The 133,199-nt window shown below is 40.7% G+C and overlaps 2 protein-coding genes across 5 annotated transcripts; one reads left to right on the forward strand and one right to left on the reverse strand.

The window, feature by feature from the left end:
* Positions 1–1,077: 1,077 nt before the first annotated feature.
* Positions 1,078–52,315, forward strand: CDK17 (cyclin dependent kinase 17; the record flags this gene model as incomplete). Its single annotated transcript, XM_079549480.1, has 16 exons — positions 1,078–1,195; positions 14,097–14,261; positions 20,848–20,981; positions 36,409–36,534; positions 39,812–39,868; positions 41,718–41,832; positions 42,359–42,453; positions 44,193–44,255; positions 46,639–46,762; positions 48,066–48,186; positions 48,633–48,730; positions 49,031–49,136; positions 49,861–49,903; positions 51,140–51,230; positions 51,980–52,057; positions 52,278–52,315. 16 exons carry the CDS (start codon positions 1,078–1,080, stop codon positions 52,313–52,315), a joined length of 1,572 nt encoding a protein of 523 aa, XP_079405606.1.
* Positions 52,316–60,263: 7,948 nt separating this feature from the next.
* Positions 60,264–73,876, reverse strand: ELK3 (ETS transcription factor ELK3; the record flags this gene model as incomplete). Of its 4 annotated transcripts, XM_079549607.1 has the most annotated exons (5): positions 60,264–60,362; positions 62,518–62,640; positions 65,107–65,338; positions 65,558–65,901; positions 73,670–73,876. In XM_079549607.1, the coding sequence occupies 5 exons, from the start codon at positions 73,874–73,876 to the stop codon at positions 60,264–60,266; spliced, it is 1,005 nt and encodes a 334-aa protein (XP_079405733.1). The 4 variants fall into 4 exon arrangements, with proteins under 4 accessions (XP_079405733.1, XP_079405734.1, XP_079405731.1 ...); XM_079549608.1 differs by lacking the exon at positions 65,558–65,901 and having other exon boundaries at positions 65,107–65,445; XM_079549605.1 differs by having other exon boundaries at positions 65,107–65,901.
* Between the last annotated feature and the right edge of the window lie 59,323 nt (positions 73,877–133,199).

Consider the following 133,199-nt stretch of genomic DNA (forward strand, 5'->3'; position numbering starts at 1 on the left):
TCATATTCACAATTTGTTATTCAATGTAGATATTTAGAGTGCTGCTTTTCTTGTATTTCTCTATTTGGAGGTGGATATCGAGGAGAATCTGGTTTTCTATTTTTCTATGTGAATTACGGATTTAGGAGTGTGAAGAGGCTGATAGAAGCAGGACAAAATACATGAGCAGCTCAACAACCAAAGTACATTGTGCTTGTGTGTGTCTTGGAGGCTCTGAACAGATGAAGGAGCTGCTCAGAAGTAACATCTAGGGCGAGCCGTCCATATGGGGAAATGAAAGGCAGCAGTGTGCTAACTGCAGCACACCATGTGTTTGTCCTTACGTGACAAAGTTCACTTACCAGTTTAGACTTGTGGCGACCTGTTTATCTGCCTATTCTTTCGATATTATTGCTTCTTTGTTTGCTTACCCCTTCCCACAGAGAAAGCGCCTCCTGCTTTGTTCTCAGTTTATTCCTGTTGCCTGGTTGGAGAGAGGCATCCATTCGAGATGTTGTTATCAGGCCTTGGCTGTCAACTTGGGAATTTGGGAATTGTTTTTGTGTTTTAAGAGTCCTAATGTTGTCTTCCTCCTCATTTGGCGAAAAGGGCAAAATAGAGAGGTCAGTAGCCTGTCATCCTTAAACAAATGGGCTGAAAGGGATAGAAGGTTCCAACGTCACTGTCTCCTGCAGCTTTGGAGAGAGACTGCAGCAGGGGTGCAGTAAAGTAGGTAACAAGAATGTCATCAAGTTTTCAAATAACTGCTATTTTTATTATTGTAAAATTAAGTACTGTTTGAATCAACTGTTGTGGTTTTTCTTAAGCAGTGATTCTTACTTTCTCTAAAATAAATCAAAATAGCAGAAGTGTATGTCTCATTGCAAAACAATGTCTTGACATTCTTCTTCAGACCAGCGGAGAAACCTTGGTCTAAGGATGGTGAATGTTTTGTGGATAACTTGCATAGTGACTATAATTTCTGTGCTTCTTTCTTCATTTTGATGTAAGTTACTTTGTTTTCTGATTAAATAATTTTGTTCTTGCTTTTTAATCTTTCTTTTTAGGCTTCCTTAAGCCAGCCATAATATTGATAGAATGAAAAAGTTTAAGAGGAGACTTTCCTTAACCTTGCGTGGAAGTCAGACCATTGATGAGTCGCTGTCTGAGCTAGCAGAGCAAATGACAATTGAAGAAAACAGCAGCAAAGATAATGGTAAGCTTGTCTTTCACTGAAATGTAAGAGTTTTGATCAGATCTCACATGAGGGAGTGATGTTGAGTTTTATTAAAGGATTCATAGTTGCATGGACATCTTTGTCAAGCTGTTCTTCTAATTTACCTTACAGTTGACTAGTCTGGTTCTTGTAACAGGCTGATACCTTGTCACATACTGGTTTACTTTAATATCAAATTATTATACATATTTGTCAAGAATTACCTAAATTGCTTTTTTAATGTGTTGAGCAGCAAGGATTGTAGATGGTCTAACAGTAAACAAACCCATTATTGTATGAATTTAGTGGGTCTTGCAACAACCTCTTATTGCTACAAATTAAGTTTATTTCCCCAAATTCTGTATTCTGTAATATGTTGATAATAATTGCCTAGGTACTATAAATGTAACTGTTTACCTTATCATTGGTGATGTAGCACGGTAGTCTAACTATTACTCGGAATAAGTACTACTTTTCTGCAGTAGGAAGGCATTTAGAAGTATCAGAGATAACTAGCTTGTCTATGTATTCTTATGCAAGTCTTTGTCTGATCCCATAAGCATATTGGCTGCTGTGAAGTCTGCAGTAGTGATAGTACTGCTTCTGAACCCGCGTTGCAATAATAATGACTAGAGGAGATTTTATTTGCTTTGTTCTGTTTTCTTGGCTGTGGCATTGAAGTCACATTGCATTTTCTGTGCTGGTTAGTATTATTTATTGCTCTACTGACATCTAAGATTTTCTCAAGTATCAAGAGATCTGATTTATTTTTTTTCCCCTCACACCAGTAAATGATTCTTAATATTCCTGTTGAATATTCAGAATTGGCAGGAAGTTTGAACAGAAGTAGAGGCAGTGGAATTTGCCCTGGAGACTTGTAAGCTCCATCCAAGATCTGTTTCATACCAAGCTGAGTTTACCTTTGGCAAAACAAAACAATTCATATTTTTCATTTTTACACTTAATCCTTGGTTTATTCATTGCTGTTGTCTTCATCATAGGCCATGCCTGAGAGTTTTGGAAACTATGTCTGTTATAACTTTTTGTGTTTATTCAGCAGATGTACTCCAAAACTATAATTGTAGTTATTATTTTCTCACTAATGTGTATAAAACACTTTCTGAAACATTCTGAGTAGTTGTCCCTCATGGTTTCATTTGTATTAGCCTTTACTGAAGCATATTTTCTTCAGACCTGTATATACTTCTGATAGGTTGATTCCTTTGTGCAAGTAAATGTTAAGAAATATTACGTTCATGCTGGGAAACTGCATCGTCATCAGCGAGTGTACTGAACTGGGTTGCTGAAGTGATTCGCTTGAAAACTGGATCCAGAAAGTTTCATCTGTGTGACATTCTGGATGCTAGCTCAAGGGAGAGAAGACACAATATAGTTACTGCGTTATAGTAGTACGTAGTTATAGTAGAACATAGTTATAGTTCATGAAGGTGTGAGCTTATGCCATCCTAGACCATGTATTGGCAGTTTTTAATATTTGAGAATTATCTCAACCAGCAACTTAGATGTCTTCTGCATGTTTATCATCAAACCTTGACAAACTTAACTTGTCTGTAGGTATTTTAAATGTTTCTAATTGCAAATGAAGGACTTGGCTTTCAGCGCTCATTTTACTTTGCTTTCCACGTTATTTCATTGGTTCAAAGGAAGCATATATGCTAATGTTGTGTGGTACAATGCTTAGAACTGCAAGATGTTAATGCTATTGTAAAATTCCTTTGGATACATTTAAGTATTGTCGATCCTTTCCAAAGAGGAAGAATAGCAAATAAAATTGCACTGTTGCTATGTTATCTGTAACTCATAACTTTTAATCATTTTACAAAGTTACACCCCCATTTTCTTCTCTGACAGTTTTAGAGTGCTTATATTAGTATCAGTTCAAACTCTGAAATTGCAGAGATGAACAGGATACTATTTGGGGTATTTTTATTTTCCTTTGAAAACTAGAAAGTTGGAAAAATGTTTGCTGCACAATTTAGGAGATCTTGGTTTTCATGCAGATCATAGGAGTCAAGATTTGAACAAATGCTGTCATATATATGTGTGTATATATATATGATATATATACAAATATAATGGGAGAGATTTGCCTCAATCTCTTTATATATGTGTGTGTGTACATACATATATATGTAGTGTATGTGTGTTTATATATATATATATATATATATATATATATATACACACACATATATACACACTATATATATGTATATAGTGTAAAAAAGCCTGTACTGGTTGTAAATATCAAATTGAAACACAAGAGAATGTAGTGTCTTAAAGAACTGCTTATGAGTCGGTAGATACATTAAGATCATGAAAAGTGGATCTTTTGCTGTGGGAGTGCTGATCCCAGAAGATAGAAGAAGCCTTCTATGCCAGGTCAACTTTTTAAAAGAATAAACAGCTCTTTAACTCTATGTACAGAGAAACACAAATGTGGCTAGTTTGCAGGCTCTGGATTTCTTAATAGAACTTTAAAAGCTCTGTCTAGTAAATAAAAGGCAAAGCAATATTTTGAGCTACAGAGAATCAAAGTCAAGGATACAGCCAGTCTTCAGAAAGTTTTATGTGTCTCTTCAGCTATATTTCTTATGCCAAAAAGCAAGGTACTGCCCCAATACTGAAGGCTCTACAGAATTTTCTTCCACTGCTGGTGCGCGGTTTTTTGTTTTGTTTTGTGTTTTTTTTTTAGAATAACCTGTCTTGTCTCTTGTCATTCCCTTCTGATACCATACTCACTGGAACATGTATATTGTTGTACAAGCTAGCTTTTTTCCTTCCTGAAAAAATGTCTGGTTTACCGCACCTTGGGGGCTGCTGAGGCTACATCCGTAAAAATCCACTTAACTGCTGACCTACAATTCACACTCATCCATATGTTTTTTCATAATATTGTTCTATGAAATTTTTATTAGAAAGTTCCAGTTCAGCTTCTGAATGTAGATGACACGCATATCGTACCACGGACCTTTCACCATGGTCCCCTTTTGCAGTAGGCTGTCCTACTCAGCCCACCATCAAACCTGTCCTCTCCTAGAACAATTGCCTCTGATTCCAAATAGCTGCAGCACTCTGTAGACCTACCTTGTCATTAACTCCAGCTTCTGAGTGGGTTGTTTGAAGACTGGTTTAAAAGAACATTACTGCTATGCAGAACAAATCGTCCCATTTGTAGTTCACAAATGTAAAATTAGAAACGTAGCTTTTGATTTCTTTGCAATGCATTGATAGCACAGAGTCAGCTGACCTTTTGTATGCAGTTCCATTTCACACGCAGCCTCCTTCATCGTGTTATGTCAGTACAGTCTCAGCATGCAGCACTTACCCATCAGCAGCAGCAAAATGGGATTTGCACGGATCAATCCACATTGTTCAGTGCAATAGCAATGTCGTAGCACAGAGGTATTGCACTGAACATAGAATAATCAACAGTATTCTTTCTAGAACACCATCAAATTACTTTGTGACCAGAAATCTATATATGATTAAATCTGCCTTACAAATTACATTCATAATAATTGGCTTTTGGGTGAGAAAGCATCACATAATCAGATGCGTAAGCCGTAAAAGTAGATTGACCAATGAAATACCTAATATGAATCTGAAGCCTTACTGTGGGCTGAAACAGAATCTTTTTTTGTGGTCTCTAATGCTTCAACATATAAAACTAACTAGTTGGATTTGCTGTGTATTTTTTAATTCTGTCTTGATTCTAGCACAATAACAATTTGCTGCCTATTTCTTTTAATTCTAGGTTCATTAATATATATTTATTCAGATTAATATTAAAAATACTAAATGGTAATTTGTAGCACATAAGAACTAAATTTGCTTCTGAAATTTTTCCTTGCCAATGTCATACAAATGAAAATTGGCCAGAAGTAACATCCAAATCATGCATATTTAGAGCTCAATTAAGTGTAAAATTTATGCAAATGCTTTAAATACATATGAGTATGCTCTCCAATGAAAGTGAAAAATGGGGCTGTATTGTCTAAAATTATAAAATGCATTATTATAAGCTCTTAAGATTAATTATAAGATATATTCATAAATACATCCATAGCTCATGTTAATATGTAAGTAACAATTCAGTTGAAATGCCGCTATATAATGCCAACTTGTTCTTTATGTATATGTATACATACCTGCTAAAATAAAACAAAGGAGGTTCTGATATAATTGACTTCCTGAATATCATAGAGTAACATTTATCTCCATTTAATCTGCTTTAGCTCAGTGATATGATCATAGGATACAGTTTCACAAACACTTCCATAATTTTTTTGTAATTTTACAGGTGTGAGTAATAATGGAAGGATCAGCTACAGTAAAGTGCGTAAGTGTTTCTTAGGTTTAAGGCATTAATGACTAGTTTCTGCTCTGAGAAAAAGAATCAATGTTTGTAAAAACTGACACATTGCAGTACTGTTGTAGAGCACCCAAATCTTTACGTAGCTGTCATCATTTCATATCATCTTCAGTACAGCTGAGAAGTTCCCATCTGGTGTGTGTGATTCCTTGCATGTAAGGAAAACAGTGTATTGCAATGTATTTTCAAAACAGTTTGCTTGAGTTGAAAATATGAGCACAAAAATACTTCCCAGTAATAAATCAGTACATTTTTTTTTGTTCGTTTTGGAGGAAAGAATCAATATAAGCATCTCAAGTGGGGGAGGGGGGGAACACCAAAGTGATAGAGCTCATTCTAGAGCTACAGATTACTGCGAATAACTGGGAGTTGTCACGGCTAAATTCTGAACCACAAACTCTTCCTTACACTATTCTGACAGTGGTTTTATTTTATCTGTATCTACCCTTTTGTGCTGTTGCATACATCAGTTTTTGTTACTACTGATCAGTATGTTTTTCACATCTCACATATGCCACACAGCGTAGTGTTCTTTCCTCCCTTCTGTTTTCATCTGCTTCATCCCACAAAACCTGGAGGCTCAGTTCATACGTGGAAGTGCATATAAGTAGAAATCAGCAGGAACATTGAGTACCTGAAAGCATGCTTCAGAGACCTGTAGACTTGGGGGTTTTTGTCCACTCATCTCTTCCTTCACAACTGGAGAACAGGTTTGGCATAAGAATGTGGTGTGTGGATGCAGAAGTGGACTCTGTGTATATATGGCACATTTCTGCTAGCGTAGCCTCACTGATGAATATGTAGAAATTTCTCCTTAAATGGCATTCAGATGGATTTGTGGAGTATGGAAAAATGAAATGAATGTGTGGTGGTTGTTTTTTTCCTGAAAGTAGGACAAGTAGGCAACTAGATCCTCTCTTTCCTGATTTGTTTGGCAGTGTGGCCTCACAGGTATTTGTGTTGGGAGCTACAGGGAGGGTAGCTGTGTGTGGGGAGGCAAGAACGGAGGCAAGGGATGCTTTTATCTTGACTGAGTGCTGACATGTTGATTTAAATTGTACCTGAAACAGAGTGTGAGGGATTTCTTGTTATGTGATGCCTTCTGGAACTGTGTTTTAAAGGGAAGATTAGTGCTTGTGATAGGTCATGCACATATGGTAGGAAGGTGCAGTGCTACCATGCTTGTGTTCAAATTCTGGTAGCCACAAGTATTTTCTCGAGAAGTGTTTTTTAAACAAAAAGAAAGAAATCTGAAAAGGCAAATTTTCAGCTTTGATTATCTTTTCATTTTATTGTGATCTCCTTCATCTAGACTGAAGGCAAAAACTTATTGTACATAAATTCACCTTTTAAATACTTTTTCTTGTGTATTTTAGGTACATTATTTATGATCTTATTTTTGCCTTGTATCTTGTGCTCTGTTGTTTTTGTGGTTTAAAAAAGTCCATGGTAAAATTGACCATTTTCATGGCAAAATGTAAAAATAAAAGCAAACAGGATCCTTATGTGCCATTTTATTATTTATTAAGGTACTTTATCTTCATTTCCAGGAGAAACTCAAAGGCTAGCCTTCTGTCAGCATTAGAAAACATTTCAAAAGTTTTATATTTTTTTGCCACATATCTTCCAAGCGACGAAACTTGCTCTAAGCTTGACTTCTGTAATCAAATGGATTAACTTTGAGCAATGGGAGGAATCCTTGTAGAGTTATGCTTAGTTTGTGATGTTGTTATAGTCACATTTGAAGCTTTCGTTTTATTATTTAAAGAATAAATACGGTTTTGATTATTTTTGAGTGACTATTCTATTTTTAGAGCTCTCTAATGTTTTCCTAATTATCACATAACGGAGTCTGTAGAATCAGTCCCATAAAATAATGCGTAAGTTTACATGAGTTTTTACACTGCTCTACGAGAGTGCAGATAACAGGAAATGTACAGCTACTTCAAGTTATCTAAATACTTCTGTAACAGCCATCACCTGCAATCAGCTAATTTTACTAAGTGAGTCTGACAACCTTCCAGCAGTATAATTAAGTATTGAATCATACAGTGTACCAGCTCTACAATGTCAGAAATTCACGTGCTTACATTCCAGGCTTATTTTCTTCAGAAAAGCAGTTTATTCGTAATATTTCATATTGTGAGTCTTAAAAATAGGTCACTATTGCCAACAAATACATAAAAATTGTGTGGTCATTAATACAGAATACATTCAGATCAGTTAAATGAACATGTACTAGATAATGCTGAAATATAATTCAGGTATACAGCAGTAGCAGTTACGACTTTGAATTAGTTGGTAATATTTTTTAAAGGTTGTGGTAGATCAGGCTTCATGAAAGCAGAGCTGTCTAGAGATTGAAAATATCATTTCGCTTTTGTAGAGTTCTGATGCTTCTCTGCTCTTTATTAAAATGGGAAGGAAAAGAAAAAACCAACAAAGAAAAGAACCTAGAAATTTTCTGGGACAAGGGTAAGGTCAAGGTGGGTGGAAAAGAATGCGTATTGTCCTACAAAAACCAGTAGCTGATTCTCAGGGCGTTTAGTGAGCCCTTGCTGTAGTTGAGCCAATCCCGAGTCAGGCTCCACAGCTAAAAGTGACGAGTGAGGTTCTGCCTTCTCCCCTGTGTTAGCTAGCACTGTGATGGCCTAGTTCAGAAGCCTAAATCAAAGTTATTCTTCTGTTTGCCAGAGGAGGATCTAGGACAATCTTTTCGGTAGCATCAGTGAATTGTGTCATGCTCGCTGTCACATAAGTTTATCTTTACTTACAATACGGAGCACACCTGGGTTCATTCCTCAGTATAAACCAAATTCAGAGGTCAGAGGTCCTCGAGTCTGGGTTTCCAGCATCTAACTTATTTTTATTAGCAGAAACTCCAATTGTTTACTTTATTCGTATGTAATTAAAATATATGTTTATTCATTAGTATGTTTTTTATCTCCAGAATGGAGAGCAGTTACTGAATAATGCATTTTCCTGTAGACTAATTCAGCTCTATTGGTGATGCCTGATTTAATGAGAAGATGTCATCGTATATGACAGGTGATTTTGATTCTTTATTAAAGCTAGCTGAAGAAAATATTCCAAAACTTAGACAGCGGAATATGAAAGCCAGCCTGGTCTTTCAGTCACACAATAGAGATACTCATGGGACATGAAAAAAATAAAAAGAGACAGTTGAATATCTGCTATTAGATATTCATAAAATGTATTTTAAAATGCATTTACATTCCTAATGAAAACACTTTCCTTCTTTAATCCACGAACTGAGTGACATGTGACAGTGGCTGAGGTCTTGCACAGAAAAATGCCAAGCAATTTGCAGTCTCTCTGGAGCTCAGATTAAATAAATCCAGTTAAATAAATCCAGCACAGGAAAGAAAGAAGTGGTACAGCCCTTTGTTAAGACAGATGGATAACAAGAAGAAAAATTGAGGTTTTATTGAAAAAATACTGAATTTGAGAGTAATTTCAGGGCAGAATTTGTGGTTTCTTTAAATTACAGTTAAAGGAAAAAGATGAGACATCTTTATAGCCTCATAAAATAGTTGGTTTTAATTAATTCCTTGGATGGCGTTCTTGATTATATAGTCTATTGTTCTACTCTACACTGGCAATGCTCATCATTATGAGCATAAATTTATATTGCTTTGTAATTAAAAATTTTGAACAACTTGAGTTATTTTCTGTTCTCAGATGTTTGTTAGCACTTACGTAATTTCAAATGTAGCAAGACAGCAGTACCTTTCTGGGTACTGCATGTTCTTAAAATATATGCATGTGCTCTACAGCAAGTCAGCTGCGTGGTTTAGCAGCTCTCAAAACATCAGTAAGCCAGACTGCTGGTGTGTGGAAGAGTATTTACTTTTGATCGTGCTGTTGTAGTTGATTTGTGCTGTGCCAGTAGTAACAGAAGTTTGAGTGATAGGATGCAAGCAGTACGACAGAAATAATCCAAATTGCATAAAACTGCTCAGCGTAAACCAAACTTGAAAATCAAGTAGTACAATAATATATAGACATTGCGTTGCCCAATTTTTAACTGAGAGACTTTCTGAGATGAACACCTAACGCAATAGCATGCATATGGCTTTATAAAAAAATTGTGTGTGTATAAATACAAATATGCTATTACATATTTATATGTAGATATATGAATGCACATATTGTACATATATTTTATATATATGTTTTCCAAAAGCAGCTACACTCATGTTTCAAGAAGTATTATTGAGGATGATTCAGTTAACTTTGTTCTCATTTAAATAAAATGTTTGCATGATTAGTGTAATGTACAGGTAGTACATTTCTTAATGAAATGAAATTTATTAAGAAATTTAAGAGTTGAACTGAATTTTGTCATTGCTTCTTGAAAACTAGCTGAAACTGGAGTGATTTTGTGACCAGAATACGAAGAGAATATAGTACTTACTGAGAAAACATGATTCAAAAAGAACTACTTAGCTGTCTCTGTTTCAGCTTGCTTTTCACATTAGGAGGTTTATCAGTTTGGAATTAAAGTTTAGAGAGTCAAGTAAGGAAAGAGTGCTAGAGATGATTACTTGGGCCTATGCAGGAATGGCTGTGGCAGGAGGACAGCTGCACCCTCACAGCTGTACCCTTGCAGCAGAGGTCATGCTGTGTGAGGATGGACGGAGTTGTGGATTGCTGTCCTCTAGCCTCTGAAGGTGATGTTTGAGGAAGAGTTTGAGATTAAGCTTCCCGAACCAGGCGTGTTTCTGTGTGCTTAGTAATGTTGAGAAGGTCTCAGTCTCCCCTGGTGTCTTGTAAGCCTTGGTACTCGTCACATCCTGTGTGGTGAGGAGTTTCCAGAGACGTGTTGTGGTGAAGAACCACTTCCGTGTGTTTTACATCAGCTTTTGCAGAGGCCTGCTCTTGTGCTGGAGAAGGTGGGTACAGCTGATGAAGTTGCTTTCCGACGAGTCTGAAGGTTGTGCCACGTGTTCTCCAGTTGTCACTTTTTGAGGAGGAGGAGTCCTAGGCTGCACAAGCATTCACACAGCAACTGTTTTCCACCTTTGGTCATCCTTGTTGTTGTTCTGAGAGCCCTCTCTTTATAGTTTAAATTTATTTGAGAGCGTATGATACTCAGAGTGCAATAGATCCGCACATTTTCATGGCGATTTTTATTCTGTTTCTCTACTCCCTTATTATTTTGATTATTCAGAATATTAAACCGACAGTGCTGTGAAAATTTCTCCTACCAGAAATTCATGTCAGCTAAGCCTCTGGGGAGTTACTGAGTTACATTTATTGAGTACAGTGATGCTAACTTAAGGAATATGAGTTTTATATAGTGAAGCACTTTTTTAAAGACAAACCAAACCTATAACCACAGCGATAAAGTTATATGAGGCAGTTTATAAATGTGTGTAATAAAAGCATATAACTTTTACAGACAGTTTTGTCTCATCTAATTCAAAAAGAATCAGTTACACTAAATTCTCACCATAAAAGCTGCAGTGTTACCCTTGAAATGTAATGATTCAAAATATTAATAGCTGTACAAAAAATGAATTATCAGAGTAGGTGAAATTTAGTATTACCTTATGATCTTTGTGACTGTTGGAGAAAGCTAATACGTTTTTTGAAAGCACTTCCTTTAAGTGCTGGTATCTTAAAAATATGCAAAATTATAAGTAACAGTCTTGTAAATTAATTTCCAGCAAGACTTTGCTGATCATTTTCAGTATTTATTCCAGTTCTTACATGTTACTGTCAATTTTGTGTGGAGGAAGCAGCACACAGTGGTGAATTCACATGGACATTATTCTAGATTTGACATCATACCACAATGCAGATTACACTACATATGTTATCTGTAACAAAATACTTATCATACTGCAAATATTTGTTATACCTTTGTAAGAAGAAAACTCCATATGATCCTTCCTTTTTCCTAAATTAATGTTGTTGGGACTGTAAAAACAAACAAACAAACAAAAACTAACCAAAATCTTGTAATTAGGTACTATTAATGCTTTTTTTAGTCATGATAATACTAATAGTTCATTTCATTGTTTGAGGGTAGTTACATCTGGCCTACCACATGACTTAAATTAATTTTGCTAAATTTTATAGCGGGCTCCATGGTTTAGAACAGTACTACATTATTGCACAGAAAGATAATAGTTGTCTATGATGAGAAACGTTATTTCTGTATAATTTGCAGTTTGTTAGTTTTATCTTCAAGCAGAGTTTATCATCAAGCAGAGTTTTTATATGTTAGGATGCTAGCTTTGTTTTAAACTGGCAGATATACGCAAAGTTACCAGTGCCATGACAAAAGCACATTGTTGATATAAACATATCACGTTCATCACACTTTCATGCTTGTAATGAGCATAAAACTTAATCTCTACTTAACGTGTGGTGTATTTGTAAATTCTGACCTTTTTTGGAGCTCACTTGTGCTCCATGGTTCCTGCAGATTAATTTTAGTACAAGTAAACAAAACCGTAATATACAGTGGAGATTACTGACTCTGCACATACGTGAATGCAAATGTAGTCTGCATGCGTGGGTACACTGCAACGTGATTAATGATAGCAGAATCATCAGTGAATGCAAATGTAGTGATGCTGGTTGCGATTTGACAAGACTGAGATGATGCACTGTCTTGCTTGTACACATTTTTGCCTCCAGTCATGTAGCCGTGCCCCTTCCTTGTCACTCCTTCAGTACTTTCTGGGTCCTTCATGAGGTGCATCCTAGCGTCTTACCTTTCTCCATGTAATGAGAAACTCCATTGTTTTGATGCAAAGTTTACACTTCTGTGTGTAAGACGTGCTGAATGTCCTTTCAAATTTTCTGACTGAAGCCTTTATTTGTTTGGTTTCCTGCAGCAGCTGGGTTAAAGCTGTTTTTGTCTTAATGTATTATTCATGTTATATGCAAACATTTCTTGCATAATTTTTTCTCAAAGTCGCTGGCCTTTTTGTCTGTACTTTAGTCTCTTCCTTCAGACCAATCTTGGTAATTATCTGCAAGGTTTTTGTACATGTGTGGCAGTTGTGAGGGAGGGATGGAACTCCCTTCAAAGTCCCATTTTAATTGCTTAGGTTGTGAATTATTTGTTGTTGTGTTCCTTCCTCATTGAAATTCTGCTTGCTATAAAATTCTGTCTCCTAGCTATATGTTGCTTATTTTGGAAGGAAAAAGAAGGCCTGTGTGTACAGATATAAGTCACGCTGATAAAATAGCATCTCAGGTTGCTCCTTGTCACAGCAGTGGCCCCAGAAGCACCTGGGAGGCTCTGCACAGCAGCAGTCACCTGCAGTTGCTCTATGCAGGGTTGCTGGCTTTTCTGTTCTCCAGGTAACACCAAACCAGCTGTTTATGTAATGGTGGCAAGAATCAAATGGTAGAAAAATAAAATCGTTTGAATCTGAAGTGTCCTTTTGACACATTTAGTCTCAAATTCTTTGTTTTTGAGCATTTCCCTATGCTTGTAGGTAGCTTCCTTTCCCCTGTGCACTTTTTCTGTAGTGACAGTGTTAAGATCTTGTATGAGTGGCTTCATTTAGTGGCTGATGGGTCTGGTTTTGTGACCAGGCAATGTGAGTTGCTTTCTGTTCTGCTTCTTGCTGGAGTAGGAAAGCCTCCCTGTTTTTAGAGGAGACCTTTTCAGATCCTGAGCCATCCTTTGCATCCAGTTCACGTGTGCCATCAGGATACTGGGAGAACATGAACATTTGATTTGTGTGTGCATTTGTGTATCAGATTTTAAAAATTTCTCCTGTTACCTCTCTTCTAGAAAGTGTAATTATCAGTAATTATAATAAAAAGACATCTTACAATCCTGGTTTTGAGTCTGGGTGCAGTGGGCTGTTAAAGACATAATCCAAGAAAGCCAAAATAACTGTTTTAATACTTAAATGATGTCAGAATAACAAATAACCTTAATTATGGCATAACCCCCTGTGGTGTGTGTATGGACAGGTATTTTTCTTTCCAAGGACTTCCAGTAACAAAAAACCTCACTACGAGTGACTCTCAAGAGTATTGAGAGCGTGAGTATTTCTAAAGGCTTGCTGTTGAATTTGCTTATCACGAGAGTTGATCTAACAGCTGGTTTATTTAAATTGTGGTGAAGATGAGACATTGTGCAATCAAACAATTAATTCAGAAGAAAAAAAAAAAAAAAACAAATATTAAAGGCTACTTCCTGCTCTTATTTACATGTTCAGACTTTTATGTTCCGATTGTTTACTGATCCTGTATAGAATGACAGAATTTAATAGATGAAATTTGGGAAACATTTAATGCCATGTTTAGTATTAATCTGTTAATAGAGAAATGGCTGTAGTGTTGTGGTCTACTGTTAGTATGAACAACAGTCTTACCAGAATGATGATTTCCTGTCTAGTAACTGTTTTTTTTCTTTTTTTGTTTTTTTTTTCTGTTTTTCCTTCTGGCACGTTCCTGACACTCCTACTTGCTTGTGGGAATGAATGTTTTGATCCTTGTGAATTCTAGAGCCTATTGTGAAGAATGGCAGGCCTCCAACGTCTCACAGTATGCACTCATTTCTCCACCAATACACAGGATCTTTCAAGAAGCCCCCTTTACGAAGACCACATAGCGTCATAGGGGGCAGCCTCGGCTCTTTCATGGCAATGCCCAGAAATGGGAGCAGACTAGGTAATTTACTACATCGTTTGCTTACATTCTTTTTCTTTTTTTTTTTTTCCTGTGGAAAAATAATGTCTGTATTGATTCTTAGCAAGGGACACAGTTATTCTAATGCTTTAATAAATCTCAGGGAATGCTTTTTTTTTTTTTTTTCTGGGGTTGCTGGGAAAACTTAAGGTACTGAATATGCCAAAGAATTTTAGAAAGAGAGCAATTAAAAGAATCCATGAATTTTTGACAAGTTACAAAGTTACAAAAGCTGCAAAGTACTCTTAATACTTTACCAGGAAACTTGTGTCCAGCTCAGTTAAAAGCATTGGTGAGAACTATAACTGAATATATAAAAATGGAAGATAATCCCTGTATCTGGAATTGAAAAATGTGATGCATTACTTAGACCTTTCAATAATACAAGAAAAAAAATGTTTTTCAATGATAAAATAAGGCTAATCAACAATAACTGTCTTTTGTTGGTGTCTTGTGCTATATTTGTGGGGCAGATGAGTTACAAATATGTTTTGTTCTCTTTCAATTAGTCATATTGCTGCCTTCAGTCACCGTTAATGTTTTACCCTGCTTTTATGTTGTTTTAAATTCTGTGTAATTAATTGAATGAGAACAAGTCAGTTTAATTAGAATTTTATGAATTTGTTTCAAAGTGTGTGACACTTAAACTGATCATGTTCAAGATTAAGCTATATGAGTTTTCAAGATACTCATCAAACCACTTACATCTTACATCTCCCTTCCTTGTTATCACTCATGCAAATTTTGACTGCAGTATTAATTCCTGATTTCACTCAGCTACTTCATGGTACTTTTTCTCTTTTTCTTTTTTTTTTTTTTTTTCTTTCTTCTCCTGACATTTATGTAATAGGAAGACAAAGTTGTTGGGTTTGTTTGTTTGTTTGATTGATTTGTTTTGTTAAGCAAAGCGTCTGTGTGTAAAGATCTCTGATTAGGAGTATTTCGTCTTTTATGGGCGATTTGTTAAATCAGGTGTATGTGAAACGTGTACAGAAAGAGCAGCAGAGTATAGTTTTCTATTGTGTGTTGCCTTTAAATGATGCAGTAGCCTTTTTTAAGGTCAGATTTTTTGATAAGTTGTTCCTTGACAGATTTCCAGTATAAAATTCAACTTTGGGGGGGAAAAAAAAATCCTGAACATGTTGTGTTTTTTTAATGATCTTCCAGTTTTCTCAATTTTTCACACATAAAAAAAAATACACTAGTATGTGAGTAATACAAAGAATAGCATCTATTTTCTTCTTAAGGTGATCAAGTTTTGCATGTTTAATACTCACAATTTGTAGAAAATGTTGTAATGCCACATGTTAAATATCTACAGATTTCTGTAGAATTGTCATTTCATTGAAGGTGCACAGAATAGATTTAGTGAGTGTGCTACTTATTCATCACGTTTTCCCTCTTTCTCTCTAGAATGATTAGTCACTCAAAGCTTGATATTTCACTTATTTATCATCTCATTTAATGAAAATTTAACCTAACTCTTATTTAGTAGCGTTTTTCCGTTTGTGCAAGCAAAATTACTAATGTCCTCTCTGCTGCTTCTTTGCATCTTTTCTCCCTTTGTTCCTGGCATATGGGAATGGTTATTACTCAGCAGGATGCTGAAGTATTCTCTCTATTGGGATGAGATCAGAAACGAAATGGTCAAATATCCCATGCTACCTGAGGCTTTTATGTGCGTGTTTTTATTCCTTCTATTTTCTTTCATTTTTTTTCTATTCTGGTGTGGGAATTAGATTCTTGAAATAGCACAAAGTGGTAGTAGTAAAAGGATGAGTTGGTTAAAAAAAATAATCACAGAATAAAACTAGATCTGCCACAAGTACAGCTTCAAACAGCTTTTGCTTTTGCTTGTCATTTTGCCATCATTTTGCTTTTGAATGAGATTATCACTATGAGAATTCACTGAGAGACTTGGGGGGGATTTCTTGTTTGTTTTCTGAGCACTGAACATGCTGCGGAGTTCATTTTTTTTTACTGCGGAGTAACATTTTTTTAAGACCTTTGTACATGAAAATATTTTGGTTAATTTGAGGAATTGTGAAGACAGAATTGTGTCTTTGTTTAATGTTTTGCATTCAGTTATTTTTATGGTTTTTTCAATAGTAGAGATGACCCTCATGGCAAGCTGTGACTTATCAGTGCCACTGATGCAGGTCCAGATGAGTTTTTCTTACTTGCAAAAAACTCATAACTATAGAGCTCCTGCAGTCCTGCACCTCCAGAAATATTTAATTCGTGTAGACCCTTAAAGAGACAGAATTAATAAACAGTTTGCATACCTTGTTTGGCTTAATACAGGGCCAACTTCAGGTGTCCTTGATCCATATTTATATTACTGGGAATACTGAAGAGGTGCTTGGGATACCCAAAACCAATTCTGACCAGCATGGGCTTCAAGCTGGTCATCTTCAACAGGAGCAGCAACTCTCCCATGCTTTAGCCAGTTGTCACAGTACAGTAACGATGATCTGTTTCTTTGTCATAAATATCTGAATTGGAAGGAATTATGTTTTCATAGTGTTTTCATAGGTTGTTATTGTCAACAGCAGAAGTAATTTCTCAATATTGCCTTCCTCTCTTTGAATTACTAGGGAAATTAATAATAAAATTTAGCCATTTAAAAATTTAATTTTAAAAATTAGCAAAGTAGGCTTTAGAAAAGTGCATCTTGGAAGTGCACAAATTTTTTTAACAGTTATAAGATATAAAGATCGTGGAATCCGACTACAGACTAATTTGTGGATATTACTTTAGTTCACACAGACGAATTTTCATTTGCTGCACTAAAGGTTCCCCCACATGCAGTTTCTTTTGGTAACTTCAGTTCAACTGAAATGAGGATAGCTTTTTTTTTTTTTTTAAATATGCTTTCATGGTTTTCTTGTTATACTGTAGTGATCTACACCTTTTCATAGCACAGCCATGCTGGGTATTCACTTAGGTACGTAGAGTACACTAAAACATCTTTGTAGGAGAACAGCTGTGTTGTTAAATGATGGCAGTTGAATATATTATTAAACATTATTATTAAACATTATTAAAACCTCTGAAGACCACGCAAGTTGGTTTTGATGCAGATGAACTTGTCTTAGAAAAGCTTAGTGTAATTAAATAAGTATTTGCATGATTTTCAGCTTTGCTAATCAAATATTATCATCATGCACACCAGTATAAAAATATCAGAATGCTTCGTTCTGATTCTTATGCTATTGAAATATGAATGTAAAGTATATAAAATATACTAGTATAAAGAATATAAATATAAAAAAACATCCTTGAAGTATCCCTCTTTAGAATACAATTAAAACGTATGCAGACCTTTCTGAATAGGAGCAGTTGGATAGTCAGCATATCAGAAATTCAGTCACGTGTTTCATGATAGGATAGTTTCTGTAACATCAGTAAATAATCTGCTTAGAACATTTTGGTCCATCATGGGTATGTAGGTTCTCCAGACATACCAGAATTAGTCACGTCACAGTAATTTTGAACATGGATTGGTCATCATTACCTTATGTAAGTATGAAATGCTACATTTTAGGCTTAAATGAGACAGACTCACTTTGTCTTCTCATTACTGATTTGTAAAAAGCAGAGTCTTCTTGCATCTCTATTATCTGTCCCAAATGCATGGTTCTTTACTACGTGTTCTTGAAATGTTCCTTAGCTGTGTATTACTGCATTCTTTTTGGTAGGTATTCTTTTAAGTAGAAGTTTTATCTTTGTCAATTAGAGTACTCTTCATAATTGTGAATGTTGCTTTTTGAAGTGTAAAGTTTTTTGAAACAATTTCATAATACATTCTCTTTCGCAAGTGGAACGTTGTGTATTTTAAATGTATGACAGTATCAATCATATGATTACTTTCATGTAACAGGTTTAGTTTTTTTTCCTTTCTTTTTAATGATGTAATTGCTTCACAGCATGAAATTCAGTAGTTCTTTAGTTTCATGGAAGCTGTCCAAAGAACTGTCTCTTGTCTAGCATCTGTTGCTGTCCCCACAATGCAGAGCTCAGCGCTGCCCCTCCGCTCCCTGTGAGGAGCTGCGGCCGCCATGAGGCCTCCCCTCATGGGAGCAAACCAGGGGACCTCAGCCTCTCTTCAAGTCTCTTGCTTTCTGGGCCCTCCAACCATCTTTGTAATCCTCCTTTGAACACTTTCTGATAGTTCTATGTCCTCCTTGTATTGTGAGGCTGCTCTTCAGCTTCTCATTCTCCGGCTGTGCATCAGCGTTTCATCTCAGATGTAGTCTGGCACTTGCCGTTAAATGCCATTGGTGATTGCTTAGCCTTATCTCTTCTTAGGGGAGTCAGCAACTCCTCACAGTTTAGTATTGTCTGCCAACTTTCCTTTAACTAGAAGCCTTTGAGCATAGCTCATCAGCCAGTTGTTCACTCATTGCATTCTGGTTTTTTGCCTAGCTGTATGCTAGACATTGTGTGCAGAAGGATACCGTCAGAAACAGTAGCAAAGGCTTTGCTGAAATCCAAAAGATCTCATCAGCTTGGTCAAGTATGTTGGTCAGCCTGTCATAAAAGGAGATGAAGTTTACAAAGATTTGATAAGAAGGAGTAATGTTTTATCATTTTAGCCTAAGGTTAAAGTTGATATTTGGGAGTTAACTTCTAAATCTTTCCCTCATGTTCAAACTAACATGTCTCTAGAAGTACTGATGAACCTTTGGTTTGAAACCAAGCTGCAAGGAATGCAGTTTACTTTTTTTCTCTCTTGTTCAAATCTGAGCATGTCTTCCTGAGGAAATTCTGATACACTGTGGACTTTAATCAAAATCCAGTTTAGACCCACGCTACTGCTGAAAATTGTGCTTTGTATATGGGATTTGTACTTAATTTGTGTTTAATTACAATTCTTTAAGTTAAAATAAGTGGAAGTACCTTATGAGTAGAGTTGCTCTTTTTATATCCTTTATGCTTTCTGTAAAAAGAAATTCATAGTACTAAGAAAGAATTTAGTCCTTTGAAGTTTATGTGATCCTCCATGAGCTAAACAGGACAAATGTTTTAGAAGATGTGTTGATATCCAAACTTTTGCTTGAAGGGTTTTTTATTCTTGAAAAGCCAGTTTTCTTTCTTGTTGGTAGTGATAAAACATGCACTTTCTATCTCTCTCTCCCTCCCTCCCCCCTCTCTCTCTGTGTGCTGTGTGGTATTTGTTTGTTTTTGTTTTAATTGCTGTTGTTCTGAGCAAATGCTAAATATTTTGAGGTATATTGAACTTTGCGTGTTTGGTTTATGTAAGTTTTTTTTTTCAGGGTTGGGTTTGTTTGTCAGGTTCTCTTTTACACTGTCCAAGATAATGCCTAGTAATAGGAACAGAAGACGTCAGGGAATCACAGAATCATAGGGGTTGGAAGGGACCTCCAGAGATCATTGAGTCCAACCTCCCTGCCAAAGCAGGTTCCCTACACGAGGAAATTCATGTCTTTTGTCACCTCTTAGATATGTGTATGTATTTATTCTGCAACCTTGCCTGCAATAGGGAGTTGGAACTAGACGATCTGAGATCCCTTCCAACCCAAGGCTATGTAGCAATTTGGAGCTCAAATATTTTGGAGGTGAGAGTGGAACATTACCCAGAGTAACTTGCTTGTATGACCAATTTCACGCTGTGTGTATTTTTGCATGTCATTTGTCTCTTTATGCTATTAATGATGCCACTTCAGTTCTTCTCCTCATTTCTTACAGTAATAGTCTTTCAAAGTCTGGCAGATTCTGTGGCAGTAAAGAAAAGTGATGTGTTTGGTACATACATGACATGTGAACTGTTTTATGTGGATGAATCTACAGGATTATATTAAAAGTACTAATTACAGTTTTCATAACGATCCTACAACAGCATGTAACCCAACAGGACTATTACCTAATCTTCTCACATAAAAACATAAATTTCACTGAAAAGCTTCTGAATCTCAAGTCCTTTTCTGAATCTAGTTACACATTGCAGACCTTTGTTCAGGCAATCAGAATACATCTTATTCCTCCACATGAGTGTGTTTTCTACAGCTAGAGTTTCCACATTTGGCACTTCTGAAAATGATACCTATACTTTTCAGTTGTTTTGTGTGTTGATTTATTTAAAGTTTTCTATTTAAAGGCACTTGCCAGGCAAGTAGTCTGAAAATCTTAAGTATTTTCATATTTTATATATTTTCTAGTGAATCTCAGCTTCCTATTGCAAGCACAAGTTTTTCTAACCCAATAGTAGAGGGAAGAGATAATGAGGAAAGTCAGGAGCTGAAATCCGGATGGGAAGGTGGCTTGTAGGAATTAAAATAGGAATTTGACAGTCTTTTGTTTTGGAAAATTCTGTTCTGCTGAAAACTAAGAAAAGTAATGTTAAAATTTGTGTGTGAATTTTATGAAGTATTCCTTTTTCGTTTTGGGATCCCTGAGCCATGAAAAGTGCATTGAGACTATTATTACTGTGGTGAGCCTTTGGAATAAAAATTGCACAGTTGTTTTCTGCCTGCACAAGAGAGATCATTTAGTGGAAAACTGACTGACTGGTTTTTTGTTTGTTTGTTTTTTAACTATCTTTAAGACATTGTTCATGAAAATCTGAAAATGGGGTCAGATGGTGAAAGTGACCAAGCTTCTGGAACATCATCTGATGAAGTTCAGTCTCCCACGGGTGTTTGTCTCAGAAACCGAATACATAGACGAATCTCAATGGAGGTAATTTACTTTTCATATAAGGATTGTTTAAATTGACAAGAGAGAATGGAGTTGTTCTCGTTCTTTGTAACTGGTTGTCTTCTCAAACATCTTTAAACATTTTGACATACTTAGTGTGGAGAGAGTTAATATAATAGTGCTTAAATATCTGGCTCCATTTGTCACACAGAAATAAGACAATTGTCTTGCTTGCATTTTTATGAGCTGCTTATTTTGCAAGCTAAATATGTTTTGAAACTTGAATCCAGGTAGAATTTATTATGTGTAGTTTTTAGAATATCTGCACATTCTATACATTCATTAAGTATGTTGAAGGAGTGGTGTTCAGATATTTTTTTTCTTAAAACTGTTGTGTAACCTTTCTAAAACAAATCTTGCAGAAGCAGTGGTCCAGACTGCTTGAGCCTTTCTCTCTCTTCCTGTTTTTTAATGAACGGAACTTTACATGATGGTAAACAAAAGGAGGAAAAAGTACCTTACGAATAACTGTGCACATAATTTCCTTTATTTATGAGTCTCATTATGAACACTAGCCACCCTTGTGCTTGCTTTGTCATTTCCCTCGGCAAAGAAAAACAAAATGCTTCCCTGTTTCTCGAGTGTGTAAAAGTGATAATGGTCCCTTTGTTACAGAAGCATGCAAAATTTTGCAGTTTCTCCATAGCAGTTTGTATACCGATCTGAATAGTTTGTAAGATTTTAGATCTTCTTTCAAAGCATGATACGATGTACAGGACTAGGGAAGCAGATCTGTGTAACTTGCAGTAGGGAGAAAATGCCAAAAAATTTTGATTGGTGAGGCATTCTGCTATGCTTGGAATTCCAGGACTCCAAGCATGTAATGCTGGTCTGATTCCAAGAACTTACAAATTATTCGTATTAATTATTTATATCTTCTGCTTCTTTTTTTTTTTTTCTCTAGAAATTCCTGATTTTTTTTTTTATATTAATCTCAGGTTTAATCTAAATGCTGTTAAAGCTGCACCTTTTGCATGGGAGAACTAATTTAGGTATGTTGATCTATGCAGGAGGCTTTAAAAATATCTTTAAAGCTTGCATATCAGAATGTATTCTAGATAAACTCAAAACTGAAGAAATTTTCAGACAAGTTTATTTACTTTTTTTTGCTTAATATCTATTTCCTCTGCATTTCATCTGAAATACACATTTAGATCAGGAAAGAAATAAGAAAGTTAATGGCAGATCATGAAATTAATGAACTGAAATGGAAAGATGCTGAGACTTACGGAGAAAGAGCCGCCAAAGGGCTCTCATTTAAATTAGGATTAATGTATCTCTATAAGAAACTATAAAAGAACTCAGGCAAAGTCACAGAAATTTAGGAAATCCGTGTGTAATTTTTTCAAGAGATATCAAATAAAAGCAGCCTTTTAGTGGACTCCCAACATTGTGAAGAAGTTCTAATATTACGCTTCCAGTGGCTTTCAGAAGTTTTTATTTCAGTTTGGTTTATTCAATGCTGATATTGTTATTTTTCTCCACAGTCCAAGTGCTTGTTTGTAGTTCCTGAACATTATTTTTTTTCAGTTGATTCGCCCAGTCAATGAGAGCATTCAGTTTCTGGCAGCTATTCCTGTATGTTCTATGAGGATTTTAATGTTTCCCCCAAATTACTTCAGTGTTAATTTAGCAGCTTTTAAAATAAGGTTTCAAGATAATGAACTCACTTCTTCACTAAAATGCACATCTGAATTTTAGGAATGCTGTCACTGGTGGATATTTTTAGCTGACGTAAGTTCACACTTTTGAAGTGGTCTGTAGCATGGTAGGTGCAGTTTTAAACCTGTTTGTACATGCCACAGAAAAGGAGCTGTAACCATCTTTATATCCTTGATTAAAAAGCCTTTCTAATTGTAATCATTTCAGTGCAATTTATCTGGTTTCTTAAGCAAAAAAGCCTTAAGTGATTATATCGTCTGCCTGTCATTCCCTCATCCAGTTTTTCCCGTGGGCTTTTTTCAGTCAGTTTTGACGGATGAGAATCTCAGATGATAATTTTCTGCTCGTTTCTGAGGGAAAAAAAAGCCTTCTGAATTAGGATAGACTACTAATCTATGCACTCCTGGGAAAGATGCAGCCTCTTTTAAATACTGCAGAATCCACAGGTTTTTCCTGGCTTTGCTGCCCATCAAATAGCAACAATTGCTTCCTTGGTCTTCAAGGGAGCCAAATAATGGGTTTCCTTCTTAGTCCAAATATTGCCTGCCCTGCCTTGAGTGGTTTGCATCATGGAGCTGCCTGGTTCACTACTAGTAATGTCATTATATAAAGAAATGATCTTTGCTCAGAAGTAAGTGTCTGTTATGTCAATTTTGTTTTGTTAGTGTGTGGAAATCTGTCATTTTTAGAACACAATTAGGAAGCTTGAAGCTGTATTCCCTTTATATTCTGTGTATGTGTATACACAGATATACATACACACTATGCTGCACACACAAGTTAATTAGTGTGTGTGATAGTTATTTATTTGCTGTAGTCTGCTGAAGTCATTAATCATATATTAAATCCATTGCAAAATATATTTGAAATATACAGAGTTGGCTAAACTCAACAAACTAATATTCTTTATTTTTCTGTGTTAGAATGAATGTGCCTGTCTCAATATCATTATATCCTTGTGCTTATTTTGGCTAACATTTACTGTATTAGTAATATTTTTTAATATAATTTCTTCTATATCTTTGTTTCTACTGAATTGGCAGAAGTCCTGGGTTTTTTGTTTTTTGTTTTGTTTTTAAGGAAACTAATCAGGTAAAACTGAAACTCTGGAGAAAATCTTTTTTTATATTTAAGAACTTTATACAAGCAAGATTTAATGCACAACTTCCTTAAAATTCTGCAAATCAGTGGCCCATTAAAAATAATAATAAATGTTTGCTAAAAACATTCAGTAATTGGTGCTGATTACCAAGTCTGTGTCCTAGCGTTCTTGGGATGTTTTTTGCATGTCAGAATATACGTTTTGATCTTTAGTGTCCACCATGTTACTGTTTTCTCTGTAATTGTTAAATAATTCTGAGCCAGAGTAAAACCAAACCATTGCGGGATTCCCTTGTCAAGGGTATTTGGAAGAGAACATGCCAGAATCTCATTTTGTTGTCTAGATAAAAAGTATTTTGCAGGTAACCTATAAACTACTAGTGATCCATAGCGCAGTTGCTTCCCCCCTTTCAGTAATCATACTGACAGTAGTTGCAAACATATACTGTGTGGGGAATTTGACTTCCAACAGCAAGTGTTCATTGGAGGCCCTGTGCCCATGCATTGGATAGTGAATTCTTCGTTAAGTACAATACTGGGTAAAAAACAGGGAGATGCAGTCTATGCAAATTGAAACATCTGTTTTCCTTTCCCAGAAATCCAAAGTCTGTAAGCTGTCTTCCTATGTGAACTGGCAGAGGGCCATAACCCACTGTTCACCAGCCTGTTTCCCAGATACTTTATCCTGTGAAACAGTTCTTATCCATCTGACTGTCACATTAGTGGCAGGAGTTTGTTCCAGATCAGACTGCTCCTACCACGTTGCTGTAGGGTATAATTTTCCCCTGGGAGGATTAGCTGCAGATTTAATGCTTTTAACTCAGAAGATGAACAGAAAGGCCGTAAAGCAATCTTATAGTTATGTGTGAGTTATACTGATTACTTTCAGAAAAAAGAATGCACGTAGTTGAAAAATAAGGTTTTGGTGAGTCTACACTTTTACCAGGGTTATGACTGCTGCACAAGTCTTGACTGATACAGCTTGAATAACTGAGTTGGCTCCTGGTCCTGGTTAGGGAAATGCACCTGCCTTAGAGAGAAACCCACAAAATAAATTGACCTGTAAGCAGATGTAGTGCTACAGTTTTCTCTTTGTAGGCTTCAAGTTAGAACATGGTTCAGGGGTTCCCATTCCAATGTGTTGTAAATAGGGCACAATCAGCCTCCATTCATTTTAAATTCTTGAACAGTAGACTGGATGGCAGTACTGATTCGGGCTTTAAGTTAAAGGCAGTACAGTATTTTCTCCTGTCATTAGTTTTGGGAGCAGGAAAAAAAACTGCAGGAAGCATTGCAGAGCATGAGCATTCATCCCAGCTTCTCTTACTACTTGGCAGGGTGCTGTGGATCCCTGCAACAGTGCCTCTTGGGTAAGGCTTCAGTGAGCAAAGATTCTTCCCGCTTCTTGTTAGCTCTATAATCCTTTCTGCCTTATTTACTGGATTTTGTTTAATGTCCTTCTCTGTGCATTCTGAGATGATAGAGATCTCCTGCTCACCTCTTCCATGAGTCTATGTGATCACCTACCAGTACGTAGAGGAAAAAAATAACATGAAGCTGACTACCATCAAGATGTTTACTTCCTGTAACATGGGCACTGTATTATCTGTTCTCAGTTGCACTTGGAAACTGTCTGATGTTATGCATCATTACACAAGAAAATGTGCTGTTAAGTTTGTAGGCTCCTACTTTGAGGCTCACATAAAACTTGATTCATTGGAAATCCCGCTTCAAAAAATGCAAGTCCACATGCTAAATGACTTGCATGGCATTGATGGAAGTGATGGGGCTCCTTTTGATCTGTTTGATTGGCTGACTTTCATTTCTTCTCCTGTCAAAAACAGTCACTGCTACAAGAAAAATAATTTCAGCTGGGACTTCTGGAACTTTCCTTTTAATAGATTTTTCTAGGAATAGGGATTACTGTCGGGTAACAGCAGAAAATATCTTTTTGCCCTTCTGTTAGGAGTCTCTATAATCCCAGAAGTCCTGGCATTCCCCTTACAAATGCTGTTTCCTTAGAAAAGTTACTTCATTTTGCGATACCTGTTTTGTAAGGATGGAATATCTGCTTTTTTGCTTTTTCTCACCAATAACTTGGCTGACCTTTTAAGTTCCTTCCTTTCTGAGTTCTCTTTACAAGTAATTTGGTATCGTATTAGATGTATTTAGCCATCTACAAATCAGATCTCACTTGGATTATGGGTACACAGCAGATGAAAAGTTAGAATTTGGATGCAGCTTCCTACCCTGCACTCCAGCCTCACTGTTATGTCCAGGAAAGTCAAATGTTCAGTTCCTGATTTCAGTTTATTTTGAATAATTGAATTTCCTATGCGACTTTCCTCTGATAGTTGCTGCTTTATCTTGACACGAATGTTTGGTGATAGGGGTTAACAATAGAAAGTTACTCTGTTAGACTGCTCAGGTTAACATTAAATACATTACTGCTTTTGCTGTGATTTCCTTTGGTACACTGGTTCTTCTTTTGGTATTTCTTGAGACTCTTGCAATTTAGAAATGAGAGTTTTGCAGGAAGAGTTGCATTTGAAGGAAAAGATACTCTTACCTCTCAGAATTTTGACTTGTGCCATCAAGGCTCCAAGCTTGATTTTTATAGTGATCTGTTTCTCACTGTATTTTTTCCAGTTCCGTTTCCTTGCTTTGCAAGCCTCATCAGCTTATCTTTTTCTTTGGGGCGCTTTGTCCTACTGCTCTGTTAGAGAAATAGGTCAAAACATACAGAAAACTACTCTTAACAATCAAGAAGATTAAGGAGTAAAAGGAGCAGAGCTTGCTTTATTAGCATCTGTTACCTCCCAGCACCTACCACTGAGTCAAATAGCCACTAGACCCTAGGCATCAGCAGGGTTTATGTTAAGAGGCTGATGTGGTATCTTGTTAGGTGGTAAAGGCAGGCACACAAACTCCGAAGATTGGCTTTTTTATTGTTATTCTTTATTCTTCCCTATGCTCCAAATTCACTTTTTCATGAGTACTTTGAATTAGTGACAAAAACCTACAAGAGAGGAATTTTTGTGTATTTATACACTTGACTAAAATGAAGTAATATTTCGCATCTGTATTTTATTTATCTTCAGATTTTTTTATCACACTTATCTGTTTCATTTTCATTAGTTGTAAATGGAAGCTCCTGGAATGCACTTTCTGAATGCTGTATTAGTGCTAAGTAGTTTCAACCTTTCACCATAAACTGCTTCACTGACATCTGAGGTGTGAAATAAATCAGAAACTTCCTTGTGTTGTTTGTTTAAAGCCAATTTCTATTCATCTTATCAGTAGTCTGAAGTGTGCATCCATGGAATAAAGATTATTTTAAAAATTATTTTGGTGAGGAAACGGTTCAGAATGCATATCTTTGATTGTGTGGGAAAAAAAATCTGCTTTTTGATCTAGGTAGCTAATTCCATTATTTTAAAAACACTAAACACTACAAACATTACTTGTAAAATATGTATAAAATTTCACTGCACTGAAGGAAATAAAAGCAAAACTAGCTGCTAGCACTTCTGGTTTCTGGTCTTTGAAAATTCATTACATATTTTTATTTCAGTGGCTGTAGCTACTGTGGAGGTTGGTGATAACTTTCTTGAACTGGCAGTGAAGTCCTTGCTCTGTTGATTGATGAAAATAGATGTGCTGGGAAACTGTGACTCCCAGTCCCAAAATAGAGACTAATCTTTGCATTTTTAGTAATACTGATATTTTGTTGATTACAATTGTGTGTTCGTCTTTGCCTAGCAACCCACCATAAAAACTGATAAATTTTGTTACGCTGGGAGTGGAGGCAGGGACTAAGAAATGTCTGTGGTCATTGGTATTCTGAGTATGTAGCTGCATGTAGTCTTCCTGATGTGATGATATTCCTGAGGATGTTTTGAGTGCTTGATCTGAGGAAAATAAAGAAAAATCTTTGTTATTTAATTGGCTAATTAATTTCATTTTTTCCATCATTTCTGAATGCTTTCTTAGAATAATAGAATCCTTAAAGTTGGAAGAGATCTCTGAGGGCCATCTAGTCCAGCACCCCTGCAATCCACAGCTAGATCAGGTTGCCCAGGGCCTTATCCAGCCTCACCCTGGAAGTCTACCAGGGATGGGGCATCGACCACATAACTGGACAGCCTGTTCCAGTGCCTCACCACCCACACCATAAAAGATTTTTACCTTATATCTAAATCTACCCTCCCTTAGCGTGAACTATTTCCCTTGTTCTGTCTCCACAGATCCTGCTTAAGAGTCTGTCCCTTCTTTCCTGTAGCTCCCCGTTAGATACTGAAAGGCCACCACCAGGTCACCTCAGAGCTTTCTCTTCTCCAGGCTGAAGAACCCCAGCTCTCTCAGCCTGTCCTCGTAGGAGAGGTGTTCCGTTCCAGGCATAAATTAATTGTGCTGAATTTGAATTGTGTTGAATTTCAGTCAACTGGCTAAAAACTGCGTACATTTGTGGAATGAGAAATAGCAGTATTCCTTCATAAATGGATCTATCTATCTATCATTCTTTTTTTTTTTTTACTGATTCTAGCAGAAGAAAGGATACTTTGATGACCCTTTCCTTAAATTTAACAGCATAGAAATTGATCCCTTGCTTAATGTTTTTAGGGGAAAAATGTGTATCAATAATAGCATTCACGTGTAAAGGAGACACATAGTATTCAAGTGCAAAATGCTGCAGGAGACAGAAAAGGCACACTTTCTGCATTGCAGTGGAATCAGTTGCACTTGTTCATTGCTATGTAGTCCATGTTTTTGCACTGAGGATTTTTTGAGACTGAGAGTCAGATACTCATCCAGCTACTTGTACATTTTTGAGTGGTGCTTTAAAAAAAAAAAATTAAAATTTGTTAGAAGAATTTTTGCTCACAATGTGCTGTGGAAGTAGAACAGAAACAGTAGCCTGTTTCTGCATACTTCAGATAGTATAGACTAGTTAAATCTTTTGTCCTTATGTTTGCTGTCTCTATCAGCTCTGATAGATGGTGGTATATTAAGACAATTGTTTGTATTGTAGGCATATTTAGAAAGTTGCACTCTTAATTCTCTTAAGCACTAAAGATGTGCAAAGCCATCTTTTATGTGAGGTTACGAATAATTGGAAGAAGAAATCCTAGTAAGCTGTTCTTCAGCTCACAGTACATAATATTAAAACAATCATTTTAAAAAAAAAAAGGATAAGTAATTAGGATTTTATAAAGCTAGTAGGAAAACTCATGTCAGCTGTTAGAAGAGTGGCTCTGGTTATAGTAATTGAGTAATTATTTATGAAGTTGAGAAAATAGCATGCTGCATGAATGATGTCAGGTTTTTTGGTGGCTGTGTATGCTGGTGTATTGCTTCAGGACCTTGCCAGTCTCTTAAGTCTGCAGTGCTGTCACCAAATGAGAAAAATCTGTACAAATTTATTCTGTGATTAGAGGCTGTTTTTTTCCATTTGCTTTTGCCTCTAGCAGTCTTGTAGTATGTCATAATACAGTACAGGATAAAGTTGGCTTGAACTGTGCTGTCATTTGGAGAAAAAAAAAAAAAAAGCACTGAAATTTGATAAAGCAGCATTCAGGGGGGAAAAAAACCAAATGGTATTCAAAACTGAAGTGGTGTAGCATGTTTACATTCTCATAGGCATAAGCAAATGTGTTTCAACATGTTTGCTTTGCGTAACATGTAGTATATACCATGCCCATTTTTCGTTTAAAATCTGCAAGGAGAATGTACTGTAGAAGTACGTTTTTTCATAGTGAGCTTGAAGCTGAATTGTGTTGCATAGAGGATTATATGATGTAGCATTTTAGATTTCATTAAGCATTCCCTTGTAAAAATTAAAAAAAAAAAAAAAAAAAAAAAAAAGCATTGTAACTTATTAGTAAACATCTTGTGGTTGCAGCTGACACGTCTTGCTATTGCTTGCTAAAACCACTGAGGGGGCTAATTCAAACTGATGCTTACACAAGAGTAAATTGTACTTGTTTGATCTGTAATAGATTGTTTGGGATATCAGAGTGATGTCTGTAGACTCAGAAGATGAATTATATTTTTTCAGTGATGTTATTTAGAAAAATCAACTCCTGAAAGATAAGCTAAAATCTTAGGGAGAGTTGGCTGTTAGAATATAGTAATTGTGTTCTGGAAACGTAACTATCAAGAATGAGCTGAAGAACCAAACCGAGAAGGATTTTCATATAGTAGTGCAGCTTGGCAGTATTAGGCTACTCCGCTGACTAGCTATTCCTGACAGAGCTAACTTCCTTCTTGTCTTGGCTCCTAAACCTGAATCAGCAGGTAATGACTCATGTTGTTTGAAAGGAGTAGTAGTGTTCTGCCAGTTGAGTTGCTCAAACCACATTGCTGAGTCATTAGCTTTGAGCCTGTTCGCCAAGGAACGTGTGGCCACAGGCAGTGGAATATCAGTCCTGGAGATAGTTGGCTGTTAGATTGTCTAAATGAAGCATTCAAGAAATAACTGAGGATGATCAGACAACATATCATAGGTTTTGCTTCTGGCTTTTTTGACCTATTTCTTGATAATATAGGACTGCCTTTTTTTTTTCCCCCCCCCCACTTCCTTCTGCTTCACTAGCAGAAGGCCAAATCTCTTTTCTCTCACTGCTGTTTGTGAGTAGACTGTCAGCCTGAAGGAAACTGTCCAGAAGTTGAAAGATTGGCAGCGTTTGTAGTCTGATAAATTTGGGAAAGAATTCTTGTTGCTAGAAAGAAACAGTCTACAAATTGGCACAACCATGAATAGTAAAGGTCTCTGTTTTTCTGGTTTTCCAGCTAAGATACGCTACACTGCAGGGTAGTGAGAATTGAACTTACAAATACCTCAACATGTTCTTCCAACCTTCTGTTTGGATGGGTTTGATTGTTGGTATTCTATTTTGTGCTAAATTTTCACCTTTAATGTCTGAACGTGCTGTGTAAGTCATAAGACATAAATGCAGTACTAGCCAGACAGAAGAAAAGACTCCACACTGTGTAGCTCTTCTCAGAGCATTTGATGTATCTAGTGCTGGAAATAGTAAAGATAAGCACAATTTGGGGTGGTTTATCTCTGTAGACAACGCAGTAATACTAATGTCACAAGTGCTTATATGTTTATCTTCCATCACGCAGAGTGGAACAAATGTGTTTCACATTTCAGGCAAATTATGAAAGTAGTATGCCAGCAATAAAGCAAGACTGAGAAATAAGCATTGCACATGAAGATAGAAAATGTGTTTTTAAAATATAGAGGGAGAGGGAAATGCCATAGGCATTCTGGTTAACATAGCAAAGCAACTGATGCTTGAATGTGTTCTCCGGAATATATTCTGAAGATGGATCAAAAAATAGCTCACTAGTAGCATATAGTTTACTTTAGGCATTAGAACATTTAGCAGTTGTATTTTTACTGGGTTCTGATTTATACTGTTGCAAGTTGGCCTTAAAGATAACAATTTAAAAAAAAAATTAAACTAGAAAATATACAGATTGACAACAGCTTTTTCATAAATCAGGCATGCATACCGGTAAATGCTATCATTTTAGTTTTCTAGAAGATTATTTATTTTACCTGAAGCGCTTTGTTGTCTCTGAAAGCAAATGTTTTGCATTCTGGTAGTCCTTCAGTTGCTGGAGTTACAAAGGACTGCATGCAGATTCCCCTGCATAGCTGCAGAGGTACATAAATGTACATAAGATAGGGAGTCATTCCAGTTTCCTACCTTAAAAATGAAACAAATTTAAAATATTCTTAGCGGGATACCAGTATTAGAGTGCTAAACAGACAAGTTTAAAAGTCTGAAGTATCAAAAATTAATGTTGGGAAAATAATCCTGCAATTAATTTTATGCGCTTCCTTATTAATACTTTAAACAGCACTGTGACAGGATCTTGTAACAGCCTACATATTTAACAGCCTGCTGATAATTTTCATTCTAAAAGGGATTTTTGGTTATAGTCTTTGTGTTTTAGGGTTTTTTTTCCTCTTCTGAGAAATGTTAACATGTCATTAAGTTCAGTTGGCCACTGAAATTAGTCTGGACAAAGTCCTCTTTCTGAAAAGTGTCCTTTTTTATTGCTTCATGGAATTCCGCAGAAGTTTAAGAGAATTAGAAATTCTTAAAAATCACCATTTCCTACAGTTGCTCACATTCCACGGGTGCAGCCTGGCATCGTACCAAAGTGACAGCAAGCAGCCCAGCTGGAGAGGGCAGGTTTGGCTGCAGCTGAAGTAACAGTTAGGGCTGTTAATGGGCACGTCTGGGCACAGCTGCAGGAGTGGTACGAGGGAGTGAAGATGGCGACTGTGTCTAATGCACAGCCTGCACACACTGAGGCTCGAGCTTTGGCTGCCCTGTTTCGTACAGCCCCGTGAGAGGGGAACAGGCTGCCTTCCCTCAGTAGCACTCTCTGCCTGGTACATAATGCTGCCTTGTGGGTGTGCTGGGCCGGGATGAGCAGAGGCCGCTTCCATCACAGCAGCCCCTGTCTGTGGAGCTGCACAGTAGCTGTGCCACTGGCTGACGTGCAGGCAATAACCCGGGGGGTTTGGGGCAGGGGCTGAGCCCTGCTGGCACGATCTCAGGACTTTGTCAGTTCCCCACGCTGCCCCTTACATCAAAGCAGCACTGGGCAGGTGAGAGCTGGGATGAGGCATGGTGGGACAGCTGACTGTGGGGATTTTCTGTGCTGTTTACATTGTGCTCTCTGAAAAATAGTGGGGGAAAGAAGGAGGAAAGGGGATGTTTGTGGTCACGGTGTTTGTCTTTTGCTCTCCAGCAGCCACTGGGCAAGCTGAGGCCCAGCTTTCCAGGAAGTGGCTGGACATCTGCCTGCCAGTAGACAGCAGCAAATGAATTACTTCTTTCATTTTGTTTGTACGCACAGCTTTTGCTTCCCTTATTAAAGCAGTAGTCCTGTGATCCACAAGTCTGCTCACCTTCCTTCTGTTTTCTCTCCATCCTGCTGGTGTGGGTGGTGACTGTGTGGCTGACACACATCCTGCCAAGGGCAGTGGGCATGTCTGGCTGCTGGCAGACAGCAAGTTGCCTTCACATCACATTCCTGTCTGTGAGCTATAAAAGCTTGCACTTGACTGGTAGGGTTGTTCTTGGACTTCTTTTTATCATCTCTTAAGTGAGTTTTTTAGCTCTATTGAAATGATAAATTTCAGTTTTCAGCTTTGCTACTTAGCCAGTAGGAAACGTGCTCATTTGCACATCTGATGGATCCCACTTATGTTGCACTGCAGCATTTAATTATGATGGCTTTTTTTTTTCCCTAATGAGGTGATTGCTTCAATTATTACAAAAGCTGGGAAGGATTAAGGTGACACAGGCAGAAAAAATGCATTAATTCCTTTCAGCCATTTGGGTTTGCAATCTAAGTGACTTTCTTTAATTTTGTCTATATTAGGTAGTTAAGTAAAGGATAATTACATTGCTGAAAAGACTTTCTCTGTCGAACTATATATATGATCTTTCAAACATTGGTGCCATAAAAGGCTTCTGACTGTGGTAGGTAACGATTTTAATATAAGGTTTAAAAAAACGTTGTGGCTTAGTAGACGTTTCAACACAGCCAAATATGTGTATAACAAATAGAAGTAGAGTGCAGATTGTTAGAGGGAAAATAGCTGTGAAGTGCCTCCTGTAGTTTCCATGAAGTCATTGCGTTTCCATGTAGAAAAGAGACTTTCTTCAGCTCTACAAAGTTAAGGAGAACAGATAGGGTTGTTGGGGGTTTTTTTTGTGTATATATATGATATGCCAAAATGTTACGCCTCTAGCAAAAAATAGTAAGCTGAGGGGGGAAGAGAGTTTTAAAGCTATGTATCAGAAGCACTGAAATTATACTTAAAAACAGGTACCTTACTCTTGAAGAAATCTTCTCTCTGCTGTTTCCATAAGGTTTTGTTAATGTTTTTTAAAGAAGCTCACAAGGGGCTGTTGTGTGCCTAAAGTAGATCGTTGTTGATGAGGGGTTTTTTGGTAACTGGATCAAGTTTTGGCCTTTACGTCATTGAGTCCTTATATTCAAAACAGTATTTGTGTACGCACTGTGGAGCACAAAGCACAAGGTTGCAGCTTAAGGTCAGTTGAGAACTGAGGATGTCACATCTCTGGAGTAAGTCATGGGGAGTTTTGCAATTACTTATTGCAGTAGTGCCACTGCTGGAGCTTTACAAACAATGAAGGGAGAGTGCTCATGTGTAAGTGCTAGCTGCCATTATAATATTTTCTGGTACTTAAAATGTTGTCTCCAGTTTTTATAGTGGCTGAACTCCAAACTAACAAATTTGTAAGAGCTACAAAGAACCTTAGATTTGTTTCCTTTCCCTTTCTCTCCGTTTGGAAAATAAACGTGTTTATTGACAGCAGGCCTTGTGTACAGTATGGGCGTATTTTCAAGTTGTTGTCAGAGCTTAAAGATACCTTGGCTTTGTTCTTCCCACACACTGATCAACTTTGTATGCTTGGAAATGCTTCTTCAGGGCTGTGGATCTAGCTGTGAAACACCACTTCTGTTACCTCAAAGATGAGTGCTATGGGCGAAGATACAGACTGAGAGCTCTGGGTACAGTCAGTTTGGTATTCCATGAGGCATTTGAATTTTGTGGCCCATAATTTGAGTACTCCTACAAACAGATGCTATTAAAATTCTGATTATCAAATAAGCTCAACAAGAACAGTAATAAGAACACTGCAACAGATTGTTGTAGTGATAATAGCTAGGAGTAGGGAGAGCTATTTTGCTGTGGGGCATATAGGATAATGATGATATGTACTGTGTTCAGCAAGTTACATTAAAAACAACTCAGTGTTCTTTCCTTTTCTTGGCTTGGAATTTCTGTTTCAGTTTATGTGCCGCAGCAGCAGGAAAAAGAAAATTAGGACATTGTCCACAGTTTGATCTGGAATCATAAGAAGGTGGAGTAGAGGCTGATACTGGTCCTCTTCTTGGCATTCCTGTCTGTTCCAGCAGTTGCAAGGGTTCCCACTACAGTGAGATGATCCGGTTTTTTCCTTTGTGCTCACCTGTTTTGATGAGCTACCTGAATTTTCTGAGGAATACAATGAATATTAGGGTGAAATGCTTTTTTGTGAATTTAAATTTTTTTTTTTTTTAATAATCTGAAACCCTCTGAAATAGGGGAGTAGGGCAGTTCTCTCTTCAGATGACTCTAATTCTACTGAATTTGAGTTGCCTGTTACAAAAAAAATAGCAGAGCTATTCGAGAAGAAGGAAAGTTCCTTAGTGGAAAATACAGTTTTACTGAAGGATTACAGCTTGCTCTCATTATAATTAATTAGTTCCTCCACTATTCCCGAAACCACATAGGCACTTTTAACATTGCCAATGTTTTAACATTTTTGAAATGCCGAAGTTGAAAATTAGTAAAGAAACGGTACGCTGCCAGAAGTGAGGGATCTTTTTGTTTTCTTTTAATTGATCTTCAAAATGTTGGTCAAAGCTACCATTCTGTGAACAGTACTCCTTTTGTTTGAATACTGTGGTTCCAATTTGAAAATTTTGTACAGAGTATGAAATGCAGACACTGAATTTTCCAGTTTTGCAGAGAGGCTACTGTTGAGCAACAAAGCAGAAGCTAACAGAGACTTTGTGCTCCATGCTGAAGCAGGTATGAGGGCTGAGAAGAAAACAAGAGGGTCGAATGTCAGAAGTTAAACCTTTCTTGACAGCTCTCCAAAAATTTGTCTGTATGCAGTGGCTGTTGTGAAATAGCACATGTAGGTCAATTAATTTGGAAGTTGAAGGGGTTGTGAGTTAGCACTTCTGTCCTGCCTGAAATTCAGTTAAATGCAAAAATAAATTTATTCTTTAATATATTTTAAATTACATTTTTTACTCAGCTGTTGTTATAGGTACACATATAGATCATACATAGACGTGGATCACATACAGAGCCAACGCTGAAAGCTTAGCAAGTTGTCTACTCAGATCTCAAGACCTGAGAAGTCTGATGATCCACTTCTTTGGCAGCCTAAGCCAATTTAGCTGCTGGCTTCCTGGGATTGCCCTGCTGCCTCCTTTGCCCCGTGTTCAGGCTGTGAGCTTGTCTGACCTTACACTGAACCTTTTTTGAGCACAAAGTTGGCAGGAAGCTACGCACTTTGTGTGAGATAGTTTCTCAATGATTTAGCATGCTGAAATAGTTCAAAGCTGCTGCAAAGGCACGAGTAGAAACACATGGCCAAGGCCGAGGGGAACAGAACAGGCTTGTCACTGTCATTAGAATCTAGAAGTTTATAACCTTCAGTAATCAGAGAAAGTAATGTAGTTTGAATTGTGGCAGTATCTTGTTACTGTAATTGTAATATCAAAATAAATGTGTTAACTACTCTTTGAATTCTCATTTTCCAGCATTCCAGGTATTTATAAGTATTCTAATAAAGTCAACGGATGTGTCCACAATGCAGTTAATTACATTTTAGTATTTCATTCTTCTTGTTAAAATAAATTTGATTTTGTATTAAACAATTTGAAGTATTATTAGAAGAGAGTGTGGTTTTAAAAAACAATTTCATTTCGGTAACAGTAACGGGATAGTAATGATAACACCAACCAGCTTTAGGAAATCCTGAATTATATTTGACACTTCTCTTTTTAATGTTACTTACTGCAGGATTTGAACAAGCGTTTGTCCCTGCCTGCTGATATCAGGATACCCGATGGTTATCTTGAAAAGTTACAGATTAACAGCCCGCCGTTTGATCAGCCCATGAGCAGACGATCTCGTAGAGCATCTCTAGTAAGTGTAATGCATCTTCTTGACCTCCTGGGTCTTAAGATTCCATTTAATGCAGATGTCCCTGTACTGGAAATGTGGTTCAATTTCATTTGCACCTTGAGTTATATGTCCTGAAGGACAGAGGAGATTGGTGTGTACTGAGCACCTTTAAAATCCATTTAAACAACACGCTTTCCTTTCATTCTCTTCCCCTTCTCTTTTCTGCAGACTTTTCCCTGTCATTTCTTAGTGAGGGTCTTGAGCTGTTGAAATCTGTGGCTAAATTTTACTCCCATAGTACATCCTTGTACTGTTTTGAACAGTGATGATCATTTGATCCAAGAGCCTCTCTAATCTTAGGTCCACAGTGTGTGTCTTGTCAGAGTAGGAGGGCTCTAAAGTAGCATAATGTGAAGACAGCTATTCACTTTTCTTTCTGTATTTTTAAACAAATTTTCTTTCTCAAATTTGCTGTTGAAATGATTATATTTTTTGGGAAGCATATATGAATTCATAAGAATATTAATAAATTCATATTTACCTTTTCAGGTGTATCTTTTTATTGGGTTGTTTCAAATAATAAGTCTTTCTTTGTGAACAGCAGAAGGAGGATTCCTACATACTGATAAAAATACCAGAAATCCTGGTTAAGTGTTAAATATGCACGACTCTGAAATAGTCCAAAAACTAGCTTTTTCTTCTTTTTGCAAAGGGCATTAAATTTTAGCCATTATTTGATTATAATTGTTGTGGTAGACTAAATGTTATCATTTGGAAGAACATTATTAAAAGAAGGGCTGATTGGATCAAAGCACTGGAAGTAATAGTAATGTAGCAAGCTTAAAACTACTTACTTACTGATGTAGCATTGAAAAGGGGACTGTATTTTCCAGAATCTTCTCTTCTCAGATGGTACAGTATTAAAGACCTTTCAGTACAGTCCTTTTGGTGGTGGAATGTAATATTTGAAGGCTAGGGGAGTTCCCTGCGTATCTTATTTTTGTTGCTCTTTTAACATTGAGCAATTGGAGTCCCCTCCTCTTTCCATTCTAGAAGAATGAAAGAAAAACACTGCCCTCTAATGAATATGATGTGAGTATGGAATCAACTTCCTGTCACAAGGTTGTTTTGTTTTGAATTTTGAAAATGGTTTTCGGGGCTTGAAGGTCCAAGTTAAATGTGCCAGCAATGCTGGATTCTCTGCATTGTTATTTTGAAATAATGAGAGAACCTAGAATCATTATTCTGAGATTGTCACTGAAAGCTTGCTATCAAGTTAGTATTTACAATGTATAAATATAATTTACTGCTTTAAAATGTACTGCTCTCTTCAACGCTTAGTAGGTATCAAAATAGAAAAACAGTAAAAATTATTGAGAACTTGTTATGCTTTAAGTCGTTGGAAAAATGAGCTTTTATGGTAATTTTATTTTGTGTATACTGGTACAGTATTGCATTCACAGCAGTAAAGATGCTTCTCTTATGCACCAACCTCTTTAAATACGAGATCATAAATAGAATCTGTCAGTGTTTCTGGGTGGATCGAGATGAATAGATGATTTTTGCATGAGAATATTTTTTTTCCAGAAAAGATTCTAAGAAATTAGGCTTTTGAAGTTGCATTTCCAATTTTCTGGCAATAATAAGACTAATGGGTTCAAGGTCTCATTTATTTTCTCCTTTCAATTCAGAGTCCCATCTTTTAATTCAGATATACTTCACAGTATATCTGTAGGTCAAAATAGACTTCGGAAACATAATGTTTATCTTGCTAACATTATTCCTGCATTAAATGGTACATTTAGAATCTCACTGGAGTAGTAAGAATTGTCAGTAGCAACTTTGCTTGTATTTTGAGATAAACGGGCTTCACACCAAGCTTCTAAAGCTTCACAGCAAGCTTCTAAATAAGCTTGATGCTAAAACAGTTCAATCTTAACACTAATATAAGAAACCAGAATTACTCTTTGTACTTTCATGTTAACTAAATTAAACGTGCCCATTTGTTCTCTTAGATATGTCAAAAGCATTTGTAGACAAGGTCTTAAATTTACTTTGTGTTTTCGTGTGGTTTAAATGAACAGGGGTATTTGTGTTAGTACACTGTTGTGGTATGTTGCTGTCAAGTCTTAGTCCAGTCAACAGTATTTGTGTTGCACACAGTGATATAACATAGAATTGTAACATTCTTTGGATTTCAGGAGCAAATCAGCTTTCTCTGACCTGCGGATATAATTGCTGAAACCAGTCAGGGGTCAGAGTATCTTTCCTTAGAAAGAAATATTATGTGTGGAAGTGGAAGGAGGAAGTGATGCTAGAAAACTTGTTTTTTTGTGTGTTACAGTATGTTTGTTTGTCTGTAAGGCAAATCCTCATGAAACCAGTGAGCTTGGGATTTTGGCATGCTACAGGCTACACACGCTTTGTAAATCAGTTTAAAAGTGTCATGTTTTGTATCTGATTTCAACATTCTTATGCTGTAAGAGCAATATAAAAGTTTGGAGTGACTGAGAATGGTCTTAAACAGAAAGAACTTTAATAGATGACTATTAAATATGAGAGTAACAATAGGTTTAAATGGAAAAAAAATAATGATCTTTGAGGCTGTCTTCCAAAGGCATAGACAGATAAGCTGTCTTGACATGTGGCTATAGAGGTAAGTCATTGACCAAAAATAAAGAAGGTGAATAGATCCCATTAAAATACTTGAAATTATGAGTCATGAAATGTAAATTGTTGGAAAAAAAGCTGAAGTCCAAGGAGGGATGATGTTTAAGGATTTTACTGGTGGAGTGTTAGACTGAAAAGGCTTTGAGAGGTCAGAATGGAAGAGGAGACCAGCAGCAGAGATCTTCAGTGTGTTCCATGTATTTGAAGAGAGAAAATAAATAATGAAAATTAGTTTGAAAGAAGCAGCTGCACATGGATATACTAACCAAGAGAAAAGGTGGAATTGGGATGACTTCTGTGCCTTAAGTATAATAGGCTCATTAGTAATCAGATCAGAAGGGTGAGGACAATTTACAGGTAGGTAAACTGGGGGTAGTTTTTCCAGGATATGCAGTAGGCTGACTGACTGTCTGAATATTAGGCTTGGATACTGGGATGCTTTTGTATCATAATATGCTGAATCATTTTTAAAATAACTGGATTCCTTGAAGTTTGCTGTAGAACTGTCGGATATTTTTCTGAAAGAAAATTCAGTTCATTGATTAAGTTATGTAAATGACAGGTGGTTAAATGAATAAAGGTGTCAATTTTTATTTTTTTTTTCAATCTTCATTTATTTTCTTTGCAGTCAGAAATTGGATTTGGAAAAATGGAAACCTATATCAAGTTAGAAAAACTTGGAGAGGTATGTATAGATTTCTTTTGAAATGACTCCTTCTTTGCTTACATTTCATTATTGGGTAGCTGAGCACTTGCAGAGGGTACCCAGACATTGTGGAGTCCCCTTCTTCGGAGATCTCCAGAAACCCACTGGATGTGGGTCTGGATGTGGTCCTAAGCTGTCTCCTCTGGGTGTCTCTGCTTGGATTAAGGGGGTTGGACCAGATGACTTCCAGAGGTCCCATCCAGTCTCAGCCATTTTGTGATTCTGTGGTCTGATAGCAGTGATTTATGTGAAATTGATATAAATGTTAACTGAAATTCTCTATAACCTTGGAGATACCTGTTCAATTTCTCTTTGCAGTAAATCAAACATTTGACATTGCATACAAGCACCACTATCACAGAAATGTTCTGTGTATATATAATAATAAAAAAAGGAGGAAAAACATCACTGAGTTGGAAAAGGGCAAGATTTAAGTAATACTGAGTTTTATTTGCCTTTTGGGAGGGCAGTAATATGGCAGCTTAGCTCTACTCCAACCAGCCAGTGATTTTCAGAGAAAATATAGAATTCTGGAGGGACCAGTTTGAGAGTGACCAGTAGTATCAAAAAAGGATACAGATGGGACGCACAGAATGTTGCAGGAGTAACCATAGTGTGAATATTGCAGTTAGTCCTCCATTTGCAGCATTCTCATTCCCCATTTTTTCTCTAATACTTGTTAGGTGCCTCCCTAGGCATAATGCTGTCCAGCTTTGGAGAATTATTAATCTAGTAGCTATCAAGTCCTAATTGTGCATTTTATCCCACTCGTGTTACCAAGTGTAATGGAAAGTACAGGATGTATCTGTGGAAATGTAGGGCACTTTCCCTAACTTGTTTCTTCCTCTTGCAATTCATGATGTTAGTTATGCTTACTCACTGTTTTGTTGGAATTTCTTGTTGTGTTTGAGTCTTTTAGTGTCTGCAAAAACTGAAAAAGATGAACTTCATGATATTCACGTTCAGGATGTCAGCAAAAACAAAACTTTGACTTGTTCTCTTCCCAAAACATTCTCATGTAAAACACATAGCAAAGACAAAAAACGGTGACCAGAAGGAATTATGTTTTTCTAAAAATAGTGGTAGAATTTGTCAGCTGCCATTGGAAACTTCACTGAAGCACAGTATAGCCATACCTGAGATAGTTCTAATCATAGACTCATAGAATGGCTTGTGCTGGAAGAGATCGTAAACACCATCTAGTTCCAGCTCCTCTGGACAGTGTTGCCAACCAACTAAATCAGACACCAGAACAGGTTGCCTAGGGCCCCATTCAGTGTGGCCTTGGAACATCTCCAGGGATGGGGCATCCACAGCTTCTCTGTGCAACCTTTTCTCTGTTCCAGTGCCTCACAACCCTGTGACTAAGGAATTTCTTCCTTATTTCTCATCTCAAGCTACCACCTTTTAGTTTAAGGCCATTACTCCTTATGCTATCACTGTCAAACTGTGTAAAACATCAGTCTCCCTCCTGACTATAAACTCAGAGCTGCAGAATCATAATTCTGGCTGCTTAAGGTGATAAATCATAACAGCAGTGAACTTAATACAAGTTGATCAAACTTCTTTGATAGGTATATGGTGTACATCTATTTGTGTAATTTCAGAGTTAGTAAGCATGTGCATCCCTTGTTGTCTTCTGTGTGTTCAGATGTTTACAAAATATTTTTCTAGTTTAACCTCTATTAAAAAAAAAAAAAAAAGAAAGAAAGAAAAAAAAAAGGAAAAGCTAGTCTTAGGCCAAATGAAAGCTATTTCAAACTTAGATGGAAGTTTCTTTTCTTTTTGATCTTTCGATGAAGAAGCAACTTCTTTTTCCATTTTGTAGGGTACTTATGCAACAGTTTATAAGGGGAGAAGTAAATTGACAGAGAACCTGGTGGCTCTGAAAGAAATTCGCTTGGAACACGAAGAGGGAGCACCTTGTACAGCCATAAGAGAAGGTGATAACTTCCATTACTCTTTAGAATATCAGATACTTCCAGCTTTCTTTTTGACTTAAGCATTGTTAGGGCTTGGAAATATATCATCTATATGGGACATTAAAAAACTGATACTTGTTTTGATGAGGAAAATTTTAATCTTAGCCATGTTAAGAGTTAATGTTTCAAACAATATGGGAGATGTTTGTGTTTTCAAGCATAATATTATAAATGGATGAATTTATACTGAATTAGACTAATACTGTCATTTGCAGGGATTCTGAATACATTGTATGAAATGACTGCTTCTGCTCAAACAGTACTGTATAGGAAATAATTTTATTTTGTTTTTTACCTAGATGTGCCTGATATTTTGATTAAGTACATTTCCTTTACTTGGATTAACTTAATTCTATATAAATGTTATGGTCTCAAAAATAGCTTTTTAATTTTTTTTGAAAAATTAACTTACGTGTGAACTTACTAGAAATGCATTTACTGCATCTTTTGTATTAATCTGCTTTATATTTCAAATTCTTCTTTGCAGTGTCATTATTAAAAGACCTGAAGCATGCAAACATCGTTACATTACATGACATTGTTCACACAGACAAGTCTTTGACTCTTGTTTTCGAATATCTGGTAAGCTTTTAAAACAACTAGTGAGTTTTATATTCCATTTATTTCCTTAAAAATATTGAGCAACACAAACACAGAAAATTATTTTTTTTAATACTCTATTTTTATCCTGCATATAGACTTACTAGACTGAAAATTATACAGCTGTGTTCAGTTCTCAGAGCACTGTAAATTGGCAGATACTATTCTGATTCATACCAACTCATACCAAATTCAGTAACTATTAAAGGATAATTATGCTGTTATCTCACAGGGATTTTTTCACAACTTTTGCAAATGGTCTTAGTCTCTTAAGATAGATGATACTAAATTAGGTGGAGCTTTTGACACCCTTGAGGGTAAAGAGGCCATACAGAGAGATGTTGACAAATTAAAGTGTTGGACAATCACCAACTCATGAAGATTAACAAGAGCAAGTGCTGGATTCTGTACCTGGGATGGAACAACCCTGAATACATTTACAGGGTGAGGGATGAAAGGCTGGAGAGCAACCCTGCAGAAGGGGGTTATGTGGGCTGTGGTTGAACATGAAGGTTCAGCAGGGTGCCCTGGCAGCTGAAAGGGCCAACAGTATTCTGGGTGCACCAGGCACAGCACTGTCAGCCAGGCAGACCTCAAGTACTGGTGCAGGTTTGGGCACCACGCTTATAAGAAGGACATAAAGCTATCAGAGAGCCTCCAGAGGAGGTAAAAGGTGGTGAAAGGTCTAGAGGGCAGTGCAAATGGGGAGCAGGTTAGGTTCCTTGGTTTGTTGAGCCCAGAGAAGAGGAGCTGAGGGGAGGCCTTTATGGCAGCCTACAGCTCCTCACAAGGTGGGTGGAGGGGACAGCTCTGAGCTCTGCTTTCTAGTGACAGCAACAGGACCCAAGGAGACACCATGGAGCTGAGTCAGTGAGAGTAAGGCTGTATTTCAGGAAAAGGCTCTTCACCAGAGGATGATCAGACACTGGAGTAGGCTCCCCAGGGCAGTGATCGCAGCAGTGGTCACAGACCTGATGGAGTTCAGAGTGAGTTGTCCAAACACTTCTTGACATAGGGTTTGAATTTTGAGTGGTCCTGTGTGGATTCAGTGAACCTTTTGGGTCCCTTTCAAGTCAGGATATTCTGTTATTCTATAATTAGGAAAAAACCATACTTTGGAGTAAACAATTTCGCATTCCATCTTTCTGTAGCACTCTTCTAAAGCAAATATCCACAGTTACATCTCTCACTTCACAGTTTACTTTTCCATTGTATACTTTTTGCTTTCTCACTGAAAGTTTTAATCAGTTTTAATGATATTTTGATGTAACATTATATATATATGTAAGCATTGTAAGAGGATTGAAAAAAGCTTACTTCCAGTGTAAGTGGAGAATGTAGCAGTTTCACTTAAAAGAAAAAAAAAAACCACCAAAAAACGAATTGTGACACTCACTGGGTGGAAGGTAAAGAAATAACAACTAACATTGTGTAGGATAATGCAACTTGATGGAAAGCTTGGGTGGTTTTGCCCTCTGGAAAAGACAGTTTTCTCCATGTTCAGACTTCTGTGGTTTGGTTGTTGTTTTGTTTTTTTGTTTGGTTTGGGTTGTTTTTTTGTTCTGTTTTGTTCTTTGGTTTTTGGTTTTTGGTTTTTTTTTTTTACCAAATACTGAACTTCAAAAAATTCAAGTTTTCTGATGAATGATTTCTTGTAATAAAAAATAATGCTCACATTATGTTGTCCATAATTTTACTGAAAAGTAATGATCTTTTGACAGGACAAGGATCTGAAGCAGTACATGGATGACTGTGGTAATATCATGAGTATGCACAATGTAAAGGTGAGTATTCTAGTGAGCGTTCCAAGTTTCTCTGTTCTGACTGAAGAATTTTGGATAACTTAATAATCAGGAGATGTAAGATTTGAGATTTAGAGCTTTCAAAAAAAAAAAAAAAACCAAAAACCACCATTATTTTGACTATTGGACCTGACTCAACTACATTTAATCAAATGGAGTCTTTCTTTTTGCTTTTGATAACCTTTAAGTGCTTAAAGCAATAAAAAGAATTTATATAACTTTATATAGGATTTCATTCTCTCTGACATTACATATTTAAAACAAAAATTTTCTTAAAATTAATATATCTATAACTGTACTGACATCTTTCCATTATTGTGTACTCATTGAGGTAAGTCCTTATTTTGGTCCTCAAAGTCTGTGTACTCAGCAAGGAAAATGTGACCTCAGTCATGATTGTGGGTTTAGATTCCTTGTGTTACTGTCTGTAACACAAGAAAGATGCTTTAATTTGTATTTAGCAATAAATTCTCCTCTCCATTAGTAATAAAACAAATTATTTTATTTTAAGATTTAATTGACGGTCACTTTTAACTGTAGCTGTGGCTGGGTCCCATGACTCAGTTCCAAATCTGGCCTGGTGAGACTGACACAGTTTCAAATGTCTCTTCTAAAAGCAGTCTGTCATTTGGAAATCTAGGATATCTGTTTATGTTTTTTAATACTACAGCTTTATGAGCAAGATTCCAAAGAGAGGAAAATACTAACTTGAAATCAATTAAATTTCAGTGAAGGCTGGATTAACACAGTATTGACTTCCTGTCTTGCAACCTCTGCTGTACTGTACCTTCAAAGCAGCTTAATTAAGCTGTATGTAATTCATATAAGGGTTATTACTTGTATAATAAGCATACCTGAGAAAGTCTTTCATGCCTCTTGAGAAATATTGATTGTAATCTGTGAATCCTACTGAACAGAACCATGAGTTCACAGATGAGATGGGAAAGCTACTTTTATTCTTAGACAGCAGTACACAGCACAAATTTCAATATTCCAAATAATGAGAAGTGATGGATTTCTTTTACTTACCAGTAGAGTTGTCATCCTGGTTTTTGGCTTAGATGCATGTTGAGAAATCTGTACTCTGTTGAATTGCATATGGGGTTTAGCTTAGACACTGGTCACTGGTTAGGTCTCAGCAGATACTGCTGTTTGAAACAAAATCATGAGCTTGTATGTATTTTCCTGGGAATTTAAAGAAAAATCCATGCCAACTGTCAGGAAGATCCACAATTTCTGTAAAATAATCTGCATTTCTTGACCAGCCCTTGCTGTCTCAGTGCACACTAGGAATGGCTATCGATGCCTACCGCAGGTCTGGTAATACTACGTGGAAGTGGCTACCCTTGTAACAATATAGGCTTAAGTAGGTTGAACAAAGGTGTTTGATTTCTCTTCTCTTCAAAAAAAGGAAGAGAAATCCTACAAATCACTACAGATTTCATTTTTTCTCATGTAGATAAATCTGAGGTAAGCAAACTGAGAACAGATGCATGTAAACTACACCTGCTGTGTATTTGTCCAGCTTAGAGAAAAAATAATTGTTAGTGTTACCTGGTACAAAAATAAGCTGAAATGTTAGGAAATGGTCATATAATAATTGATGCTGGCAAAAGCTACCCAAAAGTCTCATGTTCAAATTCAGACTTTTTATACCTACAGAAACTGTAATGATAAAGTAAACTGCTTTGGCTACCACTGCTAAACCTTTCTTCATCCCTTAGTACTTCTAAGTTTACATATATGCAGCATTAATATGTATGACTGGAGTTGCCTGGCTGGCTGGCTTTTGCAAAGGACCAAAACAAACCTGTGTGTATCAAGGTGAGGGGATGAATATAAATGCCAGAGGCAGTGGGGTTGTGTTGGTAATCTTCATTTTTCTGCATTTCATGAGCTTGTGAATCCTGTTGTATTTTTCCAGTAGCCTGCCAAAATATTCTTTACACAGTGTTGCACAGTTGGATGGAAAGAGTGCTGAGCTGCATTTTAATAAGGGATCCTGTGGCAGAAAGTAACTTGAGTATAGTCAGAGGCGGTTACCTTTAAAGACATTAGTGTGGGAAACAGCATTGGTAAATGCTTAAAAAAATAAATAGCCCTGTGGTTCTCTTATGCAGAACAAATCTCACAAAATCTTTGTTGTAAAGTATCGTGGAAAAGCAGTACATTAGCATAAAGGGATTTTAAATCTGATACTCAAGAGTGTGCTCGTATGGAAAGTTAATTCACTTCTTGTGAAGTATTTTTGTCTTGCTTACAGTACAGCGACTTAACTCTGCAGTGCCCAAGTAGACTTCTATAGTTAATGTAATCTGAAGATTAATGTTTATGGTCTTACTTATTTAAACGTTCTCTTTTGTAGCTATTTTTGTACCAAATTCTTCGTGGTTTGGCATACTGTCATAGGAGAAAGGTGCTACATCGAGATCTGAAGCCACAAAATCTATTAATTAACGAGAAAGGAGAACTGAAGCTAGCAGACTTCGGTATGGACTGGAATTCTTCTGGAATAAATATTCTCTTTGTTTAGCATTGGGAAAATACTGAATGTAAACTATATAGAACTTTGGAATCTTTTGAAACTGGGAATGTGTATTTGCACATTTGCACTGTGAACGCTGGGAATATAAACTAGGAAGTGTATTAATTAATCTTCTTTGTACATCCCTGTCAGTTTAGAAGGCTGGGATTCAGGACCTTGTCCTTATTACTGTTGCTGTATCTCAGAATCCAGAAAAAGGCATGTTCCCTTGTCAGAATCAGTAGGGAAGAAATTTGCTGTTTGTGATGTAAAGTAGCTGCACTGTGTTCCTTGTAGTAGCTTCTGAACTGTAGCTGTGAGATCAGCATTGATGTATGTGGTTGCTACCCAAGACTCCGTCAGTTTTACTGTTCTTTAGAAGTTGGTACGTAGTCTGTTTATTACTTCAGTCGTGAATACAGATATTCCACAAACTGTTGTTTTAGTTCCTGTCTTTCCTTTGAATAAGTTAGTGGAAACAGTCATCGTGGTTGCTGGAATTCATTTGAACGAGGCAAAGGAGAGAAGAGTGTGCAATTGCACTCACAAAGAAAAAACAGAACATCAAGTCTGTAGTAAATTCGTGTGTTCTCGAAAAGTGAAAGTCAGACTTCTGCAGGGTATTAGAAAATGTACTTATAGATCAGACTGCTGCTTGAGGTTTGAAATTAGTTTTACTGCTTTGAAATTGGCACTTAGTCACATTCTTAAGTTGGAGCTCAAGTTCTTTTTCATCATGTTCCATGGTAGATCCAAAGCATAGAAGTAACCAAAGTGAGCAAGAGAAAAGCTCTGTCTTTTTACAGTATTGTTAGATGTTGCTCTATCACTTGAGTAGGACACCAAGTTCTTTTGGGATTTCCAGTGAGCGCTTGCAGTAGAGCATGACCTTCACAGTTTTATTTTTTATGTCAGGAAAGTCCTTAAAAAGTTGTGTGCTACAAGGGGTTTCACAGATCATGAGGGATGATACTGTGTTGATATAATGCTTTGTTGTTTTGATGTAATGTATAGAATTAGTGCAGGTTTTGATCTGCTTACTTACCTTCTATGCTTAAAAACACTTCCCATTATGTTAATGCACACAGTGGGAGACAAATGACAGAAATTAGGACTCTTTAATTGTATATAATTCGGAAGGTATTTAACGAGTATGTTAAGGTTGATTTCTCATAAAAATCCTTTGTTAATTCCACACGGAATAAGATTTAAGCAAAGCAGCATTGCATAAAAGCAGCACATTACCCCTTATTTTCTTTTTTATCAAGGATTGGCTAGAGCGAAATCTGTTCCTACGAAGACCTATTCCAACGAAGTTGTCACGTTATGGTACAGACCACCTGATGTTCTCCTCGGATCTTCAGAGTATTCAACTCAAATTGACATGTGGTTTGTGCAATTTTGTCAAGTTTCAAGTTTTCTTCTCACTCCAGCTGAAAAGATGCCAACTCTTCATTACTGTATAGTAGCATTCAAATACTAATTCTTTGAATTTTAGAAGCCTACAACCAAGTTAGGTTTCAGAGAAATTCTGAATGCTGAATAACTTTTTATTACTTCCAGTTAACATGCATCAGGCTGACATCTATAGGGAAAAAAAATCACACATAATGCATGGTGTTTACTGTGAGCTACAACACAATTGACTAACTTGACATCTGAAGGTATATGTGGTCTTTGGCAGTTCTTTTGTTCATGTATCTCTTCTTTCAAAACTATATTTTTAATAGCAATGTATGGTTAGTTAATAATTTGCTTATATTTAAGATGTAAGACTTTAAAAACCTAAAATTGCTGTTTTTTTCTGATTTATCTTCGTTTGTGTTTCTGTAAAGGGGTGTTGGATGCATATTTTTTGAAATGGCATCAGGAAGGCCTCTCTTCCCAGGTTCGACTGTTGAAGACGAACTGCACTTAATTTTCAGGCTTCTGGGTAAATATGTATTTCTAGCAATACTGTCAGGGCTGTAAGTTTATTCTTCTAAATGCTCTTTCTGTGAGAACTGTACATCTGTAAAAAAATGGTATTCTACGTTCCATTGTATTTAAGGTGAATGACTGTATTCTTGATGAAAATTATCAAGTTGAGTGCATAGATGAGCTTGTACAGAATTGCCTTCTCTTTTCCTGTTCAGATTACAGGATTAAGTGCTTATTTATGTAGAAGGGGTTTCTTTTACAGTTTGGTGTGTTTCATTTTCTAAGTTTAATTTGTTACTTCTTTTAAATACAGGAACCCCGTGTCAAGAAACATGGCCAGGCATTTCTTCCAGTGATGAATTTAGAAACTACAACTTTCCCAAATACAAACCACAACCCCTAATCAACCATGCACCAAGGTACTTTGTGTTTTACTAACAGAATATATGCATCCCAATGTCTTTGAATATTTTTAAATGTGTGGACAAATTTCCAAGTATGATACATCAGTTGCATTACTGTGGGCAGATATTAATGCAAAGCATACTGCTGGTACTCTGTGCTTACTTTGTCAAATATCACTCAAGGCTCCATAATGACCTATAGAACTATAAAATCCCGTTAATAATGCCTGCATAGTGGGAGTATTCACTCAGCACTTCCAAATTCTCCTCTGCTATATAATAGGCTCATTGTTAAAATGGCAAGGTTTCCTTGAGCAGTCTCTTGAAATCATTCTAAAACGTTATGAAGAATTTGCAGGGTCTGCATCAGTATTGTTAACAGCACAGAGATTATAAATAAACTGTATAACAAAGCCTAACACATTCTTAGTGACTCAGAAGAAAAAGATCTAACATTGTGTCCTTCCAGTAAATGACCTGGGTTGACCTACTAAACCACAATGCAGAGCTCAAGAGTTTTCTGTTCCCAGTGTTTTCCAGATAGCCTTGTTTTGAGATACTGCTACTTGTGTGTATACATTTTCACAAGCAAAGGAGTTGTTCAGATGAAAACATTCTTGTGTTTAAATTTAATTTTAGTTTTAATATCCTTTAATGAAATTAGTTACTTTGCAGATTGGCTTTTGCAAATATAGTTCAACAACTGTTGTAATGTGTTTTTTAATATTTTTCTTTTTAGGTTAGACACTGAAGGAATTGAATTGATAGCAAAGTTCCTTCAAGTAAGATGTGTTTGTGGCTTTACTTTATATATGTGCAAGTTTAGAATGTTAATATATTATATTTAAAAAAAACATGTATTGCAAGCATAGCACTGACAGATGTAAGTTGAAGTGAAGCATTCTGCTGAGTCTGGGGTGGATACAGACATGGGAAGAATGAGTGTTAGGCAGGAATGTATATTGCAGGAATTTAAAAACTGATGATTTTGGTTGTAGCTTTTGGTGGTGGTGGGATTTTTTTCTGCTTTTGCCAGAGGCAATTTTTTCTCTGATTACTGTTAGTAAAAACGTAAAATCTGCATAATTCTGTATTAGCCATTCTCTGAAAAACTGAAGCACTTTTGAACTTACATTTGAACAGGATTTTTGAATACAGATGCTATGTTTCTGTAAAGACAGATTTAGCTTACCACTAGAGAAGCAGATACTAAGGTGTAAAGATACTCTTTGATCTTTCAAACTGTCTGTACTCAAAAGGTAAAATAGTATGTGGCTTTAATCTTTTAATCTGCATTAAAAAAAAGCCTGAAGCAAAAGAAGGGGAAGCAAGATGGAGGATTGACTCTTAAGTGTTTGAATAGTCGGAGAAGTCCTGTAGCTTCACTGTGTTAAAAAGCATTAGTGTATTAGGAGTTTGGTTACTTTGTTTTGCAGCCATTCTATATCAGATCTTCATCTATTTGCATGTTGTGTTGAACAGCACTTGCAGTTGCTGCTTGAACTTTGTTCTTACTTGTGTGCACCTTTTTTAATGTCTGCATCTTTGTCCAAATGTGCCAGACACAAAGTTTCAGTGCACATATAAGACCATGTTGTCTAGAGTTTCTTCTTATGCAAAATGCTGTAGCATAGTCCATCTGAAGTGGAAAACTTTTGTGATCTCTTGCAGTAGCATTTCACTACCATTTAATATATAACCTAATCGGTGTTACAACTCTAAAAAAGTTGTACATATTTTTTTATAAATATAAAAATAAAAAAAAAATTATTTGTATCCATTTATAGCAATTTATTTTTATTTTTTAAAGTATTTTGTCAACCATGCATGCATGTTGACAGTTCTAATGTAGACAGCATACGCTAGGTGTTTCATGTGTGAAATAACAGTGAAGAAAACAAAGGTGTCCCAATGAGTTGGTAGGAAAGATTTGAGCAAGTTGAACTCTTCCTTTGGTCAAATGATTAATGCAAAGAATTCTTTAATGCAAACCAACACACATCCTTTTATGTTAATAGTATGAGTCAAAGAAGAGAATTTCGGCAGAAGAGGCCATGAAACATGCATACTTCAGGAGTCTTGGAACAAGGATACACACTTTGCCTGAAAGTAAGAAGAGTAGTAAAGTAGCAGAATATTGTTGAGATAGTATGTGAAAGCTGTCTGTATTACTGTACTGGATCTTGGTGGGGTGGAATTAGTTTTTATTACAGCAGCCTGTATGGTGTTATGTTTTATGTATTTGTCACAGAAACATTGCTGATAACACACCAGTGTTTTACCTGTAGCTAAATGATGTTTCCACAGCATTGAGGCCTTTTCTGTTTCTTAATTTCTCCATGATTGGTGGCTGGGAAGATGTGTAAAAAGTGAGGAGACATGAGAGACAGATTACTTCAATTAAATAAGGAGATATTCCATGCCATAGAACGTTGTTAGGGAAGTTAAACATCTCCTGCAAAGGAACTGGCCAGGCAGTGGTCTGCACGAGAGGTGGAAGTGATTGCCTTTGCATAGCTTGTTTTGTTCTCCTTTCTTTCTCTCTTCCTCAGCTTCTCCTTCCCTTATTAAACAATTCTAACCTCAGTCCACAAGTTTTCTTGCTTCTTATCTTTCCTCATCCTCAGAGTGGAGGTGTGGGGAACTGAGCAAGCAGCTCTATGAACCCTAGCTATCTATCAGAATTAACTCACAAGAACTTAATGGAAAACTCCTTATCTGTTACAGATGACCAGTGTATATTGACTTAAATATGCAAATAGAAAAGGGATTTTTTTTCACACAAGCTGCTAAATTAAGAATAGAATTTGCTCAGTTAAAGCACTTGAATATAAATTAATTTATTTCTTACATTCTAGGTGTTTCAATATTCAGTCTAAAAGAGATTCAGCTGCAGAAAGACCCTGGCTTTCGAAATTCCACTTACCCAGAGACAGGTATGGAAAGATGAATATTTTCTCATACTTGCAAGTTGCTTGCTAGTTCAATGAATGCAGGTAGGAGGAAAAATAAATAAATAAAAATGAAAAAGATCCTGCAGTGGTTGCACAAGGCAGAAGGAAAGGCTGTTGTCTTGATACAGAAAGACAGAAGAATAGTGACTGAACTCTGCTGTGCGAACGTTTGTTTCTCACCATGGTCCATGTTCTGTTGTAGGACATGGGAAGAACAGAAGGCAGAGCATGCTTTTTTAAAGAGGGCGGTCCAGAGTGAAGCCCAAGCCTATCCTCTCAATCAAGGACTCGGATCTGAAGGCAGTGCTCTCTTTGGTGGACTTGGAATCGCAGTTTGTCTACACTGTCCTCTTCACAGTGGAGTCTTTTTATTTCCAACCTGCAGATTATGTTTTTATATTTGTTGTCACAGTGTGACAATTTTTTGTACAGTTGGTTTTAAGGTCTCCTCTGCCACTAGAGCCAGTAGGTTACAGCTGTTGATGTAACTGTAGCTGCAATTTTTGTGCAGGACTGAGAAACACAGTGCATTATTTATTGCGGAATCATTGCTGCTAAATAACTACTGTCTGTATAGTTAACACAACAGTTCCATGCCTGAAGAAGTTGCAGTGGCTTTATAATATGTGAATGCATCTGTTTCTCTTCATAAAATGTTCTACTGCTGCGGGGTTTTTTTGTATTTCGTAAACTGCAGTGTTTCCTGGAATGTAAGCATAGCTTTGCTTGGCTATAGGTGAACCATCTTTAACGCTCTGAGTTCATGGCACTTAATTCCTTATTTAACATTGAAAGTATGTGTTGAAATAGTTGAAAAATTATAATGCATATTATGTTTTTGAAAAGCACACGGTGTGAAAGTTGATTCAAACAAGTGAAAAGTAACTGTTATTTGCTCTCAGATCCTATACTAGTTATTGATGAATTAGAGCATGGAGACTGGATGATACATTTTGTCAGGCTTACTCCAGTGTAAGGTATTTGCACGTTGTTGTGCATATTGGGCCTGGCAGGAGCAATGACTTGCAGAAGCAATGACTTTTTTTACCTTGTTTTTAACTTAGGAATACAAATAGTAGAAAAAAAAGAAGAAAAAAAAAAGAAGAAAAAAAAAAAAAAAAAGATTCATACATGTTGGACCCTGAGTTACTTTTGAAATTTTGAATCTTTTATTACAGAGGAACGGGACGACTAATTACAAGAATATGGGAATAATGTGATGTTTTCCCACCTCATTTCTCTCCCATTTGTGCATTATTCACTTGAAATCAACTGGAAAGATGCAAGTTTGTACTTGATAAGAACTCACTATGCTAGAAAACTTTTAAAATGGGAACTTAGAGAGTTTTTCAGATCTTAGGTGTTATCTGTTTACCAGAGATAGTAAACATGTTACTACTATGCTTATGCATCTCAGTGAGTATCATAAGTACACCCTTGGTGATGGTTACAGTATTTTTAAGCATTTGTGTTCACCTTTCTGAACCTATTTGTTTAGTGCATCTTAAAGAGACTGTAAATCTTTATTGGTATATTTTGAAATGGTCATGTAAATCTTTGGCTGGTATATCATGAAAATTGTCATAGGTAACTTAATTTTTCCTGACATTCACTGTAAAACATTCAGGGGTCCTACCATTTCTGTTCAGGAAATCTTGTAGTTTATTGTTATTTAACAGTATTAAGTGAATTTTTGTATATTTCATTTTAACTTTATTTGTGAATAGTGATCGTGGCATGTTTGGGGGTGTTTTATTAATATTTCATCGATACTGGTAAATTTGAATTGGGATTTTTTTTATTTTCTGAAAGAGAGGAACTCACGTGTAATGGTGACTATTGGACCACTACTGCTTTTCAGCATTTGTAAACCGGTTTTACGTTAAATCTTGTAGACCTAACAAACTGCTGTTATTTCTAACTGACCGACCTGTATTAATATTGTACTTTTGAAAGTATAAATATTATGTGGAATTCTTTGGTTTTGTTTTGAAATTTATAATAACAAAGGCCCTGTGTTGTTAAAAATACAGACTAAGTGAACTTGCAGTTCCTGGGGCATTGTTGGAAACAGCTAGATCCACGTGCTTTGGGAGTCAGCGGTTTAACTTGAGCTGCTTACGAATTGTTGCAACAAAGAAGCAGTGGCAGTGAAGGTGGCATGACTCACCTGCAATTGAGGCCGTTCAGGATCGTACCGTAATCATGGTCCATAGTCTAATTACTAGCAGTCAAGTCCTGCATGTCACCTGGGTTCGTAAGTCTTGCCTAGCTCTAGGGAGGTGATACGTGTCTGGGATACATGGATTGGTCTCGCTGATAGCAGTGGGAGCGTCGCGTGTGTGTGTGTCAGAGGCAGATTTGGCACCAATGAGAAACCTTTGTCCTGAAATAGTTGTTAATATATTTTTTATAGTTGATACGGATCTGATCTAGATTTTATACTGATTAACTTTGTAGGAGATACGCTGTAGATGTGATGGTGTTGAAGGAAGAAGTGTCCGAAAAACAGCTTTTTTTTTCTACGGAAGTAGTGAAGATATAGAGTAAATGTTCATTGTGAATAAATGTGGGGTTTAGCATTTCTAGAACACAATAATATTTTCTAGGTCATAAAAGAACAACGATAATGTGATGCTAATGAGAAAAGGACTTAAAGGTTTAACTGGTAAAATGAAGTGCATTAACAAATTTGGAAGGGGATCAGCTGCAGCTAACAGAAGGAGGTGTCCATTTTAAGTAGGCATTCAGGTTTGTTGTTGCAGGTGAAAAGATATTCCATAAAATTAGAGCATTCTGCATACATAGAGATTTTTCAAAGGACCTACAAGTGAATTGGTTTGCTTCGTTGGGAAGTAGCTTTAAAGAATGCAACTTGGCATCTGCGGTCAAGGCAGTTTTGTTGGAGTCTTTTTATTTGTGGTCCGTAATTCCTGCATCGGCAGAGACAGTTGTGTGGCAGATGCCTGTTTGGGGCAATAGTGAGTGAGTGTGAAGTCACTGGGCACTTCTCTGACATTGTTTCGGTGTAATTCATTCTGTCTGACAGCATCAGGCACTACAGGCTTGGTTCCGCTGTCGCTGGGAATGCAAGAAGTGCTGATCATTTGGGGAGAACCTCAGCCACGATGAGAGCCAGGCAGATGCTCTGTAAAAGTAGTTGACTGTCAAGATTTGGTGTGTCATCCTCTGCCTGAAGATGGGTGATCGGTTAAGGAGAAATGGCCTGCGAGTTGTCGCTGATCTAAAATAATCATCTGTAGAAGATACCCGTTGTATCCCATCTACCCAGAGGTAGAAAGGGTGAGGTGTGCGTCTAGGGGTGTGTAGGAAGAAGGTGGCTTTGGAGACCAGAAAGAAGCAGATGGTAGGAGGTCGTGTGCTCATGGCAGGTGAGGGCCGAAGGGGAGAAAGGGTGGGTGGAGGATGGGGATTTACAGGCTGGGAAAGAGTGAGAAATGGAAGGGAACAACCCAGCTGCACGGCAATGCTCTAGTGAAACATGCATCTCAGCACAGCTGTGTTATTTTTGTGCTGCTTTACCACAGCATTAAGTAGCCAGAGTGTATCCCTGAATTGGGCAATAAAAGTTAAAATAAACAATTATTAAAGAATCAGCGTACTTTGTATCTGCAAATCATTTGAAAAGCTGCAAGGTAGCATTCTTGGGGCTGCTTGCTTGTTTGCGTGAGTTTTTCGATTCAATAAAAGCACACTGTTTCTGTTTTGCAATGTTAAGATGGAATTAAGGTTAAGAATACATTCAGTTATTGAGGACAAAATATATGAAAGGCATGTTGTAAATATCCACAAGCTAACTATTACAGAGCCAAGAAATACCCAGAATGCAAGTAAGACTTGAAAGAAGTCCAAATAAATTAGGGTATGGAAATGCAGAACTGTAGCCTATGGCAACACTGAGAAAAATCACACCTTAGTTGGACAACGTGTCCCGGATGTGTTCATTTTGTCTGGTCACTGAAAGGCAGAGATTAAATTATTTTTTGTACCTTGTTCATGCATTTCAGTTCCATTTTTTCCCTTCTTTGATGTTTGGGTCTTTATGAAACAAATGCAGGATATTTATGAATTTAACTTTAGGTTTCCTTTCTACACTTTTTCCCCCCCTTCCACAGCTTGGACTGATAGAGATCTACTGCTGCTTTGTGGCCCACAAGGATCAGCACTTGTATCTCACCAGCAACTAATTTAATAGCTTGACATGAGAACAAGCACGGGCTGTAAAACAGAATGGAAACACTGTACGGGTGTTTAGCTAATTAGCTCAGGTTTGATTTTGGAAAGTCTGATAGACTAGGAAGATGCATGGCCTTGCCTGTGCAGTTTAGTTGCAGAGACCAATCTCTTGTTGTAGGCTGCTGTGGAAGTTTTTGTTGGCAGGACTGGGTTTAGAGTTCAGCTATTCCAGATTTTTTTAATCTTCCATGTTCACTAGCCTGTGCTGCCTTTCCTTCATTAACCAGGAAGATTGATGTCAGTGGAAAAGCACATACATACATTTTTCCATTATTTTCACGTGCTCTCTGAAATGCTGTAACTCATTCAAGTCCTGTGATTTCTGAGCCAACTTTAAGATGTGGATACACGCACGTGCACAGACTTACTGATGTAAGTAACTCCATTTCTCATCCTGGCTGCATCCTCCAAAATCAGTTAAGCAGTCCTGCCGAAGCAGATTACTTTTATGGTCCTCCTAATGAAATGCAAGTCTTGCTTGGCTCTCAGGCCATACCTCAAAACAAATTATTCCTCCTTCATTGTTGCAGTGGGATCTTGCTGACGGAGATGCTGTGGATTGCAAACCTGGGAGGATACACTTCTCCATCTCCTTTCCAACCCGCTCTTGCAGAACACCTCCCTCCATGCCCCGCACAGCAGTGCCAACGCTGCTCGCTCCTCCTCTTCACCCCTCAAGCTCATTTTTCCAAAGGCTTAATTTTTTTCCCGCTTTTCCATGTCCTTTTCCTTAATCTGAAAAAGGTGGGAGCTGGCCTGGAGCTAGATTAGGAATAATTAAGGTTGCATTTATCCCTCTGCACTAACTGCAGAGTGAACGCAAAATGAACTGACGGGAATCTCTCAGGGGAAGAAATTGCAGTCGTACCTCCTAGAGACCTCTCCTGTAAGAAGCTGTTTGCAGATACCCCGCTGGGCAAGCTGTGGCACTGCTTGCTCCAGAGCTGCTGCCTCAGGTTCATTCTCCTTTTCTCATTTAAATAAATTTATGTTCCTCCTCACTAATGCTGTCAATCTCTTTGCCCTCAAGCAATAAGCTTGTGCTCCATCTGTGTAGGCTGAGCACTTATGAATTAGTCGGAAAGAGCAGCTACAATTAAAGTAAAAGAGGAGAGAAGGGATTTCAAAAGTTGTAGCTCTGTAGAGGTATGCTTACATCTGAGTGACCTGTGTATATCATAAAAGATATGTAGACAACTTCAAGATGACAAGGGATCAATGATGCCTTTACATACAAAAACATCTGTACTTGCTGTGCCTTTTCTACATTTATTTGCTGGCCATGATGACTTTGGAAGATACTTCCTACAGGCACAGGATCACACAGCCTCTCAATGTAGAAACTCAATTTAAATCCCATTGCTTGTACTAATGGCTGTCTCACCTTTAAACACTCATCTTATTGATTGTTTCCAGGTTGGCAAGCATCTGCCTCATGGAACTACTTTTACTCAGACAAAACAAATTGTTCTGTGTTGATGTAACGGACGCATTTCCAATCTTTCTGTACTTTAGCACCCATCACTGTTTTCCCTGCCTTGGCAGTACTCCTTGGAAGACCTGATGCATCCCCCAGTGCCCCAGAGTTGCAGGCTGAGAGTAGGGCTGGTGCTGCGTGTAGTTTCATTTCATGTTGAGCTTTTTTGAAAGAATAATTTTGCCTCGTTAACAGTAAAACCTTGGAAGGAGTAAAGCAATAAGAACCTGGATGCTTCATCTTTCAAGAATCTTTTCTGTTACCTACTTTCTCTTCATTTTTAATCTGTTTCTTTTTCTCAGTGTGGTATTCAGTATATTGATTGAAAGACTAAAATTTCATGAATAACTGAACAGTGAGAAGAGCTTCATCTTTTTGCCTTGCTCACCTATTAACTGTACTGGTATATGTCAGGTGAGAGTACTGAAGTGGGCTTTTCTGCTTTTCTAAAATTGAGAAAAGAGAGTTGGCTCTGGAGTGTGAACAGCTGCTTCCATGTAACTTTCAGTTCCTGCAAAATATTCCACCTAGCTGCTGTTGAAAGGGGAATGTCTGATCTGCAAACCTTTGTGATGTAATCTGTGCTAGACCAGCCAACCCCATTACTTATATGCTGCCTTTTCTTCCAATCTGTTCTGGTTTTAGTTAGCATAAAATCACCCTTCACACATACATGCTGCATCTTCTGGTTTTGGGATGGTTCGTCTAGGAGCTCTTACACCACTAAATCAAGCAAATGACAGCGCTGTTGTTTTGTTCTTTTTCCTTACATCTTGCATCTAATTGCCCTGGTTATCAGCACTGGTGTTGCATGTAGATGCAGAGCTTTCTGATTCACGTAATTATTCTGAGTGAAACTGAGGAGCCCCAGGAAAATTCCTGCTTACTCTTGCCAGAATTCCTCTGCCCCAAAAATGGCTTTTCAACATCAGAGCTGCAGTAATAAAATGTTTATTTAGCACCTTTCAGTTTGAAGGATCCAAAAGCACTTTACAATTAGCTACACACATCATCAATGAAATGCATCCAAGCAGAGAATCAGCAGACAACTCACTGCATAGGTTTCAAAACGCACAGGCTTGCAACCAGCTGCTTGGCCAAGAAATAAGGCAGAGGCTCTACTGACCTGGAGCAAACGTGATTCTCACTTTGGTTTGGTTTCGGGAGGTCTCATCTGAAAGACCCAAGTAGCAAAACAGCATTCAACCCAATTTAGCCGCCTCAGAAAACGGGATGATTTGCACAAGCCCTGCCAAGATTAGTATCTGCGGTGCCAGGGAGTCTGGCCTCATCCTAACCTGGCATTTAGATGACTCAGCCATCACCTCAAGGCAGAGGACATACCTACTAAGTTCAAATTGCAAGTCTATGGTAACACAGTGCTGCTTTTCTTCGTCCAGAATTGAGATGTTTCTACATAAACATGCCAGACGTGTGCAGTATAGTACGCCTCTTGACAAGCAGCAGACATTTGCAGTCCTCTAACTTCTTCAGCTGCGGGGAAGGGGAAGTGCGACCCTTGAGCCGTTAGCAAGAAGGATCCTTCAGGGAAGTGGTAGAAGGCACTTGGCACGTGGAAACAAAGCACTGGGGAACTGGTGGCAGTGATCCTTACTGAGGGAGGACAGAGACTACCTGCAGGCTTTCCAGCCGTTGCGCTGATGCTTCGTAAGACATATGGGCCAGATAGATTCTGAGCCACGTCTCCTTTCCGACAGAAGGACTTTCAAATGCTGGCAACGTCTCACGAGTACACACGGCCTGATTCTTCCCTGCTGCAACTCCACAGAAGAACTCATGTGTAAATGTGGCTTTGTTACTCCCGAACACATCTCCTGACTGTAACGTGTATTACGTTTTTCACTTCAGCAAAGAAAAATTATAAGGCTATTTTTATACAACTTGAAAGCACTTAATACAAAGTTACATGAATACGCTGCGTCGTATGGCCTATCCGTGGAGAAAATACTGACATCCTACCGTAGGGCTGCTCAATACTAGTTTTGTCTTTCAACTTTTCATCTTAATACTAGAAAATATATAAATCATTTACATGACATTATGCAAAAGAAGGCACAGCCGGTTATAGTTTACACAAGCACAATGCGTAATAGGCAGAAAAAGGTATTAAAAAGAAGCTTCACATCCTTATTAGATACATTGTTGCAATCCATTACAGAAAAGTACTTCATCAACAACAGAAGTGTTCAACACTTGAGAGCTATGATATAAAAAAATTATAATTCATTTAATGCAAAACAGATTTATATATACTTTTATATATAAACACTGTTTAAAAACACTAACGTAATAAAAGTAGACTATCCATGTAATGAAAAGTGCAAACCAAAGTAATAGAGGGTTTCACGATGTCCTTCTCATGACACAGGAATAAACTAGCCCATAGGAATGAAGTGTTAAATCCACCAAACGTCCTTAACGCGTGAGGCACCATCAGGATTTCTGGGCGTTTGGTGAAAGCAGTACTGGAGAAGAGGCTCCGTCCAGACTGGGGAGTGGCACTGGGATGTGACCATTTAGCAGAGTTGGAAACTGCAAGAGGCCAAAAGGGAAAAATCACTCTCTTATCTCACAGTGCTCAGCCCCAAAGCATGCGCCTTTCCCGCTAGCAGCCGAGCCCAGATGTTTTCGAGAGCTGATTTCTGTGCAGTAGGATGGATACCACATGCCTGCGTCAGACACCAGGAATGTGAAGCAAGGGGTGAAACCTTGAATCACTTCTAAACGTACGGGGATGGGTGAGCCTACTGTTGGCTGTATTTTATATAAAAGCTGACACACGGCAGCCGTAATCACACTGGAGAAGTGAACAACGTGGAGAAATGGGTGCCCTCCGTTCCGTTTCCAAATATCTTTCTCAGAGCATTAATTACAACCCACGCTTTTCATCTGATTAAAGCCGCGCAGGGAAGATCCTCGCAAAAGTGAAAGTCAGGGTGCAGTTTTAGGATCGAAAAAGCACAACTGTGAGCGCAGAGCACTGGGAAAAGGACGCTCGAGCAGTTACAGTTCATCCAAGAAACAGCCCAGTCGCTATGCCAGATCATTTAGTCCTTGAAGCAGGGTCTTCTGCGGCAGTCTGTCCTAACAAAGGCTTTCTGCACTGCTGTGCAAAGAGTGCTTACTCACCACCTGCCCCGTGCCACGGCCCATGCCCACGCCCTGCCACGCGGGCGCTGACGCCTTCCTAACACGCCCAGGCCAGCAGCAGGGTGGGGCTGTGGCACCAGGCCCCCATTGCACAACATCAGCCCTGCTGCAATTAACTGTGCAACGGCGCGACTTCAAAGGGAAGACCTTCCAGGTAGGCCCGCGTATCGAGGCCATCTGTGCGGAAGGAGGCTGTGAGGGTGCAAGGGCACCGGTGTGTGGGAGCTGCTTTCAACTCGTAGGCATAGAAGGAGAGCTTTCACCAGGTAATGAGCATCCCAACAGCCAGGCCCAGCCGTGTCACGAGCTCACCAAAGCAGGGACTGCACTACTCCCATAGGCTCGTCCCGGGCTTGCTCTGTTGACGAATTCCTGGTCCTATAAAAACACTAACACTGTAGAGCTAGAGCCAGGGCTGAGCACAGCACTGCTGAGAAAGCAGCACAGGCCTGAAAGATGATGTACAGAGCCTGCTCCCACCTCCCTGTGAGTCAGCAGGCAAGGGGGTGAGGAAGGCAGTCGCAGAGCGGTGCTGGCTTCTGGCTGCCGGCAGCATTTTGGCTCCTTTATCAGCAAGAAAACGTTCTTTCAACTCAGGTGAAAACCAAACAGCCCCGGGGCCCCATGCTTTGCATCTGGAAGTGGAAGGACTGCCACCCAACCCAGTGCAGCCACCCCCTGAGGGTTCAGAGCACCCTCCGCTGTTGGTGCCAGCCACAGCACTCAGGGCCTTTACTCCCAGACTTTCCCTGTGTTCTTCAGCTGCTTGGCTGACCATAGGCTTCTTGTGATTGCTGCCAATTAGCTGCTCAGCCTCGTTCCTCCTGTGACTCACTCAGTCAACTGCAGCTGGAGCTGCTCAGGCCATGCCCACCATCCCTTCCTCAGCCGCAGAGCACTGCCCCTGAGCTCCACAGCCATTGCTGTTTGCTTCATGCCTTTGATATTTACGATATCTCCATAAAACAGACTTTCACAACCAGTATCCATACAAGAGGACAGCGCTGCTTTTCTCCCAGTGAATACAGAGGTGGTGCTCAGAGGGGTAAGTGACCCGTCTGCAGCCACCCAGGCAATTTGCAGATCTGGAAACACGACCTTCAGAGTGCCCTTAAGTTAAATACAACTGTATCCTGTCTTCTGAGTGAGAAGTACCTTCTCCAGAGAGAAGGATGAGCTGGGCCTTGCATAGCGAGGTGGTGTGGAACTGCTCTTGGTTCTCCCATGCTCTCCTGCTCTGCACTCTCTCCTCAGAGCTCCGAGGGCTCTCTTATTCCTACCAGTGCACAGCACTTACTCTGTTTCCTTCATGCAATGTGTATGTTTCTACCTCAGAGCAGATGCTGCCCAGGAGAGTCTGGCTGTGCTGCCAGTGCTCTAAAGGTGGTGCAGGCAAACACACTTCTCTTAGAAATGCTCATCAACTCCTGTGTTTCCTCAAACCATTTGAAAAGCTCCGGTCCAACATGAGATGTTCCCCTGACACAGCTTCCACATGCACTTCCAGAAGTGAAACCTGTGTGTTAGACAGACCTACCTGGAACAGAGTGTTGGGTCCCTGCAGCCTGGCAGGACTCAGAGGAGCAACGGGGCTGAGGCTGCTCCAGAAATGGATGCTGGACAGCAGCGGGCTCGGGGTCAGCAATAATCCACTTGGGGTCTGCAAGACAGAAACGGTCAATATTCTGTCATATGCTGAGGTAAAGCATAAGGAAAGAATAAGGAAATACTAAAGAAAACCTGGAGGTGCTCTTTCATATGTAGGTACAGCCACAGCGAGAGGATTTGAGGCTGAGCTGTGCTCCGTTCAGATCTGCAGGTGTGCAAATGTGTGCTCGATGGCAGTGCTGAGCCAAAGCTCGCATCCCGATGGCTGGCACTTGTACCTGTGAGCTGTGACACAGCCAAGTGCCAACCAGAGAAAAGCTCTCAACCTCTTCACATTTATTTCATGCAAATAGAGCAGTATCACCATCAGACAAGCATCAGAACCACTCGAGGAAACCTAAGCGCAGACAGTGTAGGCTGGCCTCACGTTACATGTGGAAATTCATGTATCCTCATTTTCTGCCCTCACGCCACTATACAGCTGGTGCTGGATGCGAAAAACCTTCCTTATGATCTAAGCACAGCAAGTCTGAACTGGGGCAGCTCACTGCAGTGATGCTCAGCGAAGGGGCAGCACCTGAGCCCATTTCCAGCCTATGTTACAGCTGTCATGCTGAGGTTTTACAGTCAGATGCACACAGCTGCTGTACAGTTTTTATTTAATTCTTTACGTTGCAGGATGCTTCTTATCCACACTGGAAACAGACAGTTAAAGCCACACTGCTGCATAACCAAACATTAAAATAAACAGACCCAGGGCTACCCTATGAGGGTGCCATCTGCCTCCTCTGAGATGGGACAACCTGCCAAAAAAGCCGTGTACTGGCATTCAGTTGGATGATGGCCATCAGTGCCATAGTGAGGCATCCTACTGAAGGGGGTCACACATGTCCAGCCTGCAAGGTTTATATTTTGTTGCCCTCTTTTTTATATATATTTTAATGAAAAAAATAAAAATGAGGTTTTGTTACTTTCATACAAGTGCCCTGTATATTTTTTACTTGGCCCAAGACAATTCCTCTTCACTCAGCGTGTCCCAGGCAAGCCAAAAGGTTGGACACCTCTAATTCCCTTCTATGACTTTCAGGGTAGGAAGGACTCTGATTCAGAGATGAATGAGAAAATGAAGTGTTCAAAGAAATGATTACAAAACGAGGAGAGAAATTGTTCTTTATCCTGAGTTCTGTGGCAGCAGTAGATTAAAGCAAGCCTGTAATAACTCACGCTGTCATTCTGTCTAGCTGGCATCTGATAGGATTTGTCAAATTTGCTGCCTACAAGCAAAACACTTACTGTGGTTATAGCACAGATAGAGGCTGTATGGGCCTGCCAATGCACCTCATCTTTGGTTTGCCACACTCCCGTTCTTCCTGCCATTCATCAGATCACTCAGAGGCTTTACGGTGCACAAAATGACTGATAGCAGACCACAGATTTCCTCTTTCTTTGTGGCACAGCCCTGTATCTCAGTGGACTGCAGGTGTGCCCGAGTCGCAGTGGCTTTGCACAAACTTCTGCATCCTGCTGAAAGGCACAGGGAGAGCAAGCACCATGCTGGCTAAGCACATGTTCTGCTCCCCTGTCCCCATGAGGACTCCAAGCTGAGCAGGCACAGCACGTGCCCTGGGCATCCCAGCTGGGCCGTGCCTCATGGGAAGGCCTGCGGGTCCCTCTGGGCACGGTTTGATCCCCGACAGATGACTGGTTGAACTGTCTCATTCAATGCCAGTGTTTGCACCAACTTTCTTCAATATTTTTTTTCCCTTCCAGGATTTTTTTGATGCAGTGGCAGCACAGAACGAAACTCACCGATGAACACATTGGATCATTTTCTGTTATGTGATTTTTTCTCTTAACCTCTGAATAAATAGATTTTTTTCCACAGACTTGCTTAAAAATCAGAACTGTACATCGACATTACCACAGAGATGTGATTAACTGGCAGTTATTTTATAGAGAACAGAAGAACCTACCAGTTATTCAGGTCTGTACTGAAAGGGAGCTCCGCCAAGTACTTTCTGGACCTGCAAAACTTTGCAAATCAAAGCTGGCTTAAAAGCCTGTCGTAGACACCAATCAGAATTACAAAACTGTTTGAGTTGGGACTCTTAAGGGCCATCTGGTCCTACTCCCCTGCAGCGAGCAGGGACACTTACAGCTGATCAGGGTCCTCAGAGCCCCTACAGCCTGGTCTGGTGGGACATCCACCAGATTTTTTACTTACTCCCTGTTTGAAACCTAATATCACAATTTCAAGGGCTGCAACACCTAGCACAGAGCTCTGACCAAGCACCTCACAGTACCTATGCTCAGTTTCCAACCTACAAGAACTCTGTCCTCCCTTTCTTTCATTCTCCCCACAACCACATGGAAACCCCAGCAGTGCAGTGCCACAAGGAACCCTCTCTCCTCACATCGCTCTGGCAGTGGCTGACAACATGCCCTGAGCACTAAAACCCTTGGCCAAACTGAGCGAGAGCTGGCTATGAAAAGAGCACGTGAGGCTGGCCAGCCATACCTGTGCAGTGAAGAAAGCTGGAGTCAGAGATCCCGAAGGAAGAGCAGGGCTGTTGAGGGCAATGGAACCGATATCGGTGCTGGAAAGAACCATAGGTGGGGCTGAGATTTCCAAGCCTTTGGGTTTCTTAGCTTTTGGGGGAAGAGATGGCGACTTCGCCTTGGAGCCCGAGGAGAGGTTCAGCGGCTCGAGGGAATCTGAGTCGTGGCAACTGGACTCAAAGAAGAGGCTCCTGTGCTCAGAGGGGAGGGGTGAGGTGGGAGACAGCGACGGCGACCTGGAGGAGGATGATGATGGAGATGAGATGCTGGCACTGTTGGGTAGCATTAAGGAAGAGATTTTGGCTGATACGGGTGAGCTGAGAAAAGCAGAGGCAGCTGCTGTTTCGGAGGTGGAAGGCAATGACACCATGGGCCTCATGACTTGTTTGTCTGTTTTGTTTGTCACAAATCTTATAACAGTCCGCACTTCCTCGACCGGTGTGCTTCCTTCCGACTTCTCCTCCGGTTTTTCTGTTTTGATTGGCTTGTAAGGGTCTGGCTGGTTCTGCAGAGAGTTGATGGTGAAGGAGGAGTACAGGCCAGAGTGGATGTACTCGTTGCGGCTTGTGCTCTTCAGAGCCGACAAGCTGTGCTTGTGCACGTCCCTGCTCTCGGCGGCCATCTTACAGTCGCTGTCCTGCAGCAAAAGGCTCTCTCTGCTGATTTCCACGGCGTGTGGATCCATCTTTAAAATGTCAGGGAAGGACACAAACTTGTACACAAATTTTTGTCCAATCACCTTCTTGATGATGTTCTGCAAATACAAAAGCAGACGCTAGGAAGATCAGTATCACGGAGGCACGGAGTACAGCAAACACAAAGAGCAAAGGAGCACTGAGGCTTCCTCCACCCGCTCAGGGCCTTCAGAGAAACAAAGGGCACTATTTCCTGAGATTTCAAGTGATCTCACTTTTCCTGAAGCCCCTGGTTGAGGGTTTGTCTGGAAGCCTCCTCTTAAAAACTCTCCCCAGGCAGTGATCCTGTTGTGGGGCACACGCCTGCAGCCCCTCCTGCCTGCACTCTACAACCAGACCTGCCTTGCTGTACACAAGGGAATGTGAACGTTTACATTATTCCTAAAATGCTATTTGTTTTTCATTCAGGCACAGATTCTCAGAACAGTTGAGAAAACACACATTCTTTTTTTTTTTTTAAAAAAAAAAAAAAGGAACATAAGCGTCCTCCCTATTTATATATGGACAGGGCCCAATCCTGGGTGCTCGCAGAGCCTGAACAACATCTTTTTTCTGCCACAAAAGCAGGGTTGATCTGGGGAGAGAGGAGTACGCACTTCTGTATCGGGTCACAGAATCACTAAGGTTGGAAAAGACCTCCAACACCATCCAGTCCAACTGTCCACCTACCACCAATATTTCCCCACGAATCATGTCCCTCAGTACCACATCTAAACGTTCCTTGGCTGGAACTTCATTCAGACACCTTCTTGAATACAAAATTAATCTCAGGAAGAGATTTGCTCCCCAGGTCAGAGCTGCAGCACAGAGAAAGTTTCTTCTCAAGTTTGCAGCACGGATGCACGGTGCAGGAGGAGAACCAACTTTGGCAAGCTCAGGCTGGAAGCACAGAGCTGCTCTCTCCCAGGCCGAGCTGAACGCATGTTCTGCCCACCTGGCTGATCGCTCAGTGCCTATTTTTTGCAGTCCTAAAGTTCAGGACGTATATTTAGCCCATGGAATATATCTGCGTACCTTTAATTCCCATGGCTTTGGCCTTGGCCTAGATTTTTCTGTTAATTAGGTGAAACATTAGATGAATGCACTTCTTCTGTACCATTTCATTTACGTAATATCATAAACACAGAACCTTCTAACTATTCACATATGAGAAGAAACATCCCAACTGGATTTTGGTTTGTCTCTTTCTTTTAGTATATACATTTTAGTTCAAAAAACTCCTCTTAAGAGTTATTGTTCCACCAAGCACCAGAGCAACTTGTAGATGGACGCAGACTTAAAGCAGGGAACCACTGCTATAAAAGGCAGCCAAACGAAGAGTTTATATATCCTCCATCATTATTAAACATATTTTCAGAAGGTCTCTGAGTGCAGCTCCTCTGTCTCCATATGCCTGCAGCAAGCCTACTTAATGATGGCTGCAGATGAAAAGGATTCAAGTGTAGGCCCCTCGAGCACTTTGCAGGCTTCTCTCAAATGAAGAGCCCCAGGAAATCTCCATCAGCATTTAAGAGAAAATAAGGACACAAATTAATTAACTGCCTCTCAAATGACGACAGCGTTTTCAAGCATTTTTTGATGAACGACTGATGTGAAGGTTAAGAAGCAGCTTATTTTTACATCACTTTGGTGATCTGTCAGAATTATTCTGAGCTGCAGAAGACGGTTCCAACCAGGGAGGACAACGACAGGCACCATGACAAGCAGGGCTCAGTTTCAAAGAGCAAAGGAGGTTTCCTGATACTGACTGCTTCTGCAGGCAGAATAGGCCTCTCAGTGGCAGGCCAGTGAGTGTACGTGCTCCTCCAGCCCCTTTGTGCCGTTGGTTGGATTTTCCAGGTATCCTACCTGGCATCACACCGCTCTTTGAAGGCTCCGATGCCAGCTGGGTGCTGCTGCCTGATGGCCGCACTGCCCCCACCAGTGTGTTGGGAGCTCAGGCATATCTGCACCACAGCGCTTCGGGCACTCTGCCCACAGCACTCCAAAGACCAGTTCAGAGCAGGTGGGCCCCATGTGCTCCAACCTGGAGGGATAGGGATTGTCCTCCTCCACAGACCAGGTGAGCTGGATGCCAAAGGCTTGGTGGCCTGGCTCCTCCTGCACTTGAAACCAAGCTGTAATGTGGCTGAAGTTTTTACATCGATTTATGTCCACACTTCCTGATTGAGTCATTTAGAGCTAAGGTGTAACTATCTCTCAACACGACATCAGGATTTTAGCAGCTTGGCTCAAGCCTGTTAGCTCACAAGTATGCAGGAGCCACTTGGAGCATCAGCTGGAACTGAGACCTGCTTCCCAGCAGAACTTCAGACTAAGGAGGTCAAGAGACATGAAGACAGACTGGGACACTTTTCCTGTAAACGCCTATAATCAGGGTGCCTAGAATCCCCAAACCTGTGGCAGAATGGGATGAACTTGCCCCTAGGCACTGAAAGGACCCTGCTTGGGAAAGAAGGGCCAAGATCTGTAGCTGCTGCACTTAGCTCCCACTTTAACGTGTGGCAAGTTCCCAAGCTCTGAGAGTATCCAGGGATGCAACATCCACGGCAACACTTTGGCTGTGAGTTCTCCACCCTGTCTTCCACTTGAATAGGATTCTACCAGAACCTGCAGATGAAATAATCGCCTCCTCTTTCCAAATGGTAAAATTACTGTGACCTTTACAAAAACAAGGCAGGAGGAAATATTCACACTCCCATGTCTGAAGAATGTAAGCTGGCAGAAGGCAGCTGTGGCTGAAACGCTCCAAAACACAGGACATCAGCACGTGCAGGCAGGCAGACTGTTAACATCACACTTCATGCCTTTGTGCTTATTATGCTGCATGTGTACATGCCAAATTCTGTAAAGTTTGTGACAGAGGCACAGGTATTACTAAATCATGCACCTGTTCTGACCTTTGGCAGAGCAAGGCTCGCAGCAGCTGGACATCCGCCCTTCCTCACCCACCTCCACCAGGGACACACAGACCACTCTCTTGCCAGGCGGCTTTGGCCAGGCCACTGTTCACCACAGTTTTTTGTGAGTTTCTTGGGTTTTCTCCTCTACCCATTATCTCAGTGCCATACTCTTTACTCTCATCTTTCAGTAAGGACAGCATCAACTAACTACTTTTATGCTATTTCAGATAAAGTATTACTTGACTTCCACCCCCCACTCTCAAAAGAAGCTCTTTTCAATTCTCCAAAAAGCTACTTCCTAATGCTCCTTCAAATACTTCCTTAAGACCCCTCTCACCTGTACCATTACAAAGCATACAGCTGGTAATCTAGTGCCATCATACTGCTATAGTTTCACTGCCGTCTTCCATCTTTCCATGAATAAAACTCAAGACTTCAACAAAAGCAGAATAATAATTTCTGCTCTCACTTTATATCCTGAAATTTTGGAAGCAGACCAAGCAATGGACCTTTTCCCAAGAGAATTGTTCCACACTGCCACACACACTTGGGCATTAAATACCAGAACTGGTAACCAGGGTATGGGGTCTGACGTGTTCTTACAGGCAGGGAGGGAGGGCTGAGGGCACCTCAGAAGCCTCTGAGTACCTGAGAAGCACTGTCCCCTCTGCTGCAGCAAGCACAAACAAGAACGCATGTTATTTATGTACTACACATTGTGCTGCCTTCTATATCTAAAAAGAGGGCAGCCATTAACTGAAGTTAAAATGATTTATTCTGTCTTTAGAAGACTGACTGAATAGCAGTCGCTGAGTAAAGCCTGAGGGCACATGCTCTTCAGAGGGGACTCAAAAATATTGAATAGTTGCTTGTTGCAATGGTATACGATTGTGTAATTAAAGCAGCATAACTCATGCAAACATTATGCAGGGAACTATGACTTTTGCATTGCCTAACTTCTGAAGACGTGACTTCCACAACTCTAACATCCTATTGATGTGGATATCTGGATGCAGCTCCCTGCATTTGTCCCTCAAAACTTCTATCATGTGGTGTCATCTTGAAATATTCATTGGGAACTTTAGCAGTCTGGAAACCTCTACAGAGAATCCCAAGAAGTATCCATCATTTCAGTTATCAGCAAATAAGAAAGCAACTGGGCAACTTCAACAATAATAAAAGTACTAATCCTTCTTAAATTGGGATTTTGTTTCTACACACCAAGAAAAAGTACTCTGCTTGGGAACCGAACATGCTCAGATTGTAGGTTGTGCAGGATTCCTTCCCTTAGTGCTATTTGTCATCTGTGTATTGCTCTGTTAAGGCAACACAGGAAATGCATTAAACACAAAGAGTGAAGGGAAATTTGGGTAACAAATGAAGCAGGAAATGGAAAGTCTTCAGATTATCTACAAACCTTTAGCAACCAGAATCTCAGCAGCAAACGGAGACATGCCACACCATACATTTCCTGGGGTGTTTTATATGTGAATTTAACATAAACCCAGCCATCAGCCTCAACAGCACATCATCTGCTTCAAAGCCAAGCTAAGGAACTTGCCCTAATTGTGTTATTTTTCTCCAGCACTGGAATTAATTTACTTTTAACTTCAGATGAATCAGATGATGAATTTTAACAAGCGAGCGTTCCCCCCAAGCACAATGGCAGAGCTTATAAACCCCCACTTATCCAGTGATCAGCTTTTATTTCTCCACAGTGAATAATTTCAAAGACAAACTCACTTGGTGTCAGCCGCATACAGCAGCAGAGGGTGGCCCAAGAAAGGAAGGCCCAGCCCATGGGCCACCATCACCTCTCAAAGATCAATGCACTTGCCTCAAACTCACATGCTGCCACATCATTGGAGTTCAAGGTGGAGAAGACCCTGTAGATACACAAGGCCATAATATATGGAGAAAGAAGAGCTTATCCTTCTCTCCACCAAGGAGCTATGAACTCCACTGGGCTGCAGAACTCAAAAAAATGGCCCGAATCCCTGTGCTACACCTAGATAAAATTAGCAGATGGAGGAGAGCACATAGGTCAAGAAAGCAGCAGTAAGAACAGTGAGGAACAACCATACCATGCTGAAGACCATACAGCCACTTCTCTGGCAGATGGTGAGTAGTGGAGACAGTAGAGATGACAAAGGTGTGTGCATGAAGGGGGTGGCAGCGAGCAAGCAACCAGAAACAGAATAAGGAGAAAGGGAGGCTCAAGTAAAGAGCCATTACATTGATTTGAAGAGATCAGAGAGATCTTAGAGGACGAGTGCTACAAATATCTTGTCCCCTATTTTCAAGCAGTGCCTGCTCAGTCAATAATGGTGTATTTGTACTTTGCATGTGCTGCTCATCCACCAGCAGGCTCTCTGTCCCCACTGATCCCAGTTAAGTTTATAATTGGAGAGGCTGGAGTCAAATAGTGAAGCGAATTTCCCCATGCTGAGCAGAAGCCTTTTTAGCACTTTGTGAAGGGGAATTCATCATAGCAGCTGCTTGGAACAGCCGCTGCGGTGTCCTCTGAATCCCTTTGTGCCTTCTAAGCCAGGCCATCTTTGAAAGATGTTAAGTGGAAAAATCCGACTTCTGGCAGACAGAATACTAAAAACATTTTACTGTAATACTTAGAGCTCTACATCTGCATCTAAAAAATTCCTACAGTTTCATACAGTCTTTCAAATTCCAGTGTGAGGAACCAAAAGGCTGGTCAGAAAATTGCACAAAGTTAATTTGCAATCAACATGGGTTTTGGTTGCTGTGTTGGACTGGCTGCCCAGTCACACTGTGCCTCCAAGATTTAGTGCACTACCAATAATGCATGAGAAAAGTACTCTGAGTTCAGTCCTGCAGCATCAAGCTCCCCTACCATGTGCAGGTAGCACACATGCCATAACTGTGTTGAGCATCACTTTTACTCACCATATAATCTCACCTCACTGTCCTTTCTCTAAACCAAGATGAGAACAGACCACTAAGCATGGCTGTGAAGTATTCCTTTCTAATACACAAAATCTAATGGTTCTTCTTTTTAATGTAATCTTCAAGAATAACAAGGAACAGACAAAACAAAAAATTCAGACATATTACTAAAAGCATCCATTTAAGGGGAAATAATTCCAAAATGATTTAATATTAATAGAAACAATAAAATGTCATCCAAAAAAAGGTTGGAAACAATTTGTGAACTCCTTGAATTTGGTAAAATCTGAAATTGCATAAGGTGAATATGCTAGTTATTTTAGCAGCTCAAAAGTTGTGCTCTGTAATTCTGCCTTTTTATTACCCTGCCACATCTCAGACTGCCTTCAAACATCTTTCTGTTGCAGCAATCTAACACAAATTCTGCTTATTCCCTGTTCTCATCTTTGCATTCTGTTGCCACCATGCTGCTGTCAAAGAGTAAGACCAAGGACTAAATGTCCAAGTGAAGGATGGTTTCAAGAGAGTGAGAGTCATCTTACCAACTCCCACTATTATGCACAAGTTTGATTTTCACACGTGCCAGCCAACAGTACCCTCTACTGACTTCTTCTAGATTACAAGCATGGTCACAATCCCTGAAAATCAGAAGCAAGCTGGTTGATCTAAATACTTCCAGGTTAGTATGGTCAAGTTTTTTTTCCAGATTTCAGTTTTTTAAAAACAGGTTGAAAATGGACGTGCCTACACCACCCATCTGTCACCAGCTTCTGAGGGGGGCAAATAAACACAGCTTGCCAGTTACAAGGTTGCTGCCGGAACAACGCTGACCCCTTAGGGTCTGATTAGTTCTATCAAACCTCCACAGATGTATTTCTGAGCCTTTTTGTCAGCATGAAGAAGGGGCACAATTCAACAGGTTTTGCAAGGGCAAATAAATTAGACAAGAAAGCATACACCCTGTTATTTTGAGTTCAGATATCCTGAAGATAAATTCACAAGTCAGAGTAAATCTAACATCCTACTGCAAGCACAGTCTTCAACTGTAATGAGCTCAGCATGAAACTGCTACCTGACACATACGCCCTGCTCTGACACCCACCATCTGATCGGTTGCTTGTCTTTCTATTTGCTACTCTTACTCTGCACTTTCATCCAGTTAAACACCACATCACTGCTCATTCACATATATTAATGCTAATTAAATAACAACAACATATAAGATTGACTACTGCGGAAGCTAATGTGGATTGTGTCCTAAAATAATATAGTGGAAAAATTCCCAACCCTTGGAAATGCTTAGCATTAACAACTGATGAGCTACAGAGAGATTCATGCAAGGTAATGCTGCTCTGTCAAAATATTTCTAAATGTTTTTCAATGCTGTGTTCCCAGATTAACATTACTATGATCCAATACAATTATAAAAAAGAAAATCTACTACAAAGCTCAAGCAAGTTAAAGCAAAGGCCAACAGCATCCAGGTTCTGAAAGTTGTGTCCCACAAAAACTTTGAAAACTCATGCCCACCCTCTATGCTGTTGGGTTGCCTGTGTGTTCTTTCCTTGCTCTAGCATAGGGGGTACCTGCTGGCATAGCTGCCAGTACCTGCTGCACTGGAGCATCACTGCTTTCTACCACCTCCCTGCATTCTGAAGATCCTGTGCAGGCTGCAATAATCAAACAGCTCTCTGTTATCAACAGTTATTTTATTATTGTCAAAAGCTACAGAAAATATCAGGTAGCCAAACACAGAAGCATATGAAAGCATCAGTAAGTGTAAGCCTAAATCAAAACCTTGCCCCACCCCTGCCCGCGGAAATGGGCATGCAGTGCTTTCCTGTCCATCTTGGCTGCCTTCTTACCTCCACAATTGCCTCTGGAAGTAGTGTCTGCTGTAAAAACTAATTGGGAGAACTTTAAAAAGTATCCACAACAGGGTTGAAATGTTAAACGGTAGTGTTTCTACTTTCTTAGTCTGCATGAGAAGAACAAAATTTACCTTGTCATAATAGTATCTGAGCGCTCGGCTCAGCTTGTCATAGTTCATATTAGTTTTGTTTTTTCTGAGTCCCCACAGCTTAGCCACTTCTTCTGCCTTGAGTAGCTTGAATTCGCCATCATTAGACGTCCAGCAAATCAGGTGCTCATGTTTCTGGTCTAGCAGCAACTGCAAAAGGAACTGCCACAGTGTGATTGCACTCTCCATACCTACAAGGGACAAAGGAGAGCAACGGTGTGAAAAACATCTGGGAGCAGGTGTTTCAGCCAACACTCAGTTCAGTGATAAGCTCTGGGTAAGAATCATCTGACATAATTTAGCAAAGGAAACCACACTGTTCACAACCAAACTTCCGTAAGACCAGCAAGTCTCAAACTCCCGTTTCAGTACTTTTTGCACAGCTATAAAAATACAGCAAATACTCAGCAAAGCATTGCCCACTTAGTTTAGATGGTACAGGGTCATCTTCAGTCAAGGTCTACACCATAGTGCATGCAGCTACCCTTGAAAGGAATGTACAACAAACAAACAAACAAACAAAACAGATTTTATATAACCCATGCTGGAAGCAACTGCAAAACTGCTACTTACTGTCATGACAGGTATACTAAACTTGGATGTTCCCCCATCCAAGAAGAACAGAAAGATGAGGAAAAAATGGAGAAGTTCCTTTGTTTTGAGGACCAGAAACCACACTTCCCCTTCCCACCACAGCCTACCTTCCCTATTTCATACAGCCTTTATACCTTTTGCTTGTTGCAGTGCCTCAAATGGTTCTTGCTGTTCCTGTCAGCCAATTTAAACAGCTCTAAAGCTACAACCTATTCTGCAGGCATGATGAAAGTTTTTTTCAGGCACTGCAAGAGAAGAATAAATGTAAGAATAAATAAATTCTAGTTCAGCACAGGCACGTATACAACTGAACCTGAGCCTCTTAGCACTGAAGACAACTTATTATTGCAATAAAGATATAGCTGCAACTGGCTTTTTGAACTACAGAACTAGAAAATATTTCCCCTCACTTTCAACAACACTGGCAGCCTCAGCACGTTTAATACTATCTTAAATCATTTTTTCTTGGCCGCTTCTGAATTTTAATTCAGATATATGGGGGGTGCTGATTCTCCTCCTCTACTCTGCCATCATAAGGCCCTACTGGGAACACTGTTCAGCTCTGGGGCTTGCAGCACGTGGAGGACATGGACTTGTTCGAGTGGGTCCAGAGGAAAGCAATAAGGATGATCAGAGGGCTGGAGTACCCCTATGAACACAGGCTAAAAGAGTTGGGGTTGCTCAGCCTGAAGGATAGAAAACTCCAAGGACACCTCACTGTGGCCTTCCAGTACCTAAAGAGCCTACAGCAAAGCTGGAGAGGGACTCTTTATAAGAGAGAGCAGTGATAGCACAAGGAGTAACAGTTTTAAACAGAAAAAGGATAGGTTCTGATCAAGTATAGGGACGAAGTTCTTAACTATAAGGGTGGTGAGGCACTGGAACGTTGTAGATTCCCCATCCCTGGAGGTTCTCAAGGCCGGGGTGGATGGGACCTTGGTGGGAGGTGTCCTTGCTCATGGCAGAGGCCTGGAACCAGACGATATTTAAGGCCCCTTCCAACCACTCTATGACTCTACATTATCTCTAACTAATGCAGATTCAGAGATGCCAGCACTACTGGGTCAATTCACGCCGCTGTGAATGGGGTCAGTTATTACTTAACTTTGTGTAACAACAGATATTTTTGTCTTTATCGAAACAAACTCTTGATTTTTAATCTCCCTGTTCATTTTGGTTCCCAGTATATTACCCTCACATATCAGGATCCCTGCCTCACCTTGCCTTTGGTGTGCTGACCACCAGAGGGCAGGAGACCTCCAGCTATCCCTGCAGGCAGCAGTGCAGCAGGGGACTGCTTTCCCTCTTCAGTCTGCCCCAGAGCTACAGAAACCCTTTATTTCTCTTGCTAACTCACTAGATGCTGCTGTATGCTTGTCTTCACCACGCACTAGTTGAAAAGGAAAATAAATGACATACGCTTCAGTTGGTAAAAACAAGGTAAAGATACTTGAAAAGGTTGCAGTGTTGCAGAAAAACAGAATTTGGAGTTTTGCTCCAAACAATTTCCACTGGCCAAACAAGGTTTTGCAGAATTAATTATGGTGTTACTATCTTTACAAAAGCCTCATTTCTCTACATGACTGAGAATGCAGTGGGAATGACAGAAAGACAAACATACATCTTACAACAGCCAGCTGCGTAACACAACTTCACATCACCTTCACAAGATAGCAAAGCCTCACAGGGCTGTTAGGTATTCTTGAAACAAAACTGCCTCTTATGGCTGCTTTGGCACTTTCAAAGGGTTTACATTTGCTTTGTTGAATTGTTTTTATCACTTTATAGCCAGGGTAAGGCAAGAAAGATATATTCAGCTAGAATTCAAATATACCTGGAAGTTACATATTTGCTTTACAGCCTTTAGTATTAAGTTCTTCTAAATTACACCATCTGTGCAAGTGTTAACATCCTTTATAGATCATTCATCTCTAATGTCATAATTATTAAAGTGGCCCTATTCATCTGGCACACACATACATTATAAAGCTTTAAATATTAATGAAAAATATGTATATTACCACACACGGTAGGTATATGCAGACACATGACTCTAAAACGATCGGTTTCTATACACTATATATTATACAGAGATACTTGCATCATTTCAGCTCGAATCATACTGCCTTACTTGAACAAGAAATCATAAACAGAACTTCTTTTTTTTTTTCACTCCAGAAAATTGTTAGTAGTGGTAAATAACTTCCTTTAAAATTTTTTACAAAATGCTTACAAGTGTCCTAGGCTACAGACTTGTGTAAGTAATGTCACAGAATGGAAGGGGATGGTAGGGACCTCTGGAGATCATCAACCACCCCACTGAAGCAAGTTCCCTACAATACTTTACACATGAAAGCATCCAGGCAGATCTTTAATATCTCCAGAGATGGAGCCTCCACAACCTCTCTGGGCAGTCTGTTCCAGTGCTTGGTCACCCTCACTGGAAAGAGGCTCTTCCTAAGCATCATATGGAACTTCCTACGTACCAGCTTGTGTCCATTGTCCCTTGTCCTGTCGCTGGCCACTGCTGAAAAGAGCCTGCCCAGGCACTTTTGCTACTGAGGAAATTAAAGATGGGAGAGTTATACAATCACCAACAGCTCCATCTCCATGACATTACTCAAAACAGTCCTCAGAGATGCGATCCTTCCCTTCCAGACTATTAATCACATCTTCTTTCTGATGATCAGCAATCATATCTCTTCAGAGAGTTCAGGTGGCACTGATCTCACAGTAAAGCATACTTTGCTATAGATTCCCCCATCCCCACTCACGTCTGGCTAAGAAGGTAACCTCACTGTGTAACCTACAGCTAACACTGCACTACACTTACCATTATGAGCCTATTTTTCGATGCTTATCACCTCTCCAAATGTAAACAGTTTTGGATTCCTCTGTATTCACCAAGTGTGGGCCTCAGGGTGACTCAGCTGTGGGCGGATCAGCACAAGGCTGTGTGAGCAGAACATCCTACACAGGCACCCACTCAGTGCTACCATCCTGGTAACAAAGGAGAGGCTTCTTCCAATGAGCAACATCTATAAAAGGTGACTGCAACCATTGTTAAAGGAAAAGGTGGGTCCTGATCAGTTCTTCAACCACCTGGGAAGCATGCATGACCTCTGGGGGCAATCCAGGTGCATCCAGATGATCCAGGGCATCAATTTAGTTCAGCTCCTCACCAACCTGTTTGCCTTATCTTTTGCCCAGTGAAAGTTGTGAGTCAGGTCTCCATGCTTATGGCTCTGAATAGACTTCATACAGAACCTGCACACCTAAAAATTCGGTATCTGTGTGCATAATTGGTACCTGTATAAGTCTGCTCTTGGATACAAGCCAAGCTTGTGCGTACTGAAATGAGATTAAAAGAGCTCTGTGCAGCAATGCATTCCAACCCCTGTCTGCTACAGAGTTCCTATGTAAAGCTTCCCATATTGCTCACAAGCTTACAGCAACTATATATGCATAATTCCTGCATGAAGCAAATCAGGTAAATTACATTTTCAGATGATCATTACTCATATGCCCCTTTTCTTCCAAGCATCCAACTTGATGCCATCAGTTCTGAAGTGCTGAGCACTGAATATTCCCAGCTGTAACCACCTTAAATGGAAACTTTGTGGTCAGCATAAATGATGATGTAAAACCTTAAGTATTATGACAAAAGAGGCTCTGGCATTTCAAATGAACTACCTTGTAGGTGGTAAACTGGTGTTAATGTTGGTGCCCTGCTTTCATTCCCTAAAACAATTTGTAGGGGATTAATAAAAACTCTCATCCTCTTCTTCAAATGGTCCAAAATTCTTGATTTCCAATCAGCTCAACCACATTATGAAGATCACCTTTCTTTCTGGGCACCATTTTGGGGTTTCACAAATTATTAATTCTCCTCCTAGGAGGACAACATGGCCCCACAGTGCACGTGCACCCGATTTGAGTGGTGGATTAGTAGAATTATCTGAAAGAAGCATTACAGGCCATGTAATTTAACCAGTAAGCTATTATAAATCGTAACTGGGAAGAATCAGAAATCTTCAGAAAATTTTGTGTATCATTTATATATTTTTTACTTCTTTTGAACTTCTACTGATTGAAAAGGAATCCACTATTTCTCCTTAATATACATAATGTGTATAGGAATGTGGTCACTTCCTATGAGGCATATATTTCATATTTCATTCAACTATTAGTATTGAAATGTAACAATAAATAATCCTCTTACTTCTGTGCTCTGTACAGGATTTGAATGCTGGGCAGAAAATAATACACGGAATTATACAGTGAGTTTACATGGGCTAAAAGAAAAATAGTTTTTAAAAAGCAGTTATTTAGTGGCGTTCATCTATGGTACAGAATGAAACAGGCAACCTATGGAACAGAAACATACATTCTGTGCCACGGAAAGACTAACCTCATATAGACAACAGAGTCAGAATTTATTTCTTCATGTTATTTTTACCGTGGTTTTGCAACTTAGCTCTTTTTTGAATATTTATACAGTGAATTTGAGGCTCAGGAAACAAAATCTGCTGGACTTGTAATAGTATGGTAATTTTACTTTGTCATCCGTTTCACTATCACTGATGCAAACAAAATCAGAGGCTGAGCTGAAATGAATTACACTTGGAAGTGCATACAACGTCCAAAGGATGTTTCAGGTCTGAAAATCCATTTCTCAGGCAACGGTGACAGCCAACCATGTTAACACGCTGTCTGCATTCCTAAGGTGCGTGCTTTCCAATGTACCCCTGTACGAATCCTACCGACTGCACGGCCAGTGTGACACAACGTGACCTCCGTGTGTCAGATGTTACGTTCAGGACCGGTGTGTGAAGAAGGCAACTCGAGATACCTGTGCTGCCAACACTGCCCCTATTTGTTTCAAACAAACTCCTCAGTTTCCTGACTGATATGCATGAACTTGGAGCAGCAACAAAGTCAGCACTGAAAGGCCTCCCTGAAGGGCAGGCATCCACAGGGCATCCTACCCAAGATCTCATTTTCCTACACAGTGATAGGTGGGAGCGAGGGAAGCCAAAGCCTGCCTCTCTGTTCAGTGTAAGGAGACCGGCTTCTACCAGTACCAGCAAGAACGGTGAAATGGTTCAGACATACAAAAGAAATGTGTGTGCTGATGGGCTGCGTTGCTACTTCCTGACCATGACAATACACATCAAATTCTATGGGATAAGATGTCAGTAAGGTGGCATTAAGGCTTCAAAAATAAGTCATTTATCTACTGGGAAAAAGTTAAACAAATATGCAAGCCATCTCCAGGCATCAGAAAACCAGGAGGCTCAGAGACAAAGCTAGCTAAAGAAGGAGTTCCCTATCAGATTAATGACATGAGAGTGAGATAAGCAGAACACTCTTTGAAGCATTAAGTTTTGAAAGACTATAGCATAAGAAAAGCTAGATGAAGGCAAGGAAGCCAGAAAGCAGCCCTGTAGCATTATGGATGCCTGCACAGTTCCTCAGCTTCCACATGAAGAAAGAGCACCTTACAGCTGTGCACTCGTCCTTCATTCCCCCCAGACATGCCAGGCCTCCTAACTGAAATCCTTTATCCCCACTCAACATTTAGCTCCTCTGCGGCCTAAGAGACATTCTGCTGATCCTGGACAATCTACACAAACAAGCTCTGAAGCCTAAAACCAGAGATCATTCCAAGCATGAGGATCATAACCAGCTCCTTGGGACTTCAGAGGGCTTGCAGAATACACCTGGTGCTCCAAGCCATAAAGCAGGGCACGGCACTTGGGGTAGAGGGGGGATGGATGGGTGGGAGAGGGGACAAGGGGAGCCTGGGAGCAGAAAAAATTCAGTTGGGGATCAATTAAATGAGGAAGGTGTCAGCCAGCATTATGCACTTTAGGTAGTCACAGAGAGCTGGTGATCAGACGTGTATGTGAAAAGGATTAAGACGCAGACTCAGGGCACGGAAATGAATGTCACTTGACGTCTGAAAAACACAGCCTTCTGCAGCCAAAGCAGCTGTGGAAGATCCAGCTCCCTTTCTTACACTCGGCCATAGCAGGCACACACCTCCATTTACGCTGCTCTCACAGGGAAGTCAGTGCTCCTGCAAGCACGCAGCATTTCTCCATAACAAATGCTGAATTTTTCATTCTCAACCAGTCCAGGAAACGCGTGTATATTTTTTGTGCATCCATTTACTGCTTTTGTACCCTAATTCTGGCGAGCAGAACATTTTTTGGAGCAGTGCGACGTGGGGCATTGTTAGATTCTCATTCACGTTCGCATTCAGCTTCCTTTATTTCTGCAGGTTGCAGCCAGGAAACTGGAAAATGGGCCACAGGAAACCTGGCCTCCTACATCTGTCCCAGTTTGTAATAGCAGCTCTGGTTTTATTTTTCTAACTGTCTCAGGTTCGTTTTAACCCTTGAGAGGACTGCAACAACATGTGAAAGAACATGCCCACTCTCTTTTTCAATTTCTAATTCTCACTATTAGAAATTGAGATGTTGCTAATCTATTCTCATTTTTAAAATGTGGTAATATTTATAAGCAGTTAAGTGAGTTTTAAAAAACTTCATTAGAAATTAACAAAATAATTAAATTCCTCAAGGGCTCATATCAAAGACGAAATAATGTGTTTAGGGAATAAAACCACCGAGTAAGGCCACCTCTAGCTGCTTCAGCCATATATATTTTACACATTGCTCTACGATTAATATTTGTATGGAAGTCTGAACTCCTTACAAATGCTCTATGCTGACTTTTTCCCTTTACGTTTTAATTTCTAAAAAAAAAAAAGACAGAAGAAGAAAAAAGAAAAGAAAAGAAAAGAAAAGAAAAGAAAAGAAAAGAAAAGAAAAGAAAAGAAAAGAAAAGAAAAGAAAAGAAAAGAAAAGAAAAGAAAAGAAAAGAAAAGAAAAGAAAAGAAAAGAAAAGAAAAGAAAAGAAAAGAAAAGAAAAGAAAAGAAAAGAAAAGAAAAGAAAAGAAAAGAAAAGAAAAGAAAAGAAAAGGAGAAAGGAAAAGGGCCACCAACATCCCCATTTCATACTAGACCAGGCTGCCCAGGGCCCCATCCAGTCTGGCCTTGAACACCTTCAGGACGGGGCATCCACGACCTCTCTGGGCAGCCTGTTCCAGCACCTCATCACTCTCTCTGTAAAGAACTTCCCCTAAAATCCAACCTAAATCTTCCCTCCTTCAACTTAAAACCATTTCCCCTTGCCCTGCTGCTATCTACCCTTTCCAAGAGTTCACTCCCCTCCTCTTTATAGGCTCCCTTTAGGTATTGAAAGGTACCTGCAATTAGGTCACCCCACAGCTTTCTTTTCTCCAGTCTGAACAAGCCCAGAATAATCAAGAAATCAAGAATCCATTGAAGATCAGTCTGCAGAGCAACACATATACCATGGGAGGTTACGAAGCGCTGCCAAATCTGTCCAAACTTCTGCTAAGAAACATTTGAAAGCACAAGGCAAAAGCCTGAGTCAGTCCTCACACTTTGTTTCTCAACAGAGATGCCTCCAGAGTGATAAATAGGATGTGGTTGGTGAAAAGTCGATGATTCTGCCAGAAAGGAGGAAAAACAAATATCGGTTTGTTTACTTAGGAAGTTTTCAACTATTCATCATCCAAGGAGATCCTGCTGCTAATTTAATTGGCCTGGAAAAAATAAGCTCACATCTAAGTGTGTAAATATACCTGTTTTAACATGATGCAGAACTTTCTCTGTTAAAGGTTAATAAATCAAACCAAAAGTATGATCTGCATCCAAGGCACTTGAGGGACCTGGCTGGGTGCATGAGACAGAGCGCTGGTCAATTTTCCACATCCAGCAACCAGGACATTTCCTGCCAGAGCATCCTCTAAGTTCATCTATTGTGTTGAAACTGCAAAAACTTTCTAAATCAGGACTTCCTCCTATTATACTTTAGAGGCGTCTTTCTGGGAAATGCAGATTCAACTGAAAAAAAAAAAAAAAGAAAAGAAAAAAAAAATAGGAATTCCTGCAGCACCACCCAGTGGAAACGTTAGAAAAAGTTGGAGAGTGCCCCAGCACAGAAGTTCCGACAGTAATACTGCCACATCAATCCAAACTGGTCTAAAGATGTGCCAGAAAAGCAAAGGGTTTTGCTGGTGATGTCCTCAGCAAAGCCACACAAGCTATGCCGCTCTACCACTCCTGTGTAATAGTCCTTTCTATGTGATAGTTTAAGAGATTATTGACAGTAAAGTGTAGCAAGTTATGGGGTCTCCTACTCAAGCAAGAATTCCCACTGCTACATCCTCAGTACATTTAAAAAAAATAAACAGACTCCTGCAGCTAAGAGCAACACGAGAGACAGCGGCGAGACCCAGCAAAATACAACATGCTAACGTAAGTGACACTGCAGAAAAGAAAGCACCGGTGTTGTAACACACATCTAGAAATGGTTCTAGTAGGCATATTTGGAAATACAGTGTTTTCAGTTTTTCATTTTCTTAATTAATCAAAGGAAGCTGAGGCGGGCATCCAAAGGAGTTCAGTTCCACTGCCTACACAATAATACCAGGAAGGACTGGTCGCCTGCCAAGGAGGTGTGATGATGCCGCCCCTAAAACAGGGCTGTTTGCAGAGTCTCCACAAGGATGCAGTTCTCCAGTTCCTTACATAAGGATGCAAGAAACTATTTGAATCAGACTGAGCAGAAGTCCACAGCAGGAGGAAATACAGTTAGGCTAGCAGCCTCTCTATGAAAGGCTTGAAAAACAACCTGCTCAACTATTTGTAAAGCTAGCCAAAAACAGAACAACATAAATCTACAGTGGCCCCAGCCATGCACCTTGGGAAAGCTGTAAAACGAGTGCAGGCTCCTCGCATTGCTTTCTGTCTCCTCATGTGGCGCACATCTGTGGCACGCTGGCAACACACTACGCTGCAATCAGAGGGACTTCTGGTTCCAAAGCCAGCTCCATGTGTTTATTTTCCCCACAGGACTTCCTCTTAGATTTCTGCTGAAATTGGTAGGATGCAGCCTACGGTTACTGGACTGTCCAATATAAAATTACTGAAGTCTCTTTGATAAATTCAGAGACAACACGTACAGAGAAACAATGAAAAACAGCAACAAAAAACAGCTAAAACAAGAGGGCTGATAGAATCATAATATCACTAAGACTGGAAAAGACTACTAGAGCACGTCGTCCAACTGTCAGCCCACCAGCACCATGCCCACTAACCATGTCCCTAAGATGATGCAGCCTTCGGGAACAGCGGCTATCCCAGAAGTCTAATTGACATCCCAAGCCACGATCATTCCTGAATGCTTTTTCCTTGTCAGTACTCCTATCTTAAACCAAAGTACCAAAATTTGCAGTGCTGCAACAGCAGACCAAATGCTCTGTGAGTGATAGTGGCTGTAACATATTAGATGGTGTATTAATATTATCAGCTGGATCAAACGGTGCTTTTAAAAGATTTTATATTTCAGTTTTTTTAAATCATCTTCCCCTATTAATGGATTTTTCTGACATTTGGACAAGCATGTCATAATGCTGTGCTGACAGGGGAGGCTGGTCAAAATGAAAGGAAATGCAAGCTCTGCTCAGGCTCACTGAGGCAGCTGGACGTCTCTGCAAGACCCGCAGCTCAGCAAGGTTACAGCCAGAGCTCCCCTTCCTATGTGCACTGAGTTGTCAGAACATGCAGGATTAGCTCAAGGAGTCACTGAACTAGTCAGTAACATAACCAGCTCGCCCATACATTCTCACATTGCAAGAGGATTCAGTCACAGCATTATACTGAAAGTGGTGTCATGCAACTGGGCAGATGGTAACATATGTGCATATACAGACATTTTACCCAGACAATCCCTTTCCAAATAGCACTATCTTAACAGTTCATGGAGCACGAGCCACAGTGCAAGTTCCTTAATCATAACTAAGGAGCAACTAGTTGCAATGCCAGTAAAGGCTTGTTACTTTTCATTTTAAGTGGTATTAATTCTGAAAGGTCTCATAATGAAAACACAAATTAAGAATTTCTCTTACATGTCAAAATCTCAATAATCTGGTATTCTCCTCCCTTCTCAGTGCTAATCAAAATTCTGTTATGCATGTTTACCATGCGCTAAGCTAAACTGAAACCCAATTGAAAGACTATTTTAGCTTCTAAGATTACTCACTTGTCTAGAACACCAGCAAGAACTTGAAGGTCACACCCACACACTTCCCCTATCATCACCCATCAGCCACTGGAATACCCAACAGAATGTACCTTAGAATACATGAGATGTCAGCCAACAGAAGGTTTCGCTGCTGGCCTCCTGTACTGTCCATGTCCTGTCTATCTGAACTAACTGCCATGGTGTGGCAAGCTATGAAGGAGAGAGGGAAACAAGAGAGTATTTCAATAACTACAGCAAACTTCAAAAGGACAGCCTAGACTGCCTGTGTTTAGAAATGACATCAATAAACCAACTGGTCTGTTTGTGTCTCTGCTGCTCTGGAGAACCAACAACAGCCACGATTTTGACCTGCACACTGATTCCAGGATGAGAGTTCACATTTAAATAAAGATGATATCCCCCCTCCTCAATTTGGACCAGACTGCACCTGTTTTAATGCATCCCGCTCCCAGGAAAGAGCAGGAACCAGTCCAGCTTTGATACTCTTTGGTGGACGTACGTGCACCAGAGAGCCTCCAAATGAAAGCGCTGTTGGGAGCAAGGAGGGCAGGACAGACACACTGCCTGTACCAGCCCCACATGACACCTGCAGAGCGCACCAAACCACACGCTGAGTCACCAGGCTTCATGGGCTTCTATGTTAATCCCAATTCCCATCTCAGCCATATTAGCATATCACAAAAGAAATGCTCTGAACATAGACAACTTTCTCCAGATATTGCTAACAGCACCAATAGGAATCTGCTCTTAAAGTGCTTTTTAAAGATTATTTCTTCTCGTGAATTACCGTAAATTGCTGAGAAGAGATAATAGTAGTGCTCGAGTCTCTAAACTTTTTGTTTATGCTGTACCATGTCTTGATACAACAGAGGCCACTCAACGTTACCACAAGATAAGCATTTACAACAATAACTCTCATTAGCATCCTTCCCCAAAAGCTCACAGTAAAATATATCTGCTCAATTTGCTACAAAAAAAAAAAATAATAAAAGACAAAGAGGGAGACAGAGACACAGTGAAGAGGTGCTGTCACCACATTAGAGGCAAATGGGTGTGTAATAGAAATGTTTTCCAGATGAGCTGTAAACTGTTCTGCAAGATGGCAGTGGGAAACATACAGGAGGACATTCAACTGTAGACATTTTGATTCTTTAGATGAATTCTTTACATGTGTAGAAGCACTGCAACAGGTTGCCCAAGGAGGCTGTGGATGCCCCATCCCTGGAGGCGTTCAAGGCCAGGCTGGATGTGCGCTCTGTGGCAGATGTGGCTCTGGGCAGCCTGGTCTGGTGGTTTGCAACCCTGCATATAGCAAGGGGGTTGAAACTAGATGATCTTTGTGGTCCTTTTCAACTCAGGCCATTCTATGATTCCATGAGTTCTATAACACAAGTCTGTTCTTATCAGTACAACTGCAGAAGTGTTATTTTACACTTTGCTTCAGCAGCATTTTTGGAGGAAGACCCATCTGGTAAAATCACACTATCAGGATTTAATACTTAGGTGAGTGCTTAGAAAGCCCTTACCAATTTGGAATGACTGGTAAGAATAAAAAAAAATTACAATCAAATGATTCACTATATAATTTAAAGACAGTTAAAATAGGGAGAGAATGAGAAGAGGAAAAATTGCACCCCACACCATTGATTCAGTTAGGATCCACAAGATTTAAAATATAAAAAGTATCCTTTAAAGCTGAAGAAACTAAGTGTTGTTTGCAAATATGTGTAGTAATCAGTATAAGATTATCCCAGCTACATTTTCAGTCTTCAATGACAGCAGAGTAAATTGGCAAGCAGAGACTCAGACATGACTTAAATGATTCTGAAATGAGTCTGGGGGAAATCTCACAGAGCAGGCAGCATCATTTGCATGCTTAGTACATGTAGACACTGCCAAATTTAAAGCAAGGCTGTGACAGAGCAGAAGGACTTGCTCAGAGCAGACAAATGGCACAAAGCTAGCAGGAGCCAAACACTAATGCCCTAGTGACACTCAAGGCCCAGCCTAGCAATGCATATCAATGCTTGCAACGTGCATTCACGGAAGCACTGACACACTCAAAAATAAAGACACATCTAAGTGCTTTAAAGAACCAAAACACAGCCTGTGGCTTCCTACAGAAATTCTTCTCCTGAATGGTCTAAGCTATATCTAACTCCCCACATGTAGGAAGAGAATGTGACAGAGTTTAGGAAACTTTCTTCACATGGTTTAGAGACATTCATCTTGGAAGTTCATAGGTGTGATCCCTGCAGGTGAGCAGTTTCCAACACGCAGTTCATGCATGTAGGCATCAGCAGACTCCTCCCAAAGGAGGGGCAGAATGCAGGCACCAAGGCACTGCTACAGACTGCCCCACACCACTGCTCAAAGACAACTGTGGATCCCCAAACCACCACAACTGTTGCCACAGGGCAAAGGCAGAGGTGGTGCTGCTAACCTTAACGCCAGAGAAGAGAAAAAGTTCCAGTGGAGCTGCATTTGCTAACGGCATTACAGAATTCGGTGCAGTGTTCGTAAGTATAATACAACTTGAAATAATGACCTGAATATTTAGTTATTCAGTAACCTGTGAGATACTGACCATGAATTACATTGATCAGACACACCGGCAGTTCCAGAGCACTTTTTGGTATTGCAGAAACCACTACAGTATCCATGTAAAATTAAACATGCAGAATGCCCGCACAGTTACCAATCGGTGCTGAATTAACTGGCATGTGATATTTTCATATCGATATATTTCCGTGCCAATGCTTACAGCAGGAATTTTGTTTAGTTCTTGCTATTAGAAAGGAAGCAACTCTCCCTCCAAAAGCTCGCGGGTTAAAATCCACTCTTAAAAGCAAACCCTTCAGAACCTGAACTGTGGTCTGATTGCTGGTATATCTAAATCCACAAGCAGCTTACAAAAGGTGTAAAGACAATGGTGCACTTTCTTTGCATGGAGCACAGAGACAGGGAGCACTCCGTGCTCCATCTGCTTTGTCTGCAGACACGTGGCCTGGCGCCTTGCAGAGCAGTGAGCTGGCCTTCCTGTACCCACACCTTGACATTCTCCTGAAAATCATGACTAACTCTTTAATCATTCCTTACTCAACAAAACACTTCAACATGAGAACAGATACATTCAGTCTTTCAAGAGCTCTCAACAGCTTCCAGAATATTAGTTGATTCACTTCAGAAGCCGCACACCAAGTAAACATCTGCCTCATGATTCAAGACTGCAAGATTCCCTCTTGCGGACAGCACGGAGGGGAGAGTGGTGACGAATCACCCCTCGCATGTACGGCACAGGATGGCTTCCAAGGGCCCAGAAGTGACAGCCTCTGCAGGAACCATTGGGTGTGGTTACAAAGACAGCAGCTCAAAACCAACAGCACCCTTTGAAACCAGCCCGGGCTCAACACATCCTATAATCAGTGTCCCTTCCTGTAATCAGACTCACAGCTCTACAAGGGATGCAAAAAGCTGCCTTTGGACGCACTGCACACTGGAGCCACCAAACAGAGATAACTGCAACTACACGAACATACAGACTTTGCACGAGGTCACCATGGTGCACCATATACACACATCACAAACAGCCAGACGTTGGTTCTACCAGTCCCATTCCACTCTCTCCAATCTTCAGTGGCCAAATGTCTTTTCATTTCAACATTACTTTTTTCCTTTGATTTGCTGAAGCAACTTAATGTCATGTAATTGCACTCCTAAAGCTAAGATTCACATTTGTTATGCAGCTGCGGAAACCCTGTGTCCATAAGCACTATGAGTACATGTAAGAGTATGGCCCGCAGGGCAAGCCTTGAGCTCCAGTGCACCTTGGTGAACCTGCCAGCAGACCTCCCTTCTACAGCAAGTCCTCTGAAACAGATTTGTTAATGAAAGCAGGTTTCAGCTTCTGTCATACTGTCACTCCATCAGTAATACTTTCCTATAGGAATACCTTGACTGTAACACACCCTGAAGTTGGCCTCTGTCCCAAGAACAACGTTATAAGAAAGTGAAGTTTAGACCATCAGACCTAGAACACAGCAAAGGGGAATTCTTTGGCCTTCAGAGTGAGACACTTGATTTGTTTTCATGCTGAACAAAATATTAAGTAATAGGGACACCAGTAAGCAGTGAGAATTGATCATAGGTAAAGGCAAAGTTTTATTCCTGCATATGAAAGCATCCGTGTGCATTGTGTTTTGTAAACACAGTTACAAGGAAAGCTGTGCTCAGTTTCTCCCCCTGCGCTTGTTTTAGCTGCTGCATATAAGAGTTGGTGGTATCTAAAACGATAAAGGCCTGTCAGTTTTTATTCTTAGGAACAACTCACAGAGGTGATGAGAAAACTGAGATATAAGCAATTATGACACCCCTATCTCACCCCTAAGCCAGTAGCATGTAATCCTTTCACACATGATAGACTTCATAAATTAAAATAGGGAAAGAATAAAATCATACTTTTAGTGAAAAACCTCTACGGCACTTGAATTATTTGAGTCAAAAACCATCGTGCTCTATTGGATATTGGGATTTTTTTCTCTTCTGAACAGAACGTATGCTGAGTGAATACTGTATATGAGCACTACATAAATTTCCTATCTGTCTGGACAAATGCGAGTGGTTCATCCACACTGATTCAGCAGATGGCACACTGAAATCCCACCAACATTTAACACAGCAGTGGACAATAAACGTGCCTATTACAGAGGCAGTATTTCAAGGAAAGCCTCTTCACTAGAAGTCTTGGTGCTGTCTGCTGACTGCTCCATCACATATCCCAAAATTACTTTTAATATTCTGCCCATTAATGCTCCTCTCTCCCTCTCAAAAACCTTACAGAAGAAATAAACAAACAAACAAAAAAAACCCAGAACACAGCCCTCATTACCCAATGACTGCATTCACCTGGAAGAGTTTAGGCGTTTTCTGTTTCATGTATTCTTTTTAAATTTTTCCCTGCTTAACCATGAAACCAAGAGGCATCCAAGTCTGAAGGCTGTGACACCAATCTACTAATAGAACTGCTCCGTATAGCAACAGTAATGAAGAACTGTTTTGTGCAGCTTGGATACAGAAAGTACAGGAAACACTGAAGATCCTCAAAGGTAAACACGTGGTGCACAGCAATTATTCTCCATCCAGCCACGGCTTCTTCGCTCAACACTTGCTAGGTTTAATGGTATCACATGATAATTCAATTAAGTAGTTGAGTATTATTTCCTATTACTTGCAATTTTAGTCACATTTTTTGGACATGAAGGAAAAAAAAACACAAGCGAGACTCCATTTTCTGTTTGCTCCAGACCATTCCCCACCCCCCCAAAAGGCTAAAACTGAAGGTGATTGGGACATAGCAAAATCCTTTCTAATTCTGAACACAGGCACTTTTTCATAACTACCATGGAAATAAATGACCACAAACTAATTATGCAAAGCACCGACTCAAAAGCGATGTGTACAAAATAAATACAGCCTGACAATGCAACATGCAAAGTGCTGATAGGGTGATCTTACAGGACTGAATGCTCAGTTCAGACGTGCTCAGGCCTCAGCACCTGGGCACAGGAGTGTCTTTTCACAGCGCAACCACACTGACTGTCATGGATGCAGAGAGCGTCTGCCTTGAGCTGCATTGCACGGATCCCACTTCTTGCACTACACCTTCTGCAAGCATTTACTGCATCGCATCCAATCCAAACTGATCGGGAAGTCTGTAAGAGCAAAATACAACACGAACCACGACCTTCTGCTTGAAATGGGACGCAACCACTGACTTTTCAAGTCCCCATGACTGAAAAGACGCCGCACCGTGCATACTTGTCTCAGCACTGCGCCCCTGAGTAAATAAAGATGTAACTTGTCTCCCTTTCAACTGCAACGCTAGAAGGGCTGTCAGGGCTTCACAAAACCCTCCTGTGTTAGGGAACGGAAACTCCTAATGAGATTAGTTGGTGTGTGTGCAGACATTACTTAGCCATGACTAAATGGGCTCTCTTCCTGCAGCCAGTGGAAAATTCAGGGAACTTTTTCCCCCTGCAGCATCAGAGTCCCTCTAACCTTCAGCACAGCCAGATCCAAAAACAACTCTCCACTTTCTCTCCCTTTCTCTCTCTCTCTCTCTCTCTTTCTCCTCACAAACATTAGCAGTGTTTTTAGGCTGGTGGTGGAAACTACCGACGGCGGCCAAGGGGTCTCGGGACAGAGCGGGAGGGGGAGGGCCGGCAGAACGCAGAGGACTACAAAGGAAACTGTAAAAAGAGCAAATACATAAACCTGAGAGGGAGAAAACCACAGAGTTTCTTTGTGAGCAGCAGTGACTCATTTTCAAGATGTTGTCTGCTGCCAGTTTCAAACCGGAAGCGCATGGCAATTAGTCTTGCTGTTTCCAGACGAGCCAGAAACTCTCCCGACACTTTTTTTTTTTTTTTTTTTTTTTTTTTAAAGCCCCTCGTGCAGTTCCCGCTGCAGCCTTTCCCCCCCCCCATCCCCCCTCCGGCCTCCTTCGCCCTCACGGAGGCTCCGGGGGACCCCTCCGGCGCCCCATATCCGCCGTGACACCGCCCCGCCGCCGCCAGCGCGACGCTGCCTGGGGGAGCCGAGCCGTGAGGCCGGGGGGACGCGATGAGCCGCGGGGAGCTCGGGGCTCGCCTACCCCCGGGACAGCCTCCGGCTCCGCGGAGCCCCCGAGGCGGTGCTCCCCGCTCCCCTCACTCACACCGCCCGACCCGGGGCAGCAGCCCGATCCGCGCGGGGCTCCTCGCCGCCCCCCTCCCGCCCTCCGCCCGGACCCACGCGCTCCCCGCAGACCCCCGAAACTTTGCGGTTGTTGTCCCGGCGCTGCGGCGCTGTACCTACCCAGAGCGTGCGGGTCCCTCCCGCTGCTTCGCGGTGTTCAGAGGGAGCCGGGTAAAACCCCCCGCTTTCCCATGCTGACAGCCTTCTGCAAACGCTCTGTTGCTGTTGTAATGAGATCCTGATTTTTTTCCCCGTTTTTTTTTTTTTTTTTTTTTTTTTTTTTTCGGTCGGGGTGTGTGTGTGTGTGTGTGTGTGTGTGTGTGTGTGTCTGTGTGAGCAGGAAGTCGGAGCAGTCAGACAGAGAGCCGGCTCACTTCCTTTCCTGCATTATTCCCCAGGCGGTTTGCAGTCTGTGTAAACAGGCTTTTCCTCCCCTCTCCCCTCGCTCTGGCCACTGATGTGCGGCATGGCTGTAACATAAGACACACACATAGCACGGCACTAACGGGAACTCCGAGCACTCACGAGGAGCTCCCCCGACCTCCACCTCTTCCTGTGCTACACCCCCGGGGAGGAGCCTCGGCCCGGCCCGGCGGCGGGGGGCGGCCCCGGAGCGGCCCCGCAGGTGGCATCGCGGTGTCCGGATGCGGAGGCTCGGGGCCGTGCGTGGATGTCCCCGGGGTGGACCTCAAATTGGTACTGAAGTACAGAAGGCGGCAAAACGATGTGGCGCAAAATCGAGGAAAAGTACGCGCTAAAAGTCAAGGGCTGCTCAAATCATCGAATCTGAGCAAAGCGTTCCCGCTTCAGATAGCACAGACCAGCAGAAAGGCACTGAGCGGGATTTAAGCTTTGACCGGTGACTTTCAGACCTCGGTTCTCAACCGTGTGTTTGGATTTGTTAGAATGAACGCGTTGCCCAAGGTGTTTATATCTTTATGTGGCTTCTCTCCTATCTCTTATATCTGCATTATTGAATACTGCGCTCAGTTCTGGGTCCCTCAGTGCAAGAAAAACAAGGAGGCCCTGAAGTGTTGTCCAGAGAAGGGCGACGCAGCTGTGAGGTGTCTGGAGCACAAGTCTGATGGGAGCGGCTGAGGGAACTGGGGAACTAGTTTGGTCTGGAGAAGAGGAGGCTCAGGGGAGAGCTGATTGCCCTCAACAGCGATCTGAAAAGAAGTTATGGAGAGGCGGCGGTCAGCCTTTTCTGCCACATAACAGTGATAGAACAAAAGGGAATGGCCTCAAGTTGCATCAGGGAAGGTTCAGGGATTGGAATAGGCTGCCCAGGGAGGGTGGTGGACCTTGGAGGGGCTCAAGACCAGTGTAGTAGACGTGGCACTGAGGAACATGGTTAGTGGGCATGGTGGGGATGGGCTGATGGTTGGTCTGGATAATGTAAGTGCTCTTTTCCAAACTTAGGAGATTTATTGATTCTATGATTACACTGTCTGTTTCTAAATTTATATGGAAATTCTCCAAATGAGGGACATGCTTTCTGACTGCAGGGTGTAAAATGCAGTGGTGCTACTAAATACAGAATGTGTTACCATCAGTAAGTACTACGCTGTGCTTTAACAGTTACACCATTTATTGTTCAAACACTAATCACAGCTCAAAAATGTTCTCAACATGAAACAACACAGAAGCTATGCTGATTTTTTACTGCCCTGTGGCGATGTTACAGACAGTGTCACTGGGAACAAAAGTATGCTCCACGTTCTGATGAAACTACAAGGATTGCCACGGTTGGCTACTAGTCATGAGTCAACAGCACTCCAACAGCTGGCAGAGAGCAAATGGGCTCTAGGGAAGTTGGTGGGTTCTTTCTTCTTGTCTTCTAACATGTCATGGGGGACCAAGCATAACATCCTACCAGCACACCATATGATGTTGCTTTATGATTTTCTTTAAATAATGCCCTTTTAGATGTCACTCTGAATCTCAGAATACAGATGTGGAATCTGCTCGCTTTGGGTTTCCCAAACAAAGAAACATTAGAACATTTAACTTCAGGGAGCACATTACCTAGATTAAAACATGCAATGGACTAAGTCCTTGCATTAGGTGTTGAGGTCATCAGGGTACAGGAATCAACCTTCCTTTGGGGAGTGCAACTGCAGACCCAATTTCCATCAGCAAGGCAGCCAGAGAGGCTTTCACAGCACCAATAACTCAGTGTTGGACCGACAGCTGGGGGTGCCTACCTTCATCTTCTGCATTCATCCCTCACTGATATTGTGAATCAGAGAAGAAGCAGAGACATTTTGAAGTTTCTTTGGCCAGTACTGGCGGTGTGGAGATCCGAGATAATAAACTCTCACAGCCGGTATTACTTCTTCAAACCAAGTCAGTGACTTCTTTTCTTTTACAGAAATAATGTTATGTCCCTAAAAAGAAAGCTGACAAATAAACATGTTCTTTTTATTTACTGTGAGCCCTAGGAATCTGTCTGCAGCACTCGTCCCTCTTTGTCAACGTAGAGAAGCTGAGACCCAAATGAAGGTGCCATGCTCAGGGCTAGGCAGGAACCATCTGAGAGCTTCGTACCACCTGGGGGATGGTGAGGAAAATGAGGATGCTGTTCAACTGAAAGAAGCCACTGGGATATGCTGGAAACATGAAGAATTCAGAAAGCTCTGCTGAAGGTGGAAGAAGATGTGAACTTTTTGGCTACTGATTCTTGTAATATGGATGTCATCTGGAAAATATTTTTTTGAAGCTGCATCTATGTACTTGATAAAAATACTGTGTTTTACAGAGTTGCTATTAAAATTCTCTCATCCATGATACCTGCCTAGCTCAATTAATGCAGACTTATGGCTGTCCTTAAGAATTGGCTGATGTGAGAATACAAGATGATGAATGAAGAAAATTGCAGGTTTGTACTGTGTAGGAGCTCTTTTGTTCTACAAAAGCAATTCCATTCAGGAAGCCTGTTGGTTGATGTAGTCATAAAAATGCTAGTTATGTGTTTGGTAGGGACTCCAGTCAACTTGTTTCTGCCTATGCCACCCATCAGCATATATTACAACTGTCAATTCTAAAGCCTGAAGAGCTTTAGAATTCTTCAAGCTGTGAAGATTTGGGGGTTTAACATCACAACTGTTATTTGTCACTCAAAGTTGGTCCAGACAACAGCTGTCACACTCAGAAGGAGTGAGGAGTGGCTGGAGATAGCTCTTCTTCCTCTAGGAAGGCACAGCACCACAGCTCAGGGTCCTAATTTGATGGGTTCAGATCAGCCCTGAACAAACATGTGGACCCAAGCTGTCCCTGTGGTCTGTTCATCCTGCAATTGTACAGTCTGTGAAGGAGCCCTTGTTTATAAAGCTGGCTTTTTGCAGAAAAAAATATGCCCCAAAGCATTCCTAAGCGTAGTGACTGCAAGTCTGCCTCATTTTCATTAGATTGCATCAATTAAGAAACCAGGCTTTTTCGGTCCTTTCAGGTCATTTCTGCTGTATTTTTACAGTGTTCACAAATCTCATGTGCTTCTATAATTAACCTATCTAAAGCAAAGAAAGAAAAAAATATAGGCAGATTTGCTGCTCTGCAGAGCTCCATTTAATCTCTTCAGGCTGAGGTTCATGTCTGTGTTGGCCAAGGCTTTAGTGTAAATTCGCTCAGTCTTGAGCCCACATTAGCGTAATCTAAGTAATTACAAGGTCACTTTGCAGCGCACCTTTTTCTTTGAAAGTACATCTGTGTTTACAGTTGTGTGTAATTATCAAAAATGAAGTTGAAAGTAGATGGAAATAATGGTCATTTCATTTACTAATTTAACTACAAGTGTATTCAATGCACGTATATATTATATTGCCCTCTCTAAATACTTTGTGTTTTTTTTCCAGATTGCAGGCTCTGTGAAGAGCTTTCAGATTTATATCTGTGTTTCTGATAGCACCACAGGTTGTGAGGCAGAAACAGTAGTGACCGTTCTTGCTTATTTCCTCGTAGTTCTGGCTTGAGGAACCACCTGCCCAGTTTCAAGGAGATTCCCAGGGGGCTTTGGAAAGCGAGTGTACAGAAATGGATCACCAGAGTTGGAACAACAGCCTAATTTGTGCAGGATTTTGGATTGCCCTTCACAACACTCTGTTTATACGCCTTACAAATGTTGCATCAATATTGATGAACGTTCTTCCTGCAGGTTTGGCTTTCCTCTTTCACACTTCCCCGTAGCTGGACAAACACAGGCTTCAGAGCCAACAACTTCAATACTGCAAAAAGTCCCAGAGGATCCATTCTGCTCACAGAATGGCCAGGTCCTCGGTTTTATCTCATCTTCCAGACAGCTTCACTGGCAAGCAGAGCACTGTCTGCAATACTGTACAGCGCTACCTCCAGGGTGTAATGCTGACTGTAAGCCCTTGGAAACTCAAAAGAATGGACTTACATTGTTCCCCTTCAAATGTTCTTTCTTCCAGGGCTTTGCTGAGCTGTCTTAGGTAAAACTGCAAGCTTTAGAAAAGGGTTAAACAGCAGACAGTGACAAAACTGCGTGCTGTTGAAAATTGGATCTGATTAGTGGGGAAAAAAACACAATTGCATGTCAGCATCAAATGGTTGAAAATCGCAGAATCACAGAATCACAGAATTGTAGGGGTTGGAAGGGACCTCCAGAGATCATTGAGTCCAACCCCCCTGCCAAAGCAGGTTCCCTACACCAAAAATCTCTTGCCACATTTTCTGGAGCAAATTCTGCAAGTTTCAACCTAAAAAGTTTCCTGTCAGTGGCAGGAGACAGGCTAAATGCTTCTTCACACAATGAAGCAAATATCCTGTGCAGACCTCGACCAAGGAGTCCCTGGGGACTTCTGCTTCCTCTGGGAGCACCTTCCAGTCCCTCATGGCAGAGGCTGTGAATGAGCATTTCTGCTGGGCTGCAATTAGAACTCTGCCTTCAGTCTTTAGAGAATGATGTTTTGAGACCCTGAGGTGTTCGTCCTGTTCTCTACCCAGCCCAAGAAGGCTGTGGTGCTGGATCAGGAAGGAGCGTTTGGGGAAATTACTGCTTTTACATTCCTTTTCCTCTGGCACATTTTTTCTTCCCTGAATGTTTTGTGTTCTCTGTATGTTGCCGTGGAAGAGAGCACATGACCCAACATGTTTAGATTAAAAGCATCACATCTGCTATTTCATTAGGTTTGCCTTCTTAGTGAAAGATTTATATGGAATTACCTCCTGTGTGCAATGTAATTGCCTATGATTTTTTGTCATTTCAGGAATGTCATGCCGTGGTGTGTTGGAGGAGTCCATGGCACCTAAGTCAGCAGTCCCTGAAAACAGGGAAAGAGGATTCCATGAATCTCTGAATATCCCCATGGTCAAATCCGGCTGCAAAGATTAACTAATTGCGAGGTCACTGTGTGTCTCTTAAATCTTTCAATATGTTCTACTGCAGGTGTTTTCCCAGGCTAATTAACTAAAGGTCTGAGCTAAAAGTTTAGTTGTATTTTATCCCTTTCTTTCTTCTGTCTTCCATCTGTCTATTTTACTCTAACTTAATCTCTAAATATAACTTAACCAAGGCATTGCTGCTGCCCAGTATCACCATAGCACCTGTATATAATTGAACAGCTTTTACTGTTCTTCAGCGGTTTTGATCCACAGGAACACAACTCACTGCTGCTTCTGTTCAGCCCACACTAATTCTGAAAGCTTTTGATGGCGAATGATGTGCAGATTTTGTCTTCAATATGTGACTTTATAAACTTTTGTGTTTCCTTGTACGGCCCATTCCTGGGGAGACATTTCTCCTCAACAGTGTTCAGTCAGGTGCAAGTGACAGTGTTTGTTTCTCTTTTGATTACCGTGTGTTTGATGATGATGTTCCAATGATTGTATTGTCATGTTTGTAGCAACAAAGTTAATTATCCATGGTCTTGGTCATGTGCATTTTCTAATAAAGTAATCAACATTGTTTTAAAGCCTTCCCTGTTCTCATACTCAATCACCACAATTATAAAACTCATAGAAAAGACGCTTCAGAAAAGCAAATAAATCTTCCAAATATCTTTGAGTTTTTACAGCCAAAATTATCCCCTAGCCAGACACTGGTGCAGACCATGAAGTATATACATTATGTGTTTCTTATGGGACGTGATTTCCATTAGCATAAGCATAATATTGCTTGCAAGCAAGTGAAATTTTTTCAGTCACATTACACAAAACAATTTAAAAAATGAATATGTGTTAATACTTCTACCCTACATGTCCTTGTACACTCATTTTTCTTGATGTGCAATAAAGGATAGAAAAACATTTAAAAGAATGTAGTTAGGTTCCTGCCATGAGTAGTCTGGAGGTGCTCACATCTCCCTGCTTTCCACACAGGAACCATAGGAAGCCTTCCCAGCTTCTGCAGCTTCCCAAAGAGGTTCTTCAAGGTAGGAGACACAGATACCCCTTTAGCTTCATATTTTTCCTTCAGTACAGCTAAAATATGGATTTTCTTGTCTAATGTTGTGGAGTATGGCTCAAGAAGAAGGGGAGAAATCATGCAAGACTGGAGAACAGGATGGGGCGTAGGTCTGGTAGCCATGCTCTTGTTGAAAACAAGTGCAGTGCAGGTTGGATAAGGCTGTAGCAATGCTTCTGTCACTCCACTCACCTCCAAGCACCTCCATTCACCTTATCTATGCCCAACCACATGCATCCTAGTGCTAATGTCAAGGGCCTAAACTATGACCAGAAGTTGTCAAGGAAAAGAGAAAGTACTGCCTTTGGTAAAAACACGGAGACCATAAAACCGTGTGATGATTAATTAGCATACAAACAAGCCTTTATGCTTTTGGGAACTGTAAATGAGGTCTTAAGAAACCAGCAGACTTTTCTATGCTGTTCTGCAAAGGTTGTGTTACTCATACCCTTGCTCATATCTTAGTTTGCATACTTTCTAACAGTTGGGTCCTCCTTGCTCATTAGGGCAAATCACATGTAAAAATGTTATCAAATCAGGACAATGGAGGACAGCTTTCAGAGCTCCCTTCAGCCACCTGGAGACATCCCCAGGACACGTGACCCCAGCTCACTACAGATGCATTGACAAGACAGGTCATGTAACCTTTCCTACCCTAACTTAGCTTTCCTGGAATTTCTATAACCCTACCCAACCTACCCTTATTCACCTCCTCCTCCCCACCCCAAAATACTGATTAATCATAGGCTGATACGTTGTTTACTTAGAATAATGTGACTGTAGATCATACGTACAACAGCTTGCTCGGAATGCACTTAATACACTGTTTTGGAGCACCTGATCTGTGTTGGTGAAGTGTGCCATAACAGCTGTCTTCTTGCTGGGCAAAACAACTCAGGGAACGGGGTTGGAAAGATGTCTGTGGTGGGATTTTATTCTAAAAATTCCCAGTCCATGAATCTTTCTTATACCAGTTTGCTATGTATTAGTTCAGGACAGCTCTCGTGCCCATACCCTAAGCATACACAACAAGTATGTTGAAAATCTGACGTGTATTTGCCTGTATGCTCCCCCTTTACCACGTACTAGTGATAGCTGTCATCCTAAGAAGGCTACCAATATGCAGCAAAAACTAGAGTTATATAAATATTGTCCTGTCTTTTTGTCACGTGCAGTTATCTGGCTGCTATCAACAGCTGCCACATTTACATTAAAACCTTTTTTGACACAAGCAGTAGGCTTCTGATATCCAGACATAAACACAAGTCTAAGCCCACCCTTCTTAAACAAACCCTGAAGAGATAACCATGGGCTCTCACTTTTGTGCTTAAGACAAAAACAAATGCGAGCAATGATGTTATGAGGATAGCTAACATGGCTGTAGCCCACCATTTGCATCATCTGGTAAAGCACAGCTGCTCCAGACTGCTCTCATCCACATTCCAGCTGCATGCAATAATAGATTTAAGCACATTCTTGGGTTTTGCTAAAGGCTTCCCATCCATGTTCAAAAGGTGTTGATGTTACAGCAAGTTTCCTTTGACTTCAGGAGATTTCAATGGAGCATCTATTGTGCAAGTGGTTTTTAGGATGATGTCTTAATACCAAGTTTCTTCAAAGTCTCATAGAGATTGCAGTGTAAATTTATTAATCCTACACTTGCTTATTCTGCTACAAGAAGAATGTTCTCCCAGATTGTCGCTTACTTTAGTCCACAGAATATGGCTTGTTTAATTCACATTAAGATCTTATTAAGAAATTGCAAAAATACATATACATGAGGATGTATAGAGAACTATAATGTGAGTGGCTTTAAACATTTTTACACTGTTGGTAAATTTTTTGGATGCTGTTTACGTTTGAACTTTTCTCCGTTTTCCTGTAGAGACTTCCGTATCCTCTTCCTGTGTCCCTACAAAGTTTTGTACAATGCAGAACAAGAAATGCTACAGGGATTGTGCTCCACCTTTCTCCTTCCTGCTGGGATATCCTTTCTGTAGAGAAGTGTAAAGTATGTAATATTCAAGTAAGAATGTTGTATTATTCTTTATCTCAGTCATTCTCTGTTATCTACAGCATATCAAGCTGAGTCTACACTGGTTGGAGAAGTACACCACTATTTTCATATTTTTATGACATACGAGTTACTCAGCCAAAGGTAGCTAAAATCTACTACAAACTTTCTTGTTTTCCAGAGCCTTATCGAGGGTTCATGTCTAAGTCAAACAAGACAAGGGTGGGTTGGGTTTTTCTCTTCATTGTTCAGATTGAATTAACAGGAAGGGGGGAGTACTTTACCTGTCTGACACCAGAGCAATATTCATTAGTTCCCACTTCTCACTTGCCTGTCTGTCCCGACGCTGTCTGCATCCTTGTAGGAATTGTACAGGATAGGTTTCTTGACTCCCAGTAATAAATAAGAAAATTAGTAAGGGCCTTTGATCTGAGTTCCAATGCCTTAATTCATTCTAAACAAGTCAATACTTACAACAAGAAAAGGATTATAACTTTAAAAGCTTAGTTAATGTTAATGGAACATATTCCTGACAAGTCAGGGTAGTCTTTCACCACTGTGTTACACCAAGGAATGTCAAAAGCCTGTTTTATAACCCTACATGAATATAAATACATATGTATACATGTGTATGCTTCTTGTTTAGACCATTTAGCAGTCCTTCTCCTGCAGTAGCATCAAGGCATGATGGTGGTCAGCACTGAAGAGAATTATTCTGTAATCTTGTCGGCTATGACCGATTATTCATTTCAAATGAAGTTAAGAATGTAAAATAATAAATGATGCACAGAGATGTCAAATTCAAATAATGTGAAAAGACAGGGTCTTTTGTAGATGTTTCAGACAATTTATTGAAATAGCAAATAGAAAGCAGATGTTTTAAAAATTATCTTTAGAAAAACAGAGTACAACACAATTTATTCCTCTGCATGGATGATATCTGAGTTAAAAGTTTCTTATAGTTACCAGGTTTTTAATTTCCTCTTCACCTTTTCTGATAACATGTATTTCACTGATTTCTTTATCTTTCATGACAAATAGAACAGATAAATAGAATAAAGGGAAATGTTTAGATTATAGGAAGTTAATAGTATGAAGAGCAAAATAGGGATGTGGTCAACAAAATTATTTATTTAAAAATTGTGCCTTTACTGATTATCAAATTGGTTAAGTATATATTAATTTATCCTTTATTATATTTAATTGCATTTATTTGTTTACATTATAAAGTTCTTGCTTGACCTCTATTTCTATAAAAACTATTTATTTAATTACAAATAATTTAGTGCAAGGTCAGTATGCAGCAATGAATGGTCTCAAAAAATCTGCATGTTTAAAACTAATATAATGATACTGTAAATTATCAGGGCAATAGTTTTCCAAGCAAATGGCAAGATCACAGATAGCAGTGGGAACTATACTTTTGCATGTGACAATCAATTATGATTGTGTTAGAGAATTCTGCTTCTGTGGTTAATGGATTTGACTCCAGTTCCTGTTCTGCTCGAGCTCCCTTATGTCTAAATGAACAGACTTGTGCTGAACTCACTGGTAGTACTCAGAAATTTCACTGATCTAATTATGAAAAATTTCAGACTCTTACTGGTTTTACAGAAGGAAATGCTGACTTTCCAATCCCAAAAAGAGAGAAATAACTTTGGTACATTTTCTTAAAGAAATCAGGTTTTGTGATCATACACCTTAAGTTGATGGCCTGAATATCTCTCTGTTGATCATAGGTTTTAACAAGTTTGCATGGAAATGCCTGCCACTTCTCCTTAATAATTCAGCTTTCCCATTTCAACCAAATTGACAGAAATTATCTTGAAAGTCCAACACTAAGTTCCGTGAATATTCCATGAATATCAACTCCTAGAAAGAAAACAATGCTAGATTAGGAGGATGCATTACTGGACTCAACAAGCCACGGACACCCATGAGTCCACGTGGTGAGCTGTTAAGAACTTTAAAAATCCTGAGATTAGAGGCAGTTGTAGTTTGCATTTAGTAGGAACCAGAAAACTCAGTCACAATATGTAAAGCAGTGTGAAGCCAGACTTCATTAGCTCTTCTATTCTACAAGAACTTGGGGGCTTTTTTTGCACAGCACCGCAGAAACATAAATTCTCTCCTTGTTCAACACACGAGAGGCTACAAGGAAAGACTGGGCTGTTACATTATCCAGTCATACTACCCAGTATAACACAGATTATCAAACAGACTTTTTTGTTTCTTCTTCCTCATCTCTCTCCTCTTTGGTCTTTCTGGTTCTCTAGATAATCTTAGTTTGTTTATTGGAGCATCATCATGAGACCTTATTTCAGAAGATGTAGATAACTCTGTGATACTCCATGGATTAACCTCAAAAGCAATGCAGAACTGTTTGATACCTTCCCCCAGAGGTTGCAAGAGTCTTCCTTTCTCAAAAACATCTGTGTAAAATTACACGTGCTACTGATTTTAACAAGAACAGTGTTTGATAAAAACAAGGTGAAAATTCACTGAAAACAAAAGAAATGTGTATTTTACTCTAATTTATCAGTTACCCTTCTGATCAACTCAATTAGATAAGAAAGTCTCAGCTGAGTTTTATAGAAGAAACAAAATAGAGAAATAAGTAGTTTAGCGAACAGCTTGCTCTAGTCTCCAGAGGGTTCTCTTGTTGCACAGCCAGACTGACAGTGCTGAGGCCAGGGGCTCTCTGAACTAGCTTCCCCCCATTACCTACACACTGAAGGCTCATTGCTTCCTCTAGGACAAGTACAAACCTTTGTGCTCCCAAACTTACATCAGTACAAGTGGAGTTATGAGTAGGCAGCTGGTTTTATTTGATTATTTCTCAGTCCCAGAAATTAAAGCTGCTTTTCCATTTGAAAAGATTTTTTTAAAAATCCTCATTTTTGTTTCTATGAGGATTTTACTGGGAGAAAGACACATCAAAAAAGATGAGTGCTCTGTCTAATTCTGAAAGCAGCAAAGCTAGAATCATTTCTTGGGTCTCCTGTGGGAGCAAGCCAAGTTGGACATTTACCATGATGCTGGAAAGGTTTCCTTCCTCTTCCTCGTACTTCCCCAATTATCATAGCCTGATACACTGCACACGCTCACAGGTCACGTCACTAAATCATGACCATCAGTCATATTCAGAGCAGGCTGCATCTACCCTTGCATGTTCCAGAGTCTCCACTTCTATTTCTTTGCCACATGCAAAAACCTTCCTTTGGGGTCCGGCAGTCTCCTCAGTTGAGCAGAACAGCTGTCAAGGGAATTTATGTTTGTGAAGAAACAAAAATTAGTAACAGGCTGAAGATTAATTTAATAATCTAGAAACAGATGCCCATGAGGATATGTAGTATAGTAGAGGAAACAGCAGCTTCTATGATGCCTGTCTTTCTCCCGGGAAAAATAACCTCTGTCTTGCTTCTGTACAGCTTTGCCAGCTTGTCTTAAGGTAAGTGCAGGTTTTGCCCATTTGGAGACCCCTGTGCACAAAACAAAACTGGAATTGTAGCATTTCTGTCTTTTTCAATGAGTTTTTCTGCTTACAAAACTCTTTAATTTCCATAGAGCTCTACCAAAACAGAGTATGTGTCTCGTTTCCAAAATGCTTTTTTTCCCCATCACCTCTCTTCAGAGTTCTGCACAATCACTGAGTGAGGTGAAAGAAAGAAGTGTGATGTTGTGAGTCTCATAGGAGGAGTACCAGGAACTGGTGAGAGTTGTTGGTAATGGTCTTCTGATTCAGGAGTGGAGAACTTAGCTATTTCAAGGTATTTTCTGAATGGGGAAAATATTTCTTACTTTCAAGAGGATCTATTATTTTGCAGAGATTTGGAAATTACTGTATTGTCAGTCTCCTTGGGTCTGTAGGAAAAGGTCATCTGCCTGAAAATAGGTATTTGTACGTACATCAGGAATAGATGGAGTCCTGGGAAACTAAGTTAGGGCTTCTGGGGTTATATGCTAACCTTTCCAATTACACTGCTTAGAAGAGTGGGGAGGGGGAGTCGATCTCTGGTGGTGGTAAGATATCATCACACTACTGCTACATAAGTTATGCGCTAGCTGAGTGACTTCATACAAGACTTAAAGAGGTATCTGAGAGGAAGATGGGATTCTTCCAGGACATGGAAGAGAAAATGCCAAAGATGGAAAGGGCACGAAAACTGTTTAATATGTCCAGTTTTCTTGTGTGTAGCATGAAAAAGGTCTGCTCAGAAAGGCTGTAAAGCAAAAGGAAAAGAGAGAAGAGAAAGGGAAAAGAATAATCAGAGGATTTAAAAATGTGTTCAGCTAGATCTGATAACTTACATCTTATATTAATATCCCAAAGCAGGAGTTACACCTTCAAATATAGCTGCTTATGGCCTTAGACAGACAATAGGAACTCTGTTCACTAACATTTACGATTACGTACAACACTGCTGTGTACTGACTGTGCTATTGTTATGTAAGATAACAGTACTCCTCTGCTGCCAACATTAGGAGTTGTTGAAATTTGATGATGTTCAAGGTGTGAACTGAAGAAAGTTTAGAAGTCGTTGCTTTGGGCTGTCGTTGTTGCTGAAATAATTTCATCAAGACCTTGCAGTGATGTCCTAACCAAAGGACTCAGCCTTTTTTTGTCAAGGACACCAGTGAAATCACTGCCAAAAAAAATCAAAGCTGCTGCCACATTTTCATTCCGATATTTCAGCAGTTGACATCTCATGTGTTATAAGCCAAATGCATTGAAGAATTAGAATCTCCAGCAGCACAACCTCTTATAAGTCTTACAATTGCGAAGAAGAAGAAAAATCAGATAACAAGTAACAGGTTTTATCCAGATACATATTTGGGATTTTTTGAGTGAGACTACATTTTGAACATCGAAGTTCACTGAGCATGAAGATTAATTTGCTACTGGGAATAAAAATTGGAGGTGTTTGTGTGAAGTGCTCATCAGATATGAATGAGGCCTCTAATCACATGTTTTTCTCCATGTGGGTTTTCAGGTGTGGCTTTTATTACGCTCTTCTTCCAAACAGCAAGAATGGAACAGTTTCTGTTATCCACATTAAACTGATTACTTTATAGATCTCACTAGAAGAAATTTTATGCTCAGCAGATCAGCTGCACATTTTCCTAAAACTTTCAGCCTGGAAGAAACATACTTAGGTGAGATGTATGTGGTGTTACTATCTGAAAACCTCAAAGAGGCCTTCATCTCTGACTTATAAAAAACAAACAAACATCCTTTTAAGTAACATGATGATCAGCTGAAGAAAATTTGTACTATGGCCTCATTATCGTCAGAACTTAGCATGGCAAATCTTGTGGAAGATAATAGAGCATCTTTAAAGTGCCTTCTTTGCCTTTTTTTTAGCTGTGATGCAGATATCTCATTTTGCCAGCTAGAATTATTTCAGTTGCTCTTTTCAAGCTGTATTAGCACTTTTTTGGCTTCTGCAGTTCTATTGGTCCTTTTCTCTGATCTTCTCAGACCTATGGGTGCTGTATTTTCCCTTTATTTTTCCCTTTTCAAATGCGTGTTTTCCATATTTTGAGGAGATATCTGGGTATATCAATGAGTCTGGCTTTCTTTGCAAAAAATAAAATTGCTTTTAAAGGTCTGGATTTTATTTTATATTCACATTTAGATTTATTTTTTTTTCCCATCTGTTTCTTTTTTTGCAAGTATTCTGAGGGAATCGCTTTGCTTACTTTTTTTTTTTCCTTTATAAAAGCACTCAAATTCTGTTCCTATTTATTACAAATATTTTCATGTTCAGCTATCTGCAAAATAAAATTCATCTGCAACTCATTCCTGTTTCAGAAAAGAAGAGACAGAGGGTTTAGGAGGCAGACAGGAAGTTGTGCCCTTTTGACCCACAGGACTAAGAGGAAGGTTGGAAGGAAGATGATAAAGAAAAAGCAAAGGAGGAGGTGACTTGTATGCACAGCTCATAGATCTTCTAAGTTGTAAGTTATCCCATTAGGAGGTACAATGTGGAAACACTGTAGTCTACTACTGCTGACTTTTTCTCACTGTCTCCTAAATCATAACATGCAGATAGCTATTCCAGCACATTTCATAGAGAGGCTTTCTCAAGCTTAGGTTTTGTGATGCTTTCAGGAGCTCCTGTGTGAAATTAGTGTTTCGGAACACAAAATGCTTTTGCACAGATGTGCCAGTCCGGGAAATGCACATGACAGTGGAGGCTTCATCTACTCAGATACTTGGGACTGTGATTTCTTTTCTGTACCTCCCTCTTCTTCACTCTTTCTCATTCTTGTTAGCTGCATACTTCTCTATCTTGCAGCTCTTTCTCTTTTTTTCTTAATTATATTTATTCTTTTTACATCTTCCCAGCTCTCTTGGTAATCTTCCAGTTCCTGTTGGAAAGGAAAACAGGGCAAATCTTATCTTTTTTTCCTTTCTGCAGATGAAAATTGAGAGGATGCAGGCAGGGAGACACAGAGAGATGGAGAGAGACGGAAGGAAAGAGTGCTGCTGCTATCGGAGCCTTCTCTGCATTTCCCCTTCTGCAAGAGATTATCCTTGCAGAGCACTGCAGGATACTGGGGACTAGGAACAGGACGGGACTCTGAAACTCTGCCTGAAATAGAAAACAGGTAACATAATCCTCCTTTTTTCCCACAGGAACCTCAGGATGAATGGGTGTGCCCAGCAAGTGTGACAGTGAGGCAAGAAATTAAAAACAGAGTCCCATGTAGTTCCCACACAACAAGCTTCAACAAGAGGCTAAAAGAGAAAAATGAGCAGAGATGTCAAGAGTTTGTTTTATACATCTCCTCAGGGAAAGGCAAGGAGTGGTGCTGGTCCCCTCCTGTGTTACCCAGAAGGTACTGATGGCCAGTAAGACAACTCACTCCCACCACTGCCAATTGTCAAGAGGATAGGACGGGGGCAAGAAGACTTGCTGTCAGGGTATCCCTTTACCCCTGCTGGCTGGGCCACCTGAGAGCAGAGTCCTCTTGAAACCTCGGAATAGGCAGAAAGGCCCAGCCAGTAATACAAAACAACAAATATAAGTGCCTTTCTGTAAACTTAGTGAGGTATTCAAAGTGACACCTTGTGCTTTGCCACAGATTTCTCTCAATGAGTCAAATGTCTTATACAAACAAATCATGAGCTGCACTTGCCTTTAATTAGAACTTCTTCCAAACATATCAGATGATTGAACTTGTGAGCCTTGCATTTATTAAACCAACCTTTCATTCATCCGTTGGATTGCCTCGTTATCAGAGCTTTCATTTTCAGGCACATACACCAGACAAATTTAAGTTCAGCTGTGATGACACTGCAGTAAGGTTGAAGTCAGTCTGGTCTCTTCAGAATCATGAAATCTGTAGCCAGGTATAATAACCCTGCTTCATACTTGTATGGATAAATGTACACGAGTTTCTCATAAATTCTGTGAGTTCGTACTTGTTGATTATATTTGACAGCTTTTACATATACTTGTCTACTTAATGTCTTCCCAATACATATGTCTTTTGGCAATGAATAAAATGTAAAGCTGCCGATAAGCTGAATTGCATGTTTCCACTTAAATCTGCATTCCTTGTTGAGCTCTTCTGTTGGTTTTCTTAAGAAATGTCCCAGTATTTTGCCTACCATGTTTGCAGTATACCTGTACTTAATGCTCTTTCATTTCCTTTGTCTAGCACAAGACGCTGTTATTCCACAAAGTCCCAGGGAGAGTGGGAAAAACAGAGGAAAAAAACGTTAATTTAGGAAGTAAATCTGCTCAGCTTTTTATCCCAACATCCTGTCCTCCTGCTGCTTTTTATATGACCTTTTGCACTGCACAGAATTCATTACTATTGTAAAAAAAACATGGTTTTGTTTCTTAGAAAATTTCAAGAAATATGTGATATGTTTTAAAGTAGACAGGATTCGTAAGTGGCAAAAATATGAATTCTTCCAAATCCTTTTCCTTCGGTATCAGCTCCACAAGTTTGCTAATTAGACCCACTAAGCAAAAACACCTCAGCAATAACACAGTGCAGAAGGGATGGAGAAAACTTCATTATTACAATTTTATTTACTATTTCTCCGCAGGACAGCACAGGAACCTTAACCAGGTCAAGACTTCATTGTGTCAGGTGCTGTACACAAAAAAATAGCAGTTCCTGCTCCAGGAAACATGAAATTTGTGCATGTATTTATAGCCAAGCTTGTGGCCCCATGGTAACTCATTTAGTGATTACCTCCACAAATGTTAGTGTAGGCACCCAGAAACATATTTTGCAGGGTACAAACATCTGTGGTTTCCCTGAGGCTGAAGCCCGGTGTATTTTCCCTTCCACAGAAGGGTAATAGGGCCTTAGAGTAAATGGAGTGGAATAAGACCCAAAACACTTTGTGTTCTTTAAATGAAAGGCACTTTATACATACACGTATGTTTACTGAAAGGCCTTTCAAAGAGGCATAATTATGCAGGCATCTCTGTGTAATTCGCCTGGGCCAATGCTAATGTTGGAAAGTACTTATTCTGTGGGTCAGACGAATTACTGCAGTGCTCAGCCCCTGGCCTATGTGTATGTAATAAATCATTCTGCAGAAGAACTTGACTAACCTGTATCTGTCTTAGCTTTTTTAACTGCAGACCACAAACACTGATAGAACCTAAAATGTTTTACTCAGTCTAGACTGAATGGGGAAATGGAAGCTCATGCTGCGTGGTCTCTTCAGGGATTACTTTCTGCTCCTTCCAGAGAGGCAAAGTCTATGCGTGACACCAGAAATAACTAATTGCATACAAAAGCAACAAATGCTAACTGTCCCAAATGCTTCTTTAAAAATAATTTGGGAATAAAGTAGTCAGGACTCTGTGTGTGCTTTCAGGTCCACAGAGAGTTTGGGAGACTCTGAAATTGCCAGGCTGACTGCCAGGCCAACTGCCAGCCCACCGGCCAAAGCAGCAGGTGGGACAGCACTGTGGCCTCTCCTGTCTCTTCCTACGTGATACTCTGCTGGATGAAATGGGCCACAGAGCTGCAGAAGATGCCATTAGAGATGTGTCAAGCAGGGTCCAATGTCATGCTGGCCCCAGCATCCTTTCCTGTGCCATAGCTTCTGGCAGAACAGCCGTGCAGGAAAAGCCACCTGGCCATCCAGCAAATCTGCAGCATGAATCCTTTGGTGAGGATCACATTGCTGCCATAAGACCTCTTCCTGCAGCCAAATGCAGTGAGAGGAGGGACATCAACCCACTCCTCCAGAGGCAAGGTGTCTGGGAGCTGGGGCAAGAGGGACTGCTTGGCTGCTGCTTTCCCCTCTCTCCACTGATGGCCGCTCCTCTCCTACCCCAGCACTGGACATCTCCATGCCACTGGGACAGTGAGACCCTTCTCACCTCTGCAAGAAAGCTGGGTTTCCTATTTTGCTGGCACTGCATTAAAGATGGCAGCCGAGGGAATCAGAAATATCCTTATAAGTGATGCCAGGAGGCCACTGCCTGCCAGTCTGCAGGAACCTGCAGGGAACACTGAGGCAGGAGGACCAGCAGAGAGGATCCCCCAGGGACTCCCTCACAGATCCAGGCCTTCACCATGATCCTTTTTCCACCTCGTCTTTTTCAGATGTAGTGAAGTGCTGGGATTTCACGATCTGAAAGCTTGTTCAGCTTGGGGGAGGTGGGAAGGGGAATACATCATGTTTCAGTCTCACTCTGTTAGCAAGTCCAAGAACACCATTGGAGAGGTACGGTCTCCATCTAGAGCCACAGTGTGGGCCTACAGGCCATGGCCAGCACGCAGATCTCTCTGGTGGTTTTACTGCCTGCCCATAGATGGGGTGTTGTCACCATCGCCCTTTGTTGTGGAAATCACATCTTTTACTGAAAACAGAGTCACTTTCTTGCTCTGAGGAGTGCAACAAAATGTTACTCTGGTGTGACTAAAAAGGTTCAGGAGCCAGAAGGCAAATCAAAGCAACTCCAAATGACACTGCTTTTTTTTTTTTTTTTTTTTTTTTTTTTCCCCTTCCCTAAGAAATCTCCAGCCCAAGGAAAAACCCAAGGAAGCCTCATGCATGCATGTTTTCTACAACAGTGAGGTGGGCCGCACTGTGAACCATGCATGTGGTGCAGTGGCTTTCACCTTCCCTGAGGAGAAATACAGCTGCTGGCTCTGCATGCTGAGACAGCAAGGCAGTGGGCAGAGCCACATGCAATGGAAAGCTGGCTGCCCTGTTGGGACTGATGGATGCTCAAAGCAGAGGGAACACTCAGGGCTTCACCTGGCTTCCAGCTCGGAAAACGTGCAGCGGAAATGGAGACACTCCTCTAGCCAACTGTCCCTTTTTCCTGTGAGCCCCTCTGGCCTCCCTGAAGACTTTTCTGAGAGTCCTCAAAGCGATTGTTTAAGGGCAGTGCCAGGAACAGTGGAAAATCCTCCAGGTGGCAGAGCTCCACCCAGAACAGGAGCACTCCATAGGTGTCCTCCCAGCCCTGCTGCTGCTACTGGTGCCAGTGCCGTCAGCCACCACAGGGGCCCCTCACGCTACGGTGGAGCTAGAAGCCAAAGGCAGGAATTCCTGACTTGGCTGACCTGAATCCAAATGTCAGAGATTAAGCATGAAAATAAATAAATAAATAAGCAGTTAACTCTTTTCAACTGAGTTAATAACAAGTGTTTTCGAGGCTTGTCTGTCTGTCTGGCAGCAGGAAGCAACGCCCCAGCATAGTTGTTGAGACGCCGTTTTCACGTGTTGTCTTGGCCTGGAAGGGTCACAGAAGCAGCGCAATGCTGGGGCTGCTCAGTCATATCAACACAAGCACTGAGTGCCCCTTCCCCCCTGCTTGGGGCCAGGGTTGTGTTCCCAACATGGGAAAGGCTTGAAAGGGTTACCAGGCTGTGAGAGGGAAGGGTGGGGAGCGGAAGGCGAGGGGGAACCGCGGTACTATTACAATCGTCAGATCAAGTCACAGGGTGGAGGAGGATTTTCCAGATCCTCTGACCTTAAGGTTGGGGAGTGAAAGGAAGAGGAAGCACATTTGCACAGATCCTCTGTCAGAGCTTCCTCAGGGAGGGGCTCAGTCCTCCTGGCCCTTTGCTACATGCAGGGCAATACGCACACATAGGCACAGCTAAATAAACACAGGAATGAAGTTCAAAGTAGACCCCCAGGAGAAAACCTAATCTATGGGAACCTTTTATTAACACTTACGTTCAGCAGCCCCTCATATCTTAAACATTAAGTGTTTAACCAGCCTTAAATGAAAACATTTACTAGGTACCAGGAATACCTTGCAGTTCTATAGCACTTTCTAAGGCTTTCCAATCACCTTATAAGCCATTAAGCTTGATTCTACCTTTGGGTAGGCACTTTAGAGGACTTAGGGGAGTAGGGAAATTGAGGTACAAAAGGTAAATTAGCTGATGGTCTCACCCGGGGACTGTGATAGAGATGGGCAGAGAGATCTACTTGTTCCCCATCTCTTACTTTGTACCTCATCCACTGAAAACCATGGGCATTTTAAAATTGATTTTAATAGGCTTTGACTTAACCTCTTCTGCCACAAAGACATCATCAGTTTGTTTTATAGTACATCTCTGTTGCAGAAACAGATGCTTGAATCCTCAGCATATGTTTCTGAAGCATATTAGAAATAAGCACCAGAGGATATCCCTCATATCCCCATTTTACTTCTTTTTTTTTTTTTCTCAAGAAGTAATCATCAAAAGCAGCAAGTCAATTAACAATACAAACAAATTTCTCTCATGCTTTTCTCCTTCTCCCTTGTTTCTCCTCTTGGCCTTTTTTTTTCCCTCCTCATTTTGTTTGCAAGCTACAGGAAATGTTCGCATGGGCCATTTTAGATTAGACAGAGCATTCAGTCAGTGCGACCCTCCCTAACAGCAGATTTTGAAGAACAATTAGGACATTATAACTGTGAAAAGGCACTCAGACCTGCAGAACTGCTCAGTGGTATGTTTCCTAATCCTGAATAATTCAGCTCCTGTCAAACATCAAAAATAATAACGTGCAAGGATTTCATCTCCTTATGACAGAAGAACTGCCCCTGCCAAAGTGTCAGATTCAGTGTAAGTGCTCTTCTGCACATTTTTTTTCTCTTGATACATATAATGATACAGCTGTCGGAGTGCTGCAAGTTTTAACCTTTTGCCACAAGCTAGTGCTTAAACAGCATTTGATTCATCACACGGCAGACGAAGGAGACCCTTTAAACTGTGATTTACAAACCCTTCAATCTGACATTTTCGTATCTGAGAACCACGGATTCTGACAGACAAACGAGTCAACACAGCAGAACATGAGCACATTTTGTCTTTACAGTGCTTCTTTGCTCCCAGTCGTCAGCTTTGGTTTAGTCTATTGTGTTTCTTCCTCTTACTTCTGAGTACTTTACTCTCATGAAACAGACAGTGAAAATATTTTTGTCTACTACCTTTTGGAGATCTAAATTTTATTTTAACAAATACAGCAGCAGGCCAATTCTGATTAGATTTTATCTCTAACCACTGGGAAACAAAATAAAGTTTGCACAGATAAAAGGGCCTAAACATAATGAGAGCATTGTATGCTTCTGCTGTTTCCATAAAACCCTCTCCTTCAGGGACATCTAAAATCTGTTTCCTTTTTGTTTTACAACTGCTTGTGCAAAGGCTTTGCTCTCAAGAGGTCTGTCAGTGGCAAAACCCAGCCTCGGGCACATTGTGCTCACTGCTGGATTCCTGCGAGCCAGGTTGTGGTGCAGAGGCAACACTTGAAATGCTGGTGGACAGCCTCTGCCAGATCATCTCTATCCAGCCCTATCCTACACAAAGTCGCAGGAGTTCTGGGCATATGTGCTCTGTGAGGAGAAAGAGCAGGAAATGGCCTTCCCTTTAGCCTGAACTCAATGAGTGAACAAGGTATACACAGCACAAAAATTCAGCACTATCTCCCGGTTCTTGATAATGTCTGCCCACACCAATGTCATCTCCAAAAATACTGCTTGTAAGATCTAAACATTTATTATTTTTTGTTCTATTCTCCCAAACACTTCTGAATAACCCAAATATTCATGACTGCTAAAATTTAACTTCACTTCGTAACTGCTGAGAAAATTGCAAACCTGCAGACTGGACTTTTGGACTCAGTGTCAGAGAATCTTCAACAATTTAGCAGCAATTAATTCAGTAGCTGCAGTTTGTTGTAGGTGCAAAAATACCCCTTCATAGCCAAACCATTCCCTTCCTTACAATTTTGCTTGCTTGGTTCTCTGCTTCTCGACCAAGGCAGCACAGCCACATCATGCCAATGCTCATCTCAGCTCCAGTCACCAAGCAAAATACAGTTTCAGGTCCCCAGACAGGATGGCCCTTCCTGGAGCAGGTCACTGCTTTCTGTCTATGATGGTACATTCCTTGAACATTTGAATCATAGAATCATAGAATCATTAAGGTTCATCCAGTCCAACCATCAGACCATCCCCACCATGCCCACTGACCATGTCCCTCATTGCCACATCCACACAGTTCTGGAACACCTCCAGGGATGGTGACCTCACCACCTCCTGCAGCCTGTGCCAGTGCAGCACCACTGTTTTTGAGAAGAAATGTTTTCTAATAACCAACCTGAACCTCCCCTGGCACTACTTGAGGCCACTGCCTCTCATCTATTTGCATCCTCGTTGAGTAATGATGTTACTACCAATAGGAGGAAGTCCACAGGAATGGGACTTTAACCATACTCCTTACTCACATAAGAGACAGGAACCTCTGCAGGCTTTGCGGGTGGAAACCAAAGACAAATTTCATTTCTTCAGCTCAGCATTCCTTAAGTAGTTCTTTGGGAATATACAAACATTCTCAAGCAATAGCATCCCATTGCCTATTCAGAAGTTTAATTACAGGAGTTAGATGAGAAGGAAGACAGACTTTTTGAGGCTGCTGTTCCTCTTGCTTGATTGTATGGAAGGGGCCACGGACCCAGCGCTGGGGACTGTCCATCCACAACTGCTACAGTGATGCTCCGCTCCACAGCAGAGGTGGAGCATGGCTGAATGGGGTTCTTGCAGGAGGAGTCTGTGATGTGGATGTCCTACTGAGAAAACTGAAAACGAGCACAAAGCTAAACACAGCTTGGAGTTTCCTCCCTGAGGTCAGAATCAGCTTCCAAATTTTCAGTCGTGTGTTTTCGCTCAGCCCTGTGTGGACAGAGGAGTCATTTTTGTCTTGTTCCAAGACTCCCTAGAGAGGCCACAACTAAGCTACAACAGATTTTTACATTTCAGCAACAATATATTGTGGTCTTTTAAGGAAAAGAAAAAACAGTGTTGCTGTTCACAGCTTGAGCTGCCACTGGAACAACATAGCAATGTCTTTTTCACGTCTTTGCTCGATAGCAGGACTGGTGTTCTCAAGGAAGATCAGACAGGCGGCACGTTGTGCTTATGAAGCTCACACAACGTCCATACTTGCTGCCTGCAACAAGCACTCCTTTACCAGCTTTGGTTGTGGTTTCTGCGGTCTCTTCTTTCTGCCATTTTATGAGCCTTTTAGTGCAACACAAGCAGATGAAATTTGAGGCAAAATCCCAGATAAGGTTTTAGAAATATTTTGCTTGCAGCTCCAGAATCTGCTGCCCACTGTTAGCTGAGTGGACATCGTTTGCAGGCCTTACATTCTGTAACAACTTACAAAAATGATTACGGTGTTGAACTGATTTTTGCAGTGTTTTCCGTTTTCCACCTGATGGCCATGTGACCACCCTCACAAGAATTATTGGGCAACATTTGAGAAGCACTGATCTTATGCATATGAAGTTCTCTATAAACACGAGGAAGAACTTATTTTTGTGGTAAAGGTGACAGAGCACTGGAACAGGTTGCCCACAGAGGTTGTAGAGTGTGCTTCTACAGAGATATTCAAGACCCATCTAGATCTATTGTAGGAAATCTGCTTTAGCAGGTGGTTGGATTTAATGATCTCTTGAGGTCCCTTTTAATCCCTGCAATTCTGTGATTCTGTGTGCAGTACACAACAGCACAGTGAATTTTCTGTCTCTCCAAGAGTTGGACTTCATGATCCTTATGGATCCCTTCCAACTCCGATTATTCAGTGGTTCTCTGAATCCCCTCAGGTGACTTTTCCCCAGTAGAGGCATTGATGGGACAGAGACCAAGAGCACCATACAGAGCAAAGCAGCAGGTCTAGTTCCCATCAGCTATTGGTGGCACTGCACCTTGTCACAGAACGGGCAAATCTTCCAGTAGAGGAGGCCATGTGAGATGGTGATGCACAGTCAGCCATACCTTTCAAAGATCTGGAAATCTGAGATTAGCATAAAAAAAACCTCAGCATCTGTTTGGGTAGAGTTTCTGTCCAGGATAAGGAACTCCTTCAGGAAATCCAACTGTATGAATCCTCATTCTTCCTAATTTTTCTGCTCTTCTAATAAATATTGTGTCAAACTTCGCTAGGATTTTCATTTCAAAATTTTTGGTCCCAAAGCAAAGCACCTGTGAGGATGGTGACTTCTTGGGGGGGGGAGAGAGGGTGGCTAAAAGACATTTAAGGTGATGAGGAAGCAGCAGCACCTGACACCCATGAGTGTGGGTAAGAACTGCTCAAGGTGTCCCAGCAGATGTTCAAAGATGGGGCAGCACATCAATAGAGGGATTTATTTAGCCCATCACACTAGTGAAGTGTGTCTCTGCAAGTCTCTGCAAGTGTCTCTGCAAGTGTTACAATTTTAGCTTGTGATTTTCTGTTAAAATCCTCTCTTTGTGTCTTCAATCTTTTATTTCACCTTTTTCTTTTCCAGACATATACTCTGATACTGACAAAGGAGAGTGAATTATTCCATAGCAGGAGCCAATAATGAACAAATTGATCAACATTTCTTTCAGAGATGAGGAAATGGGAGATGGGCGAGCAAGTGCTAAATATCTAATTAACCAAATTAACTAGCAAGATAAACTTTGGGGAATGCTTTATGTCTTATATTACCATGCAATTAAATATCAGTATTATATTATGGCGTTACATTAAATTCCACTTAATTTCCTGTAAGCTCTCATGCTGAAAGCGCAGGTGAAAGCTGATCCTATTGATCTCTTTTGCTCTCCTCAGGTTAGCTATGCGAGCTTCGTCTGGACTTGCACTCTCTGAGGTAGCGATTTGCTCCTGTAAATGGCATCACTGAGGCAACTTCACGTTTTCCTGCCGCCTCCTGGGGCACATTTAGGATGCCATCCTAGCAAAAGTAGGCTGTGGATGGCTCGTGGCGCGATGCTAATTTTTTTGTTGTCCTTTTCTTTTGGTGTTGCTAAAAGCCATGATGATGACTAATATTTTCCCCAGTGCAGGAGCGAGTCACTTTTTAAAGTGGTTAAAAAACACAGGTTGATGTGGTGTGTATGTGTGAAATTAGTTCTGCAGGTTTAAACAGCATCATTTTGCTTCTGTGTATCAGTCTTCAATCACTAACGCTGCATACATCTAAGGACCATATCTTACAGTTTCGTTCAAGAGTAACTTGCCATGAAGAATAAATGAAGGCAATCAGTAAGTTTGGGCAATTTGGGGAGGTTAAACTGACACGAATTGCAATGCTGGGCTGTAATTAAATTTGTTCTTAAATGCTTGTGGATTTTATGAAAATCTCGTCTGTTCATTAGTTATTACAGCACTGAAGTATTAATGTTTCACATTCCTGCCATTAAAGGAAACTTCATGGGGTTTCATTCTGGTCTCAAGTTCCACAAGGTTTGTCGTCCTCCTTCAGCTCTCTCAGTTTCTGTAGTTTCTATGCTGCACCATCAGCGCCAGAACAGAGCTGAACAGAGAGCTATGGCAAAGATATGCTGAGGCCATGTCAGCTCCTACTTGCTGACACTAATTTGTAATTTTCATGAATGCCATGATCAAATAAATTTAGAAAAACACAATCCAGATTGCTGGGGCAGAGAAACACTGAACACAGGGCTGCTAACATCCTGTTACTGGCCCTGAGCCACTGCCAGCTGCAACATTTTTATGCTGGAGAGATGAAATTGCTGCTCCTGAATGCACTCAAATATTTAAACAACCGATGCAATATAAAGCTGGGGATATAAGGACATTAGAAATAAAACAGACATTTGGCAATAAATCTTGTTGAAAGGGCAACAGCTTAATGAATCCTATGTAACTTTTAGCAGAGCTTAGACCTAATGCTGACCTCTGCCAGTACATTTGTGTGTAGATTTGGTAGCAATTCTGACAGTTTGGGGTCTTGGTTCTTCTTTCTCCCATCTGTTACTGACACAGGACACGTCTGACATGACTGTTCCTCTCCATCTGAGACCTGCCAAATAAAAATCCTCTTATTTTCACGAGTAATAGCTACTAGTAAATTGCATTTACAGTACATTGCACCTTCTCTTGAAAACACGAAGCACTTCATCAATACAAGGAACTGAGCTTTTAATACTTCTGAGAGGTGGTGTATTATTCTACTTATTCAGAACTACAGAAGCAGCAGAGAAAGTGTCACATTCGATGTAGTGGCTGAAAGAGAAAGGCAGAGCCTGGAGGAGCCCGCTATTCCTTTGGGTGCCTTTGTCACAATAACACCCAGCAGCTACACGAGAAAACTGCACGCGCCATAAAAAGAGCAGTCACACGGCATGGAGTCGGTAGCATTACCTATGAATGCTAACCCGTTTCAGATTCAAAGAATTGTTATGGAACCTGTTCACGTGAAGTGTTCCTGTGGGGCGCTTTCAGTCAGATTCAACCTGCTAAACGGAGGGAAAGAGTGCTAACTCACATTAAGGGCAAGGTCACAGCCGCACTATTATTAGCAAATGTGGCAAACAACCGGGCTATCTGCAGTTCAACCAGAGGGATCCCGACAACGGCAGACTTCAGACCTGCCACCTGTGTGACCCAGCAACCTCCCGCTGACTCGATGCTCCTTAAGGCAGCCAAGAGCTCCTCGCACAAAGGCACTTTATGGCACCGCCGTGCTCAATGGGCCCCCTCTTCTGCGCTGAGAGGGCGGAGGGAGCGTGGCTGATACGAGCCGGGTCTGTGCCTTCTCAGCGCCTTGTGACGGGAACTGCAGCAATATGTTGCCTAGTAATGATCTTTCTAGGGACTCAAAAAGCTTTATACATTTTTAATGCTCCAAATTCATTTTCTGATAGCCTTAATACGGGTTTATGATTTCAGTCGGTGAAACAATAGCTGGTGTCTATTCCCAGTAATTCCGGTCCTGCTACATTTTTTTTGGTGTCATTTATGGTACTATCTTAGTTTTGTCCAAGACCTCTTTTTTAACAAGAGCTGCAATAACAGTGTTACTGGTTTCAGCTCAGCAGGCTGGGTAAGGGCAGGATGGGGCTTCAGGGCTCACACAAATTGGTTTTAGAGTGGGTTTAGCTCCCTGAGCTCTCGATGGGTCTGCTCCTCCTTTACACTGGGCAAGCACAGGATAAGGATCAGGCTGTCAGCATTCATAACTTCTCTTCCCAAGGATTCGTGCAGCAGACTGCGACACAGGCAGTGAATATATCCATTCTACTTGGCTTCCAGGCATTCATTTCCTGTAACATAATTTTTAAGGAGTCTCTGGCAATTCAGTGGAAAGAGACTTTTTTTTTTCTATCTAATCTCTCTTAAAGACCTATAGCCACTTTTAATCACCACAGTTTCATTTTTAAAGACAAAAAGTCTAGCAGACTTGCTGAGCTGCTTAAGTGTCTCATTAATCACCCCTGGTTAGCACAGCTGCTATGTGAGACACAGACTCAATGAAGGAGAGGACAGCAGAAGCAGCAACCACACATCTACCTACCTGTGTCCCTTTATGGCATGTTTGTACCTGTACCTGCCTTTTTTTGCCCTTTTAATCCATTTTCAATTGCATCACAGGCATGTTTGTACCACTAGGTCTGCATGACTGAGACTTCCATTGCTCTACTGGTGGCATGCCAGGACTTGAGGTCACCACCACAGCCAGGCACTGGTTGTGCTGCTGGGGACATCCATCCTGGTCCTGGGGCTGGCCCAGCCATCTCCTGTTCCCAATGGGAAGCAGTACAGGGGGGAAAGTCAGTGAGGTTGGAAACTGTGCCAGAACTCAGGGCAAGAAGAGGCAGAGGGAAAAATGGCTTCATTCTCACAGCAGTTAGCTGTGCGATGCAGTCAAGGACATTGGGAAAGTTCACACTTGGTGCTGCACATCCACAGCAGTGCAGGTTTGCTGCTGCCTCCCACAACAATCCCATGTGTGCCCAGCTGCTTTCACCTACAAACATCCTCTGATCACCGGGGATGAAACACCCACCGTTCCGCAAGGAGGGGCAGTGTGAACATCTTTACGTAAGTGGGGAAGTATTCATGGAGAGTTGCTGTCTGGTGGATTCTGCTGCCTGAAGGGAGCTGCAGAGCACAGAGAGCACATACGGGGGTTCCCTGTCTGCAGTGCTCTTCCCAGGCTTTAAGCACCTTCCTTTCTCTGTAAGAAAACTTTACAGAGGGAAATTTCTGTATGCTTCAGGCAGTAGTTCACTTCTACCAGGGCTTCCTGAGTAGTTCATGACTCACAGTTGTTTACCTGGCGTGCGTAAATAAGCGTGTGTCACTTGGGTCGTGTTTGGATGGAGAGAACAAAATAAATAACAGTACGATGTCTCAGGCAGCTTTACCTCTGCAAGACACAATTAGGCTGTTTACTGCTGGATCACTGTTTTCTGTGAACTCTGTTGTAAAATCTCCTACTGCCACCATCAGGACATCAAAATACAAAATACTTTTTTATACAGAGAGCAGCATCCAAGCCAAATGAATCAGTGCATCCAATAAAAACATGGCCAGAGTATAAATCTTTGGGATGTACACAACAACATGTGCTGAATTGGAAAATATAATTGTTTGTTTCTCCAGAGAGGCATCCATAAGGAAAAGTAGGGATTTTTTTTTCTGCTACTTGTGCAATAGTTGTGTAGTAGATAAACAGTCCAAACAAAATAACCAGCATTGCACATATCCACAAATGTGAATTAAGGGACATCTAATAATAACACAGTGAGGATGCTAGGAATATTTTTGCACATACTTCAGTACAAGATTTATGGCTGACTTCTTTTCTTATAGACACCTACTATCTTTCTGAATTCTCAGTCATCTTTTTTGTGTAACCAGAGAAATATATTCTTAAAACACTCTTTCTGCCATTGTAGTTTGCAAATGCAGTCACAGTTTCCTGTGAAATACTCAACTATTTAATACTAAATACATCCATCCAGAACTGTGATATGTACAAGGCATCACTTGGCTGCCATCAGGAAGACTTGGTTATGGCTGGACTGGGCAGGGTATTGGCACATGGAAGTGATATCCTTCTAATGGGATTTATGTTAGCAGAGAATTTGGTCTTTTCTAGATAGCTTTGTAGCAGCACTGTGTAGCCCAAGTAAATAATTACCAGTACCAGTAGAGCTCTATCTACTGTTGTCGTTGCTCAGACTCAGCACTCAGCTGTCATTACCATGGCTAAGGTGCCCAGAACATATATGTGAACATATATTTTAAGGCACACTAATGGTAACTAGGTATTTAGTGTTACCTACTGTGTGCATACCTGCTTCCACTGCTCCATGACATGATATATGATCTAAGGAATCGATTGCAACTTTTCTGTTTTTAAACAAAACAAAACAAAAAAGTGTAACAAAGCACTGAAGAATTTGTAAGAACTTCTGTCACTGTGAACCAAGAGGGCTTAATCTTTGTCAGCAAGTTGTTGTGGTACATGTTTGTCCCTTGCCAGTTTTATGTTAGAGAACTTCCCAGCAATTTTTTGTAATTGTAATTTGTAATTCCCAGCAATTGATCTAGAAGTGGAAAGCAATGGGAAGCAGCAACTTCACAGCCTTTGTAAAGTAACTGATTCAGATGGAGAATCAAGGCATGATATCAGCTAGGTAAACATTACTGCAAACCACTAAGGTCTGGCCAACTGCTAGGAGGAGGAGGATGCACAGCTGATGACCTTCCTCTGAAAATAACTCATGTCCCGGGCATGCATTTATAGGCTTTCAAGAAAAATGCCTTCAATTGTCTGAGTTTCCATGGAGGTCTGTGGGGGGAAACGTGGTCCTTCAGGACAGGCTCTAAAGCATTTACCATACCATTTTACATAGAGCTAGCAGCTCAGATTACATCCAGATGGGGAAATGGCGTGGCTGTGTAATTCCTTCAGCTGAGTCTCCCAACTGCCTGCCTGCGCTCTGCTGGCTGGAACGGACGACTGGCTTAATTGCATTGCCGTATTGCCACTTACTTGTACTTGAAATAGCCACATTCTGTTAAGTAAGTAGAAGCAGGAGGGATAGATTTGTGTGAGGTGGAACTAGGAAGGCCTGGTAGCATCTCGCATTTGAATTATTGGGCATCCGAGGACGTATGAACTCTAGCAGATGATCTTCCTCTACTTGAGTAGAAATGGTTCAGAATGGTCTCCTCCATGATGCCTAAAGAGATCAAAGTGTCACAGCCTTCACTTCAGTAGGGGAACAAGTAGTTACTTATTTTCAATTACTGAGCATCATTTCTTCTGGGCATAGTAGCAGGGTTATGTGTAGCGTTTTGTTATCTCCCTGTTTGTGACTAGTCTCTGAGAGTGATGTGTTCATGTCTGATGAAAAGCCAGACATACTTGCCTGCCCATACCAGCACACTGATCATAAAAGCATAGAATATCCTGAATTGGAAGGGACCTGTAAGGATAATCAAGTCAAACTCCTGGCTCCACACAGGACCACCCAAAAGTCAGACCACATGTCTGAGCATGTTGTCCAGACACTTCCTGAACTCCATCAAGTTTGGTGCCATGCCATTTCCCTGTTCCACTGCCCAACCATCCTCTCAGTGAAGAGCCTTTTCATGATATCCAACCTGATCACCTGTTGTTAGCCTTTCAACAAAGAGCTGGAACCCAGTTAGAAAGCTGTGTTCCCCACGCAACAAAGTAACAGAGCCATAAGAGGGTATTTGTGACCCTCTAGGGATGCTCTGTGAGGGAAATATACCCCAGTAATCAAAACTGTGGGAGTCCTGCTCTCAGCACTGGGGTCACACTGAGCATTGCAGAAAGCCTCATTATGGCTATTCTCTGCATTAAGAACAATTCAGAGCAATCTGAAACAAAATCCAAGTGGGAACAACCACATTTGCCTTCTGCTTTCCAGAACCAGAGGCAAAAAATGATTCCTTCATGAATTAATGCACTGGATATGTTGATGGTTCCCTCTGCTCTCTTTCTGCATTTCTGCTGTGTTTGTATACTGTATTACAATTACATACAAATGAGTTTTATAGGGACAGATTCCATTCCTGAATATTTAAATAGTCAGACTGGGGTGCTATATCTTGTTGAACAGATATGTGATTCTCTTTGTTTCCATACAAAGGCATCGAAAGGGAGTGGAGAAATGCAAAGGAGAATGTGGAAAGATGAGGAAAAACCCACCTGGAAAGGGCAAAGGGAAATGGAGAGCACTCCATACACAAGCCTACTTGGCTCATGAATTTAACATGTGTGTAATGTTTCTTACAAGAAATCATGTGAGCAATTTAAACAAGCCCCTAGGCAAGCCTAATATGAACAAGCTGCTCTGAGACAAGCTACAAATTGCAGGGCTTAATAAAAAAGATAGGCCAGAATGAGCAAAGCAGAGGATAGCACAGGATTGGGAAAGGACTAATAATAATACCATAACATGAAACAAAGTCTCCATAAGCAGGTCTTAATAATATGTTATGTCAAGTTAGTAGAGACTGAAAATGAGACATTGGATAAAAAACCCTGCAGTTTGGTGTGTAAGTTGTATAAGTTATCCTGATACTCATTTCGTACCCGTGGAGAGTGACAGAGTTCTGTTAGCTCTGTTATACCACTGCTGTCTTGCACTGTGTCCCTGCCATTAGGTGTCACCAGTCCACAGCAGTAGATTCCTGAGGAAATAACTCCTGAAGGTCTGCTCTAATATTGCAAATGTGGTATTTCTTTCTGAAACGTTCTTTGGCAACTCCTACAAAAGCATCTTCCTGGGTAGCAGAATAAGCTACTGCACCAGAAAGAAATAGTCTTGGATGAGACTGGGCAGAGCCCACAGTTTTGATTTAGTGGCTCATAAGACTGAGGTTCAGCTACTGGGAACATTCAGCTGCAACACATTAAGGGCCTGGCATTTGAGGTGCCTCAATGGCCCTGCTCCTTGGTTCATCCTTCATTCGTGGCTGGGACTAAACCTTTACTAGTGTCCCCACTGGGCAACCAGCCAGCACATGGTATGGTTTGGCTCCATGTTGCTCACATATGTCTGACAGGGCAGAGTTAGTCCACCTGCAGGCTCACAGAGCCCAAAGTGAAAATGGGACTAGCACTACTAGCTTTGGTTTGTGGCTAAAATGCAGCCATAATTATGCTCTCTCTTCTCTGTGTGATGTACAACAATGCTGTGTGACTTCCCCACAAGGAGAGACTATGCTATAGAGAACAATTAAACACTTAGTAATAGATCAGTTTTGGGACAAGCAAAACAGATTTTGGAAACTACAGCAATATTTGTTAACTGGTCCCCATTCTGGGGCTGGCCAGTAATTTGCCCCAAAACAACACTTTATTCAGAATTTTTCACCATGAATACAAAACAGTGGCTGAAACATCCACACCATCTGCATCAGACCAGCACAAGCCCAGTTTCTAACAAAACCTTCAGCAAGCCCTGCACACTGCTGGCTCATAGCTGGTTTTTGGCTGTGCGAGACCCTGCACCCAGCTCAGCAAGGTAAAGGCCAGCCCACAGAGGGAACATCCCACCAGGTTGATCCAACATCTTCAAAACACCAGGATTCACAGGAAATCTGTGGTAGAAGCCACCTTGTAGCTGGTGTTTGCTTTGGGACACAGACAAGCAGCTGAAGACAGAACATGAGTCACAATGTGGCGTTAAAAATATTAACCCTCTTTGCTGATGGTGCACTCTCTGTCACGCTAACTGCGGCCACGATGGCCTGAGGCCATGCCATCAGCTTCCTCTTCCTGGTGCTAGGAGTGCTGTGCTGGTCTGGCCAAGTGTGAGATCCCCATGGCAGCAGTCTTATCCTGCCTACCACACCTGCCTCCCACCACAGATGGAAGCTGAAGTGACCACTGTCCTCTTGGCATCTTCTTGTTTCTTCAATGAATTGTATCAAAACAAGCTGCAGAGGCCCTACAATCTGTATAGTCCGTACGCCCTGGAGTGGTCAGGCAGAGAAATGGGCTGCCCAGGAAGGTGGTTGAATCACTGTCCCTGGAGGTGTTCAAGAAATATTTAGGTATGGTACTAAGGGATGTGGTTTAATGGGATTATATTGGCGGTAGGTGGACAGTTGGAGTGGATGATCTTGGAGGTCTTTTCCAACCTTGGTGATTCTAAGATTCTATGACAAAGGCTTTGTAGTCAAAATTGGCACAGCAAGACAAAGGGAAAAGAATCTGCCACCTTGCGAAAATTTGGAAATGAGGCACAAATCACAAGTCCCACTGGGAGCCTGGGGCTGAGCATGGATGTGAATACCATTCTCCAGTATAGAGTCAGCAACTAGGATAAGCCTTGCTCTGAGCACCACCAGTCTCTTCTAGCCACCACTGAGCCCCATCAAGTGTCCTCCGGGGTTTGCAGCCTGCCAGGGGCTGTTCTGGGGATATAGCTGACTAAGGGCAACCAGGAGCAAACCTTGCCGAGGGCCTCAGCATCTATTCCCTGTTTAAAGAGAACAGGGCAAGAAAGATGAAGTGTGGGGCAATTTTTCCACCTAGTGTATTGACACAGGTTATAGAAATTTGAAGTTTGTAGATGTCAGGAGTTGGTAGTTGCATCCACTTGCAAATGTTTCAAAAGTGCTGTTAGATCAGTCTTAGACTCTTTTGAGTCTGTTTATACTCTGTTTATACTCCCAGTGCCCACAGCATCCTGTGACAATGAGTTTCATGGTCCTCTTGGCTGCATCTGATTCATACACATACAATTGCATGAAAAAAAAATGCTTTTTGTTGTTGGTTTTTTTTTGGTTTTTTTTGTTTTTTTTTTTGCTTGCCTGCTTGCCAAAGATTTCATTGGGTTCTTCCTCATTCTCATTTTATGAGGAGTGATAAATAACCATTCCCAGTTCATCTTCCCAGACCACTTGTGACTTTATAGACATCTATATTAAAAAATGTTTAAAAATGCATTCCCTGAGCTTTCATCGATGTCCTCATGTAAACCTACAACCTGTTTCATATTACTTCAGTTGAAACCTGCCATGGCTATTCTCCAGATTCATATTTTAGCAACAAAAGTAAATATGTCCAGCCAAGCCTTGTGCATTGTCTTATGTATTTGTCTCTCAGTACTGCTCCCTCCTTTTTACTGCTTAGTAGGAAATATTTATTTAAAAGAAAACCTGGATGGATACTCCCCTCACCAGCCTCTCTCAAGTACTCAGAGTATCTGTGGACAGGGATTTGAGCCAGAGAATTGCCAGCTCTGAGATTTGTTGCCTTGGAATAGGCACAGGGCAAAATTATACATTAAATGGCAAGCTGAAATGAATGCTTGCTGTATCTGCTGAATTTTGAGAGCAAGGCTCTCAAGTGTGCAGTGCAGTGTGAAGGACGTTTGCAGGATTTTTTTTTTTATGACACATGTTTTGGGCCCCAGAGGAAATAGGGACTACTCAGTACCTCTGTGCTTGCTTGTTTGCCCATTTCTAGGGTGTATTTTGTGGATGTTTAGCCTCCCTCTAGCAACCCACACGCTGGTGTAAAACTTAGCTTGCTAGCTAATGGAAGCAGGAAGGGGAAAGGTGCTGGGCTCGGGAGCTGGGATGAACGCTGCATTCTTACCACATCCAAAATCCTTCAGTGCTGACTGTTTGCTCCCCTGGATTGCAGAAGGTATGGGTGCAGGAAAGTCTATCTATCTGCTAGCCTTGACACTTTCCAGATCTCTTGGCCCCCTCAAAGGTACAGAAGGGACACCAGCCCCCTTGGCCACTCTGGTGTGCCTGAAACCAGATCCTGACATACAGATGGGCTGCCTGGGACTTCAGCCAGAGACGTGCAGAAGTCAGGAACATACAAGACAAATGTATCTGAGTATGTCTTCTGAAGAGGCCTCTCAAATTTATTATTTCCCCTTAGCGAGGCCATCTGAGCCAAATGACAGGAGCTTCTGCCAAAAGGAGCCATCTATCCTTTTTCTTCAGTCCAAACCATGCAGTGCCTGCCCAAGCATCTTGGTGAGGGCAGGAATTCCACCAGTTACAAGCAGTATTTCCTAACATGCCTGAGGGCTTTCCTGCCCTTCCATGCTTTTCTTGTACAGCCAAAATTTTCAGCTCTAATCTCTTGAGTTTTCTTGAACCTTTTTCTCTGCTAAAGATGGTCCCAGACAAATCAGTAAAGACCTTCCTTGTGGTCATGTGCTGAGGACAGCAAATAATCTGTCAGCCTTCATCCATATGAACTTAACCAGCCTGAGGCAGTAATGATGCAGCACAAGGTTTTCCCTTGAGTGAGGGACGTGCCCCACCTATGTTGGCAGGGAAGCCAAAAGGGAGAGGGTGAAAAGTCTGCAGTTCATAGCCCCGAATAGCTCTGCACAAACACTCTCTTTCTTCTGAAGAAGCCCTTTCTTCTGGATTCATGGCCTTTCCCCAGGAAGTCTTACTTCACAAGGTTGGAGCTATTACTGTACTACAGGTATCTTAGTGGACCAATCTTGCTTTGCTGAGGTTATGAATGGTGGGCCAACACTTCTGCTAGGGGCACCACAGCTATGGAAAGCTGGATGGATGATGTGCTCCATGGGGTTTTAGAGAAGAGACTGCCACACGAAGAGCAGACTTAATCATGCTGCATGTTATGCAATAAGCTGGGGAACAGACAGGAAACACTTCTGCCATGAAAAAACAACTGTGAGAAAAACATGGAAGTTGCTGCTGGCATTGTGAAATTATGTGACCATGTCTGTGGTCATTGCCTCCAGCTGTTTTTAGGTTTGGGGCATCCCCATTCCAGACAAAGAGAGAAGTTTGCTGGCACATCTATTTATGGAGTCTATGATAAGAATGTTGTGCAGGCTATGGTGGTGTGCCTGCCATGAAGCTGAGAGGTCAGAGGAGAAGGAATAGCAAAAATGCCTAATGAAGAGCATTGAGGAGAGCATTTCATCATGGCTAAGTAAATAAACTGGGAGACTCGTTAACCAACAGCCTAAATAAGGAGAGGCAAAGGCACATCTGGGTTTGAGAAATATGTAGAATAACAAAGTATGAATAAAGTGATTGCTGTAGGAAGAAACATCTTTGAAGTACTTCACAGAGAAGCAATGCAAGACTCACCATTCAGTGATTTAGAAGAACGACTTTCTCCTTGTCTCTTTTGACTAATCTTCGGTTTCTTTTTCTCTCTCTTTTTTGTTTTTCCCTTCTATAACAAAGTATCACGTAATTAAATCTCTTTCACTGTTTACTGTGGAAACTACAGACATGACCCAATACGGAAATAACTCAATTTTCACAGCTTGGCCTCTAGAAATTGAAGCCAATGTTGCTGCCAGGCAAAGCCTAACACAAGGGTCACAGGAACAAATTCTGATTTAAAAAAAAAAAAAAAAAAAGTGTGATTCTTCAGTGCCAGACAGAAAGTCTTTGAAATTCAGAGGGACTCATTACACCACGTAAGCAAGTACAGTAATATAAACATTGCTCTGACGCAACGTCTAAGTCTTCAGATCACACTCAAAGTCTACACATAAGAGGGGACAGAAGCCTAAAATCAAATGGTTTATAAACATTTCCACTACTTGGTGCTGTGTTAATAGGAGAATTCTGCAGAAAATCTGAATGCAGTAAACTAGGCAGAAGAAGTAAGCCAGCCTTCTGCAACCTTGTAAATATATGAGGTACAGAGAGATACTGTCACACTGACCAGGAAGAAGGAAGTACGTGATTACATTTTCCTTCCAAAACCCTAATGGTGGCTTTTGCTATTTAGTAAATATTTCTTCTCTGCTCTACTTTTGAGTAAAGGCACCTCTGGAAGAGATGGAAAGACTTCTGTTTTTTGCCAAAGCCTTTGGGTAATACGGTATTTTCTTGCACAATTACTTAGTTTCTGCTTATGTTCATCCTCTGGTTTGCATTTCTGCTCTGAAATTGGATGTAAGGGATAATTACATCTAGATAATTACATGCAAAAGGATTGCACATCTTACAGAGGAATCAAAAAGGCTCACAGAAGCAAATTCAGGTAAAAAGAAAAAGGATGGGCAGCAAATCCAATCTAGCAATCTAGAGTTGTAAACTATTGGCCTGACAATAAACTCCAGGGCCTAGTTACTGCATGTTACACTGAAGCCATTGCTTCACACGGAAGCAGGAGGAGATTGATGCATTTCTGTGCATGTGGGTGGGAGCCAGCATCAGATCCAGGCACAATTAAACATCGCTCTTACCCCTAAAACAACACCATGAGTTTATCCAGAGGTCAGTTTGTATTGATGGCCAGGGAAAAGGTCACTTAAAGCTGAATCCTATAAAAACAGACATGAAACCACCTCTTGGAAACCTCCAGATGCTAAATAACAGAAATAAAAGCCCCTTTTGTGCTTATGGAGTTTATTCTGCATGAGGATAGAATCCAGGTTCTGTTCAAGCAAAGCACTTACGAACGTGCTTTGTGTTAAATATCTATACCATCCCTTTTGTTTCAGTGGTGATTCTCCAATATTTAAGATTTAGCATGAGCTTGTTTCCTTGGTATCTCAAACCACAGAAAGGGCCCAAACACTCAGCAGAAGATGCTTTAAAAGGAATAATATGGAAGGATTATGAAGCCAATAATAGCTGTAGATACCTAGAAAACACAGGCAATTTCTTTGCATCCTACAATCTGTCTGTACGTTAACTTAAGCTATGTGTGCACTACAATTCTCAGATGGAGAAGGTTGCTGTAACCACCATTGGTAAGTGTGAATAACATGGATACAAAGAGGAAGTGTTGCCATCCAAGAGATTTCAAAACCTTTTTCAAGGAAAACGTTTGAAAAGCAAACAACAAAATGCTGAGCAGGCTCAAATTAAGAAAAGATAACTGCATTGCATGGATTTTTGTTGGAAACTGTTAGCGGCACGATGACACACTGAGGACGTCAAACTGTACACAGCTAAATAACAGCCTCTGGAGAGGAAAATAAACTTCTCACCTTGAGCAGGTAAAAATGAATTGTGTGTTGAAATGCAAATAAAAGCTCTCTAAATTACAGTTTTAATGTTAGTTACTTCATAGTATATACCAAAATTTGGGTTAATGTCTTCAAATATGCATCATGATTTTTGGATGCTTAAGTTCTGAAATAACTGAGACACTCTATGGTACCTTAAGCAGAGTGTCCAAAAGCTCAAGCTCCTCATCCTGGTGGTGTCAGCTGTGCACATGTCTAGAAACATGGAAGGTTTTAAAAGACTGTGCAGAAGTATTTAACAATCAGATAAGAAGTAGGAAGTGAAAAAATTACAAAACAGATTCCTTCTGTATGAAAGGAAGGATGAGGGAAATTATGTTTAACAGATCATCTGAAATGTGGAAATACAGCTGTATGAAATGTTTGAAGTCTTCTGTGGTGACAACAGGACTGAGAAACACTCTTTCTCAGAAAAAAAAAATAATCCAGCAGAAGTAAAATAGGTCTTCTAGGCCTTCTGAAGCTGCTCAAAAATAAATAAAGGATAAACTATTAATAAAACGTTGTTTAAAATATTTCCCACCTGTCTCAGGCTCCATTATTATCCATGTAGAAAAAGCATAAAGTTCCCTGCAAATCATTACGCTTGAATAGTGATAACTCAATATGTTAAGAGCTAATGGAGAAACAGCGGACAATTAATTTATCCATATTATAAGCTAACATAGAAAGAGGCCAGGCTAGTCTGAAGGAGTCTGGAGGAGTCATAAAACTTCAGTATGCGTTGGGATTGAATGCCTGATGCTGGCCTGGGTGGCTTTTGTTTGGTGGGTATGGGAGCACTGCACCTGGCTTCCGTTAGTGTTGCTGTGCTGATCTGAACAGGGCTGCAGCAACATGCACCACCTGGAGATCCAGACCTGGAAAACGGACATGAAAGGGTTCGATCATTCATTCCTCAGCAGCACGTTGTGCTTGCAGACCCCACATCACGCTCTGTGGGAGATGGCTGCTCCTGGAGGCTGGGGACACCCTGCTGCCACTGTCTCCAATGGTGTAAGAGATTATTATTTTATGCCAGTGCCTCGAAGCTTGCTGGGGACACAGATGAATGAGTCCAAGCAAGTCCTTGACCAGGGTTGAGAAATCCTGTGTCTGGAGAACACTGATAGACAAGTCCTGGGCAAGGGTTGCAAAATCCTTTGTCTGAGGGACACAGATGGACAAGGCCAGGGGCAATGAAAGAGAGATAAACTGCAGATTAATGGCTGGGAAGCAGTCTTCTGTGTGGTCTTATCTTGAGGGAGATAGCCCTCTCAGGGGGTACTGCACATTACTCTTACCCGGTGCCCAGGAATGCCGCGTTGGAAGAAGAAGAAGGATAAAAAGGGGACCTACAACCATGAGAGTAGGTTTTCTGGCAACAAATTCCTCATGAAGAAGAAGGGGTTTTCTGATATGGGAAGACCTGCCTCTCTCCCTGCTGGAATTGCTCTGTGCTGCACCATCTTCCCGCCTGGGGCTGGCCATGCTATTGTTGCTCTTCCCCAAAAAGTTTCTGACAACAGATTCTTCACAACATGATGCCTGCATGCTGAAGAAGCAGAACAAAGCTGTCTGCCATCAGGTCTCTCACTACAGAATGCCTGCATGCTGACGGACTCTCCTGGGCCTGCTACCTGAGTCCTGCTGCTTTCTCCCAGTCTCACCCTGCGGCTTCTTCCTGCTACTTGCTCGCTGCCCAAGGCTGGTCATGCTGCTGCTGCTCTCCCCCTGCACTTTTGCCTCGGACCGTTGGGATGGCATGCAATGGGACTGCTGCTGGATCTTGGTGGTGACTATCCCCACTTTATGCAATTCTTGCTTCTTTCCTATTTTTTCCATCGCCCTCCTTTCCTTCCCCATCTCCCTGATTAAGATTTGTAATAAACTGGTTGGACCAACATTTGAACTGTTGCTTCTTAATCTTAATTAGAGCGAGATAAATGGGTGCAGCCCCACAGTCCCATGTGAGGCAAGCAGAGATGGTGGCAGTGCCCATAGACCAGCTGTTGTCCTTATGCAGATGTTTTTCCAGGAGCGATCCAGGGCTAGCCCCATCATAGGGCTGGTGGGGGGCAGACAGGGCTTTTTGTGCTCAAGGAGACCACAGCGCCCATTAGACTTTGAAAATGCTGAATTTTACAGCCTCAGAGAAACCCTTTTGCTGCACATCTTATAACACTAAGAGAGGGTGGAATGCCCTTCAAATATGCCTGTTGTTCTGCATTCACTACAGAAAAAACTCCTGCCTTTCATGGCATTTTTGTCATCCCTTCTGCCTTTGTGATTATCAACCATTTTTTGAATCAAAAGAAATAAAAGCCAAATAATTTTATCAAAAACAGCAAGCCATTATTTCAGGGTTACTTGTTTCTTGCTTTAAATGTGCTCACATATGAAGAAATACAGAACAACCACAACTCTGACCATTGCAAAATTCGGAAGTTTTGGTAACAACAGACAAACCTTTCCTGACTGACACCCACACAACACAGTACAACAGCACCCAATGTGGTGCATGTCTTCCTGGGTCTGTTCTTTCTGTCAGTCCTGCAGAGCATTTATAGAAATGCTTTTTTTATTCTGCTTTAACCGATCTCCCTTTATTTATTAGGTTCTTTTTGAGTGACAAAGCAATTAGCATGTTTTTGGCAGCTCATTATGTTTATGTGTCTCTTAGAACAATTAATTGCCAGAGCTTATTTTCAACTTGGCTTAAAACATGAACATATTACTCTCATTTTCAAGTTTAAAAGGTCCCTCGGAGACACCAACAACATAAAACTCCCTAGTTCTCATGAACCCGTGTTTTCTCATTCCTAAATTGGAGAGGTGTGGATTTGAAGGATGGACTGTTCGATGGATTAAGAATTGGCTGGCTCGATGCAGCCAAAGGGTTGTTCTGTGCCAGGGCAGAGGCCAGTCACAAGCGGTGTCCCTCAGGGAGCAGTCTTGGGAGCAGTGCTCTTCAGCATCTTCATCAGTGACACAGACGATGGCATGGAGTGCACCCTCAGCGAGTTTGCAGTTGACACCAACTTGAGCAATGCAGTTGATACATTGGAAGGAAGGGAAGCCATCCAGAGGGACCTGGACAGGCTGGAGAAATGGGCCCACGGAAACCTAATGAGGTTCAATAAGGCCAAGTGCAGGGTGCTGCACTTGGGTCAGGACAATCCCAGGTTTTTTTTACAAACTGGGGGAAGATCTCCTTGAGAGCAGCCCTGTGGAGAAGGACTTGGGGGTCCTGGTGGATGAGAAGCTGAACATGAGCCAGCAGTGTGCACTGAACGTTTGGTAAGGTGAAAATGGGCCAGCCTTGTAAAATCCTTCACGGCGCCCTTCCTTTTACCTTTGCCCATGCTTCAAGGAGACTGGTTCTCTAGGACTGTAGAAGCTGCACTTGTACAACAGCTTGTCTCTTATGTAGCTCTGCATGTGCCCTGCATAATGTGAACACAGGAACCCTGACTAAGCAGGTCTGGAAGTGCTTGCAGGATTTTTTTATGCCTGCAAAGCATTGTCAGCATATTTCTGTTTGTAAGGAATTGCTCTTCTAATCCATTATCGCTTTATGACAGCTGAAATTGCCTGACTTGATGCCAACATATATGAGCTACTAAATGCTTCTTAGATCTTATTTTATGGTCCATTCTCAGCTTTGAAATAAACAGATAAGCACTTTCTTTCAGCTTCCAATGGCATGTGTGCAGATTTTGAGAAAGGGAAGAGGGCATGGAAGAATATTTAGACATTGCAAAACAGAGATCAGTTTTTGTTCCTTCTGCAATACACGCAAGCAATAGGCCTGCTGAGATCCCCTTCTTCTCCTGCTGGGCTGATCTCAGTCGGTCTACTTGGATGCTCTAGAGCAGGTTTGTGCGAAGCTCCTGTGTGCTTGAAGAAGATGCTCGCCTCTTCCTTGCATGTTGCTTGCATTGTCCTCTCAAGGCTGCACCCAGCTGAGGCTGTGAGGTGCTCCAGGTGCCCCATGGCCTTTGCCTTCCTGTGCACGACAGTTTGGGGGTTATGCTCTGCAGCCTGCATTTCACACCCGTGGGTTCTGCAATGTCCTGCCAGGAGCAGTCACCCTGCATTGCCAAACCTTGTGTCAGAACTAATCTTCACTCTTACCACATTTATGTCCAAAAAGCAGACTCACTGTTCATGTGCAATAGGTTAATAAGCAATGCTTCTCCTGAGCATGTGATTATTTATCTCACGTTTGCACAAGCCTGGGTGCTTGGTGGTTTCCCACAAATCAAGCACACCAAACAGCACTGCCTATCTATGCTGTACCCGTACACAAAACTTGCACAGTTAGTAATTTTT

Source organism: Tetrao urogallus (genome assembly GCF_951394365.1).
Source record: "Tetrao urogallus genome assembly, chromosome: 1".
Lineage (NCBI taxonomy): Eukaryota > Metazoa > Chordata > Aves > Galliformes > Phasianidae > Tetrao > Tetrao urogallus.